The sequence below is a fragment of the Citrus sinensis genome, chromosome 5, assembly GCF_022201045.2.
Source record: "Citrus sinensis cultivar Valencia sweet orange chromosome 5, DVS_A1.0, whole genome shotgun sequence".
NCBI classification, from domain to species: Eukaryota; Viridiplantae; Streptophyta; class Magnoliopsida; order Sapindales; family Rutaceae; genus Citrus; species Citrus sinensis.
In genome coordinates this window covers 11,840,213-11,964,816 of record NC_068560.1, presented here as the reverse complement: position 1 = coordinate 11,964,816, position 124,604 = coordinate 11,840,213, and the positions used below count along the sequence as shown (strand labels likewise).

Here is a 124,604-nt window from a genome sequence, read left to right as displayed (position 1 = left end):
TGGATTATGATCTCCATTTCACGCTTTCATTCCAGTGCAAGTAAATAACTTACTCTCACTCTCATTCCACACTCCCAATCTTAGGATTCCCACTCCTCAGGATTCTCACTTCAATCCAAAAAGTAAATGCAGCTTAAGAATGTTGAACGCGCCTTTGTAACTGCTAATCAGTTTCGTACTTTGTTACTTTCATTTGTTATTGTATGAGCTTATTAATTTTGTCTATCATTTTTTTGATATAATGTGCAGATTAGGTGGGGCTTCAGCTACACTAGAAATCATGCTTTACAGCGAAAAAGTAAAAAAAAATTTTCCCCTTGTATCTTTGGAGTAACGGCAAGCTCAAATGTTTGGCAAAATATAGTTTGCCAAAGCATAAGATCCATTTTCTTTCGAACCAACAATTTATAATCTTATAATTATGGAGTACTTCTCTGGTAATTGAGAACGATTATAATCGTTTGAACATTAAGTGCTAATTTTTTTGTCTTTGAAAGGATTGGATTAGGGATGGCAATGGGGAGGGGAGGGGAGGGGACCGATCTCCCCGTACCCATCCCCGATATTTTGCGTATGTTCCCGTCCCCTCCCCGTCCCCGTCAGAATTACTTGAGAGAATCCACATCCCCTCTCCGAATAATAACAGGGGATCCCTGAGGGTCCCCGATCCCCGAATAACTAATACATTTTTTTTCAATTTTGAGTTAATCATATTAAAATAAAAAATTCAAATAAAAGTAAAGTTCGAAATATATCTTACATTAATATCTATTACAAAAGTCACATACATTAAATTAGTAAGTAACGCAACATGCAAGGAATACAAACTTTTTTTACAAACTATCATAAACAAATTAATAGTTTAATACAAAATTTTTACAAATAAAATCGAATTTAGATTCAAAATTAACTTTTTCAATGGTGGCGTGGGCACTTTATAAATGTAGACTATTCCCTTTACAACACAATAGTTAAATCGGAGCAAAAGTTAGGACTTTAATTAGTTAATTAGGCCTAAAAGTTTAATAATATAAATATTTTGATATTTTTTATTTTTACCTATATTTATAATTTTATAATTTAAATTTTATTATTTATTTACTAGTAATTTTAAAAAATTAAAATAAAATTAAAAATTAAAATGGGGAAATGGGTAGGGGATGTGAATTCCACCTCATCCTCGTCCCCTTCTCGAATAAGAAATTGGATATGAAATTATCCCCATACCCTCCCCGAATGGGGAAAATCCCCGAGGGTATCCGTCCCCGTGGGGATTTTTGCCATCCCTAGATTGGATATCCAAAGTTATTTTAATTGTTGTTCAATTAAAGTTCATGAATCCTGTAACTGATAAATTTTGTTTGCTAAGATGAAGTGACGAATTCATATTGGACTCCTGTTTTGATCGAAGGAATATGAATAAAAAAATATTAAAGATCAATGATAAAAATCTTAAATTTCATTTCAAATAACGTATCATTAATTGAGTAGTGAATAATTCTCTATAAAATTTAAATGAATTAATTATATTATCTTATCAATGATATTGATGGACACAACTGATGAATAAATCATTCTAAAATTTCAAGTGCGTCCCTTCAATTAATTAAAAGAGCATGCATATATATACATACTTATCCCACCTGAAAATACGAATGAAGATTTATTGCAATAAAAAATTAAAAATCCCAATAAAAACAATTATCAGAAGGGAAGTTTCAACTGAGATTGCCATTACATTCTTGACATCCAAATAAAAAAAAAAAGCATTTCAGTCGTCAAAATCCATTCTATTTTATACTGACGTGAGGTATATGGGTTAACAAATGCCAATATTGTCCTTGACTCTCTGCACCTTTCGTCCATCCAACGGATATTCCCAGATATCTAGTACCAAAAGTGAGCAAGGCAGGCCCTTGCCTGGGAAGCATTTGAGTTTGGGACAACTCCAGAGTTTCAATGAACTGAGGTTTTGATGATACATTGAAGAAGATAGGCGTTCGAGATTTGGAAAACCATGAATCTTCAACAATGTTTGAGAGGCAGGAAGCATGATTCCTAATGCTATCTTATCCCATTAGTTTTACTGTTTTGTTTTCTAGTTGACGCCAGAATTTTGTTCTACTGGTTTGAGTTTAAAAATTTTAAGCACCCAGGAAAAATTTACCTTTGCTTCACATGATTAATTGAACATTATTTTTGAGACTGTACCAATCCTTGCCTCATCTTGAAAGCTATACTCTTCACACTTTCACGTTGCTTCAGGTTCATTTCAAAATTTTGAGAGAGCCTCGTCAATTCTTGCTTTCTTCAAATACAGAATAAAAAGGAAAAATGGAATTTATCTACCTTAACTTTAGAAATAAAGCAAGCTAAACTCAAAACTTATCTCTTTTTTATTACTAGCTAAAACAAACAACAAGAAGTACAATTAATTATTTATGATTTACTATTGAGTATTGAATTAACCATTATGATTTATCCTTTTTAATTTTTATTATTTTTACATTTTTTTTATTTGACAATCATTGATTTAGTGTACAATAAAAAATCAGCTAAGCACCATGTCTTTGTCTTAAAAGCACGGAGGACTCGGCTTATTTTGAGGCAACAGAAATACTTTAAATTCCTGCCCTAAATTGTTGTTATGCTTCAACCAAACAGTCCCGCCAACACCAATAACGAAACAAAAACAGTCCCCACTAGCTGTGAAAGAATTAAAAAAAAAAACAAAAAAATGCTCTCTCTCCCTATATATATATTATTCTATAGTGTGGACATTCTCATTTTATTTTTATGTGAATGTACTTTAAAACCATAGGACCCTACGGTTATGATAGTTCATTAAAAAATTAACTATTTTAAACCGTACGGTTTAAAAATGTATCCGTATTAAAAAAAATGTGAACGTCCACGACTAAGAATGATTATATGTATGTGTACGTGTGTGTTGATGCCAAAATCTGAATAAGTTGGTCAGATCTCAGATCCCTGCATCATCATTGAATTTGTTTGGTGGGAAGCTGATGATTAGTTAGCACCATGAGCAGATTTTCTATGAGCAGATGTTCTGTGAGCAGACAACCCATGAGCAGACAATCCGAGCAGAGAACTCATGAGCAGACAATCTATGAGCAGACGACCCATGAGCAGACGATCCATGAGCAGATAACCCATGAGCAGACGTTCCATGAGCAGATAATCCATGAGCAGAGAACTCATGAGCAGACCATCTATGAGCAAATAACCCGTGAGCAGACGATCCATGAGCAGATAACCCATGAGCAGATAACCCATGAGCAGACAATCCATGAGCAGACAACCCATGAGCAGACGGTCCATGAGCGGATAACCTATGAGCATGTGAACACAACCAACAGTCAGGAGGTGCCGGAATTTTTTCCGGCGAGAACCCTCCGACGCTCAAGTCAGCGATTCGGGTCTTACTTGGAAAAACCCATACCACAATTCATGTGGCTTAATTATGATTTCTTTAAACAAAAATCTTTTAAGTAAATTTAAAGGAGAAAAATTCAAAATAATCAATCTTAAAGAAATCACAGGCGAAAGAGAAATTTCTCTGTGGTAGACACAGAGAAAAGGGTCTAATGGGTTCAGTTACTTAGAGAGAGAGAGAGAGAGAGAGAGAAAGAAAGAGAGAGCTAGAAGAATCCCCCCATTTCCTTTCCCTTCCTAGGGTTTTTATAGGAAACTATAGCGGTTTTCATCCACTCTCTTAGAATTATTAAGAAAACTACTAATTTTTAGCCCACTAAGATTATGGTTCCTAATATTTCGGAGAAAATGTTTTGACTGAATCGTGCTTTCTGGTAACTTCCTGGTCGAGGTGACCAATAACATCCTGATCAAGGTGATGTGCTCGAGATCACCACATATTATTCTGGTCGAGGTGACCAATAATATCTTGGTCGAGGTGATGTGCTCGAGGTCACCACATATTATTCTGGTCGAGGTGACCAATAATATCCTGGTCGAGGTGATGTGCTCAAGGTGACCAATAACATCCTAGTCGAGGTGATCTGCTCAACCATTTGCTCACTTTTACTCTGGAGGAGAGCACGATAATGTATGAGCAAACACCTTTATCTTGGTCACCCTATTTCATTCCCTAAACACCAGTCCCCCAGTTTCTAGTGTTGAGAGTGAAACGAATCAAGACTGAAAACTTTGGTGGTTTGCTCGCCTTCGCTTGGTTGAGCAGATCCTGGCATGCTTGGCTTCCTGTCTCGCTATAAAACAGGCTTTAAGACTTTGAAGCCTTTGCATGCCTTAGGAATTTTTATAACACTCGAGGGTCTGCTCGCCTTCGCTTGGTCGAGCAGATCCTAGCACGCTTGGCTTCTGATATCGCCATAAAACAGGCTTTGAGACTTGGTGAGCCTTTGCATGCCTTAGGAATTTTTATAACACTTGAGGGTCTGCTCGCCTCCGCTTGGTCGAGCAGATCCTGGCACGTTTGGCTTCTCAACGCTAGCCTAGCTCTTATTTCTTAAATTATTCTCATATTGAGTAACTTTCAAGAAATCAAGTTAACTAAGTTATACCGTCAGCCCTAATATGAGTATAATCAATTTAATGAATATAAGGTATCCTCATCTCACATAGCAGGATTTAGAGAAATAATTAAATTTTCATGAAAAAATTGCTTGTAAATAAAAATTTAACTTCTGACCTATTCTGATTTCTACAAACGTGTGCCTTCAATGTGCTCTCATTTAAGGTTTTTGCTTCCTTGTTTAAGCAAGCTCATCCATTTATGCACTGTAACATTCTGATTTGCTTCGACTAGATGAAAATTGATAGAGACAAAAAAATTGGCTTCTCGTACCGGTCCCCACAAACGGCGCCAAATGTTGATGCCAAAATCTGGATAAGTTGGTTAGATCTCAAATCCTTGCATCATCATTGAATTTGTTTGGTGGGAAGCTGATGATTAGTTAGCACCATGAGCAGATTTTCTATGAGCAGATGTTCTGTGAGCAGACAACCCATGAGCAGACAATCCATGAGCAGACGATCCGAGCAGAGAACTCATGAGCAGACAATCTATGAGCAGACGACCCATGAGCAGACGATCCATGAGCAGATAACCCATGAGCAGAGGTTCCATGAGCAGATAATCCATGAGCAAAGAACTCATGAGCAGACAATCTATGAGCAGATAACCCGTGAGCTGACGATCCATGAGCAGATAACCCATGAGCAGACGATCCATGAGCAGATAACCCATGAGCAGATAATCCATGAGCAGACAACCCATAAGCAGACAACCCATGAGCAGATAACCCATGAGCAGACAACCCATGAGCAGACGGTCCATGAGCAAATAACTTGTGAGCCTGTGACCACAACCAACAGTCAGGAGGTGCCGAAAGTTTTTCCGGTGAGAACCCTCCGACGCTCAAGTCAGCGATTCGGGTCTTACTTGGAAAAACCCATGCCACAATTCATGTGGCTTAATTATGATTGCTTTAAACAAAAAGCTTTTAAGTAAATTTAAAGGAGAAGAATTCAAAATAATCAATCTTAAAGAAATCACAGGCGAAAGAGAAATTTCTCTGTGGTAGATAGAGAAAAGGGTCCAATGGGTTCAGTTACTTAGAGAGAGAGAGAGAGAGAGGGAGAGAGAGCTAGAAGAATCCCCCCATTTCCTTTCCCTTCCTAGGGTTTTTATAGAAAACTATAGCGGTTTTCATCCACTCTCTTAGAATTATTAAGAAAACTATTAATTTTTAGCCCACTAAGATTATGGTCCCTAATATTTCGGGGAAAATGTTTTGACTGAATCGTGCTTTCTGGTAACTTCCTGGTCGATGTGACCAATAACATCCTGGTCGAGGTGATGTGCTCGAGATCACTACATATTATTCTGGTCGAGGTGATGTGCTCGAGGTCACCACATATTATTCTGGTCGAGGTGACCAATAATATCCTGGTCGAGGTGATGTGCTCGAGGTCACCACATATTATTCTGGTCGAGGTAACCAATAATATCCTGGTCGAGGTGATCTGCTCAAGGTGACCAATAACATCCTGGTCGAGGTGATCTGCTCAAGGTGACCAATAACATCCTGGTCGAGGTGATCTGCTCAACCATTTGCTCGCTTTTACTCTGGAGGAGAGCACGATAATGTATGAGCAAATACCTTTATATTGGTCACCCTATTTCATTCCCTAAACAGTGTGTGTGTGTATATATATATATAATCATTTTAAAAAACAATACAAAATGGTTTTTATTTTATTTTCAAAAATTTTCCATAACATGTAACAGTAAAATTGAGAGAAAAGTGGTATTTTGAATTTTTTTAAAAATTTCCTTTTATTTTTGGAACAGAGATAGTGGGGTTGGGATGTTGAAAAAATTATTAAATGACTTAATAAAATTTTTTAAAAGAATAAGATTAAGATGCTCACATGATAATTGGTAGTTAACAAGTCAAAATATAGAAATAGATACATAAGATCTTTAAAGTTCGGAAGCACTTGCATCAAGAGCTAATCTTAATTCTAAATTAAAAAAACATGTGTACTCCCAAAAATTACTGTCAAACTAATTTTAAAAACTTTAACCAAACAATTTATCTATTAAAAATTTATAAAATAAACTATTTTCAAAACCCCAAACTCAAATCCAAAACAATAAACTCCTACTCAGTCCTAAATAAACTGCTTTCAACATGTCAATGGCAATTCTAAAACAATATACGCCGCAATACTACATAGCCTTTCTTTTCCAGCTACAAGTAACGACCCAAACATCTTGTGGGTTCAGGATACTACAGGTCGTATAATTTTTTGAGTGGATCGCCAATCATTAAACCAAACACTTTGCAGCATAGAGGCATATATAAATTGTTTAACTTCCCTGTAGGTCGCTTAATTATAATTGGATTGCTTCAACTTCAATAGATTTAACTATAAATTTTGCGAAGTAGAGGAATAAATATAAGTCCTGCTTGGGATTCAGAATAGATAGTTGTAGCTTTTAGCGATAATATTAAAGTATTTGATAAATATTAACTATTGTAATTTAAAAGCTAAGTTGATTTGATTTTATACTTGTATGATGAAAAATCTATTATATCTTTATCAATTTTGTCAAAATTATTATTTAAAAATTGTATTTACTACATATTGTTGACTTTTATTTCCTAAATATAAGTTTTTCACATCATCTGTTACTTAAAAGTTATAGCACCTGAATACCAAACAGAAGTTTAACAACTTCAAATTACCTTGGCGGTAAAAGTCTGTTTATCTTTATATTTTAAGATTAGTGTCCGTTTAATTCCTGTGTTTTTTAAAATACCTCAAAACAACCATGCTGTTAAACTATTGACACTCCTGCCGTTATTTTTTTGTTCCTTTTAATATACTTTTATAATATTACGTTTTTACAATAATTTTATGCTTACGTAAGGAATTACCATGTAAACTAATAAAAACTATGCTCGTGTAGTCGTATAGAGAAGACTTTAAGAGTTTAGCAAGTTACCTTGTGTCGGTGGTATATACTAATTGTGGGGAAAGGAAAATGTAGAAAAATACAACAATAATGGTGGAACTTTATTGTATAAAGTAATGTGTTTACAACTTTGTATGTAGGAAGAAAAATAATAGTAATAAGTAAACCGCAGAAAATTTGTGTACTTCAAGGCACGTTACAAATGTTGCTTTCCTTAAGACGTTATTTGCCCCAACCAATTAAGTAATGCACATGGGTTAAGCAAATACACCTCCAAGATACAATGAAGCACTTGTTTGTTTGCTTGCGTTGTGCATCGACGAAAGCAAACCAGAATACTCTTGAATGTTGCAAGCTTGCCAAGAAACAATATATTGTTCATACAGAAAATAATATATTGGACTTTTAATGCACAAAAGAAATGAATGTTTATGTTGAAATTTGTTCTAGAGAAGAAGGCTAAGAAAAGAGTGGTGTGAGATCATTATTTCATGTCTAAATGGCTTAAACATGACCCCTATTTATAGATATACTTGTGCCCCTTCACTCGGGTTGTCATTTTTCATGATACCCCTTCATTCATGGCTATTGGATCTAGATTTAATTTTAATCAATGGTCCAAATTGAATCATCACCATTTCAAATAAAATGTCACCATTAAATGATGCATCTCTAAGTGAAATGTTACCATGAAAAGTTATATTCTTTAGTAAAAAGATACATTTTCTATAAGGCACAATTAAACAGACTTGTCTTTACCATAAGACACCATTTATTTTGAAAATTTTCCAACACCTTGTCTTGCATATGGTTTGATGAAATCATGTTTGGAAATGATATGATTATTTATTTTAAAGTAAGAAATAATTTTTAAAAACTATTATCCACTAGAAATAATTTTTAAAAACTATTATCCACTCACTGATCTCACTGAGTTTTATACTCATCCCGCTTTTATTATAATTAAAACTACTTCATATATAAGTTTTAATTATATATGATAAATGATAATTTATATATTAGGGTTTATCGATATGTAAGATACAATTTTCTTTTTATTAAAATATAAGGTTATAATAAGAATTTTAAAAAGGTGTGGTAGCTTATTGAATAAGCAAACATCTACCTGCTTTTAAAAGCTACTGACAAAATGAAGAAAATTATGAAATAAGCAACGTATTGAATTTCAACCTCAATCCCAAACTGGCCCTTAGTGAGCTTCAAATTATAAGCCATTTTACAACTACATTATGAATAGAGGAAAACTATTATGGTGTGTTGACTTATCGGATTGTAGAATCAAAATTTAAAATGCAAATGATTGATGGTGTTTATTTATTAAAATAGAGGTGGAAATGAGAATAAAACATAGGAGACCCACATGTTTTTAGGAACTAAGGAATGAGAACTTTTGTCCCCATGTTTTTGGGGATTAAAGAATGGGAACTTGATTACCATAAGGGATAGGGAATCAAGTTCTCATTCCTTGAACTTCTTATTTTACCCACTTAAATTTTATAATTTCACTTTTATCCTCAAATATTTTTATATTATTGTTATTGTTTGATTGTTTTTTGTTAAATAATAATAATAAGAATAATAATGATAATGATAATAAAATTAATAATGATAGTAATAATTTTAACAATAATAGTAATCATTAATAATAGCAATTAATTACTATTAATTAATTAGTAAATTTCATAATAATAATTGTTGTTGTTAAAGTTATAATTATAATTATTGTTTTCATTTTCATCATCATCATCATCATCATTAACAATAATCATTTTGAATAATAATAATAATCACAATTATTATAATAAATAAATACAATAATCAACTAAGGTCATGTTAATAACTTGCGACAATTTATTCTGATTACAAGACAAAGCAAATATATAAATGACAATACAACTCATTTCGATTTCGATTTCGATTCATACAACTAAAATAAATAATTTATTCTGATTCTTATTTTCATTTTGATTCCAGCCTATTCTAACTTTAGCACACTCTTATTACTGTTTAATAAACACACCTTTAAAGAATTGATATGCACATATAAGTACAAAACCAAACAATAATTGCGATAGGAAAATAATTAAATACATACTCCAGTGGTATATTGTATAACACATCAATAATAAGGGTGTTAAATAGATATGTTATAACCTTTCCGCACAAGTTATCACAATTAATTGATCATGTTGGTTAATATAGTAGTGATGATATGTATAAAAAATTAAATATAACTAGGAGAACAAATATATTTAATTGGATAATAATCATAAGAATAATAGTTTCGTAAGTTATTTATAGTTGATTAATAACGGCAAATCATATATATTATCTAGCGGTTTAATAAAAATCAACATAAATGAAAAGCCAAGCATGAAATGTTCAACTAAACTCCTTAACCATTTAACATGAAACTTTTATCATTGAACTGAGACCAATTGCCTATGCCTTGAACGCATGAGGACAAAGCTGCCAAGAAGGAACATATATTAATTTGAAGAGCTCAAGCTGAATGAGGCTGAAGGAAAGACCATGGAAACTAAGAATTAAGCCTCATGCTTGAACCATGTGATATACCTCGTCGAACAGAACAAGGAACACGATGTGGACCTGATCAATGTGGTTGTTTGCTACCTGCTTTGTGCAGGAAGATGCATTGAAAAAGCAATAAGGATAAGAAGATAAGCTTCTGTCTTGTGTTTGACAAAAGTTAAGAATGAGGATAAGTACGAGTTTATAGTGATCCTCGAGGCACATTTCAGTGATAAGTATGATGAATACATAAAGAATTTGGGGAGATGGTATGGTTAAGATATTCTAATTTATTGGTTACAGTACAATCGGTTGAAAATATGAGTTAATATTGGTTCTTTGAACTCCAAAATAAGCCAAACAGTGAGTCATATTAGCAAACATAACATCAATAAATAATGGTTTAAGAATAACAATATAGTTGTTTCACCACAAAGTAGAATCCAACTAGCAAGTAGAGGATTTGTCAAGGTATGCAAGAGCACTTGTCCGTAAGACCCAATTGTGCACCTCAAAGGAAGATTTCTTAGTACAAGAAGGACAAACAAAGCAGTTTGATCTTCAGGATACACTGACACTGTTGTGAGGCTGCACTCCAAACAATAGTTTAGAACAACAAAGTCGTTTTTCTTTCTCCTCTTAGGTTTCTTAACTTCTAAATAAATATGATCTTTCTTTATATGCTTATCCTCAAGATAACAAAGACTATATGATTTCCTTTAGTGTGGTAACCCAATTCCAACTCCAATATCTGAACTCGCAATTCCAAAACTATAATGGACATTTGTTTGGGAGATGCTTCATAAATCACCACCGCAAAAAAATTAACCTTTTAAGACGATATTTTTTTACAACAATTTTAAATTTGATCATGAAATACTACTTATTGTGAAACATTTTTGAAATCGTAGCCAATAGTCTTATATGAACAATAAAAGGTCTTATATGAACAGTAAAAAAGAAAGTTATAATGGAATCATAAACGGTTAGGACCATGAAATCATACAATTATGCTATACTAAGTGCACAAGTTCATGCTCATAGAACTTGATCTTAAAACGTAGGTCCTAAACTACTACTAGATACTTCGCTTGATTTGTCACCATCAACCTCTTCAATTCTTCCTAAAGCTTCCATGCACGTGTCCTTGAGGTATTCACTCAAAAGAGAAAAATACGTTCTTTGAGCAATGGATATCTATCCATTCATTTGAGAAATCGTATGATAAGATCTTGTAAGAATCTTCTTCTAGACTTTCTAGTTAGCTAGCAAATGCCCAACTTGAGGTAGTGATTTTTCTTCGTTAACTAGTGTAGATGCTCCGAGAGAAAGTAATTTTTGTCCTGTATATCGAGGATCTAATTAATCTTCTTCTTCTACTTACATTCTTTAATTTCTACTTTCTCTACTTAATTTCTTTTCTTTATTGTGTTTCTCATTTAGTATACATGAAAACCGTATACTTTTCTTAATCTCTTTAATCTAATAAGGAAACATAACTTTATCAATAAAACTAGAACCAAAATAGGCTTCAGTTAGGAGATGCTTCATTCGCAACTTTATTTATTAATGAAGTCTTTGTGAGCAGCACTATATTTTGGAAAAATTTAAATCTTAACTTACAAAAAAAATAATAAGCATGATAAATTAAAAAAAATGAAAAATCAAAAAGTAGCTCTATCGCTTTACCATAAGTAGACATGAATCGAGGGTGTTTGGGATTGGATATTGCTAATTTGTCGTTCAGAACACCAGCAGCTGAACACTGTTGTCGTCTCCAACCTCTAAAGTTATTACGCAAGATGTACAACAGATGGAAAAAACTTTAGATAAAAAGATTAAATCTACTAAAAGTGATCTAGGAATTCAGTGTAAATCGTTGAAAACTCAACTTGAGTTAGAAGGAATTGTTATTGACTGCCATGTCTATACACAACTCACCAAAAGTACCCGTGGTTTTATGTGACAATCGAGAGCGCAATAATTCTAACAAGGAACTACAAATATTGAGATTATGTTATTGTTATTGACTGCCATGTCTATACACATCTCACCAAAAGTACCCGTGGTTTTATGTGACAATCGAGAGCGCAATAATTCTAATAAGGAACTACAAATATTGAGATTATGTTCATGTTATTAAAAATAAAGTTGTAGTGAAGGAAATAGAGCTGTAATACATTCCAATCAGACATTAAGTGGCTGACATATTCATGAAGCTCTATTAATTCAGAGTTTTTAACAATCCAACAATTAAAGTCCAGTCGAAAAGAAAGTTACAGTGCAATCATGAACCGTATTTTTTCTTTAATTAAAATGGTTAGGACCATGAATCATACAATTAAGCTATGTTAGGTGTATAGGGTCATGCTCATATAACTTGATCTTAAAACGCCTGTCCTAAAATGCTATTATTTATTTCGTTTAGTCAGTCACAATCAACCTCTTCAATTCTTTCGTTAAAAGCTTCCACGCAGATGTACTCGAGTTGTATTCACTCACAAGACATAAATAGACCCCTTTGAGCAGTGTATGTCTATCCATTCGTTTAAGAAATTGGATAACTAGGTCTTTCGAGAACCCTTTTCTGCACTTTCTAGTTGGCCAGCAGAAACCAACTTCAAGCAATTCTTTATTAACTAGTATAGATGCGCGAAGACAAAATAATTTTCCTCTGTTGGTACATCAGGTAGTCGATTCATCTTCTTTTTTCACATATATTTCTTAACATATATTTTCTCCACTTATTTCTTTTCTTCAATATAGAAACATAACTTTTCTTAACCTCTTTAATTTAATAAGGAAACATAACTTTATCAATGACACTATAACCAAAATGGACTTTGGTTGCGAGCGGTGTCATACACCACTTTGTTTACCAACGAATCTTTGGTGAGCTGCATCATACTATGGAACAATTTAAACCTCAACCTACAAAACATATAAAAAAAAACATGAGAAATGAATAAATAAACAATAACAAAAAAAAGGCACCTCTATCTCTTTACCATAAGTAGATAGCTTAAGGGTGTTAATAAACATAGAGTTCGCAATTATCGTATTGCATGTTAATAACAATTCCTTATCGTATATTTTCTCCACTTATTTCTTTTTTTCAATATGTTTTTATTTAATATACATGAAAAAAGTATAATTTTCTTAACCTCTTTAATTTAATAAGAAAACATAACTTTATCAATAAAATCATAACCAGAATAAACTTAAGGTGAGAGATGCGTCATACACCACTTTGTTTACCAACGAATCTTTGGTGAGCTGCACCATACTATGAAATAATTTAAACCTCAACCTACAAACCAAAATTAAGAAAAACACGAGATATGAATAAATGAATAAATAATAACAAAAAAAGCACCTCTATCTCTTTACCATAAATAGATAGCCTAAGGGTGTTAATAAACATAGAGTTCACAATTATGGTCTTGCATGTTAATAACAATTCCTTAACGTATATTTTCTCCACTCACTTCTTTTCCTCAATATGCTTTTATTTTGTATACATGAAAAAAGTATATTTTTCTTAACCTCTTTGTTTTAATAAGGAAAAATAACTTTATTAATTAAACCATAACCAGAATAGACTTTGGGTGGGAGAGGCGTCATACACCACTTTGTTTACCAACAAATCTTTGGTGAGCTGCACCATACTATAAAACAATTTAAACTTCAACCTACAAAACAAAATTAAAAAAAATGAGAAATGAATAAATAAATAATAAAAAAAAGCTCCTCTATCTCTTTACCATAAATAGATAGCCTAAGGGTGTTAATAAAAATAGAGTTCACAAATATGGTCTTGCATGTTAATAATAATTTCTTAATGTATATTTTCTTTACTTATTTCTTTTCTTTAATATGTTTTTATTTTGTATACATGAAAAAAGTATATTTTTCTTAACATCTTTATTTTAATAAGGAAACACAACTTTATCAATGAAACCATAACTAGAATAGACTTTGGGTGGGAGAGGCGTCATACACTACTTTGTTTACCAACGAATCTTTGATGAACTGTACCATACTATGGAACAATTTAAACTTCAACCTACAAAAAAAAATTAAAAAAATAAATAAAAAACAAATAACAAAAAAAGCACCTTTATCTCTTTACCATAAATAGATAGCCTGGGGGTGTTAATAAACATAGGGCAATTATGATCTTGCATGATAATAACAATTCCTTAATGTATATTTTCTCCACTTATTTCTTTTCTTCAATTTGTTTTATTTAGTATACATGAAAAAAGTAGGGTTGCCAAAAACCCGGGCCGGGTCCAAGTATCGCAATGTCCGGTCCTGGCCTGGATGTAATTTTTAGATGTCTGGGTCAGGTTTTTTAAGCCCGGTACCGGGCCAGGTTTTAATCCGAGTACCCGGATTTTGTATTTTTTAAAATAATATATGTGTATATTTTTTTATATTTTTTGGTAATTTTATAAGTTTTAAATTTATTTCAATAAAATTTCACATGAAAATATAAACTTTAAGTGCTTAAAACTTTATATGTGTAATAAATGAGTCAAATAAATATAAATATTTAAAATAATATATATTTTATAATTTTTTAATAAAATTCAAGTTTCGGGCCGGGCTTCGGGTTTATCAAGTGATGCCCAAGAGCTACCCGGCCCACAACGCTTGCGTGCGGTCCGGGTGGGTATTTTTGCCACCCTTAGAAAAAAGTATACTTTTCTTAAGGAAACATAACTTTATCAATGAAAGCATAACTGAAAGTGACTTTAAGTGGGAGAGGCGTCATACACCACTTTTTTTACCAACGAAGCTTTGGTGAGTTGCACCATACTATTGAACAATGTAAACCTCAGCTGTTATGACCCAATCCAGACCCGACATGATATTGTCCGTTTTGGGCCTCAACAAGATCTGCACGGTTTTGTTCTTGGGGCGCCCATACACTCCAAAAGGCATCTTGCCAATTAGGGTATAGATTACCCCTTATAAACCCAGTATCTCTCTCGTGCTTTGCCGATGTGGGATTCACCTAGGGTGTCACATACACCCCACCTTAGGGACTCAGTATCCTCGCTGAGGTTTGCCCCACCATCGCTCAAGAGGACACACGGAGCCGCTTTGATACCATAATGTCATGACCCAACCCAGACCTAATAAGATATTGTCCGCTTTGGGCCTTTACAAGACCCGCACGATTTTGTTCTTGGGGTGCCCATACACCCCAAAATGCGTCTTGCCAATTAGGGTATAGATCACCTCTTATAAGCTCAGCATCTCTCTCGTGCTTTGCCGATATGGGATTCATCTAGAGTGTTACATCAGCCTACAAAACAAATTTAAAAAAATGAGAAATGAATAAATAAATAAATAATAACAAAAACAGGCACCTCTATCTCTTTACCATAAAAGATAGCTTAAGGGTGTTAATAAACATAGAGTTCACAATTATAGTCTTGCATGTTAATAAACTTGAAAAATCAAGCGAGTTGCTAATTATGAAGTTTTTTTTAAAAGAAGCTTGATATGTTTTGTTTATCTAAAAATTTATTAATGAAACTTTTATACTCTCTTTTATTTTTCTTCAGTGTGTTTCTCATTTAATATAAATGAAAAACGTGTAATTTTCTCAATGTTTTTAATTTAATAAGGAAATATAACTTTATCAACTAAAATAGAACCAAAATGGACGTTTGGTGGAGAGATGCTTTATACACCACTTCGTTTCTACGAAGTTTTGTTAAGCAGCACCATACTTTGAAAAGAATTTAAATCTCATCCTACAAAATAAATAAAAAGGATAGGAAAAATGAATAAAAAAATAAAAAATAACAAAAAAAAATAAGCAACTATATTTCTTTACCATAAATAGACATGAGCCAAGGGTGTGTGGGATTGGATATTGCTTGGGTGGGGAGATGCTTTCTTTGCCACTTTGTTTAAAAATAAAGTCTTGGTGATACTTTGCAAGAATTTAGACCTCAAGATATAAAATAAATAGAAAACATGAGAAATGAATAAAACAAGTAAAAAAAACAAAAAAAAAACATAAAGAAGCTCTATATCTTTACACTAAATAGACTTGAGCAAAAGGGTGTTTGAGATTGGATATATTACTAATTTGACATTTAGATCACTAGTAGCTGAGCAATAAAATCTTCTCAAACTAGCAAAGTTCCTCTGCAAGATGTGCAACATATAGATAGAACTTTAGATAAAAAGATAAAATATGCTCAAAGTGATTCAAAAGTTTTGTGTAAATCATTGAAAACTCAACTTGAGTCAAAAGGAATTGTTTATAGATAGACATGTCCATTACACCTCTGAATAAAAATATCAGTGGTTCTATATGACAATCAAGAGTGCAATATCTCTAGCAAGGAACCTGCTTATATAAAGGTATAACTAAATATATTAAAATTATGTATATGTTATATATAAACGAGGTAGGAGGAAAGGAAATAGAGTTGTAATATATTCGAACCCAAGATCAAGTGGCTGATGTAATGATTAAGGCCCTATTAGTGCAAAATGTTTGACCATATAATAGTTAAAGTCCCATATGAAAGGTTCAAAAGAATTGTATGGTGCTTTTTATTCAAAAGATCAGCACCATGAAATCATACAATTATGCCATTTCAAATGCATAGGTTCATGCTCATAGAACTTGATTTTAAAATAAAGATATTGTATTACTGCTTGTTACTTCGCTTGGTTAATCAACATCAACATCTTCAGTTCTTGCCTCAATAGTTTTCATGCACGTGTTTTTAGATTTTATTCATTCATGAGACAAAAATAGACTCCTTTGAACAATGGATGTTTATTCATTTGTTTTAAAAATCATATAATAAGGTCTTGTGAGAACTGTTTTCCATACTTTTCAGTTGGCCACCCAATGTTCAATCTAGAGTGGTGATTTTTCACATTAACTAGCTAGTGTAAATGCTCAAAGACAAAGTAGTTGCCTCCATTGATAGATCAAGAAGATGATTCATCTTTTTTCTCCACTTATATTCCTTAACTTCCAAATAAAGGCAATCTTTCTTTATTTCTTAAGCTCAAGAGAACAAAGAATAGATAATTTCCTTTGGTGTAGTAACCAAGTAGCAGCCCCAATATCTCAGGTTCTAATGTCCAAACCTCAAAAAAAAAAAAAAAAATGCGGAAGTTGCTAATAATGAAGTTCTTAAAAAAAAACTTGGTATGTTTTTTTATTTAAAAATTCATTAATTGATCTTTTATGTTTTATACTCTCATTTCTTTTCTTTATTGTGTTTGTTTTCTTCCAAGTGCAATTGACATGGAGGGGAAGATGATTCAAATGGTCATGAAGACTACGAGGTCAAGATCGACGGGAAAGTGTAATTTATATTTTATACTAGTAGCTTATTAGATAATATATCTTTAATTTGATTCATACTAGTAAATTAATTTAAAGACATGATTCTTTATTGGGTTAGTAATTTTATGGTTCTTTATTAGTAGTTGCATGATTCTTTATTAAGAACCTTCTAATAAGGTTGTGTAGGAGAATGTCCTAGATAAGTTTGGATTGGACACTTTTGTGTTGCAATTAAAAATCACTCTTTTATGTAAGGGGATTTTGTAAAACTATAAGCTTTGCTAGTCAATGTGAATTTTATTATTGTCATTACTGATACAAGTAGATAACATATATATGGAATATTTTCTATAGTTTTGGCTTTTTTTAATGTTGCTTTAAGTTTTTTTTGGGCTGTATTAAAGACTGTTAGGAGCAACAATTTAAAGTCATAAAACTGAATGGCAATTTAGTATGAACTTAATGGTTAAAGGGACTTTTATCAGATTCACCTCGGAGGCATCAAAAGTTAGGTTGACATGTGTAAGGAGAACATAGATGACACAAGAAAAGAAGCAGAAGGGAATGAAGTTGATCTTAAGAGCTTTGTTCGCCCATCTCTTATGTTTGAGCATCATGTTTGTGGTAAGTCTGAGATGGAAGTAAAGTTTAGATGAATGGAAAGTTTACAATTAAGGGCTTGTACGCTAAGAAATATGAAAAATCGAGGAAGTTGCTAATTATAAAGTTCTTCAAAAAGAAGTTTGGTAGGTTTTGTTCATTTAAAAATTCACTGATTGCCTTTTTATATTTTATACTCTCATTTCTTTTCTTCACTATATTTATCATTTAGTATATATGAAAAACGTATAGACCAACTAAGCTACTCTTTTATAAAGTGGTATGAGGCTCCATTATTAGTTCAAAATTTTACTGTTCTGTGTCTGCTTCATACTACTATGTTTTCTATTCTAGTCAATTGCTCTGTTTGATATAATTTCTTCTTCGTTCATTCATACTTCTTTGTGTTGTAACTTAGTATAAATGATCATACAATGATCTTGTCTTGGGAGTTCTTCATCGATCTTAGGGTTAGATTTAATCTAAGGAAGCATGGATTGTTTTTACAATATATATATATATATATATATATATAGACAGAGAGAGAGAGAGAGAGAAATGTTCCAATCCAGAATTTTAAAGTGTGGGAATGTCCGGGAAAACGCATAAACTGTGCGGTTTAAGCGCTTTAAATTTTAAACCTTTAAAACCCTGCGGTTTTAAAGTTTTCCCGAATATTTCCAGCACTTTATGATCTCAGACCAGAAAACTACTAATATATATATGTATGTATTTATGTATGTATGTATGTATTCACAGGTATGGGAGCCCTTATCATTTACTTATTTTTTTATGCAGATTTTGCAACACCCAAAAAATTTCCCAAGAAAACACAAGGGTAAAATTGGAATGAAAACCTCACATCTTTTATCCTTCTTAATAAATCTCAAGATAGACAATCATTATTCATACTTCAAGTGAATCCTTACATAAAACATATGAAATAAGGTCTCCAAAGAAAAGTCTCTAGTGCAAAATAGGAAGTCTAGCCTAATTTAATCTTTTAAAGCAACTCCAAAGATCCACTAAGAAAAATTCTCCATCTAAGAACCCAAGCCATATCTCTAATCAATCTGCAAAATATTGGAGACGAGGGGTGAGCCGTCAACTCGGTAAGCAAATCTATACACAATATTTGAAAACCTTTGTCATGTACCGTTAAACATTTTATAACAACATCTCCATTTAGCATAAGGGGTGGATACATATAAAAACATTAAAACATTTATGAAAACATTAAAGCGTAAACATTGGTAGCTCATGCCTCGTAGTCATCATCATTTATCATTCATCATTCATCATTTAGGGTGTTATACCCCGCATTGTTCCTCATTCAGGGTACTATACCCCACATTGTTCGTAACATCCTTGTGCAGAAGATCATCATCATACCAGCAAGCTAGCCATAGCATTACATAACATCATAACATTTGCATTGCATACATTACTACGGACCATGAGCCAAAACATTTTTGAATTCACCTTACATCCTTTCATAAATAGCATTTAAAATCTTCTAAAACATTTAAGAACTTTTCTTTGAACATTTAATTCTTTTAGAAAATTCTTTAAGAAAACATTTTGTTTAAGAAAACTAATTTCTTAAGAAAAATTCATTTTAAAATACATTTATATAAACTCATTTAAAAACATTTTTATTTTACAAAATTCATTTAAATATTTTAGAAATCAGTTTTGTAAAAATTTCCATTTAAACATAATTCTTATAACAAAAATTGCATTTATTATAAAGCATATCATGCATGAATCTACTTACCTCGCTCCGCAACAATCAACTCAATACTTCAAGAACAAACCAACGAACTCACCAACGTCCTATAATCATCATAAAAATATCCTTATCAATATCATCTCTAACCTTAAATCAAATCTCAATCATAAACTCTAATGCCCTCAAACATCTCAATTTAAACAACTCCTAAGCTCAACCTCAAATGTCTTCGATAATTGGCCCTCAAAACATAACAGTCCATATTCTCCGATTTTTAATAAATTATTTCCTTATTGGAAGAATCTCAAATTTTACAGACCATATGCTGACACATTGAAAGTTCATTGATAAAAATTTCATAACATAATTTCTTCAAAAACTATTGAAAATAATTGACGTTTTAGACATCATCAATACTGTCAAACAGTTTTCTGTTTTGAACACACTTGCTTTAAAAATACAAAACAATTTATTTCTTTATTATAAAATCATGAAAATTTCCAGAATCATACTAGACATATATAAAAATCACTGGTCCAAATTTCATAATTTTTTAAGAAGTCTATCTATGGTGAAAATAATTTCGTAAATCACGTTATCCACTGAAATAATAAATTTCCAGGTTTTTAGACTTGAATTTGAAAACTCGTAATTAATTGAAATCTCATCCGATTAACTTGAAACGAGTTTCAAAACATTCTAGACGATGTCTAGTTTAACATACCCAAAAATCAAAATCAAAATCAATTTGTACAAAGTACTATGATTTTCGTAATAATTCACTGTCAGCATATTTCTGTAAAATCTTAGGTTTCTACTTCTATTGCAATCATGCTTCTCCACAACAATTTAATGAAAACCAAGATTAAAACTTACCTCCAAAACTTCTCCCAACAATAACAACTTGATCCCATGTGTTGCCTATGGCAAAACTAAGAAGAAGATGAAGACTTTCTTCTTCTCTTTTTCTTTTATTTTCTTTTATTTTCTCCCTTGTAATGATAAATGTTAAGCAAATAAAAGCACCAGGTCGGCCATGCTACTATTTCCACCCCGGCATGAATCACCTCAGCCAGATGGTACGAGCAGAACAGGGGGCAACATGAGCCGATCAGAGACGAATACTGACCAGAGGTATATACCGAGCCGATACCCGTCCCCCAAAAAGCAGAAACACGATCTCATAGAATCACGGTAGTTGTGCTTTCCTAGAACCGTTGCGGGAGACGCGAGATCCCACGTTTGCCCATAATGCAGCAATTAGAGTCCCATGAGGGGCTGCCACTACCCGAAAAAGGTGGGATGAAGGGCAAACGGGAACGTGGGGGCAGCGGCTATAAAAGAAGAAGAAATCGATGAAGAAAAGGAGAGAAAAATTGAGAGAGAGGAAACGCTGCCAAATTGCAACCAAGCCATTTTCTTACAAACTTTGAGTAAAACAGAAACCATTCTCGAATCCAAATTGCACTGTTTTCCCGTAAACACCTTGTGCTAACTTAGGCATCGGAGGGTTTACGCCGGCAAAACCACCGGCGTCTCTGATCTGTTTTTGGTGAACGCAGGTCTAGTAAGGAAAGGGAGGGCGATTCCAAACCCCGCGGTTCGAGCAACAGTTGATAAACATAACGTTGGTGAAAGAATCTGGTCGGTCCAAAAGTGAGCAGATTTCAGCATCAACATTTTGGCGCCGTTTGTAGGGAGTTGAATAAAAAGCTACCACCAAATTAGTAAGCACTGGAGAAGCAGCGAACGATTGGATATGGATGTGTCAAGAAAGGATACTTTAAGGGAGGACAATGAAACGGTGGAGACAATCACTCTCCGGGAAATTGCAAATGAAGCCCGAGAGAGGATGATGCAAGATAGACTGGAGCGGATGGAGAAACAAATGGAGACTCTCGCGGCCGTATTGTTTGAGCTGAGGGATGAGCGGAGAAGGGATTGTGAAACCCCCGTGGGAAGAGATGAAGTTGGAGCAGAACCCAGCCTCCGGAGGCGTAGAGTCGAGGAAATCCCTCCGCCCGCAGACCAACCTAATATGGTGGGACTGATGGGGATGAAACAGGAGGAGCATGAATCCCTTTGAGATTTTGTAAAACGATATCACCGAGCCGTGCTGGATCTAGGAGCTTTTAATCACCCACAGGCGTTGAGGGGATTAAAAGTAGGTGTAAGAATCGGCCGATTGTGGTATAACTTAATAAGCCCCCTCGTACAGAATTACTTGTCGGAGTATGAGCAGGCGAGGCGAGATATAGAAATCGAAGAGGAGAAATCGGCAAGAATAAAAAGTGAACAGCTGGAAGAGCTGAAGCGAAAGGAACGAAGAGCCCCGACAGGGAGCGGGTCGGGAAAATGAGCTAGAGAATCTTCAGTGATGGGCAGAATATCAGCTGGGTCCCGCCCTTACCCCATAGCTCCGAGATCACAACAGTTCCAGCACAACCGGGCTCAACCTCCGCGTCCCCCATTCCCGGATCGGCAGTGAGAATTCCGGCAGATGGCCGCCCAACCCTATCACAACACTCCCAGAGCATTACATGCAACCAATTCCAGGGCTAGACGACCAGATCAGTTAGCGACTGTGCCAGCCTGAGGTGACATTCATGATAGCCGAGCAGTTCAACTGGTAGACCAGAGCTTGGCATATAGACAGTACACTCCATTAAAGATCTCCATGGAGGAATTGTATGAGAGGATCGAGGGACGAGGTTTGCTGTACCCTCCAGCCCCAATAACTAAACCGACTCACCAACGGGATAAGAGCAGATTCTGTAAGTTCCATGACACTCACGGTCACACTATCAGCCAATGTCGTGACCTGAAGATTCAGGTGGAGGATTTAGTGAGGAACCGATACTTGGACCAGTATGTAGATGAAATGTCCCCTGTCATGGAATCACAGTACACACGGGATAAAGGAATTGAGAGGGATCTGGAACGTGAACAGCCGACCATCCGTGTGATAGCAGGAGGGCCAACATTGGCCGGGGATTCGAACAGAGCACAGAAGAACTATGGGAGATACGCCATGACTGGCAAAGAGGTGCTTCTAAATTTGCCAGTAGCCAAGAAGGCAAGAGTGCGGCAAGTTCCCATTATGTGGACGGAGGATGACGAGGAGGGCATTTTGTATCCTCATGAGGATACACTGGTGATTAAAGCATTAGTAGCTAGTACAGAATTGAGGCGAATACTGGTGGACACGGGCAGCTCAGTCGATATTCTGTTTAAGTCGGCCTTAGATGATATGGGGATTTCATACTTAAAGTTGGAGTGGACGAATACATCCTTGAAGGGATTTGGAGGGGGACGATTAACTCCCATGGGGGTCATTGAACTCCCGATTACTGTGGAGACAAAGCCATTTGAAAGGACGATGATGCTGGACTTTGTCGTGGTAGAGGAAAGAAGTCCTTACCAGATGATATTGGGGAGACCGTTCATGAGGATAAGCCAATGTGTAATGTCCACGCATTATCTGGCGCTGAAGTACATAATAAATGGAGTTGTGGGTGTAGTAAAAGGCGACCAGAGAATGGCCAGGAACTGCTATGCTACAGCGGCCAAGGAAACGCTGCAGGTTACCTCTCTAGATAACCGAAGGGATTCAAAAAATGGTCGCCAGGAACCTGTTGAGAAGTTGGAGGAAGTTGTTGTAAGCAGGAGTGACCCTAGCAGAGTGGTTAAGGTCGGATCAGAATTGGGCGAAGCAATAAAAGGCAAGCTGGTGAAGTGTCTACAGTCCCATGCAGACATATTTGCCTGGTCTCATAAGGATATGCCAGGTATTGATCGCGGGGTAGCTTGTCACAAGCTGGCAATCAAGAAAGGGGCAAGGCCGGTGAGGCAGAAAATGAGGTGCTTCAACCATGAAAGGTACGAGACCATAAATGCCGAGGTGGAAAAGCTGCTGAAAGCAGGATTTATAAGAGAAGCCAAGTACCCAGAGTGGATTTCCAATGTAGTACTGGTAAAGAAGGCCAATGGGAAGTGGAGAATGTGTGTAGACTTCACGGACCTCAACAAGGCATGCCCGAAGGACAGCTTTCCCCTACCAAAAATAGATCAGTTGGTGGACTCAACCGCAGGTCATAGTCTGCTCAGTTTCATGGATGCCTTTTCCGGATACAACCAGATACCCATGAACGAGCAGGATGAGGAAAGCACTACCTTTATAACTAATATGGGTTTGTTTTGTTACAGGGTGATGCCCTTTGGCCTGAAAAATGCAGAAGCTACCTATCAAAGGTTAGTGAACAAGGTCTTCAAACCATTGATCGGTCACACTATGGAAGTATATGTGGACGATATGATCACCAAGTCAAGAGAACCGAGAGATCATATGAAGCACTTGGAAGAGACCTTCGAATTACTGAGGAGGTATGAAATGAAGCTGAACCCGGAGAAATGTGCATTTGGGGTCAGCTCGGGCAAATTTTTGGGATACCTGGTGAGCCATCGAGGGATTGAGGCCAACCCGAAAAAGATACGGGCGGTGATAGAAATGAGGTCCCCACGAACAGTTAAGGAGGTGCAGAGCCTTACGGGGAAATTGGCAGCATTGAACCGATTCATTTCGCGAGCCACTGATAAGTGTCACCCTTTCTTCCAAATCATAAAGAAAAGGAGGAAGATGGAATGGACACCGGAATGCGAGGAGGCATTTGGACAGTTGAAGGAATACCTAGCCCGCGCCCCGTTACTATCAACTCCGAGAGAGGGTGACCAGCTGCTTTTGTACTTGGCAATCTCTAAGTGGGCTACCAGCTCGGTCTTAGTCAGGGAAGAAGAAGGGAAGCAACACCCGGTATACTACACAAGCAAGGCCCTGGTAGACGCAGAAACCAGATATCCACTAATGGAGAAGTGGGCGCTGGCTCTGATAACGGCAGCACGTAAACTCCGACCATATTTCCAAGCCCACCAGATCGTTGTGATGACTGACCAGCCCCTTCGGCAAGTGCTTCAAAAATCAGATGCGTCTAGTCGGTTAGTAAAATGGTCCTTGGAGCTGAGCGAATTTGACCTGTCCTACAGGCCCCGAGGAACAATCAGGGACCAAGCCCTGGTAGATTTTATGGTTGACCGTGTTGAACCAGGGGAAGAGGTCCAAGAGGAACAACCAGCAGAACATGAGGATTCAAAGGGGATATGGCTGGTAATGGTTGATGGGTCACGTAGTGAATAGGGATCCGGGGCAGGAATTATAATACGAAGCCCAGAAGGTGTCGAGGTATCCTACGCTGTAAAGTTCGAATTCCAGCTTACAAATAACCAAGCTGAATATGAGGCCTTCATTACTGGGCTCGGTCTTGCACATGCACTACGAGTAGAAAGGGTAGAAATCCGAGCAGATTCCCAGCTAGTATGTAACCAGCTCAGCGATCAATTCCAAGTAAGGGAAGAGAAATTAGGACTTTATTTGAAGAAGGCGAAACAGATGGTTGAACTCTTCAATGAGGTAGAGGTGAAGCAGATATCCCGGAATGAAAATTACCGAGCTGACATGTTGGCTAGGATGGCCGCAACTGTAGATCCCAAATTACCTAAATCAGTTCCACTAGAGGTGAGAACCTCACCGAGTATAGGAGAGGAAGTAGAGGTAATGAGAGTAAGCACTGAAGAATCCTGGATGGATCCGATTCTTGCATACATCTGCGATGGCGTTTTACCAGAGGACAAAAGGCAAGCAAGAAAGCTAAAATGCCGAGCGGCGAGGTACACACTACTCGATGGGGTACTCTACCGCCGAGGATTCACTTTGCCCCTTTTGAGATGTCTGGACAAGGAGGAGGCAGAATATGTATTAAGGGAGATTCATGAAGGGATATGCGGAAATCATTCGGGAGTAAGAACTTTAGCCTTCAAGGCACTCCGGCATGGATACTTCTGGCCAACCATGCACCAGGATGCAAAAAAGATGGCAAAAAACTGTAAAACATGCCAAAGCTTCTCTGAGGTTCCTACACAACCCCTAGAAAAGCTGACCACTATGACATCCCCATGGCCTTTTGCTCAATGGGGAATCGACATGATTGGTCCGTTACCGAAAGGCCGAGGAGCGGCAACCCATGCAATTGTAGCAGTACACTACTTCACCAAGTGGATAGAAGTGGGGGTCCTTAGCCAAATCACGGAGAGAAAGACAACGAATTTTATCTGGAAGAATATCATCTGCAGATACGGAATTCCTTATACCATCATCACCGATAATGGGAGGCAATTTGACAACAACAACTTCAGAGAGTTTTGCTGGAACCTAGGGGTAGACCTGAAGTTCTGTACCCCCGCACATCCCCAGGCAAACGGACAAGTGGAAGCAGCCAACAAAGTGGTAAAGAAACTCCTGAAGGCTAGACTGGGAGAGAAGAAAGGAGCTTGGGTTGACGAGCTACCAGGGGTACTGTGGGCTTACCGGACAACTCACAAAACTGCTACAGGGGAAACCCCATTTGCCTTAGCTTTTGGTCATGAGGCGGTGGTCCTAGCAGAAATTGGAGTAGGAACACATCGGACGGAATACTTCAATGAGGAGCAAAATGGCGAGCAGATCTGTTTGAACCTGGACCTGCTGGAGGAGAAAAGGGAAGGGCCTTCGCATAAAGTGGCCTAATGTCAGCAAAGGGTCACGCGTTATTACAATAAGAACGTACGCGTAAGGCAGTTCCGAGCAGAAGATTGGGTGCTCAGGAAGGTGAACCAAAACACCAGGGATCCCAACCATGGAGCTCTTGGTCCGAAATGGGAAGGCCCATATAGGGTGATATGAGCAACTGGACCAAGAGCCTACAAGCTGGCGTATCCAGACGGACAAGAGGTGAAGAGGTCGTGGAACGCCGAGCACTTGAAAAAGTACTTCCAGTAAGCAAAGTGCTCTACTAGTTTTCATTTTGATAAGTTATTTCTGTTATGAGCACGGTGATTTGTGACACACATATATTCCACATTTCTGTAACGCATTCGAAATTCAATAAAGATGAATTCAGTATGGAACCCTTCTGCTAGCAAGCCCATTAAATGTTTACTAAGGCAAGAAAGTGCATGCTTCTGCTCGGTCAACAAAAGACCAGCAGCTAATCCTACGAAAATTCTACTAAGGCAAGAAAGTGCCGGCTTCTGCTCGGTCAACAAAAGACCAGCAGCTAATCCTACGAAAATTCTACTAAGGCAAGAAAGTGTCTGCTTCTGCTCGGTCAACAAAAGACCAGTAGCTAATCCTACGAAAATTCTACTAAGGCAAGAAAGTGCCTGTTTCTGCTCGGGCAACGAAAGACCAGCAGCTAAATTTATAAAAATTTTACTAAGGCAAATAAGTGTCTGCTCCTGATCGGTCACCGAAGACCAGCAGGCAATTTTGCAAAAATTTTACTAAGGCAAATGGATGTCTATTCCCGCTCGATGCACTAATGAACCAACAGGCAAAATCAGATAAATTGTCAAGTTATTTCGCAGAAGCAACCCGTAAGCAAAACCAGACAAGAAAGCCAATAGAGAGCATTTAAAAAAATTTTTTATAAACGTTTACAAAGCAAATGAAAATCTAGAGTCTTTACAAAAATAGACCTAAGGATTAGGAGGGTCAACGGCCTCAACAGATGAAGGGTCAGCTAACTCGGGAGGTGAAAGATCAACAATACCGGGAGGAGGAGACGCGGACCCCTGTCCCACTTCAAAAACTCGCTGCCCAGCTTCTCCCTCCTGCACCTTATCCAAAGGAGCCTCCACCTGATCCTACTCACCCTGCTCCTTATCTCCTTGGCCGGCCTCAGCATGTACCTCTCCACCCCAGCCTCTAGCTTGCTCATGTCCAGTTCGGGATATTCTTCCTTAAGCACGGACATAATGCATTTGTAGCTGAAAGCAACCCCAGAGTCGTACTCGGCATCCAGCCGATCATCCACGTCAGCAGATTTGCCTTTCGCCTCCGCCAGCTGCTCACTCAGGGATCTGATTTCCCCCTCAAGGGCGGTCTTCAAAGTGTCTCTTTCACTCTGGGTAGCCTGAAGATCAGACTTCAGGTCGCCCAACTCGCCCTCCAGTTTGGAGGAAGTGGACTCAGCAACTGCAACCTTCTCCTCTAGCTCCGCAACCAGCTTGTTCAGCTCGGCCAGCTTCTCCTTCGTGCGATCAGCAAACTCAGCCTTCTTCTTCAAATCCTGGTTCTCAGCTTGGAGCTTCCTCTCCTGGCGCATGATCCAATTCTTGTAACAAGATACTATGGTGGCCAACTTGAAGGAGACCCTTTGGACAGAACCAGCTAGTTCATTAAGATTCATGCTCTCAATGTCCTGGACCATCTTAGGTCCCACTGATTTCCCATAGTCCCTCTGATACGGGGTCAGGTAATCACCCTGATCACGGACCGGAAGAGGGGAGGATCGGTCCCCAGAGCGTGAGCTGACCTCAGAACGCTTGTCAGTTGTTTTCTCCCCGACACTCTTACGAGGTGGAGGTGAGGGCAGAGCAGGAGCGAAAGCCGTACAAGGGTCAGCACTGATTTTCTTCGGGGGCGGAGGAGGGTTGCTGGAGCTGCTCGGAGCCTGACCACGCTTTCTGGTCAGCGCACTGAGGATCTTGTTATCCATTCCAGCCGCTATGTCCACTAAACCCGAACCGAACAGGCTTGTTGGTGACAGGAGGTCTTGACAGGTAGACGCGTTCACCAGAGAAGTCTCCACCTAAAGCAAAGGTCGGTCCTCAAGCCCCCTGAGCAAACCCCACGACTCTGAAATAGCAAAGAAGGTTAAAGAACCCAATAAGTGGCAGTTTGATTAAGAATGTAGGCAAAAAATGAACGACCTGGGGTGACAAAATGTGTTGGAAGGTAAATATCACCACCCAACGAATGAGCTGCAGGACACCAACTTCCCCCAGCAAAGAAGAATTTGTTCTTCCAATTTTTGCACGAAGAGGGGAAGCCGGTGATTGGTTTTCTCTTCGCAGAGCTCGACATGAAATAATATCAGCCTGCTTCCTTCGGGCTACTCCTCAGCTGGTATAGATGCTTCACTTCAACAAGGGAGGGCTCCTCTGATCCACACCTCTCCCACAACACATATATAGCTGAGAAAACCCTCCATCCGTTGGGATGTAGCTGACCTGGGGCCAGGTGCATACCGCCCAGTATTTTACCAAAATAGCGTTGAAGGGGCAGCCGAGCTCCTAATTTGAAACTCTCCAGGTGCATCGTTACATACCCCCGCGGAGGCCGACTAGGAACATCACCTTTCCTAGGAACCACCAGGAGAACCTCCTCAGGAATGTTGTAAAGGTTCTTCAGCTTGAACAGATCAGTTTGGGTGGTGGCACAAGCTATGAAGTCAATAGGATAGGAATCCGCCTCTACCCTATGACCAATGTTCCTTTTTCGAGAGGGTCCGCTCGGTCCGGAACTGTTCCCCTCACCATCACCAACTCCTTCGGGGACCCCAACCCCACCGAAGCTATGATCCTCACCAGAACCCGACACAGGTCCACCTCTATTCCCTACTAGCTAAAGTTTGGGGGAAGGAGAAACAGCCAAGGGGCGTGGATACTCAAGGGTATCCCTACCATGGGAGGGGCCTACACTACTAGAGGGGTGTAAAAAATCAGTAGGTATGGACAGGTTAAGGTCTGAATCCTCTACTTCTTCGTCGCTCTCATCAGCAATTAACTTCCTCTTCCGATTTGACATACCGGAATCCCAAAAGAAAACAGAGAAAACTCGAGTATATGGACATAAAAAGGGCAACACAGAACCCAACCAACAACAACCAGAGGAGAAGTTAAAAGCAATACCTGGATTGAATTGGCACTGATGGTGCGGCCGTGATAGAGAAAAGACCCAGCAAGTGGATACTCCAAACACGGAAAGTGTAAGCAAAGTTCAGAGAGGGGGTTAATTAACGACGGGGAGATGAATAACCAAAACGATGAAGACATAAGTCTAGGGATTTGAAATGAAAAGGGAAAATGAAAGCATTTAAGTGATGGGGATGCCAGCTCACTCACCGAATATCGAGGACAGATAGCCCGTCGTTACAAATTTCAAATACGAAGAGTCTGGAGATGCCACGTCACTAACCGTTACAAGAGGCCCGGATAGATGTAAGCCCAGATATGCAATGGACAGGTTCAGTTAGGCCCATGCTCAGGTCGGAATCTCCCCAGAAGAAAAATGGTACCTCAGCTCCGTCCCAGTAAACAGAAGACCAGATGAGAAGCTCCCCGGGTTAGTGAGATTTGACTATTAGTTTCTACTCTTGACTCGTTTCACTCACAAGACCAGAAACTGGGGGACTGGTGTTAAGCAAATAAAAGCACCAGGTCGGCCATGCTACTATTTCCACCCCGGCATGAATCACCTCAGCCAGATGGTACGAGCAGAACAGGGGGCAACATGAGCCGATCAGAGACGAATACTGACCAGAGGTATATACCGAGCTGATACCCGTCCCCCAAAAAGCGGAAACACGATCTCACAGAATCTCGGTAGTTGCGCTTTCCCAGAACCGTTGCGGGAGACGCGAGATCCCACGTTTGCCCATAATGCAGCAGTTAGAGTCCTATGAGGGGCTGCCACTACCCAAAAAAGGTGGGATGAAGGGCAAACGGGAAAGTAGGGGCAGCGGTTATAAAAGAAGAAGAAATCGATGAAGAAAATGAGAGAAAAATTGAGAGAGAGGAAACGCTGCCAAATTGCAACCAGACCATTTTCTTACAAACTTTGAGTAAAACAAAAACCATTCTCGAATCCAAATTGCATTGTTTTCCCGTAAACACCTTGTGCTAACTTAGGCATCGAAGGGTTTACGCCGGCAAAACCACCGGCGTCTCTGATCCGTTTTTGGTGAACGCAGGTCTAGTAAGGAAAGGGAGGGCGATTCCAAACCCCGCGGTTCGAGCAACAGTTGATAAACATAACGTTGGTGAAAGAATCTGGTCAATCTAAAAGCGAGCAGATTTCAGCATCAACAATAAAGACATCTTGTTCTATTTATACTAGGGTAAAAATGATCACTAAAAATTAAAAAGACTTAAATACTCTTAGAAGATCTGGGATATTACAAATTTGTTATTAAGCTATATAGTTTTATAGTTAATTGAATACTAATTTTATTAAACCATATGTCTTAAGAGCGTGTTTGCATCAACAAAGAGGGGGCTTACACACACGCACATGCACGCACACACTACTAATATATTCTAATTAACAAACAGGTATGTAGTGCCTAAATTAGGAAGAAATAAAGTTTCATTTTTTTTTTGAAAAAAAAGTAAGCCTTTCATTAATCACAACACCTTGAGTACATCATATAATTCGGCTGGAATATTTCCCAGCCATATACAGGGAGAGTTTTTCCCCAAAGCTAGCTTAGTTAGGAAATGGGCATAAGCATTACAATGTCTTGGAATGTGATTGACAACAACTTTCTGGAAGTTCTTCATCTGGTTTTGGATCGCCAGATCCAAAACCAACTCAAAGATTACAACTAAGTTCGAAAGGAAAATCAAAGGCTAGTTTGGATAAATAATGATTTTACAAGTCCTTGCTTAGAGTTCTTACAGTATCCACTAGTGCATGAAAGGCAGCCTGAGTACACACACCACACCTTCTTTGGTACAAAGTAGCTAAATTCAAAACATGTTTGATCACCGAATTTTGAGCAGCTATGGTGCAGATTTGACGGAGCTATCTCTCCAAGTAAATTAAATTCTGGGACATTCATACTTTCATAGTATAGACCAAATAAAATTCACTTTTTTTTTATGTTATAATTAGATGTTGGATGATATGTGGGGATACTGGAAGCTTGTTTTATTTTTGAAAATGCAGCAAGTCTTTTTGTGTGTTGTCAAATTTGATGTTGCTTCCATTATATATGTCAATGTTGCTTTATGGATGATACATGAATTTGATGGGATGCATGGCTATGGAAATTTCTTAATTTCTGCTCTTTTAACTTATACAAAGTGAGCACATTGCTCTGCCTTCGTTAGCTTCTCCAATCCCAATTTCGCCATTCTAGTTGTATATATTCAAATTATTTGTTTTGAAACTGGTAACTAGTAGCGCGCACACACACACATATATAATTTACATAGATTATTATTGTTGAGAATACGAGTTAATATTGCTTCTTTGAACTTCAAAATCAACTATAACAGAGACATCAATCAACAAATCCAAATTCGTCAAGGCGTGTGCGAAACACTATCCTTAAGACTAATTTCTGTACCTTAAAGAAAGATTTCCTAATTCAAGAAGGACAAGAAAATGGTTTCATTTCTATGATACAATGATACTGTTGTTCTCGGGATTATTATCTCACAACAATATAGAATAGCAAAAGTAAATTGATGAAAAAACATCAGACAGAAGTATAAGCGACATTAAAACAATCGGATTATTATCTTCTCTCTTTACTATCATAGTAGGCATACTTGGAGATTTTGTATGTCCCTCTTGTACAGAGAAATCCTTTTAAGACTTTTTCCTATTTTAATTTCAAATAATCACCCACTTTTTTTAATTTAATTCAATTTAAATAATCCAAATCATATGTAAATTTGATTTATTCAACTATAATTAGTAATTAAATCAAACACATAATTAATTTCGAATCAAATGCAAAAGTAATTGCTCTCACTTCCCTTCAATATGAAACATTAATATTTTGAAATACTAATATGATATCTAAAAGAAACACATATAACCAGAATAAAGGTAATTACAGCAGAGGTTAGCTGAGTACAAATTTTGAGTCAGTAATCCCCTGCGATCACATTAATTAATGTTATAGAATTAATTTAAAATTTCGCATGTCATACATCGGAAAAAAGTTTAGCGCAATGAAAAAATTGTTCAACAATCTATTTTCTTGGGAATTAGATGTGGTAAGCTTATACTAGATGAATTTGTTTCCATGTAAATCTCGGCAGGGAGACACGAGAGATGCAAATGTCTAGTTTTCTCAATTTTAATTTTATTTGTCATTTGACCTTATAGGGGTACAATCGTCATTTCTCAGAAACTCCTTATTGACTTCAAAGACTGGAGGAAGGGATCCGAAGTCCCCTCTCCGACTTTAGGTGCGTTTGGGATTGAGGTGCTGTAGCTTTTAAGCTACAGCTGCTGTGAAAAAAAAGCTGTAATTATGAAACAAAAATTAATAATATATAGTAAATATAAATTTTAAATAATAATTTTGATAAAATTATTAAAGATATAATAGATTTTGTATTGTACAAGTGAAAAATCATATCAATATAGCTTAAAAGCTACAGCAGTTAGTGTTTACCAAACACTTTAGTGCTGTAGCTTTTAAGCTATAGCTGCCCAACCTCAATCCCAAACGTACCCTTTGCCGTCGCTCGCTTTCCCGCCACCGTCTGGGTCCCCGACTGTGACAGTCTACCATCACAGCCAAGCAGGCAGTGGTTTCCCGGTTTGGCTTTTAACAATACTTTGGTGAATTTATTTGTTCTTCTTACATTTTCTTTTGCTAATTAATGTTTTTTTTTTAAATAAACAAAGACGTTATTACATTAAGGATTAAAATAAAATAATCCAAGACTCTAATCGTTTATTTTTTTTTTTTTTTCAAATCGCGTTATTGAATCTGCTTTTCCAGTTTGTGCTGCTGAATCTAAAACTGTTGGTCCATTAAATTCTAGTATAATAGAAATGTTTAATAATGTTTAAATTCTAGTATGACAGAAATGTTCAATAATTGTTTAAATTCTAGTATAATAGAAATGTTTAATAAATGTTGCATTTTTAATTTTTTTTTTGTTTATTTGGATTTTTTTTTTTAAAATTTCTTGTTTCTTCATTGAATGCTGCATTATAATTTTGGCAGATTTTATCTGTTTAGAAACATGGATGTTGACAAAGACAATCCTCAAGATGAAGTTTCCATGTTACGTTTCTGCAAAATCACTCTCAGTTGGGATTACTTTCTCCTGGTCAAAGAATCCTGTGTATGCAACCAGATTTGTCTACATCTTACATTCACTTATAGTTATTGTAAATAGTGCTTTCATTTTTCTATTTTTTTTTTTGGCAAAGGAGGGAAATGACAAAAATGGTAAGAAAAACTGGTAATTGATTATGCAAGTTTTCTGTGGGGCACTAATCTTTATTGCATGCCTTTACCATTTACACCATTGGTAAATGCTGTTTGTATACACTGACATGCTTAGAAGGGGGCCGGGTTTGAAGTACATTTTAAGTGGAAAGGTTAAGTGGGTATGGCAATCAAGAAACTGTTTACTTATCAATTGGGAATGGTAAGATTAGTTATTTTATCCTTTGACAGATCACTAACATTTGGTAATCAAGCCAGCTATTTTGTTTTAGGTGTGACAACATTAGCTTCTGGAAGAACCATCCATTATGATCTTTGTTTACTTGACCGTATTGTATAAAAGAATATGCATCGAATCTGTAATTTACTTGTTAAAGACTTCGCAATGGGTGGTGGTAGTGCGGTAATGTGACTAGACAATTGATGTTCTTACTATAAAGAGTTGACTAGAAACAATTGCTGGACTAAAAGTTTTAACCTTGGTGGAAATTTACTGAATGCTACAAATTGACCAAAATTATTATGATAATTGAAATGAATTGTGAAGAGATTTACTGATTTTTGAATTAATGAATTGCATTATTCAGTTTACTGGTTTCCCTCTCCTATTTTATTCTTTCTGTTTCTCTGTGTGGTATGATAAAACTCTTCCGTATCTGCTATCTTGTTTTATGTAATAAATCCTTCTTTCTTAGCTTTTCAGAAGAAAGAGAATATTCTTAACTAATTTTCTTTAATAATGGCAATTTATATCTTCTTTAATTCCCAATACATGGCCAACAATTTGAAGGCAGCATATCCCTTGTCTTCAGTTACAACTATAAATTGTATGTGATCAGGTTTGTTCAAAATTAATGGAAGAATATATTTAAGAATCACACATCTCAATGGAATAGAGAGTAATAAAGTTATGAAAATTGTGTGCTACATTAGGACGCTTTTATCTAATGCTTGGCTTCACAATTCATTTGATGATGGCATCTAAAAAATGGTGCCTATAGAACAGAGATTATTGCACATCTTATTTCAGCTGTCATGGGGTAAATAAGCTTAAGAAAAAGTTGTTTTGAAGGTTTATAACACAATTCTTATAATCATGATGTTCTTGGTTAGGTTAAATGGCTAGTGGTATAAAATAGAAATACATTTGTGGGCTACTGGCTAATGTTATCAGCACTTCTTTAGTAAACTTCTTCTAGGCTTTTAAATCACAATGCTTTATTATGATATAAGTCTGGTTTAGTGTGGCTTTTGCTTGTCTAACTCTCAAATTGGTTCAGTTTCCCAGGTTTATGGTCGTCTTGCATTGTCAGGTGGGACCTGCAACTCTTGTTCCTTTGGGAACCGGATGCAAGTATTTTTGGTATATTTTCAACAATAATTCTTTTTTTCTTTATCTTTCACTCATTATTAGCATATCATTACTCTTTTTGCAAAACATAGGATGCTGACTTGTGGCCTAACAGATGCCTTCCTCCAAATCCGTATTCAAATATTCCTTCATCTGAAACAGATAACTATCTTACCTTCAAGAGAGTTCTATGATGAGGCACTGGAAGCTGGATAAGATCTCAAAGATTTTACTACTCGTGACTGGCACAAATACAACTGCTTTGGACCATTTTCCTCAGCCCACTGGAAGTTGAATTTGTCCTGTTTCATAAATTGGTTAGCTTGTATCCAGAGCTCATGTCAAGTTCTCAGCTGGCGTTCATATCCCCTTATAGACATCAGGTCAAGCAATTCCAAGAATGGTTTAGGGAAACTTTTGGAGAGTCTACTACTGATGGCTGCCAGGTAATATGGCAATGCTTCTCTTCTTAAAAACCCTTCCTTATCTGTTTCCTTTTTCCTCTGGGAAATGTATTTCTTAAATCAGCATTTGATTTCTGCAAAGTTATGGTCATGTTTAGCCATGTAAAATTCTAAATTCTGTGCACATGCACTCGTGAACCCTGTATCAATATGTGTGTTTCTGAGAGTACAACAGCAGAACTACTGGCCCTTGTTTCAAAATTGTACTTCAGGTAATTCATAGGGATTAAAAATCATTCTAAATTGCGGATGTCTGCATTTTTTAAAATACGACTTTAGCGTTTTGCAACATTGTAAAATCTTGAATCTGCATTTTAGAAAGTGCGGACATCTACTCTATAGAAGGATTATGTGGAATAATATACTTTCTCCATTTAATTTCTCCCTTTTTCCAAGAAAAACTCTCCAACTTCACACAGTAAGATCCTGGGATTTCTTGGTGTTCAATTGGATCCGCTTCTCAAAACTACAGTGCTGAGAGTGCTATTATAGCAGCCCTTAATGACTCTGGGATTTGGCCTGAATCAGAATTTTGAAAGGTGCTTGTAATGATGGCAAATACTTCACTTGCAACATATAACGTGATTCCTCAATATACTAAATTATAAAATATCATCTTAATGGTTGTTATTTTTCAGCTAGCCTGACCTGTTGCTATATCTTTTTCCCCGTCGAAGGCTGATTTTATTATTGACATTGAATGATTTTTTTTTATTTTTTAACAGTTAGATAATTAGAGCTTGGTGTCACCCTTCATCAGAAGCTGGAAATTATACCGCCAGAGAAATTGAGGGTTCACAGATGTCCTACACTTCCTCTACGGCAGCGGGAAAGAGAGGAAAGGATGTTAGTTTTTTCCGGACAGGAAGAAGGTACTGCACAAGATGTGGTTTTACTTTGGCGAGAATTGTGGCACACAAAGTCTGATATTCTTCTCTTCATCTGGATGTGAAGAAGCAAATCTCTGAGATGCTTTTGATGATGCATGATGCCACTACAGTTGGAGTAGACCTTATAACAATTTCAATAGGGCATGCACATGCTTTGAACTTTAGCGATGAATCCATTTCTATTGGTTCATTTCATGCGATGAAGAATGGTATACTGACCTCAAATTCTGCTGGCAATAGGGGTCCCAGAACTGATCAATTGCTAGTGTGTCTCCATGGATGAAGCATGTTGAAGCCAACACCACATATCATCACTTGTAAGTCTTTAAGATACAAGGTTGTTAGGGAATGAAAAGACAATAGTGGTAGGTATCATGGACTCTTTTATAAGCATTTATACACAATGAAATTACAATGCTCACTAATTATCGGTTCTGTGAGTCATTTTAGCTCCTAACTTGTTTAAAAATGTAAAACAATGAAAGGTCCGAGCCTTCGCATTGCAGGGATTGTTCTATTCTCTGTCTTAATAGTAGCTTAGTAGATAGAAAGATTATGCTATGTAATACTATCGACCAAGATTTCGAGGTTCATCAGAGACCTTCAAACATAAATTTTCCCGTTGCCGTTGACTTTTCATCACGTGGGCAAAATATATACGCATCAGATATTATGAATGTGAATGATGTCCAAAATCCGAAGTTCTCTCATCCATGGTATAACGTACTTTTTTTTTTTTTTATCCTATTTAATTTTCTGACTTGATTCTCAAATGTCCTCCAGCAAGGCATAGCTGCCCTGGAGTAGATATCTTGGCTGCAAATACATCAATTGCTTCCCTTACGGACAGCATATATAGTAGATAAGAGACGTGCTAAATATCATCCTGCTGGTGTAGCTGCATATGTTAAATCATTCCACCTGGATTGCTCTCTTTTTGCCATCAAATCTGCTATAATGAGTACTGATAATCTTTTGTCATTATAAGTTTTCATGTCCTGATTTACCTGCATGATAAGCAGCCAGAAGCTGGTTTTACATATCAATCCTGTCAAGCTGTAAATCTGGGACTCATATATGATGCTTCCAAAGAAGACTACCTAAAATTGCTCTGCAGCATTCATATGATTTTGTCTAGAAACAAAAATTAGAATTTGTTATTGATTAATTAACCTTAACTTCTCGGTTCATGTTGCAACACTGCCTGACATATAAAAAAACCCTTTGAAGTAAAAATTAGCATTACGACTTTCGGATATTTACAAGGAGTGGAATAATTAGAACAACTGACAATGCTTTTTCCATAAGTGCATGCAATCAGAAAGAAAAATCTAGCATATAATTCAGAATGTCTCAATTCATTGCATTGGTACAAAATCTCATATGTGGCTTCCTTATTTGCAATAAATGGGTGCAAAATTTAATTAGTTTCTAAATACACATTATTACGCCTGATCCTGATTAATATCCATTAGAAAACCTTCCTAAGCTCATCCAATAATGATATAGAAATTAGTGATTCCAACAAGTGATTAGCTGTAATTGCTAGATGTTTGCCATATCAAGGAAAATGAATATGGAAGCTTATCAAACGTGTCAATTCTCTTAAGTCACAGTTCACAAAATAAATAGTGTGTATCACCTTCACCTAAATAAACATGAAGCACCTAACAATGGCTAAGAATGGATTCCTTCTCTTCAATTTCTTGTCCTTCATTCTTTTCCTCCCAATGAGCATATTGGGTGGTGCCATTACTTCTCAGGATGATAGAAAGGCAAGTATGGATATTTGTTTTTCAGCATTAGTTGTTTTGAATTTCCTCATGGTCAATGAATCATATATACTTATATGAACGGCATTCTTCCTGATTTTCTGGTGGTTAATGATGCCTATATATTAATTGATAACTAATGACAATGGCCAGTTTGGATATTTAAATCTAACAAGTCATTCTCTAGTGCATATATCCACACTTTATACCTTTTGGAAAGGCGTGTAATAGACTATACTCTTGCTTCTTCTATTTCTTCTTCTTCTGCTTTTTTTTTTTTTTGGGTTTTTTTGGGTTTATCTGAAAATAAGTATCAAGTGATGTAGGTCCATATTGTCTACTTGGGGTCACTTTTCAGAGGAGAATATGAAACATCATCACAGCATCAGAGTATTTTGCAAGAAGTTATTGGGGACAGGTAGTATTCCTAAAAGTTAAGTCTAATATTTGCGTAAATTCTCTTCTAAACTCTCTCTCTCTCTCGTTCTCAATATGTGAGTGCAGCTCAGTAGAAAATGTATTGGTTAGAAGTTACAAAAGGAGTTTCAATGGATTTGCTGCCAAGCTCACTGATCATGAGAGACAAAAGCTGGCCAGTAAGTATTGCACTATGTATAGATAGACATATATATATGAATTATGGCTTTATTTTGTAACTGTGATATGCAGGCATGGAAGGAGTTGTGTCTGTTTTTCCAAGCAGAACTCTCCAACTCCACACCACAAGATCTTGGGATTTCATGGGCTTAAATCAATCTATTACTAGAAAACGTAGCGTAGAGAGTGATATCATAGTAGGCGTCATAGACAGTGGAATTTGGCCTGAATCGGAGAGTTTCAGCGATGAAGGTTTTGGTCCTGCCCCAAAGAAGTGGAAAGGTGCTTGCAAAGGTGGCAGAAATTTCACTTGCAACAAGTAATGTATTTCTCTATTTAGTGGTGTACCCAGCCTTTTCTGAGGCTTAAGAAATTTTAGCAAAAACATTCTAACATTTATTGATGATATTGCAGCAAAATAATTGGAGCTCGATATTACACAACAGATGATATATCTGGTAATACTGCTAGGGATATACAGGGTCATGGAACCCATACGGCCTCTACAGCTTGTGGAAATGAAGTTAAGGATGCTAGTTTTTTTGGCGTGGGACAAGGCACTGCCAGAGGGGGAGTTCCCTCTGCAAGAATTGCCGCTTATAAAGTCTGTTCTCCTGAATTAGGGTGTGCAGAAACAGCCATATTGGGTGCATTTGACGATGCTATTGCTGATGGGGTTGACATTATAACAATATCATTAGGAGGACAAAATACCCTAAACTTTACCCAGGATGTCATTGCAATTGGTTCTTTTCACGCTATGGCAAAAGGAGTACTGACCTTACATTCAGCGGGCAATAGTGGTCCTTTCGTAGGCTCCACAGTTAGTCTAGCTCCGTGGTTGATGTCTGTAGCAGCCAGCAACACAGATCGCCTATTTGTCGATAAAGTTGTCCTTGGGAGCGGACAGACATTAGTGGTAATATGAATCACATAATTTTGTATTTGCAAATACTCTATAAGCAAGCATTCTGACAATCTGTGTACACCAACAGGGTTACTCGATTAATTCTTTCTCTATGAAAGGGAAAACGTTTCCCCTGGTAGATGGGATGGATGTTTCAAGACCATGCAAAAGTGATTTCGACCCTCAGTAGGCTTACTAACTCTTCAATGATTCGTTTCAACTCCTCATAATTCCTCATAAAACAAACAAACAGAAATTTAGAATTCGTCTTGCATTGCAGGTTGTGTACCGATGGCCAAGGTTGTATTGATAGTAGGTTAGCAAAGGGAAAGATTGTGATATGTCAATCCTTTGACGGGTTTAATGAGGTTCACAAAGCTGGTGCTGAAGGATCCGTCTCGTTAAATGATGTCGAATTCAACAAAGTTTCCTCTGTTGTTTCATTGCCGGCAGTGGCTCTAAACGAGGACAACTTCAACAGCATCTACTCCTACTTGAAATCTACAAAGTAATAGATATAATTATATATTAACCACATTAAGTTTGGACATTTCTTTTATTTTTAACTTTATTCTAGAAAACTAATCCAATCTTTGCATCTGGGTTACAGAAAGCCCGAAGCAAATATATTGAGTACTGAAGCAGTTAAGGATTCCGAGGCTCCTGTTGTCGCAGACTTTTCTTCACGCGGACCAAATGAAATTGTACCAGACATCTTGAAGGTATATATATTGTTTTAAAACTTGTTGTCTCAGACAGAAATATATATATATGAATTATCTTGATTTGATGGTTGTTTAACATTATTCAGCCAGATATAAGTGCACCTGGAGTAGATATATTGGCTGCATTTTCACCTCTTGGTGCAGTTTCTGACGACCCAGAAGATAAGAGGCAAGCTAAATTCAACGTAGTATCTGGAACATCCATGTCTTGTCCTCATGCTGCTGGAGTAGCTGCATACGTTAAATCGTTCCACCCCGACTGGTCTCCTTCTGCCATCAAATCAGCTATAATGACTACTGGTAAAGTTCTGTCATTAAAATACAAATGTTCGGGTAACTTAATTGCAAGTTATCATTCCTAAATCACCAATTTTTTTTCTCTGCCTGTAGCGTGGCCCATGAATTCTTCCAAAAATCAAGATGCTGAATTTGCATTTGGTTCGGGCCATATCAATCCCGTAGAAGCCGTAAATCCAGGACTTGTGTATGAAACTTTCGAACAAGATTACATAATAATGCTCTGCAGCATGGGATATGATGAGCGCAATATTGGCAAAATTTCGGGAAATATCAGCACTTGTCCTAAAGGCTCAGATAAAGCAACACCAAAAGATCTCAATTACCCTTCAATGGGAGCTCAAGTTTCGCCTGGAAAGTCTTTCACGATCAACTTTCCAAGGACAGTTACTAATGTGGGCCTTGCAAACTCCACTTACAAGGCAAAAATCTTGCAAAATTCAAAAATAGTCAGTATCAGAGTTGTGCCTGAATCTCTCTCCTTTAAGTCCTTGAATGAGAAGAAGTCTTTCAGTGTTACTGTCACCGGAAAAGGTTTGCCAAATGGAGCAATTGTTTCTACTTCCTTGATGTGGTCTGATGGCAATCACCGTGTCAGAAGTCCAATTGTTGTACACTCACAGAGTCACAAGAGTGACCAAACTGAAATTCAACGTGATTGGACAACTAGTATTGGAAAAAATATGCCATAAAAATATGTACAATTATTGATTAAAATAGTTAATATCCATTTAATTAATAAATTTATTTTCGTTCAGTGGGTATTAAATTTAGAAGTAATATCCCAATCTTGCATATTTCAATTATAATGTATCCGTAGATGTAGCAGTATCTAATTTACATATTATTAGACCCGATTCCGATTAATCTCTCTATTATGAAACTTCACTACATGAATCCAATAAAGTATTGGAAAAAATATGCCATAAAAATATGTACAATTATTGATTCAAATAGTTAATATCCATTTAATTAATAAATTTATTTTCATTCTGTGGGTATTAAATTTAGCAGTAATATCCCAATCTTGCATATTTCAATTATAATGTATCCGTAGATGTAGCAGTATCTAATTTACATATTATTAGACCCGATTCCGATTAATCTCTCTATTATGAAACTTCACTACATGAATCCAATAAAGATATAAAAATTGGCGATTACTGATTAGTTCCAACCAGCGATTGGCTTTAATAGCAAGATGCATTCTATGTCAAGGGAAATAAATATGGAAGCTTATTGAACATGAGTTCATTCTGGATTATTCTGATTCACCAAAGATTATAATATGATACCCCATCAATATTGAAGGTGAGTTTTTCTTGGCCTTCACAAAAATAGTGAACTTTCTCTTTTATGCTCATTATTCCAGAGCTTGGGAGTGTACTTGCGAAGACACCGCCAAGTAAGATTTTTAGTTTAGTGTCGTCGTAGGTCTGTAAAATATACATTGGTTACAAGTTATAGGAGTCTCAATGCAAAATATGGCTAGTGAGTTCTTCAGAGTACTACTACTAGACGTCACTTGAACAAATGATACATTTTGAAGATTTTTAAAAATTGAAACTTGCATTTTCAAACTATATATACAGGCATGAACGGAGTTGTATCTATTTTTCCAAGGAAAGCGTTCCAGCTTCACACAACAAGATCTTGGGATTTTGTGCGTTTCAATGGATCCACTTATCAAAAACTGCAGTGCAGGGAGTGATATTACAGTAGCCCTTATTGACTTTGGGATTTACCCTGAATCAGAAGTGGAAAGGTGCTCGTAACTGTAGCAAAAATTTCTCTCGCAACAAGCAACGTGATACCATCAATATACTAAACATATAAAAGATAATCTCAATAGTTGTGATTTTTCAGCTGGTATGACCTGTTACTATGTCTTTTGCCCGACAGAAGGCTGACTTTATTATTGATATCGACTGATCTTTTTTTTTTTCCCCAACAGTTAGATAATTGCAGCTCGGTGTTACCCTTCATCAGAAGCTGGAAATTATACTGATAGAGATATTGGGGACCATGGAACCCAGATTCCTCTACAGCTGCAGGGAACAAAGTAAAGGATGTCTGTTTTTTCCAGACTAGATGCTTGTTTGGTATGACTTATTTAATGACTATAAGTGCTTATTTGATCCCATAAACTCTCTTGTCATAATTTTTTGCTCTTGTTTGATTGTTTTTCTAATAGAGCTTTTGAATGATTGTTTTTCTAATAGAGCTTTTGAAGTTTAAATAAGTTATTTTGCCTCTACTACCAAAAGATCAAATTTTGGGCTTTTAAGAGTAGAGGTTGAAAAATTATTTTTAAATGTTTAAATATCTAAAATATTCTCTACTTATTTAACAATCTTATTTTATTATTTTCATAATATAACTTTAAAAAGTTTGCCTGTTAAAATAATTTTTTATATTTTTTTAATAAAAACTCTTATTGACAACCAAACAACTAAAGTTTTTTGGCTAAAAGCTCTACTTAAATAAGCTTTATTTGAAAAACTATACCAAATGGAGCCTAGGGCAAGATACTGTAAGAGGTGGTCTTCCTTTGGCAAGAATTGTGGCACATATCAATTGTATGTAACATTGTCCATGGCAGAGGCGACTTTAAGAATAGGTGAATTAGGTAGTCACTTAAGCTTCATTTGTTAGGAAGGCTCTATTGTGACACCTAGACTTCATATATTAAGAAGACCCTTTGTTTTTAATTTCCTTCATATACTCAAATTAATAGATTTTTAAGTTACTTATAGTTTGAAAGTCTATTTTTAAGTTCAATCTTTAATTAATAACTATGTTACAATTAAGAAATTTTATGCAAATTCTATATTTGATAAACTTAATATTGAAAGCATAATTAATAATTTTGTCTAACCGCTAATTCATTAATATTTTTCAAGAAAAATACTAAATTCTTTATCTATATGATTCTTAAAAAAAACTTAATTATTTAACATTATGAAATTTCTTGTGCTCTTCTCTATAACGAAAATTATTATATTTATTGGCTTACTTTTGAAGTAAAAACAAAAAATAGTTTCTTAAAATAATAGTTCTAAAGGAAATAAAAAAGGATATCTTCTGACTACTTTTGTTTTTTGAAATTTCTTATTATCTTGTTGATTGTTGATATTTAAGATATAGTTAAAATTAATTGAATTTTGAGCTCTTTTATGGTACTTTGAGTGTTGAAATTACTTAATATAAGAAGACCTCATAAAAAATTATCACCTAAGGCCCCTAATACTTTAGAGTTGGCCTTGGTCCACAGACTCTTTTATTAACATTTATACACAATGAAATTACAATGCTCACTAATTATGGGTTTTATGAAATATACTCAATTAATATCAGTTTTGTGAAATAGGGTTATTCAATTAATACTTCATTGTGGAAGGGAAAAAAGTATCCTCTAGCCCTTTCACATAGTGTTCCAAGTAATTGCTCTAGGTTTGACGTCGAGTAGTTGTAGAGGCTTACTCTAGGATTTTTGGGTATTCAACCCAAAAAAGTAGTCTATTGGATGGAGTAACATGTCTCACTTATAAACTCAAATAACATAACACAAAAATTTACGTGCAAAACTCCATGTAACACTTGTATTTTGTATTATTCTTATTATTAATACTTTATTTGATATATATATATATATATATATATATATATATATATATATATATATATTATAGACTATAGTATTCTATGTTAATGATGTGTGTTTTAAATTTTAAAATGACTTAATTTTTTTTCTGAATTTATTAAATACCTTATTAAAAAAGGAAATAAAATCCCTAATGGGTAAGAATATTAAAAGGCTTGGCATATATAGCAGCAAACACAAGAATAAAACTCACGTTTTCTAATAAGAAGAGGGGAAGATTTTGATTGTGTTCTTGTTTTCCAGTAAAGAAGATCTTGAGTTTTGAATTTGTTTTGAAGGTAGGTAAAATTTATAATCCTTTAAACTTCTAGTTTTATTTGTGATTTTATGTGATTAACTGAATGATTTTTTATGTGTTATATTGATAGAATTATGAAAGCATGATCATGTATTGATTTATGTTGTTATTGAGCGAAAGTAGTGCTATTGTTATCCAAAAAACTGTAAACAGTATAGATTCGATATTATGCGACTACTGTTTTCATTTAGTTTCATGTATAAAACTATAGTTAATTGAACTAGACATATTTATCTTTTTAGCATATGGTTATCTTTTAAAAGTTCATTGTATATTAATTGTTTCAATTTTTCAAATTTGGAACACTGGTGCTGGAAAATTCTGATTTTTAACAGTAATTCTCACTTGTATAATTAATTCTAAAACCCAAACAACCTCTAAAAATTCTGGGAATTTTTATTGTAGTACGTGCATATGTATAGTTGCTTTATATTTAAGTTCGTAATTTTTGGATTTTTATAAAAATCATTAAAAATCATAGAGTTGGGCTGCCACAATCTTGGAAACTGTTTTATAGAATTTGCGAGGGCTGATATTGAGGCGAGTTTGGGTTACTTTTTCATTAGTAAATGCCTTATAAATTTTAATTCTGATTCTTTATTGTCTCTTTGATTGTCAAAACTTGAATCACTATTTTTGAATATGTATAACTAAAGTTATGAATTTTTTAATTAGCAATCCTCTATTTATATCGTCACTTGATAGTTTTGATGTTTTTGTAGAAAATCAGTTTTTAGAGATGTATAAGAACTCTAATTAATCTTATTAACTTTTATATTGAATGCTAACATGTTCAAGTAGTTTTTTGCAATATTTGTGAATTTTTGTTGACATAGTTATAGCTTGTTAGAAATTAGCTCTTGTACAATGGTTTAGTGAATTGATGTGTTTAAGTAGGAGTTCATGGTTTAAGAACTTTTTTTTTGGGGGGGGTTTCCTATCATAAGTTAGAATTGAATAAGATATTGATAAGAATCTTGTCTTGATAGTTATAGGCCAAGAGTGAGCTCGTGTGATTGGAGTTATTGTCAATTGCTTTGGATCAAGGTAAGTAAATTCATGCATAATGTTAATTATAAGTATATATGTAAATATTTATTAATAAAATAATGTTGTCCAAATGGATTGGCAATTTAAGATTTTGAAGTTATTTAAAATGTTTTCTTAAATTTTTTACAAATAACGTTAAAATACCTGTTTTTCAATAAATGGTTTTCTTATATATATATATATATATATAAAGCTTGGTCAATTCAGTGTCTTATAAGAGCTTTTTGTTGCTGAAAGATTGAAATTGAAAGACCGAAAACTATAGTTAAGGTTTTGGCTCATAGTTCGTAGTTACTGTTACTTATACAAGTGAACATCTAATTATTTTGTGTGCACCTACTGACGATTGTTACAGGATAAAACACCCTAAATGAACTATTGGCTAGGTCATCGGGAATACAGATGACACTATGTGGTATGAGCTAATTGAACAAATAAAATTTTTTATTGATAAACTAATTCTTAAATGATTATTTATTGCAAATGATTATTGTGTTATGACTTAGCTCATTATATTTTACCATGTATATGTATTAGATTATGAAATTATTATTGTTTTCTTATCTATGGTACATCATAATGATTATTATATATTTTATTATTATTAGTAACTTTATGCATGAGTTTGCTTACCGAGTTAACGACTCACCCCTCATCTTTAATATTTCACAGATTGATTTTAGAGATGTGGGCTTTTGGTCTAGAGAAAATGATTTGCTAGCTGAAAAAGCTTGGCTTTTTTTTTTAGATAAATAAATTTTGCTATTTAGGTTATTGTTTAGAGCTAAATTTTGGATTGGAGAATTATTGTTATATTTATTATTTTAGAGACTATTTTTCAACTATGGTTACTATTAATTTTCTTTTAGAAATAACAATAAGATTCATGTCAGTTTCATTTCAAATTGCTCTTGAGATTCTTGGGTGAATTTGGAGTGTTACACTCCAATATCGGAGAAAACTACAGCCGCCAAGGCTGATAGGAGGAAAACCATTTTAAGAAAAATTATTGCAACCATTTTATTATTTTCCTTCCACCTGAAATTTCAGTAACACCCAATATGTCAATTGACTTATTGTTTCTCTCACACTAGTAATTGTTTGCATAAAGAGAAACTGAACTCTTTGGTACCAAGTGAACCTGATCTCCATATATATTGTTTCTTGTTGGAGAATTATTCATTTTCTTATATAAATTGAATTCCTTTTTAGATAAACTAAGTCTTAAGAGAAAATTACTTATTCTTTAAATAAGATTCCTCCAAAATAACAAAATATCATAGAAAATTTCTTAACAATTAGGATACAAATCTTCATTGAAAAATGAAGACATATTTCCTAGCAAATAGGTTCCAATTAATGAATCAATTCGGCTCCTGAGTTGTTTGAAAATCTGAAATAATGAAAGGTCTGAAACTTTTTGCATTGCAGGGACTATTCTATTCTCCGTCTCAATGTAGTCAGTAGCTTAATAAACAGAAACATTATGCCATGGATACGACACACCAAGATTTTGAGGTTCATATAAAGCGGGTGCTGCAGGATCAATCATGACAACTTGAATCTATCTAAATGTTTTTGCTGTTGTTTCATTGTATGAAGTCTAATGAAGTAACAAGGAAAAAAAAAAAGAGACATCTTTTTTTTCGTTGCCATTTTTTTTTTCACGAGCAACCAGAAGCTGAATTTGTATATCAATCCCGTTAAAGCTATAAATCCGGGACCTCCATATGATGCTTCGAAAGAAGGCTACTTAAAAATGCTCTCCAGCATGCAGAACATCTCAATTCATTTTGCAACAATGTCTTAAAAAAAATTGCAGTAAATTTAATTAGCATTAAGACTTTTGAAACTAAACTGAACAACTCATAATGCATTTTACATAAGCGCATGCAATTTGAATGGAAACTCTAGTATTTTATATCAAAGTTTATTGCATTGGTACAAAATCTTGTACGTGTGCTTCCTTATTTGCAATGGACAGGTGAAAATTTTAATTAGTTTCTAATTACACCAGATTCCTATTAATCTTTATTAGAAAACTTATCTTAGTTCATCCAATAATGGTATAGACATAGAAATTTACAAGGAAATCCATTTTCCTTGACATGGAAATTACACCTGGTAATGCATTTTGAAAACTTCAGCATTTGTTTCAAAATATCACAGTTCATTGCATTGGTACAAAATCTTGTATGTGTGCTGCCTTATTTGCAATACACAGGCAAAATATTTAATTAGTTTGTAATTACACAGTATTAAACCTATCTTTATTTATCTAAAACTTATGTAACATCATCCTATAATGGTACAGAAATTGCTGATTCGAACAAGTGACAACTGGAATTTCAAGGTAAGCTTTTTACACATGTCCAGTCCCCTATGTCACAATTCACAAGATAAATAGAGTGAGTTTCACTTAATTAAACAAGAAGAATAGAGAAATGGCTAAGAATGGACTCTTTCTAATCAGTTTCTTGTCCTTCATTCTTTTCCTCCAAATGACCATATTGGGTGGTGCCACTACTACTCATGACGATAGAAAGGCAAGTATGGATCTTCGTTCTTCAGCCTTAGTTGCTCTGAATTTCTTGATGATTAATGAACATATATACATTTTCCTCCAAAATATTCTTTTGTGCGGGAATCGCACTTTATAAAGTGCTAATATGACCTTTACAATGGTGTAAAGGCGTGCAATCGCGCGAGTGCAGACGTCCACAGCTGCGAATAATTTTAAATCTACAAACTATATATACTTGCCATCCTCTTTTTCGTCTTAAAAACAATTATAAATGATGCAAGTCTATATTGTCTACTTGGGGTCACTCTCTAGAGGGGAATATGAAACATCATCACAGCATCAGAGTATTTTGCAAGAAGTTGTTGAGGGCAGGTGGTATTTCGTAAAGTTAAGTCGAATTATCTGCTTAAATTCTCTTCTAAACTCTCTTCCCTCCATCTCAATATGTGAGAGCAGCCCAGTGGAAAATGTACTGGTTAGAAGTTACAAAAGGAGTTTCAGTGGATTTGCAGCCAATCTCACTGATCATGAGAGACAAAAGCTGGCCAGTAAGTATTGCAGCGTACTTTCTTTTATATATATATATATATATATATATATATTTGAATTATGGCTTTTATTTTTGTAACTGTGACATGCAGGCATGGAAGAAGTTGTATCGGTTTTTCCTAGTAGAACACTCCAACTCCATACGACAAGGTCTTGGGATTTCATGGGTTTTAATCAATCGATTACTAGAAAACGTAGTGTCGAGAGTGATATTATAGTAGGCATCACAGACACTGGAATCTGGCCTGAAAGCAAGAGTTTCAGCGATAAAGGCTTTGGTCCTGTTCCCAAGAAGTGGAAAGGCGCTTGCAAAGGTGGCATAAATTTCCCTTGCAACAAGTAATGTTTTTCTATACTATGTGGTATAGCCAGCCTTTTGAAGCTTAACAAATTTGAGCTATAACATTTTAACACTGATTGATGTATTGCAGCAAAATAATTAGAGCTCGATATTACCCAACACCTGTTGTGTATGATAATATTGCTAGGGATTACGAGGGTCATGGAACCCATGCGGCCTCTATAGCTTCTGGAAATGAAGTAAACTAAAAAGCTTGCTCAAAGTCAAAATGAGATTATTCGAATTTCTACTCAAAGATATTGGATTATATCTTAATTCGTTAATAGGCTACTGTTATTCGTTAGTACGATTTCACAAAAGGAAGCTAGAGGAAGATGGAGCTTTCAAGTAATGTATGCATCAAGGTAAGTGACAGAGCTAAGGAGAAATGGACAAGTACTATCATCGTTATCAAAAATTAAATTGATCAGCATTTTGTCAGTTCTGGCCATATATATTTTTCAAAGATTGGGACTGTTAGCACCGCTGTAATTTTATTTTCAAGCTCTTCTCTGTCAAAACCTATTTTACTTTCCAAAATATCTTATTCCATTTTTTTAGTTTCTTTCTGATTCAAGAAAATTAAAAAAAAAAAAAAATCTGTTTCTTCCAAACAACTCCAATTACAATTTTTTTTTATAAAATTTTGAATTATTAAATCATATAAATTTAACTAAAGAGAATCATATATATGAACTAAATAGAATTAAAAGTGCACTCAAATGGCTATTATGTTATTTTTTTCTAAATTAAAGAAAAGTTTAGAATCTGAGCCTCCTTGTAAGCCATAAAAAAAAAAAAGTTTAGAATGCAAAAGTATTTGTGAGAAAAAAAATATAAAACACTTTGATGTAGTTCCATGAATGTAAAGAGTTAGATAGAGAAATAGAGTGTATAATTAGATTTTTTTTTCTTTAAAGTAATTGCAATATGAGAGGGGTTAAGAATTTCATAGGAGTGCCACTGATTCAACTCTTTTTCAAAAGAATTGATGTTCTGGAAGAAAATTATGACTCTATCATTGCTATTAGTTTGTCTTGTAATTCAATTATTGCCGACAAGTATTAACTGTGATTATTTTTATTTTAAAAATTATTATTATTAGTATTGCAATTATTAGCCTTATAATTGCAATTAGTTTGTCTTGTAACTAAATTATTGCCGACAAGCACTATCATGCTGACAAACAATGCATGCACGTCCTCAATCACCCACGTCCTCTACTTGTGTGAATGTGTATATAAATATATCTGGAGCTAGCATATTATAAAACCAGAAGCAAAAGCAACTGAAGTTTTGAATACGGTTCACCAGAAGTTAGAAGATATCTTTTCTAATTTGAAGAATATGGAAACTCCTTATCCAGGTTCTTAGGCCATGTTCAGCTGAATGTCACTTATAATTTTTATTTTAATATATGTATTTATGAATACAATTGTTGTTATGATTTTTTCAGGTAAGAACGAATGGTCTGAGGGTAACCCAATAACTATGTACAGCATTATTAATGATGAGAGCGTGAATGACAATCTGGATCTTATTGTCGTCCCTCAATATGGAAGAAATCTCGATCACACTGGTTAAATGCTATCTTACTCTTTTGTATTATGTTCAATTAAATAAAATGATGGGTTATTAATACCTGTCAATTATATGAGTGTCTCTGTTTGTTTTAGTTCAACTTATAAAATCTCTTGAGATATACAAGAGATTTTCTTTATTTACTTTTGTGTACCATGTCTTCTTGAAAAAAGAAATTAATAAAAAATATCATTGTGTGATCCTTTTCTTTCCCCTACTGCTGTAGCATCAAATCCTTAGAATTAGATATCAAGTGGTATTCGAGCCGTCAAATGATCCATGGCAACACGCAACAAATCAAATGCTGAATTTCGCGAAGAGATTCACGAAATCCTTGCTATACATTAGTCTAGTTTATTTCAAACAACGCGTGCAATGTTCCCGTTATTGTTTAGTATGTCTTTTGTTGTTTGCAATGTAGTTAGGGATGTTAACGGGTAGGATTTGGTACGGGTTTGACATTACCAAAAGCTGCATCTGTAAAAATATTTTAATTATCAAATTCATTGTGGCTTTTATTTATTCGTTTTTTTTTCTTTTAACAAAGCCCATCAGCTGTGGGTTTAAATGGTACCTGATGGATATCTTTTAACTTGCTAGACACGAGTCTAGCTTTGACCAAGTTGACGCCACCCTTCAAACAATCCTTACTGAACTTCAATCCTTGCATCTCGACTCTTCAATGTACTTCCCCAGAGGGGAGACCAACCCATTTGCTACAGCTCACATCTCTTCACGATACTGGTTAAAAGCATGGGGGCATTAGTCGAAGACGCTTCTTGGAGAAACCATTAGCGATTCTCAAAGACTTTGACATTGTGGACAAAGTGGTTGTAAGGGGTGGGGATTAACATGTCTCCAAACGACAAGCAGCCATGCATGTAATTAAAATTTTGTTCAGGATTGGTATTATAAACGTTTTTATTTAAAAAAAAAAAAGATTTAGATTATTGTCAGATTAAAATTACGATTGTGTTGAGGTACTGATTGTGTTAAGCTACTTTAAATAAATAATTCGCATTATATTTTAGTTAAAAAGAAGAGACTAATTCCAAACTTCTTTCTTAAATTTATTTGATAAGTAACAACAAATGTTAATATCCAACATAGAGGGCAAAAAAAAAAGTTGGGCTACCTGGGCCAAGGACCATGTTGGCCCATACCTTTGCTCTTACCTAATGATATTGATATCCCATCAATTAGGGGTGTTCACGGATCGGATTTTACGGATTGAAAATCAATCCATATCCGATTCATGATTTTGCGGATTATAATTTTTCAATCCAATTCAATCCACAAATTGATAAAATTCAATCTAAATCCAATCCATACATCTGCGGATCGGATGCGGATTTGACTCAATCCATATCCAATCCACAATTTTGCACATTAGTTTTTGAATTAAAAATTTTTAGTTCTCTCCAACTAATGAAATAAAAAAAATGTAATATAAAAATAATTTTGCTACCAATTAAATTTAAAATTGAATAAAATTTAAATAAATAAATTATTTAAATAAAGCTAAAATAATACATTTAAAGTTTCAAAATATAATACATCGAAACTAATTATTCAAATAAAACTACAATAATGCGTTCAAAGTTTCAAAATATAACACACCAAGCTTAATTGTTCAAATAAAGTTACAATAATACGTTAATATAACACCGAAATTAACTGTTCAAATAAAGCCACAATTAATTTAAATTGCGAAGTTTCGAAAACCAAACACAATTTGATCCTTCATCAGGGCTGTTGCGCCTGTCGAAAAGTGGTGATTACGGAGCAGTCCACAATGGGAACCAGGAGAAGCCGTACGGGTGGCGATCTTGAAGGTTGTGATAGTGAAATTGTTCAACTGGAACCAGTGAATATGAAGTGGCTCGATGGACTTGGGAAAGAAGATGGCTTGCTCTCGCCAGAATCGCGCAGCCGATCCGTGTCGAGAGTGTATCCAACCAGTATTAAGTGTTGCTAGTGTGTGTGACGGCGGGGGAGCTTAGGGTTTTTTGTTTGCAAATTGTTGGTGACTTGGCGTCATGTTAATTTGCTTTTGGGTGACTTTGCAAATTGTTGGTGACTTGACGTTATGTTATTTTCTTTTGCTAGTGCGTGTGACTTTGCTTTTATTTTGTTTTACAACTTTTACAAGTTATATTTGTATATTTGATTATTTAATTATTTTTCATTTTATATTATTATTGAGTAATGGCTAAGATATGTTATAGTGCTTATGTAACTATGTAATGTCACATTTATAAATTTTTTTAATTAAATTTATAATAATTTTTTAATTATATATATAAATATAAATATATATATATTTTGCGGATTCACGGATTTCTGCGGATTTACAGAAGTAAATCCATATCCAATCCACCAATCAACGGATCGGATTGAGCGGATCGGACGGATTGAGTGGATCGGATTGGATTTTGAACACCCCTACCATCAATATTGAAGTATTTTTCTTTGCCTCTACAAAAGTAGTAAATTTTCTCTTTTATGCTCGTTGTTCAGAGCATGGGAGTGTACTCGTAGAGACACTGCTCATGTAAGATTTTCAGTTAAGTTTTTAAAAATGATAAGCTAAGAAATAATTTTGTTAGGGGTTCACTTAGCAGGCATTTAATATTCTCAACTTATGCAAGAATATCAGACCGAGATAGAGGTGGCAAAAATACCCGCCCGGTCCGGACCCGGACCGTACCCGGGTGTTGCGGGCCGGGTGACTATGAAGCCGGGTCGATCTTGGGCATCACTTGATAAACCCGGAACCCGGATTTTATTAAAAAAAATTATAAAATATATATTATTTTAAATATTTTATATTTATTTGACTTATTTATTATACATATATAAAGTTTTAAACACTTAAAGTTTATATTTTCATGTCAAATTTTATTGAAATAAATTTAAAACTTATAAAATTATCAAAAAATAAAAAATATATACACATAAAATATTAAAAAATATAAAATCCGGGTACCCGGATTAAAACCCGGCCCGGACCCGGACCCGGACCGGTTGCATCCGGGCAGGGTCCGGTCATGGCAATACCCGGACCCGGCCCGGGGTTTTGCCATCTCTAGACCGAGAAGGGTTTGATTCCTGATAATTGCGCCACGTGTCATATTGGAATCACGACATGTTACTAAAAAAAAAGACAAAAGATGACAGGAAATAATTATAATAAAAATAAGTACATTACTAATAGTTTATCTATCGCTTATATCAATGCATTTATTAATGACTAAATTTTTCCTATCATAATTTTCTGATAGCTTATAATAGTAATATGTATGTCATATTTAATTTTTGAGAGAAATTCAAAATTATTCAAATTTTCTGCCTTTCTTAATTTTTCTGTCGAAAATTGATTTAATTTCAATTTCTTTTTCGTCTAGAAAATGTATTGGTTAGCAGTTACAAAAGGAGTTTCAGTGGATTTGCAGCCAAGCTCACTGATCATGAGAGGCAAAAGCTGGCCAGTAAGAATTGCACAGTACTTTATATATATATTTGAATTATGGCTTTCATTTTTGTAACTGTGACATGCAGGCATGGAAGACGTTGTATCGGTTTTTCCAGGTAGAACACTCCAACTCTATACGACAAGATCTTGGGATTTCATGGGTTTTAATCAATCTATTACTGGAAAATATGGTATCGAGAGTGCTATTATAGTTGGCGTCACGGACAGTGGAATATGTCCCGAATCGGAGAGATGAAGGCTTTGGCCCTGCTCCCAAGAAGTAGAAAAGCGCTTGCAAAGGTGGCATAAATTTCGCTTGCAGCAAGTAGTGATTTTGTGCTGAACTTTAACCTGACCAACCAAACAATAAAAATAAAGGAAAGGAGAACTGATGTTGGAGGTTGCCTAACTATGTCTGAAGTGTTCTCACCCAAACGGAGGAGGTTAAGTGTGTTGGGTGATTATTGATGAAGAGGACCAAGTTGGAACCAAACGACTCCTGCAAAACAAAGCTAGATGCTAGCGTTAGGGTTGGAGCCGCCGGAGGTCGTGACCTCACTCCGACGCTCAAGTCAGACTATAAAAGACAAAAGGCTGTTTAAAGTCGCAAGGGATCTCAAAGCCTTAAACAATGGAGGACAAGTTCAGAGAAAGAAGAAGAAGATGAGCAAAAATGTGAGATGATGGATAGTTGTTACTGTTAGAACGAACCTTATGCTTATGTGGAGTGTGCCTTAGGGCCATTTGGTAATTTTGTACACATGGCACTTAATTAGTGGCTTCCCTCCCTCATTTGAGGACATTTGCGTAATTGGATTAGCAGTCTCAAGATAGTGATACTCCTAAACTTGGGAAGTAAGCAAACCACTAACCACCCTTTTGCTCCCTTGCTTTATACATGTGGCATTACCTCCATCTTGTGATCTTACTGCTTTTTAGACCACTTCAGAGGATAGCTGACGTGGCGCTTATTTATTAACTTAATTCAGGAATCTTTCTCACTATCAGTTCCTTGTATTTAACCAAAGGTGAGATATTTTTTATTTTACAAATGATAGCATGTACTGTTTACGTGTGCATTTAATAACCAAAATTCTAAGTTCTAATTATGCGCTTTCATATCATGTCTTTCCGAAATCGCCGCTCTTTGCAAAGAGCTTACCTCCTAGTCCTCCTCTAGCTGTCCTACCACTCTGTTTTAATTGTAGTGGTTTCAATTGTTTGACTCCATTTTGCAGCAATTGGTCCACATTTGCTTCCACAATTCCCCCAAACAAATGGTTTCTATATTTTATGGTATAGCCAGCCTTTTAAAGCTTAACAAATTTGAGCAATAACATTTTAACACTGATTAATTTTAATTTCATTCAAGAAAAATAATCCAACATTTGCAACTGGATTACAGAAAGCGCGAAGCAGAAATATTAACTACTGAAGCAATTAAGGATTCTCATGTTCCTGTCGTTCCTGGCTTTTCTTCACGCGGGCCAAATGAAATTGCACCAGATATCTTGAAGGTGTATATATTATTTTAAAACATAGTGTTGCTTCATAATAGAAATATTTATATGGCTTATGCTGATTTGATGGTTGTTTACCATAATTCTGCCGGATATAATCGCCCCCGGAGTAGATATATATACTGGCTGCATATTCTCCTTTTGGTGTAATTCATGTCGATCCGTTATTTAAGAGGCTAGGTAATTTCACTATACTATCTGGAACATTCGTGTCTTGTCCTCATGCTGCTGGAGTAGCTGCATATGTCAAATCGTTCCATCCCGACTGGTCTCCTTCTGCAATCCAATCAGCTATAATGACTACTGGTAACCTAATCTTCTATCATCAAAACATAATATGGTCGGATAACTTAATTTGAAAGTTAGCGTTCTTAAATCACCAAATTTTGTTGATGGCCCATGAAGTTTTCGAAAAATAAAGATGCTGAATTTGCATTTGGTTTGGGCATATCAATCATGTTGAAGCTGTAAATCCAGGACTTGTATATGAAACTTTCGAACAAGATTACATAATAATGCTCTGCAACATTGGTTACGATGAGGGCAATATTGGCAAAATATCCGGAAAAATCAGCACTTGTCTTAAAGGCTCAGATAAAGCAACACCAAAAGATCTCAATTACTCTTCAATGGCAGCTCAAGTTTCCCTAGGAAAGTCTTTCGCAATCAACTTTCCAAGGACTGTTACTAACGTTGGCCTTGCAAACTCCATTTACAAGGCAAAAATCTTGCAAAATTCGAAAATATTTAGTATCAAAGTTGTGCCTGAAGCTCTCTCCTTTAGGTCCTTGAATGAGAAGAAGTCTTTCAGTGTTACTGTCACTGGAAAAGGTTTGCCAAATGGAGCAATTGTTTCTGCTTCTTGATGTGGTCTGATGGCAATCACAGTGTCAGAAGTCCAATTGTTGTACCAATATTTTTTACGCATTGCATTACGGGTATTAAAATATTATTCGCATTAAATTAATACTAATGATATATTTGGAAGACCATGAGAATGGATTAAAGGGGCAGCATTAATTGCTTTTGCTTTATAATAATAATAATAAATAAATATAACTTTTTAATTTGATATAATATTATATTATTTTTTATTTTTTATTTCTACATTATAATCTATTAATAAATTTATATTTTTTTACGGGAATAAATTTATAATTTAATAGAACTAATAATAAATATTTAAATATGAATAAATTTGAATAATATTAACTAAAAATTAATAATAATATAAAATATTAATACAATTTAAATATACTAATATAATATAATATATAATTTAAATTAATCACAAAAAATTAATACGATACAGTATAGCACTAAATATTATATAACATTACTATAATACAGTGTTAATATAATACAGCATAATACAATACACCAGTATTAAAATAACACAATACAATATAATATAATCCAATATTTCAAACGTACCCTACATTCACAAGAGTGACCCTACTGAAATTCAACATATTGTACTAGTATTGGGAAAAAATACGCCTTTAAAATATGTACAATTATTGATTCAATTAGTTAATATCGATTTAAATCAATAAATTTATTTTCGTTGTGTGTATTAAATTTTGACGAGATTATGTTTTATGTCCCAATCTTGCATATTTCAATAGTAATGTATCTTTAGATGTAACAGTATTTAATTTACATATTATTACACCTGATTCCGATATCTCTCTATTATAAAGCTTGACTACATGCATCCAGTAATGATGTAAAAATTTGGGGATTTCTAATTAATTCCAACCGGTGATTGGCTGTAATAGCATGATGCATTCCATGTTAAGGAAAATGAATATGGAAGCTTGTTAAAGATGAGTTCATTCTGAATAATTCTGAATCACCACAGAGTATGATATGATACCCCATCAATATTGATGGCGAGTTGTTCTTGGCCTTCACAAGAGCAGTGAACTTTCTCTTTTATGCTCATTGTTCCAGAGCGTGGGGGTGTACTTGCGAAGACAGCGCTCAAGTAAGATTTTTAATTTAGTGTCTAAAAGTGATGAGCTAAAAAAGAATTTTGTCATGTGGTCACTTAGTGATTTTACAGACTACTAAGGCGGCAAAATTCTCCCTACAAATATTTAATGTAGTTTCCTAACCTCAGACCGAGAACCTCAGTTAAATTATAACAGTTTTATGCCAGCTAATTTATGCGCTTTTTACTATATTGGTTACAAGCTACGGAAGGAGTTTCAATGCAACATATGGCTGGTAAGTTCTTCACAGTACTACTACTAGATGGCACTTGAATATATGATACATTTTGAAGATTTTTTAAAACTGAAACATGCATTTTCAAACTATGATATGCAGGCAATGAAAGGAGTTGTCTCTCTTTTTTCAGGGAATACACTTCAGCTTCACAAAGGAGATCTTAGGATTTTGTACATTTCAATGGATCCACTTATCAAAACTTGCACTGCTGAGCGTGATATTATAATAACCCTTATTGACTCTGGGATTTGCCCTGATTTTAGAAGTGGAAAGGTGCTATAATAGTGGCAAAAATTTCACTTGCAACAAGTAATGTGATTCCTCAATATATTAAACTGTAAAATATCATCTCAGTGGTTGTTAATTTTCAGCTAGTATGACCTGTTGCTATATCTTTTCCCCCACAGAAGGCTGATTTGATTATTGGCATTGAATGATTTTTTTTTTTTTTTTTTTGCGGTAAGATAATTGGATCTCGGTATTACCCTTCATCAGAAGCTGGAAATTATACTACTAGAGATATTAAGAATCATGGAACCTATACTTCCTCTACAACTGAAGGAAATGAAGTAAAGGATGTTAGTTTTATAGGGACTGGGGCAAGGTACTGCAAGAGGTGGTCTTCCTTTGGCAAGAACTGTCGCACATAAAGTCTGATATATGCTAGTGCTGATGGAGTTGCTCTTATAACAATTTCAATAGGGCATGCACATTCTTTGAACAGTAGAGATGAATCTATTTATGATGACCTTAAATTCTGCTGGCAATAGTGGTCCCTATAACTGATGAATTGCTAGTGTGTCTCCATGGATGATGCCTGTTGCAGCCAGCACCAGAGACTGACTCTTTAGAGACAAGGGTGTTAGGGAGTGAAAAGACAATAATTGTACGTATCATTGTCCGTGGTAGGGGTGACTTTAAGTATAGACGATTTGGACAATTGCATAAGATCCCATATTTTAAGAAGGCAGTCATCTAGACCTCATGTATTAGGAAGACTTTTTTTTTTCCTTAACGTACTTAATAAGTTTTTTTTTTTGGCTTTTTAGGCTAGGCCAATTGATTTCACTGCTGGGCCTTTTACCATTTGTTGGCCCATTTGTCAACATTTTTTCCGGCTTTAATTAAGACCTTTGCTTGTGACTTCCATTTTTTTCCCTTTGGGCCTCTCCTTTACTTTGTTTGGCCCGTTATCTACCTCCTCTTCATCTTATCTGCTTCGCCCATCATCTGTGTTTCTAGATTCCTCCGTTACTTTAAAACCTTCTATAGCCTTCCTAATATGTTTTTCCCTCCAATTTTCATTTCCCGCTTGTGAACTCATGTCCCTAGAATAGTTGTCATTGCCAACTACTCTACTCTGCTCTATGTTAATCTCTCTGCCAATTCTTTCCTTCTCTTTCAACATATTTTCCAACTCAGTAGCACTCAACATTAATTGCTTCTTGCTTACACCATCCTCTTGACTAATAACCATCGGTTCTGCACATTCCCCTTGCTTCTAACCTGTTTCATTTGGAACTAGCCCTTTTGATTCATTCGGATTATGTTAATGTTTGTTTCGAATTGGGGTATTAACTCATGTTACTTCTGCTTTTGATTTGCGCTTATCATGGCTGAACCTCTCTCTGCTCCTATTATGTTTCCCCTTTTCTACCTGTGTGGTTGTTGTCATCCAACTACCATAAGGCAACTCCTCTTTTGGTTGGCCTCTATACTTCAAGCATTCCCTGAATTGATGACCTATATGTGCACAGTAAAAACAAAAATCTGGTAATCTTTCATAGAGGACTGGCATTGGAACTGTGATCCCATCCTCTTGAACAAACACTACTTTCTTCAATGGCTATGTTATATCAATTGAGATTTTAACACGAGCAAACTGGCCTATGCATTCACATGCTTCGTCGGTATCAATTTTCTTTACTTGACCAATTTTTTCAACTAGTTTTTGAATGGCTTCTTTATCCATACACATGATTGGAATGTTATGAATTTGGACCCAGAAGGATGCATGTGTGAATGATTGGCTTTTTATATCACTAATACTGGTTGGTTCAGACAGCACCAAGAGAGCTCTGTCAAAGTGCCATTGTCCCCCATGCTTTCTATCTTTACTTCCTTTACTGTTCTCCAAGCTTGTTGCATAGCTGCTTTCAAGCCTTCCCTATTTATTCCTTTGGTGAGTAGTACTTTCCCAATCAGACAGTTGGCCGCCAGCTTTTCTCCTTTTATCTTCATTCTTCCCATGACAGTTACTATATCTTCTTCTTTTTCCTTTAGAGCCACCGCCTGACTCTTTCGTGTTAGCATCAGTAACAGAGCAGGGGATTCCAGCTCAAGAGCTGACGTGTCAATATTCGTTATACATGTTGCTTAACGTGTAACAAATTGATTTCAGTTGTAAATAACAGATTCCAGTAGCTTCATTAATTAGTTAGAAAGATTCGTTTAAGCTACTATATAAACAAACACTTGTAATCTTTTTTATTAACTTCATTGAATACAGATTCATTGATATCAGTATATTCTCTGTTATTTTCTTTCTCTTTCTATCGTTTTCTTATCTACCAAACACATCAACAACATTTCTAACATGGTATCAGAGAGTTAGCACCAGCAACATTAGAATTTGGATAAGTGACATGGCCTTGAAAGCCACTTTGAAAACCATAACCCCTTGGTGATCCAGCATATTGACTATTATTATTTCTTCCAAAACCATTAAAAGGTCTTGGAGGAAAATTATTTGGAGTGAAGCCTCTGCCATAGTTTCCAAAACTAGGTCTGAAGTTACCTCTGCCGAAATTCCTCTGAGGTACAAATGTAGGATTAAATCTGTTTCTGCATTTTGTAGCACCATGACCTGGAATGAAACAAATTTGGCACACTATATTTGACTCATGATTGACATTATTTCCTCCTTGATTAGCATTGCTGAAACCTCTATTTCCTCTTGGAAAACCAAAATTACCAGATCCACCTCTTGGGAGATTTTGATTCTTTTGTGCAATGTTAGCAGAGAGATTATGAATTACATCAGCACTGATCTTCCCTTTCTTTTGCTCAATCCTCATTTCATGACTCAATAACAAGGAATATAATTCATCTAGACTCAGATTATCACTTCTAGCAAGCAGAATAGTAACTAGTGACTCATAATCCTGAGAGTCTAAACCAGTTAGAATGTATGAGATCATATCATTGTGTTCAACAGGCTTTCCAGCAATAGCTAAACCATCAGCAAGATGTTTCATCTTAGAAAAATAAACATTCATTGACATAGACCCTTTCTTAGAGGTCTGTAACTGCATTTTTAGTGGCACAATTCTTGCCTGAGTTTGAGAGATGAACATGCGTGTAAGAGTTTCCCAAAGTTCTTGAGAAGAAACACATTGAATTACTGAGGTAAGTAGATTTTCTTGAATAGACGAGAACATCCAGCTTAACAGTAGCTGGTCAGTTCTAATCCACAAAGCAAACACAGGGTTTTCAGTTCTAGATCTAGAATTACCTTGAGCTGAGCTTGATGCCTCACTTACTTGATCAAGGTACTGATCAGGACACGGATTAGTTCCATTGATGAAACCTTCCAGACCGTTTCCTTTGATTGAAGCCAGAACTTGATTCCTCCACACCATGAAGTTGTTGTGATCCAATTTGATCGGAGTGACAAAGTTATAAGATTGAGAATTTTGATTTGAGTTAGCCATTGGCTCTGATACCATGTTCCAAATATAACTAACTCTCAATCTTCCTCATATAACTCTCACAACTCTAGTTCTGATCATCCAACAGCTTTTAATTGTTTCAATGGAACAACTAATGCTTCTCAGTTTCAGTCATCAACAAGCTTTCATACTGATTCTTCTCCTGAAATTGTGGAAGATCCGTCCTGGTACATAGACAGTGGAGCCTCTACTCACATCACAACTGACTCAGGTAAACTCTTTAACATGCAGCCTTATTGTGGTACAGAATCACTTCTAGTTGGAAATGGAAATGCATTAGAAATTAAACATATTGGATCTGCAGTACTTGATACACTGACAACTGAACCATTACTCCTAAAAAATGTCTTACATGTTCCAAATATCACCAAGAATTTATTAAGTGTTTCACAACTTTTAGCTGACAGCAATGTTACTATTGAATTTGTTGGAATTCTTTGTTTCATTAAGGCCAGGAAAACAGGAACTCTGTTACTTAAGGGAGTAGCCACTGGAGGCTTGTATCAAATAGAAGATTTGTCAAGTGAAGATTCTCAAGGTTCTTGGTGTCATAGTAAAATAAATAAACATGTATCAATGTTTGCTACTCTCTCTAGTTCAGTCAATTTCAGTCCCTCTCTTTTTGAGTCATGTAATCCAGCAGCTTCAACAATGTCTGTGTCATCAGTTGGTGTTGATTTACTTTACAAGAGACTTGGACATCCAGCCTCACACACACTTCAAACTGTTATTAAGACTTGTAATTTGTTTGCTGGAATTAATAAAACTCCAAAAATTGCATTCTGTGATGCATGTCAGTTTGGCAAAAATCATCTTAAACATTTTGATTTTGTCATTACCAAAACAACAGCACCTCTGCAATTATTATATGCCGATCTTTAGGGTCCTTCATATACAGCTTCCACTCAAGGCTACAGCTATTACTTGTCAATATTAGATGATTACAACCGGTTCACTTGGATTTTCACTTTAAAAGCCAAGTCTGATTCATTACAAGTTTTCACTGATTTCGAAACCTTCATTGAGAAACATCTTGAAAGAAGAATTAAGACTGTCCAAACAGACTGGGGAGGGGAATTCAGATCATTTTCTTCATTATTAACAGCCTCTGGTATCCATTTCAGACACCCTTGTGGACATTCACCATCAAAATGGTAAAATAGAGAGAAAACATAGGCACATTGTTGACATTGGTTTTACCTTACTAGCTCAATCAAATTTGCCACTTATTTTTTGGTGGAATGCTTTCCACACTACTGTGTTTCTTATAAACAGATTACCAACTCCAGTATTGAATAATGTCTCACCTTATTTCAAACTCTTTCATCAAACTCCAGATTACTCATTCCTAAGAGTTTTTGGCTGTGCTTATTACCCTTATCTTAGACCCTATCAAAAACATAAGCTAGAGTTTAGGACTGGTAGATTCATCTTCATTGGATATAGTCCAAACCATAAGGGCTATCAGTGTTTACACTCGTCAGGAAGGGTATATATATCCAATCATGTAGTGTTTAATCAGAATTCTTTCCCATACCAGCCTAGTGTTGATTTTTCCTCTGTGTCAATGTCTTGTTCAAGTACAAACAATCCAGAGTCCACTTCTTCTATACAAGTTCTCTCAGCACCTCCCTTAACAACAGAGGTTCCTGCTCAATCTCCACATTCATCACAAGAAGTTTCTGGTAATTTCAACTCACCTTTATCTCAACATTCTTTACCTTCTTCTTCCTCAAATCACAATTCACCAGATTCTTTACATTCAAGCATTCCAGTTCCGTTTGTTCCTGCCCATCAGTTACCCAATTTTCAGCCACCTGGTCATAGCATGATCACCAGGTCCAAAGCTGGAATTTTTAAACCTAAAACATACATCACTGTACTTTTAGCCCAACCATCTGAACCCAACTCAGTAAATCAAGCACTGCAAGATCCAAAATGGTTTAATGCTATGCAGGAGGAGTTTAAAGCTCTTCAAGCCAATCAAACATGGGATTTAGTTATTCCTACAGCTCCTGTCAAAGTAGTAGGAAACAAATGGATTTTCAGAATTAAATACAACTCAGATGGATCAATCTCAAGATATAAGGCAAGACTTGTTGCAAAGGGATTTCATCAAACATATGGGATCGATTACAATGGAACTTTCAGCCCTGTTGTTAAGGCTTCAACAGTGAGAGTGATATTGAGTTTAGCTGTGATAAACAACTGGATAATAAGGCAGGTTGATGTTAATAATGCCTTTCTCAATGGAATTCTTGTTGAAGATGTATACATGGCTCAACCAGAAGGCTTTGTGGATCCAGAAAAGCCTCATCATGTGTGCAAATTAAAAAAGGCTCTATATGGACTCAAGCAAGCTCCAAGGGCATGGTTTGACAGGTTCAGAAGAGCTATGACATCTCAGTGGCATTTTGAACATTCAAAGTCAGATTCCTCATTATTTTACAGATGGGATGCAGGTGATATTCTACTGGTCTTAGTATATGTAGATGATATTATCATTACAGGCTCTAATCAAAATAATGTGTTGAAAGTAATCTCTGATATGCAAGCTACTTTTGCTCTTAAAGATTTAGGAGAGCTTAGCTATTTTCTTGGTATAGAGGTTACTAAAAATTCGACAGGCCTTCAATTATCTCAGAGCAAATACATAGTTGATTTGCTGAACAGGCATGAAATGGTCACTTGCAGTCCAGTACCAATTCCCATGGTCACTTCTCATTCACTTGTTAAGAACTCAGGAGCTATCATTCCAAATGCTTCTCAGTATAGGAGTGTTGTGGGGGCTCTGCAGTATGTGACTTTGACCAGGCCAGAATTAGCTTTTTCAGTTAATAAATTGAGTCAATTTCTTTTAGCTTCAACAGAAGAACATTGGCAAGCATGTAAGCAGATACTCAGATATTTGAAGGGAACAATTCACTATGGCTTACAACTTCATTCAACTGGAAGTCAGCATATGCAAATAAATTGTTTCAGTGACTCTGATTGGGCTTGTGACATAGATGATCGAAAATCAGTAGCAGGGTATGCTGTGTTTCTTGGACCTAACCTTGTTTCATGGTCTTCAAAGAAGCAACATGTAGTCTCCAGGTCAAGCACAGAGTCAGAATACAGAGCCTTAGCTCTGGCAACAACTGAAGTTATGTGGGTAAAAAGGTTACTCACTGAGCTAAAGATTAAAATTGATCACACACCTATTATGTGGTGTGACAATCAGGGAGCAATATCTTTGGCTATGAATCCAGTGTATCATGCCAAAACAAAACACATTGAGCTAGATATACACTTCATTCGAGAAAAGGTCCAAGCTAATCAAATTGAAGTTAACTATGTGCCTAGTGAAGATCAGGCCGCAGACATATTCACAAAAGCTTTGACCTATGGACAATTCAGTTATCTTAGAAGCAAGCTGAACATATTTCCTACATAGTTCAGCTTGAGGGGGGATGTTAGCATATGTGAGTAACAGAGCAGGGGATTCCAGCTCAAGAGCTGACGTGTCAATATTCGTTATACATGTTGCTTAACGTGTAACAAATTGATTTCAATTGTAAATAACATATTCCAATAGCTTCATTAATTAGTTAGAAAGATTCGTTTAAGCTACTATATAAACAAACACTTGTAATCTTTTTCATTAACTTCATTGAATACAGATTCATTGATATCAGTATATTCTCTGTTATTTTCTTTCTCTTTCTATCGTTTTCTTATCTACCAAACACATCAACAACATTTCTAACATTTCGGATTAACTCCTCTGTATCCATTGTCTATTGTACTCTCTTTAATAGTAAAGCTTCACACCTAACTCCCCTAGTTGCTTTTAAAGAGTTTCTAGATGGCTAGCTTATTACAGAGTTTTTGTGAATTAAGTAAGAAAGGAATAAAATAAAAAGAAAGACCTAAAACAAAACACACTCGATAAATGAGTGAAGAAATCAAGCCATGAATGCTTCAATCGCCTTTCATTCTAGCACTTTTTCTAGAGAGAAAAAAGTATTGTAGAAGAAAGACTTAAAATAATGTTTTCGATGTACTTAATAAGTTACTTATAGTAGGAATGCCTATTTTTTAGGTCTCTCTGTAATTAGTACTTATCTTATAATTAAGAATTTTTATACAAATTATATATTTGACAAATTTAATATTAAAGAGTATAATTAATAATTTTGTATAATTGTTAATCCATTAGTAGCTTTTAAGAAAAAGATTAAATTCTTTTATTATCCGGTTTAAAAAAAAACCTTAGTTATTTAATATTATAAAATTTCTTGCAGTCTTCTCTATAAAGAAATTTATTGTATTTATTGGCTTACTTTTGAAGTAAAAACAAAAAATAATTTCTTGAAATAATAGTTCTAAAGGAAGTAAAACAAATATTTTCTTAATTGCTTTTCTTTTTTGAAATTTCTTAGTATCTTCTCGATTGTTGATATTTGAGATATAGTTAAAAACTAATTGAATTTTGAGCTCTTTTATGTTGCTTTGAGTGTTGGAGCTAAGGAGTGTAAGTAGACCTTATAAAAAATTTTTGCCTAATGGCCTCGGTACACTAGAGCCGACCTGGTCCATAGACTCTTTTATTAACATTTTATACACAATGAAATTACAATGCGCACTAATTATAGGTTATGTGAAATTGGGTTATTCATATAATATCAGTTTTCTAAAACAAGGTTATTCAGTTAATACTTTCACTATGGAAGGGGAAAAAAAATATCCTTTGGCCCTTTCACATAGTGTTCTAACTAACTGCTCTGAGAGGTCAAGTAGTGGTAAGGGTTTAGTCTAAGATTATTGCATATCTTACTTAAAAGAATAATTTATTGGGCGGAGGAAAATATCTTACTTATAAGCTCAAATACCTCCCATTTACTAACTCTGATATCACTTGTTGGGGACTTTTAGTCTCACCAAAGACTTTACAAGCAAAAATATTGAACAAACAATCAATAGAAAATATAGATGAAAAATAAAACCATTTACATAACACAAGAATTTACCTTCAAAACTTCTATACCAGAAAAAAAACCATGGCCGCCAAGGACGATGAGAGGAAAATCCATTATATGAAAAATTATTGCAATCATTTTAGTATTTTTCTTGTACTGAAAACTCTAGTGACACCTAATCTCTCAATAGACTTACCGTTTCTCTCACCTTAAAAATTGTCAGGTTAAAGAGAAACTGAACTCCTTGGTAACGAGTGAACCTAACCTACTTATTTATTGTTTCTTGTTGGAGAATTATTCATTTTCTTATACAAATTGAATTCTTCCTTGAATAAACTAAGTCTTATGAGAAAATTACTTATTCCTTAATTAGGAATCCTCTTAAATAAAGAAAATGTCCTAAACATTTTCCTAATAATTATGATACAAATCTTTATTGAAAAATAGAGAAATATTTCCTAACAAATAGGTTGCAATTAATGAATCGATTCGGCTCATAAGTTGTTTGAAAATGTAAAATAATGAAAGGTCTGAAACTATTTGCGTTGCAGGGACTATTCTATTCTCTGTCTCAATATAGATAGTGAACAGAAAGATAATGCCATGGATACAATACACCAAGATTTTGAGGTCTATTAAGCGGGTGCTACAGGATCAATCGTGACAAGTTGAATGCATCTAAATGTTTTTGCTGTTGTTTCATTGTATATGAAGTCTAATAAAGTAACGCAAAACCAAACAAAAAAGAAAAAAAAAGTGGGAAATTTTTTTTTCATTGCCTTTTTTTTTCCCCATAAGCAGTCAGAAGCCGCGTTTGAATATCAGTCCGGTTAAAGCTGTAAATTCGGGACCTGTATATGATGCTTCCAAAGAAGACTACTTAAAAAAGCTCTCCAGCATGCATATCATGTTCTATAGAAACTCAAATTTGACTAATAAACCTTAACATCTAAAATCTGTTTGTTATAATATAATTAATAAACCTTAACTCAAATTTGATTAATAATTCATGTACATCTCATCCAAATGCTCTCCAGCATGCATATCATGTTTTATATAAGCGCATGCGATTAGAAAGAAAACTCAAGCATTTAACTCAGAATATCATAGTTCATTGCATTGATACAAAATCTTATGTGTGCTTCCTTATTTGCAATAGACAGTTAAAAAATTTAATTACATTCTAATCACACCTAATTCCTATTAATCCCTATTAGAAAAATATCTAAGTTCACCCAATAATGGTATAGACATGCATGGGAATTTATTTTCCTTGACGTGGAAATTAGACCCGATAAATGCATTTTGAAAACTCTAGCATTTACTTCAAAATATAACAGTTCATTGTATTGGTTCATAATCTTATGTGTAATGCCTTAATTGCAATACACAGGTAAAATATTTAATTAGTTTGCAATTAAACATTGTTACGCCAGATTTTTATTGATCTCTATTAGAAAACATTTATAAGTTCATCCTATAATGGTATAGAAATTGGTAATTCCAACATGTGATTAGCTCGGATTTCAAGGTGTTTTCCATATCTAGGAAAAGAATATGGAAGCTTTTTGAACATGTCAGTTCTCTTAAGTCACAATTCACAAGATAAATAGAGTGAGTTTCACTTAATTAAACATGAAGAGTAGAGAAATGGCTAAGAACGGATTCCTTCTCATCAGTTTCTTACCCTTCATTCTTTTCCTCCAAATGAGCGTATTGGGTGGTGCCACTACTACTCGTGACGATAGAAAGGCAAGTATGGATCTTCGTTCTTCAGCCTTAGTTGCTCTGAATTTCTTGATGATTAATGAACATATATACATTTTCCTCCAAAATATTCTTTGGAGCGGAAATCGCACTTTATAAATTGCCAATATGAACTTTACAATGGTGTAAAGGCGTGCAATCGAGCGAGTGCAGACGTCCACAGCTGCGAATAATTTTAAATCTAAGAACTATATATATTTGCCATTTTCCTTTTCGTCTTAAAAACAATTATAAATGATGCAGGTCTATATTGTCTACTTGGGTTCACTTTCTAGAGGGGAATATGAAACATCATCACAGCATCAGAGTATTTTGCAAGAAGTTGTTGAGGGCAGGTAGTATTTCGTAAAGTTAAGTCGAAATATCTGCTTAAATTCTCTTCTAAACTCTCTTCCCTCCATCTCAATATGTGAGAGCAGCCCAGTGGAAAATGTACTGGTTAGAAGTTACAAAAGGAGTTTCAGTGGATTTGCAGCCAATCTCACTGATCATGAGAGACAAAAGCTGGCCAGTAAGTATTGCAGAGTACTTTCTTTTATATATATATATATATTTGAATTATGGCTTTTATTTTTGTAACTGTGACATGCAGGCATGGAAGAAGTTGTATCGGTTTTTCCTAGTAGAACACTCCAACTCCATACGACAAGGTCTTGGGATTTCATGGGTTTTAATCAATCTATTACTAGAAAACGTAGTGTCGAGAGTGATATTATAGTAGGCGTCATAGACACTGGAATCTGGCCTGAAAGCAAGAGTTTCAGCGATAAAGGCTTTGGTCCTGTTCCCAAGAAGTGGAAAGGCGCTTGCAAAGGCGGCATAAATTTCCCTTGCAACAAGTAATGTTTTTCTATACTTTGTGGTATAGCTAGCCTTTTGAAGCATAACAAATTTGAGCAATAACATTTTAACACGGATTGATGTATTGCAGCAAAATAATTGGAGCCCGATATTACCCAACACCTGTTGTGTATGATAATATTGCTAGGGATTACGAGGGTCATGGAACCCATGCGGCCTCTATAGCTTCTGGAAATGAAGTAAAGGATACTAGTTTCTTCGGAGTGGGACAAGGCACTGCCAGAGGGGGAGTTCCATCGGCAAGAGTTGCTGCTTATAAAGTCTGTTCTCCTGCAGGGTGCACGGAAGAAGCCATATTGGCTGCATTTGACGATGCTATTGCAGATGGGGTTGACATTATAACAGTATCAATTGGAGGAACGCATCCCGTAAACTTTACTGAGGATGCCGTTGCAATTGGGTCCTTTCACGCTATGGCAAAAGGAGTACTGACCTTACAGTCGGCTGGCAATAGTGGTCCTTATCTGAGCTCCACAGTTAGCTTAGCGCCGTGGTTGATGTCTGTAGCAGCCAGCACCACAGATCGCCTATTTATTGATAAAGTTGTTCTTGGGAGCGGACAGACATTAGTGGTATGATATGGATCACAACCCTCGTATTCACAAATACTCTATTAGTAAGTATTCTGACAATCAGTATACGAACAGGGTTATTCGATTAATACTTTCTCTATGAAAGGGAAGAAGTTTCCCCTGGTAGATGGGAGAAATGTTTCAAGACCATGCAAACAGCCGTTGGCATTTCAGTAGGTTCCCTAACACTGGTTCAGTTCAACTCCTTAATTAATTCCTCATAGAACAAGAAAACAGAACTTTAGAATTCATCTTGCATTGCAGGGTGTGTACCGGTGGCCAAGGGTGTCTTGATAGTACCTTAGCAAAGGGAAAGATTCTGATGTGTCAATCAAGAGACGAGTTTTCTGAGGTTCTCAGATCTGGTGCAGGAGGATCAGTCTCATTAAATGATGACAAAATCGGAAAAGTTTCTTTTGTTGTTTCATTCCCATCAGTGGCTGTGAGCAAGGATAACTTCACCAGCATTTACTCCTACTTGAAATCTACAAAGTATTGTATTAACTGTTATACGTTGGCCATTTCTTTCGATTTTAATTTCATTCAAGAAAAATAATCCAACCTTATCTGGGTTACAGAAAGCCCGAAGCAGAAATATTAACTACTGAAGCAATTACGGATTCTGATGCTCCTGTTGTCGCTGGCTTTTCTTCACGCGGGCCAAATGAAATTGCACCAGACATCTTGAAGGTATATATATATATTCTTTTAAAACATAGTGTTGTCTCATATAGAAATATTTATATGACTTCATGTTGATTTGATGGTTGTTTAACATCATTCAGCCGGATATAAGCGCCCCCGGTGTAGATATATTGGCTGCATTTTCACCTTTTGGTGTACCTATTGGCGATCCGTTATTTAAGAGGCAACTTACCTACAGTATACTATCTGGAACATCCATGTCTTGTCCTCATGTTGCTGGAGTAGCTGCATATGTTAAATCGTTCCATCCCGACTGGTCTCCTTCTGCCATCAAATCAGCCATAATGACTACTGGTAATCTAATCATCTATATCATCAAAACATATAATGATCGGATAACTTAATTTGCAAGTTAGCCTTCTTAGATCACCAAATTTTGTTGATTCTGTAGCACGGCCCATGAATTCTTCCAAGAATAAAGATGCTGAATTTGCATTTGGTTCGGGGCATATCAATCCTGTTGAAGCTGTGAATCCAGGACTTGTGTATGAAACTTTCGAACAAGATTACATAATAATGCTCTGCAGCATGGGATATGATGAGGGTAATATTGGCAAAATTTCTGGAAATTTCAGCACTTGTCCTAAAGGCTCAGATAAAGCAACACCAAGAGATCTCAATTACCCTTCAATGGCAGCTCAAGTTTCACCTGGAAGGTCTTTCACAATCAACTTTTCAAGGACTGTTACTAACGTTGGCATTGCAAACACCACTTACAAGGCAAAAATCTTGCAAAATTCGAAAATTGGCGTCAAAGTTGTCCCCCAAGCTCTCACCTTTAAGTCCTTGAATGAGAAGAAGTCTTTCCGTGTGACTGTCACTGGAAGAGGCTTGTCAAATGGAACAATTGTTTCTACTTCCTTGATATGGGCTGATGGCAATCACAATGTCCGAAGTCCAATTGTTGTACATTCACTAGGATGACAAAAGCTGAAATTCAACATGATATGTGCATCTAGTATTGGAAAAAAGAAATGCCATAAAATATGGAGAATCGCTTGCTAGTTAATAAATTTTTCTTGATTCTGGAAATATTAATTTATCCAGGTTATGCCCAGTCCTGCAATATTAAAAGTCCCAAATATTACATTTCATAGAAACCTTTTTATGAGTTTCTAATCACACATTATTACGCTTGATTCTGATTAACCTCTATTATAAAACTTGGCTACAGCATCCAATAAAGATATAAAAATTGGTGATTACTTCCAACAAGTGATTAGCTGTAATAGCAAGATGCATTCTATACTAAGTAAAATGAATATTGAAGCTTATTAAACATGAGTTCATTACCCCCGCGGCATTTGCCTGACTGATTCTCGAACAACCTTGTTTAGTTGACCACCGAATTTAAGTCGTAAGAGAGGTAAGGGTTAAACATTAATTCGGGCTTTGTTCACTCTCCTATTTTTCAAATAAATTAAAAATAAAAATAACAACATCATGAGTTCACTATCGATTATTCTGATTCACAGCTGAAAATATAAAAAGAATTGGTTTCTTATCAACATGAACATATTGTGGGCTTTCGTTCATGACAATATAAAGTTCAAGTACTAGCTTTTTCTGATGATAATGAACTGTTTGGATTCTAGCTTATTAGTAGTAGCTTATTTTAATTTTTTTCAATATTGGTATTATATATGTTTTTTATTTAAAAAAATTTAAGATTATTGTCAGATTAAATTTACGATCGCGTTGAGCTACTCTATAAATAGGTAATTCGCATTATATTTAGTTATAAAGAAGAAACCAATTCCAAGCCTCTCCCTTAAATTTATTTGATAAGTAAGAACGAATGTTAGTATCCAACTAGGTGCTAAAAATTGTTGGGCAACTTGGGCCAAGGACCGTGTTGGGCCATACCTTTGCTCGCCATAACTTTGCTCTTACCGAATGATATTGATTTCCCATCAATATTGAAGTATTTTTCTTTGCCTTCACAAAAATAGCGAACTTTCTCTTTTGTGCTGGTTGTTCCAGAGCGTGGGAGTGTACTCTTAAAGAGACTGCTCATGTTAGATTTTCAGCTAAGAAATAATTTTGTAAGTAGGTCGCTTAGTAGGCATTTAATATCCTCAACTTATACAAGAATATCAGCATAAATGTCAAATAGCGAGCTGAGCACGCATTTTATAAATGCTCAGATAGAGATGGGTTTGATTCTCCGATAATTGTGCCACGTGTAATATTAGAATCATGATATTTTACCAAAAAAAAGAGAATAAATAACATAAAATAATCATCATAAAAGAAAGTACATAGCAGATAATTTATCCATCATTATGTCAGTGCATTCATTTATGACCGAATTTTTCCTATGATGATTTTGGAATGAGATCCTCCTCTCCTGACTTGATCATTATCTGAGCTTTTAATGATCTTTTGACATGTGTCATTATTAAATTCAATGGCCAAGATTTATTTGTAACTAAATTATTTCCACAGCTTCTTAAAATGATGTGTTTTTATATAGATGTTTTCCCGCTACACTTTCAATTCCCGCTCCTATCAATTTATTCTCTCACCATCAAAAACTTTTCATCTCCTAAATAATTAGCAATTGTGGTAAGAAAAAAATTGAAAAAACTAGTTTACTCCGCTGAACGTGAACTTCAACAACAATAATAATCCAACGAGTTAGCTTATGATTCTATAACGCTTCTTGATTTCACTATAGTTTTATCCCCAGCAACTTGATATAATGTTAATAATTTTTTTTTAATGGTTGCTACAGGTTTGTTGTTTTAGTTTTCATTGGTTCTTTAAATGGCCGCAACTGATGTTGTTTTAGAAAATTTTAGCGAATTGTATTGGAAACCTAAATATGGGATGGATTTTGATTCTGATGAATCAGTATATGATTTCTACAATGCGTATGGGTCAAAAGTGGGGTTCAGTATTAGAAAAGAAACCTTTGGTAAGAATAAACGTACAGGTGAAATCACCTCTAGGCAATTTGTTTGTGATAAAGCGGGCATGTGATCGAAAGATAAACAAGATCATTTAACTGTAAAACCTAGAGCAGAGACGAGAATTGGTTGTGGTGCTCAGTTATGTGTTAAATTAGATAGGAAGAAGAACAATTTTTTTGTTTATCATTTTGTCGAATCACATAATCATTCTCTTGTAATGGAAGAGTGCACTCATATGTTATCTTCTCAAAGAAGAATATCCAGTTCACAAGCAATGGAAGTAGATTTGGCAGATGGATTTGGAATTTCACTTAAGTCTACTTATGAGCTAATGGTAAAGCAAGTGGGTGGAAGAAAATCTCTTGGATACACATGACTCAATCAAAAGAATTACATTAGAACGAGAAGACAAAAGCAAATGGCATATGGAGAAGCAGGGTATATTCTAAATTATTTCTCTGAGCAACATTTAAAAATCCTTCATTTTTTTCCTCTATACAATTAGATAATGAAGAGCAAATCACAAATAGATTTTGGGCTGATGCTAAAATGATAATTGATTATGGTCAATTTAGTGATGTTGTAAGTTTTGATACGACTTAAAAAATTAATAAAGAGAATTGGCCATTTGCAGTGTTTGTTGGACTGAATCATCATCGAGAGATTGTTACCTTTGGTGCAGTATTATTGTATGATGAAACTGCTGATTCCTTCATTTGGCTATTTGAAACATTTTTGCAGGCTATGTCTAGAAAGGTTCCAAAAACAATTTTCACTAATCAAGATGTTGCAATGGCCAAGGCTATCTTAAATGTCATGCCGGATACATGCATACCATAGGCTTTGCACATGGCATATGATGCAAAATGCCTTGAAGCATGTAAATGGTGTGTTTAAAGGTACTAGTACAATGAAAAGTGTCTTGTCGGTATTTATGGATAGTATTGAGGATGAAAATGAGTTTCTAGTTGCTTGGGATAACGTGCTTGATGAATATGATGTACATGGTAATATTTGGCTAAAAAGAATATTTGAGTTAAGGCATAAATGGGTTTACGCATATGTTAGCCAAGCATGGTCTGCTGGAATGAAGAGCACTCAACTTAGTGAGAGTTTTAATGCAATTCTAAAAGATTACTTGAAATCAAATCTTAATATGCCTCAGTTTTTTATGCACTTTGAAAGGATGGTCAATGATAAATGGCACAAGAAATTAGAAGCAGAGTATGAATTATGTTATAAGTTGGTCAATATGAAAATGTCAGTTAAAATGTTGGCCCATGCAAGGGAGATTTACACAAAGGTAATTTTTCAAGAGTTTCAAGACCAATTTGAAAAGTCTATCAATTTATTTGTGAAAAAAGACTCTAGGGATGGTGAATATTTAGTATGTACGGTTGGTATGGATGATTTTGAAAAGGGATGTGTCAAAATAGAGAATGATGGCACATTGGCTTGTAGCTACAGGAGGTTTGAGATGAGGGGAGTTTTATGTAGCCATATCATCAATGTTCTTAGAGATGTTATAGATGTCAAAGAAATTCCTATTGGGTATATTTTAAAAGGGTGGACAAAACAAGCAAGAGCGGAATGTATCAAAGACATGTACAGGCGTGAAATCCAAGCAGATCCTAAGTTGGAACAGACGTGTCGATATAGGTCTTTATGCTCTATATTTACCAAGATATCTAGCTGGGCTTCCGAAAGTAAAAAAGCATATAAGCTAGCAAATGCGCATGCCATGGATTTGGCAAGATTAATTTAGGATATTTTACGTTTGGAAATGGATGGTAGTGTGCAAGAAAAATTTCAAGAATCTCCTTTGACTCAGCAGATAGATACTGTCAAAGTAAAAGGTCTGAAGAAGAAAGAGTCATCTCGTGGAAGACGTAGATTCAAGAGCAGTTTGGAGGTAGCCTTGACAAAAAATAAGAAAAAGAGGCTAACAAATTGTTAGTCTCAAATAATCCAGGTGATTGTCTGTATTATTAATTAATTAGTTTTATATTGATACAATATTGAGCAATTGCTTTCATCTGGATTAATTTTTGCTTACATTGTTCATTGTCACAGCCACATGTTCAATTGCTTCCGGTGATTAGTAATACTCATTCATTAATGATTGATCATTTTTATTTTAAGTGCTTTTGCTTTGCCTTTTGTAATAATTTTAAGTGCTTGCTTAGTAGGCATTTAATATTCATATTCTCAACTTATACAAGAATATTAGCATAAATGTCAAATAGCAAGCTGAGCTCGCATTTTATAAATGCTCAGATCGAGATGGGTTTGGTTCCCCAATAATTGTGCCACGTGTCATATTAGAGTCAGGATATGTTAAAAAAAAGACAATAAATAACATAAAATAATCATCACAAAAGAAAGTACATAACAAATAATTTATCCATCGTTTATGTCAGTGCACTCATTTATGACCGAATTTTTTCTATCATGATTTTATGATAACTTTTAATAATAATACGTATGTCACATTTAATTTCAGATAGAAATTCAATTTTTTTTCAAATTTTTTGCATTTCTTAAATTTTGCAGCTAAAAATTGATTTAATTTCAACTAAAATTAATATAAAAATTATATTATTGATAATATTTAGAATTTTATTATTATTGTTTGAATTGAATTAATATTAATCTTACTTACTATTATTTGAATTGTATTTTTTATTATTTATTTTATAAATTCTCAAACTGTAATATTATTTTCAAAAATTAAAATTTTAAATATGAAATTAATATAAAACGTAATATTAAAAGTTATAACTACCAGTATCACTACATAGCTTTACAGTATAGCAATTAAACAAATTATATATCCATTCCTACCATTCACATTACAATAAACAATCCAAAGTCTAGCAACTGCATGTTCAAATTCCAGCCCAATAGCAAGCAAAACCGCAGAATCATTTTCTATCAATCCTGAAATTAACTTTTAAACAAAGATGCACACCAATTGCAACAACACTTGCATATACACAAAACCATCAAGTAGTTTAATTTTCCTGCAAACTGCAATTTAATTCCAGCAACATTATCATATGCAACTTGACTTCTAATCCTAAACTAAAGAAGAACCCTAGAAATGCAATAAAGCAAATTATCCAGACCCAACAATATGCTCCTAGAAGAAAGTGACTTAAACAATGAGACACCAACTAATGTGGCATTGATAAAAAGAATGCATTATAATTTGAAATCAAAACATGAACAAAACAATGGAAGAAAAATTGTGGATGCACATAATGAGATGCAATAAGTACTATATTCCAATAAACTTGCACAAGCACTAAGTTGTCTTCACTTTTTTTACTTTGATTATTTGGTTAGATTTATTAGTTGCAAGAATGTAACTAAGGAAAATAAGAGTAACACTATTATAGTGCAAGAAACATAAGAGAATTCAAAGTTGTGCTATCAATCCATAAGTGATAGATTGCAAAACATTAGTAGCCAACTGTAAAAAATTCCAAAGTGTAGAAGTTTTCATGCTCTTAGATAAATTTCATCTAGCATGAAATAGGGGCTAGAACTTGAACTATTGAAATAATAATAGTAAAAGAGAATAAAAGGCACAAAGCATGTGTGACTAATCATTACTCAACAGCCAATGTATGTTAACATTGAAACCTGACAATTAGAAAGTACTATAAACCTTTTCAACCATAAATTTAACAATTAGAAGTAATAATTCAAATGACATACTAATTTAGTATGCTAACAAGATCTTTACAGATAACTGCATATAGGTCCCATCTACTCATCCTATGTTCAAGGCGTAATCATTGATTCAATATGTCCAAGGGAGATCAAACTCTCAACATTGATCTATAATTAAGCTTTCAAGAGAGCAAAAGATATAAAATATTGAAAAAAAAGAAAAAGAAAAGAAAATTGATACATAGCAATGAACTTATCAAGCTTCGAAGATTAAATAAGCTTTTAAGAAAGCAAAAGATGTAAAATATTTAAAAGGAAAATTAATACATAGCGGTGAACTTACCAGGCTTTTGAAATCCTCAGCCGTCAAATCAACATTTGTATTTTTATCATATGAATTTTTATTTCTTCAATATATAATTGTCTAAAAGCTAAGTATAAATAGAGATCAATTAGTCTTGTCTTTTGACAAGTTTGTTCGTCTTGTCTCACTGACAAGTCAGATTGTCTCTTAGTTGGTTTTGCTATTCATTTCTCATTCACTAGCCTTGTTTTTACGTTCCTCTATGGCTGGTTCAAGTCGTCGTGGAGCAGTTGATTTGCATATTGAATGTGCACGTTTGTAACTTGATGAAGAGGAGGAGAGTGGTCTTGAGGTGGCTGGAGAGGAGGATGAAGATAATGGGGGAGTTAAAATTGATTCTCGTTATTGCCTTGTGGGACGTTTCCTAACTGATAAGGTGATCAATTTTGCTCTATGAAGAATACTATGGCGGCCTTATTGAGGTCGGGAAAGGGTGTTTGTATCAAGGACTTATCTCATACTCTATTCTTGTTTCAATTCTTTCATGACATTGATGTAAGGAGGGTTCTCAATTCTGGACTATGGATATTTGATCAACACATTCTCCTTGTTCACATATTAGGTGCTGATGAGCAACCCCAAAATGTTCCTTTGTTCCATACTACCTTTTGGATCCAAGTTTATAATTTGCCACTTGGTTTCCAATCTAAACGGATCTTGCATAGTATTGGCAATTATATTGGTTCTTTTCTAGAGTCAGATGATAATAATCTCAAAGGTGTTTGGCGAAATTATATGCAACTGAAGGTGTCTCTTGATGTAAGGAAACCTTGCAAGCGACGAATGCGGTTGAAATGAACATGAGGGGAATGGTTTTGGGTGGATTTCAAGTATGAACGACTCAATGTGTTTTGTTTCATTTGTGGTCTTCTAGGCCATACTAAGTGCAATTGTCTTTCTTTGTATGATAGTGTGGATGGTAATGTTGTTAGACCCTATGGTATATGGGTGAAAGTATCGCCTAGGCAAGGTATGATGAATTCCGGTGAGCGTTGGCTGAGGACAACGCCACCAGAGATAGAGGAAGGCAATCTTGGCAACTGCTCAAAATCAGGGGTTGCTATGGTAGTGGATTAGAATGAGGCCACAAAATTCGCGAAGGATGGGAGCAAATCTCGTGGGAAAGAGCAATTTATGGCAACTTCCTAGTAGTAGTGCTTGGCATAATTTATGGCAACTTCTTGTTCCGGCAAAAGTTAAAAACTTTCTTTGGCGAGCAATGGCTAATGTTATTCCAACTGCCGACAACCTTTTGCAGCGTCGAGTAGAGGTACAAGCTTTCTGCCCCATTTGTCACACTTCATTTGAATCTGTATACCATATCTTGGTTACTTGCCCTTTTGCTAAAGCTTGCTGGTTATCCTCTGTGATTGGATTTAATGGGAGTTGATTGAGCTTTGTTCATTGGTTGGAGGATTTGTTTACTCGGTGTAATATTGATGATTGTAGTCTGGCTGCTATGGTTTGCTGGGGATTGTGGTTGAATAAAAATAATAAAGTTTGGAACGATGTCAATGGGAGGGTCCAATCTATGTTAGTCAAATATGGTCAAAATCATACTTCTATCCTAATATCTTCATAGAGTAAGTTTTTTATAGACAATAATTATATTATAAAACCACCATTAATCCATGACAGAATCGAATTTCTATCATAAATTTATTATATTTTATGATATAAGTTATTTTGCTAAGAATCTATTACAAATTTCTGTCACTTATTGCTTGTTATCTTGTAACGCATGATAATATTAATAAAGGCCATTATTTCAAGTCTTTGATGGTGCCGCAAAGATACATAACCATCATTATTAGGGTCTATGGTTGGATGAGTCTTTTAGAATGGACAAATATCGTGTTATTAGGTTATAATAAAATGTGACGCCTACACATATATTAGAATTACTCTTTTAAATAACCTTGTGCCACTAGATTTAGATGTTTGAATTGATGCAATAATGAACATTTTGCACTAGCAAATTTTCATCACAAAAAAGCCTTCTCAATATGAGGTATGAAGAACCCAAACTAGAATAAAACCATGTTAGGCAACACCAAAACAACAAAAAAAAAAAAATCATAAATTAAAACGTTGTTGGAGAAAAGCTACCTTCACACTAGGGTTGGATACCATTTAGTTTGGTTTGGTATAGGTTCAGAATCGAACCAAACCTAAACTAATTGGTTCATTATTTTTTTAATTAAATACGAACCAAACAATAGAACAAACCAAACTTAACTAAATTAATTCAATTTAGTTCATTTCAGTTTTTTGGTTTTTTTTATTTGGTTTGAGTAATTTTATCTTTTATATTTAATAAAGAAACAACATAATAGTAATAAACTATTACTATAACCACAATCTTGAGTCCATAAATTCAGAAACAATAAATAACATAATAAAGCCCAAAAATAGTCTAGAAATCTACCCAAATTACAAAAGAAACTTCATAACCTCATTGCCAATTTTATGTCAATATCAATGCTTCAACCATGTCATGAGTCATTTTATTATTATTATTATTGATCTAGTTTAGGTTAGGATTTTCAATTTTTATTTTTTATTTCCATAAATTCTATTTTTAAATTTTTTCTCTGAAGTGTTCAATTTGGTAGTTTGGTTTGGTTTTAAACTTAACCAAATAAAAGCACCAATTAGTTCAGATATTTTTAAACCTTTTAGTTTTTGTTGTATGAACAGAACCAAATCAAACTATTATATATATATATAGATATATATATATATATATATATATATATATATATATATATATATATATATATATATATATATATAGTTTAGTTTGATTTGATTTGAACTGAATCGAACCATATGCCTAGCCCTATTTCGCGCAATGAGGAAATAAGATAAATAATTAAAATCAACTTTTTCATGGATAGATAAAGGCTTAACTAATCTTTAGAGAAGGCCGATGAGAGAGAAAAGTTTCAAAAGGGAGATACTGTAATTTTACTAAAATTTATGTGCTCTTTAACCATTATCATTAATTATTACTTTAAATTTGACTCAATTATGTTGAGACATTTCAATTGAGTTGCTTTGTCTTATGATTCACAGTTGTGGAAAATAAATTTATTAGTACATTAAAAAAATCCATGTAACATTAGCTAGTAACAATAATAATATAATGGTTCGTTAAACTAGTTTGTGCCACACATTTTTTTTATTTAGGCGTGGTTAAGAATTAAGATATTTTTATTTAATGACTATTGATCAGAATTTTTTTAAAATAAATTTTAAAATTTTAAAAATTAAAATATTCTTATTCAATAATTATCAATCATATTTTTAAAAATAAATAAACAAAATTCGATTGCGGATCTAAATCTATATCTAAAATATTTTAATTTTTGTGCTTTTAAGGGGGGTTTTGGCTATACGTTTGAGTAATAAGGAAAATTCATAAATAAGGTAAATACAAACGCCTGCTTAGCAAAACCATTTATTTTTTATTTGAAATATTTTAAGGTGCGCTTTAACTTTGTGACTTGTTGTGGGTCTTGCCAGTAGTCTCTTACCAAGGCGATGGGCTATCAAGTCCTCAGCTGAGGGTTTCTCAATTCGAGATCCACCATTTTACTTGGATTTTGCTCTCTCTCTATCTGCTCTGCATATGTATGTAATTTTAAATCTCGACTTTTAAGCTTATTGTTTCAATGCACATAAATAAGTTATGCCTGGATTAAATTCTCAGTATCAATAGCGTTTTGTTTCTATTCTCAGCTCAATGGTTTGATTACACTTTGTGCATGGAACAATTTTTGGAATCTGGGCATTGAAAATTTTGTTGATTTAGGTGGTTTGCTTGAAAATTCGGATGATATGCTCTCTGTGTTTCTGATGTTTGTGTAGTTGTTGATGATTAGAGGTGGGTTTGTTAAAATTTCTAGGGATATCTAGGTGGGGTTTTTCCTTTTTGGAATTTTTGGATTTTCTTAATTGTATTTATAGATGGTTGTTTGAAACTCTTGAGATTCTTGCAATGTCAATGGGTTCTCTAAAACAATGTTATGATATTTTAAGTACAGGTTTTGGGAATATTTGGCTTTTGATCTTTGATTGAGTTCAATATGAGCTTAAACTGTATTCATATTTGGGATTTGATGCATTTTTTAAAACTTCAGGTAGCTCTTGTGAATCTTTGGAGTATTCTTAAGAGGTCTATCTGGGAGTTGTCATAATGCCGTCTACTGATAATCAGGGTTCTTCCTCACCATTTCACTCATTTGGTCGCTCAATTTGGAGTATTAGGCGCGAACAGGTTCATTCTGTAGAAGGGCATCATGATTCCAGTGCTGAGGAGTTGGAGCTTGAATCCTTCCATAGACAGATTGCAGACCATTTTAATGCGCTATCAGCTGTTGCTGATGATGAACTGCTCTCTATTGCATGGATACAAAAGCTTTTATATGCATTTGTTTGCTGCCAGGAGGAATTCAGGGCTATTTTGTTGAAAGACAAAGCACTAGTGTCGAAACCACCACTGGATCGATTTGTTGCTGAATTTTTTGAAAGAAGTTTGAAGGCGCTTGATATGTTTAATGCAACTCGTGATGGAATCGAAAAGATTCGATTGTGGCAAAAGCATTTGGAGATTGTTCAATGTGCCCTGGATTCTCATAAGAGGACAATCAGTGAAGGTCAGTCCCGTCGAGCAAGAAAAGCTTTGATGGATTTGGCTCTCACAATGCTTGATGAGAAGGATTCTGGGTCAGTATTTTCACAAAGAAATCGGTCCTTTGGTCGCCATAACACCAGTAAAGATCACCATCATTGCTTGCCAGGGCATTCTCGTTCTCTCTCGTGGAGTGTTTCTCGATCTTGGTCAGCTGCTAAGCAACTCCAGTCAATTGCTAACAGTTTGGCACCACCTCGTGGAAATGACATTGCAGCTACAAATGGGCTTGTGGTCCCTGTTTTTGCAATGAATTCCCTACTCTTGTTTGTATTGTGGACTCTTGTTGCTGCAATCCCTTGTCAGGATAGAGGCTTAAATGTACATTTTTCAATTCTGCGTCAATTCTCATGGGGCGTTCCGCTCTTATCACTCCATGAGCGCATTACAGAGGAATCTAAGAAGCGAGAGCGACGAAATTCCAATGGGCTACTATATGAAATTTATTTGATTGACAAATGTGCTCGGCAATTGACAGACTTGTTGGATGTGGCTCAGTTTCCGCTGCCAGAGGAGCAAAAAATTGAACTCGAACATGGAATTCAGGAGTTAACTTTGGTTTGTGAAGTGTTGAAGAACGAATTGGATCCACTGGAACGTCAACTGAGGGAAGTGTTTCGCAGTATCATGAATATGAGAACTGAGGGTCTTGAATTCTTGGGTAGTGGAAGCGAGTAATTCAGTGGAAAGGAGTAATTTAAGAAGTAACTTGCTAGTGAGCATCAAGTGTACAAATTTGTGACAGTTGTTGCTAGCCATTTGCAAGCAGGATGACTGACTGGAGATGGTTGGCAACAATAAAATTTGAACAGGTAGCTTTCTTGTATTTATTTTTGTATTTTCTGTAAAGAACATAGTATCTGTATTGTAAGTTGCTTTTTCCGGTTTTATTTCTTATCATTTTATTGGTTTCTTTTCTCTTATAGTTTCCATGCTTGGAAACTCAGATGTTACAGTTTCAAGTCAATTTCTGTGTGGCACCATATATATGTTTCAGAACACTTGTTCACCAGAGTTTGGACATATCTGGACAGATCTTGGCTAATACATGATTAGTTAATATATTCTGATTGTCTAGTTTGTTTTGCTTTGGTTATGAGATATGATTCCACTTTAGCTGTTCTGATGATGTAATTTAAATGAAGCTGATATGAGTGTGCTAGCGAAGTGTTTCACGCTCTGCGGATCAATGAAACTCGGCTAGATCCTTAGCTTTGCCTGAAGAAAGGAACAAGGCTACGCAGTGACTGTACAAAGCATAACCAAGAAGGATTACTGTTCAAATGTTATTATCGCCAGTTTCATAAGGAAATGGCGATAAATCTCCATCAATAAACAGCTCTTAGCTCCCAATTGTGCCCTTGTAACTTGAAAGAAAGCTGAAAAGAACGAAGCTCTTGCTACTTTTTTGGTTTAATATCAAAACTACCCTTTTTATTTAATCAAAATTAAACAGATAAACAAAGAAAAAGAAAACTCCCATTTTTTTCTCACGAAATATTAGCGTCATGTAACAAAAATGGATTAACCATTAAACACAATTCTTCATTTTTGGCTTAAGTAATTGATAGGTTGGTATAAGAAGAATAAATTTGCTCTCATGCTATCTGAACGTAAAAAATAGGGCTCCAATCGGTATAAAAAGACCCAGAGTCCCTAGGATTCATAAGGAGTAGAAAAAGGGCAAAAAAAAAAAGGTCAAAAAAGGTATAGTGATAATTTGATTCTTCGTGGTACTGAATGGGGGAGAGAATCAGATTTTTTTTCCCTTTATTTTTCACTTTTTACAATTTACAAAAAAAAGTAATAGGAGTTAATTGACTGTAAGCACATCAACTAAAAAAAACTTTTTGCATCTAATTATTCATTCGGTAAAATTCATAAACTTAATATGGGAGTCGACAAAAAAAATAATAACTTGGTGACGGACACGTACCATTGAACATATCACTATACTTACAATGGCCAGCCCTAGTAATGCAATAGTGCAAACGGCGGAACTAATACTTAAGTTGGTCATAATTGTGAAACTATAAATTTTGAGCTCTCCTAAACTTGAGAGGTCAATCAGTCAATGTGATATTATAATGGGCCAAACTATGCAAAGTATAAAGTTCGTTAGGTTAGTACAAAAAATATACAAATTTCGAGGGCCCTAGCGTTATTACTGTTGGAACTTAAGAAGCGAAAACCGCCGCCAAATGCAATTGAAGCTGCGACTTGCAAAAGCTGACGACGGCAGCAAAAATGGCGGAGACAGGGAAACTCAAGAGCTTAGCGTTGTTAGGAACTGGAGCTGTTTTGGGCTCTGTTTCTACCGTCTTTCTTTATAAGCTTCTTTCAAGGTAAATATATGAGTTACCCTTGAAAATCAATTAAAAAAATATATTTTTGGATATATATTATATGAAACAAATGTATTGTATTGATCTTAAGATGATGGAAGCCTGGGTAAATGTTAATTACAAGCTCCCCTGAATCCCTATTGTGACCATTCCTTTTTTCCCCTTGTTATTTGCAGAAATATAGCGAGGTCACACCTCAAAAATGTACCCAATTGCATGACACATAATGGGATACCTGCTTTGGATCTTTTAAAAGACGAAGTAGTTTCTGAACAATTGACCAGGTGCCATTATTTTCACTTGCTAATTAATTATTGTTTTAACTTTACCATGAAGCTAAGTTTTCAGCATTTAGGTGAGTTTTCTATATTATTATTTATTTATTGTTGCTAGGAATATTCAATTCTTTGGCGTCGAGTCTCAGCAGAAAGTGTCTGGATCTTATGTTGTTGTCATTGGTCTTGGAGGGGTTGGGAGTCATGCTGCTGCCATGCTCTTGAGATCGGGTGTCGGTAGGCTCCTCCTTGTTGATTTTGACCAGGTTGGTATGCTATTCTATATTTATAGCTTTTAGTATCTTGCTTTATCTTGTTAGTGTTTTTCCTCATTTGGTTCCTAGAGTTTTTCACCCACAACACCTTTAATAAGTATAGTCAAGTTTTGTTGAAGAATCAACTTTTTAATCTTTGTCATGCACTTTGCTTTCTAATGCAATAAATTTTCCGTTAATCATTTAATGACATCCAGCATTCAGTGTTAAAAATTATGTCTATTTAATAATTAAATATATTTTATAAATCTGAAATACATACATGTTTATCATAATATTTATAAACTTTTGAATTTAACAAACGGCTTTAATTTCAAAACTTGAGAAAAAACCTGAATATATGTAGCCATATTTCCATGGAATCAATGGAAAAAAACATAAACAAAAGAACTGAAACAAAAGAACAACTAAACCTTGCACTTTATTGATACATAAAAAACTAATAAAGTCTACAAATTTCATAGAAACATTCTCAAAGAGGGTAGATACAGCTTGCTTTGCAAGTGTATAAATTGGGGTTAGGGTCTCTTACCATTTTCATGAAATAATAAACCAGTTCACCAAGTGCAAGAACTAAAAATTTAAATGGTTAAATCTGTTTCTGGCTTTACAATGACTTTTACTCTTCTTTTTGACTTTACAAGACAAAAAAGGAAATACACACTTGAATCCAGTGTATTTTGTCCTATAGTGTATTAAAATCTGTGTTTTTTTATGTCTTTTAGCTGTTGGATTCCATTATTATAAATTTACTCTCTCTCTTTCCATATATATAAGATCAGCATTATTATTAATTTACTCTCTCTCTTTCCATATATATAAGATCAGGACAACTTTGAAGAAAGAAGATATCTGGTGAATATTTCATGTAAACGAGATTCTGGAATGTCACGAACATCTCAATTTTACAAAATGATGCAAGCAAGAAAGAATATTTCTGCTGTTATGAACAAGTTTCTTTAAAAACCTTGCTTGTCTGTTGCAAATTTCAGTTTCCTTTATTGTTTATCAATGGCCTTAATAAGACAGTGTACTCTCAATCATCATAGCTGGAAAGAACTAGTTTAACTTTGTGGAACCATAGTTAGTTTCTTGCTTCGCTTATGAATTCAAGGTTCTTTCTTTCTTATTCTAGAAAATTAACAAGCCATTGATAGAATTTTGTTTTTTAATTTCTCTCTGTTTTTTCCTGTTTGGTGACTTTTTTCTGCCATCAAAAAATTTGGGAAGCTATACATTTATGAGTTTCTAGTTTCTTGTGATAGAAGAAGGAAATGCATGTGTCAGAAATAGCCTACCTTGCAATAAAACATTATGTTTCATTGTTTGTATTAGTGCAGTTATATTCCGAAATTTGAAATCGACATGTTGGGAGAATAAATATTTTGCATGTGCTTTCCAAAATAAAAGCATTACATGTAACTTTGAAGTTCAAGGTTATTCTATTTGATCTGCCATCGAAGTTGCATGAATTCATTTGAATGCTTTTAGTGCATTGTGGTATTTGCTTGAATATATGGATTGGTTACCAATATATTGGATACTTGTCTTCATCTATGGGCATGCTATGGTTACCAATATATTAGATACTTTTGTAGCTAACAGATGCCACTCATTAATGAAAAATCTTTCCTTCTTCAAAGGGTACTCTGGTCGGATGTTATGTCATCCTTAATATTGATAGGAGAGTCCAGTTTAACCTAGTTGCTTTACATTTAGCTGTACCTGGAACCATGTGTCCATGCTTATGTTATGTACCATAAACATATTGCATGGTAACATTTTACCATTGATTTGAATTCAATGAATTTTCTATTTTATATATGGTGTTATTTTTTCAGTTTTTAATTATTGTTATTATAATTTTTGTTGTTGCCTTTGGCCATCCTAGCCTCTCAATCGTTCTGGTAGTAATACATGAAAGTTATTGCTAGCAAAGGTAGAGTAATAGTTTTGCTTTAACTTTCTTTTCTTTTTTTCTTTTTCAAAAAAGGAAAAAAAAAGATAAAATAAAAAGAGACATTGAAGAGAGGTCTCAATTGTATTCAAATTGTATGTATTCCTACAAAAGGTACTTATAATTTGTTCGCTATGTGAGAAGGTATCAGTTTCATCACTTAATCGGCATGCAGTTGCAACACGAGCAGATGTTGGTACTCCGAAAGCCTTATGCCTCAAGAAGCATTTCTCTTCAATCTTCCCAGAATGCCACATAGATGCAAAAGTGCTATTATATGATGCATCATCTGAAGAAGAAATTTTGTCTGGCCACCCTGATTTTGTTTTGGATTGCATTGATAACATTGATACAAAGGTACCTCTTCTTGCTTAAAGTCTAAGTTTAGAACTAATTTTGATCACTGCCAGAATTATTTCTTCAATGCTAGATATTTACTATATTTTCATACATGGTCTTCTTTTTATAGTTGTCGTGTTGAGTTAGGGATGATCTTTCTTTTTGCTCTTTTGATATTGTATGCTTGTGATAGGACTTAGGGCTAAATTCGGGCTGGTTTTTATTGATTGAATCAAAAGAAAGAACAATCTTGACCTATAATTTGAGGGGTAGCTCATCTCTCCCAAAACTCCTAATTACTCTTAATACTAGACAAAACTCAGCATAAACCCTAAATGACTCCTTAATCTCTTATTTATACATGAGCCCTAATTAACGAATAAATAAAATTTCTAAACTGCCCCTGCCCCTAAAATTACCAAACTGCCCCTGCCCCTTTATATTTGCGCCTAACATAAGTTTTCATTAGTCTAACAGCATGGCCGATTAATTCCTATAATCATCTGAAGTTATGATACCTAGCCTTTTGGGCATGAATGGAACTGGACAACTTTTACTTTGATTTTTAAGTTTGATATATGAAGTTGCAACTTTAGATAGATCTAAACATATAAAAGCTTAAGTTGCTATGTAGGGTAGGAGGATAAAAATTGTATTTAAAACTCTTGATATTCCCCTTAAGTGGCAGCCATGGTGATTGTGGCATGGCAGGCAAGATGAGGTTTTAAGGAAGTCAAGAAAAAGGGTGTTGTAGGAGAAAAATTTATTATTGAATATTAATATAATCAATTTTCGCTTTTGCATAAGAATGAAAATTAGAAATTTATTATTGAATATTAATATAATCAATTTTCGCTTTTGCATAAGAATGAAAATGAGAAATTTTATGTTTTTCTACTTTGATGAAAATGTCATTGGCAAAGTGTTTAGCAAAGAAATAGATCGAATCATATTATCTTAAAAACTTATGTTGAGATATGTTTTTGTTTTAGATTTAGTAGACTGCTTATTAATGGGATATCTTGTTAGATTTTGAATACCATTGTTGGGGACTCTCCTAAAAACTTAAGCTTTTGGGATTAATATCTATTCCACATAGAATAATTGTATTATTGGACTATGAAATTCTTTGTTTTGAATCTTGAATCAACTTTAGATTCGGTCATTCGATCTTAAAGATGATTCTATGTTTGCAAGAACAAGCTTATACAGTCGGCCATGAATGTATATTTGGGGTTTGATATTAAAATTACTATTGGGTCTTTTCTTCTGATCCTAAACATTTGAAATTAAGAGTTATTTAACATGGTATGTTTAAATTGTGATGTTCACATTGTAAATTGTGAAATTTTATCTATAGTAGGTGGCACTTCTTGCTGCATGTGTACGTAGGGGTTTAAAGGTTCTATGTGCAACAGGAGCTGGAGCTAGAGCTGACCCAACAAGAATCCGTGTGGCTGATTTAAGAGAGTCAACAAATGATCCATTATCCCGAGCTGTAATGTATCTGGCTTGTTTCTATTTGCATCTCTTTAAGTGCTTGGCAAAGTATTAAATGCTTGTCTTTTTGGTCCTACAGCTTTGTTGCCTAGATAATTCATTATGAATTAAGGATGCCGATATATGCATTTGGTGCTAAAATTTATAGTTCCTGCTTGCAGATATTCCCAAGCAACCTGATGCATTTTTGCTGTTAGTGAATATAAATATATTAGGGAATAAATTATTTTCATAAGCATGAATGATGTGTGTAAAGCTGGTCCATCTGTCATATTCTAGGACACGCAATATATATATATATATAGAGTAATTTTACAATAAGGGAATCCCTTACTTTATTGTAAGGGATAGGTTAAAAGACGAAAAAAATACGCACTCTAATATAGTTTATTGAAATCTGTGTTTTTTAACTTGTCTTTTACTTTAATAAAATAAGGAATTCCATTTTTCTAAAGTCACGACACACACACAAACACATAAAATCAGGACAACTTGAAGAAAAAGATGTTTGGTGAATTTTTCATGTAAAAGGGATTCGCGAATGTTATGAACATCTCTATTTTACAAAATGATGTGGCTAGAAACAATAATTCTGTTGTTATGAACAAGTTTCTTAAAACCCTTTCTTTTCTGTTGTGAATCTCAGTTGCCTGTATTGTTAATTAATGGCCTAAATGAGATAGTGTACTCTCAATTATCCTTGTTGTTCCACTGGCAATAAAATCCTTTGAAGCTTCGTCTTTTTTATTTTCTTCTTTCTATCTTTCTCTTCTGAAGGCTTCCTAACTCTTTCTAGATATAAAAGCTCGTATGACTTTGAAATTCTCATCAAACGTAAGAATTTTCATGTTTCTAAATTTTATGAAGTCATGGAACTATGTTAAACTGTTAGAAATTTCGTTGCACATTCTTAGCTACAATTCATTGGTATTGGCACTTGAGCTTCATTTGCAAATAGAAGTGTAAGTACAGAGATACCTGGGTTAACCGCAACTTCTTCAACAATATACCACCAGTGGTTTTGGAGTCGACCTTCCTTGGCCTACATGAATGAATTTGCTATATAATTGTTATATCATGATTTTCTTTTTCCTTTTTAATCAGATAGCACTATTTTCATTTTTTTTTTTGGCCATTGCACCAAGAATATGCATGAAGCTATGAGGTGCATCAAGAGTATGTGGAGCTATAATTTGTTGATGTCCCTGATTCCTGTAGCATAATTTTTCTCTTTTTTGTGTATCACCGTTTATTGAATAGAAGTCTACAATTTCTCTTGTATATCGTCCGCGGGGGGGGAGGGGGGGGGGGTGTCCGCATAATTCTCTATTTTGTATATCACTGTTTATTAAATAGAAGTCTACAATTTCTTTTCTATATCATTGAAGGAAAAAACCAAAAAAAGAAAAAAAGAGAAAAAACTGAAGCTGATACCCTTAATCTTATGCTAGTTCATAATTCCCAAATAGTATCGCGAACTTTTAATTTTTCGTTTATGTGGCTGTAGAAGTATATATGCTGTGGTAGTTACCCTAAACCCTAAATTTTATTTCTTATAATAACTAGAAATGTTATATTCAGAAAACTTGAGTTTTATGTACCTAATGGAATTGCTATTTTTCAGGTAAGGCATCGTTTGAGGAAAGATTATGGCATTGAAGGCGGTATTCCTGTTGTTTTCTCGTTAGAGAAACCTAAGGCAAAGCTGCTTCCATTCACAGGTCCCAGTGGAGAAGATGAAAACCCTTCAGATTATCAAGTAAAGATGCTTAGTTACTATTCTGAATTATTTTATTGCTTTTAGTTAGTACTGATATTGATAATTCAGCTCTCATTTACCAAAATCCATAAACATATATATATCAAGCAATACATTCACATTCATAATTCTTGTCTTATTTACAGATGGTGCCCGGGTTCAGGGTTCGCATCATACCTGTTCTGGGTAGCATTCCTGCAATATTTGGAATGGTCATGGCCTCCTATGTTGTGACACAACTGGCAGAACTGCAAGTCCAAACTGAGCCTATAGTAAATATGGATGTCGACCATTACCGTCTGCTTCATCAACGCCTTACTGAGCATGAGGAGTCATTATATGGCACAGCCAAGGAAGTTCAGGTATGAAAATATTCCTTTACACTTGTGTTGGCTGATAATTGTAGTTTTTTAGATTATTTTTCCATCTGTTGTCCAAGTAAAATGTTTGGCACCTTTTCACTCTGTTTAGAATATATGCTGACTATGATGATAGGTTGATATAGGTTTTACATTTATTGCTCCATTGCTTGTGCTTCTGGGCATTTGGAGATTGTTTTTTTTAAAAAAAAAAAAAAAACTTCTTGCTAAAATTTCATCTATTTATTTTGTACTTGGAAGAAATCTCTTATTTTATAATTGTAATTGAAAGTCAATAGCACTAGAATTAACATTACTTGTTGAATAAGTGTAAGGTTTTTATTTTTATTTGTTTTTAAATAAAAGGTTTTGGCTTTGATACCAATTTATGGATCTTTGCTACTGCACACTAGGTCATGGATTTTGATTTTCTGGAAATATTAATCCTTGTGCATAAAACAGATTGAAAAGTTCTATAGAAACCTATTACATAGCACATTTGCAATATGTAGTAGATTTAGCGGACGAGGGCACTCTTGTTTACCATTTGCCTTAATGTCATTCATGTAATCAGTGCCTGAATAGTAGTTTGAGATATTGAATGGAATTGGATAATTAGATCCTCTTTTCTTTTTCCTATGGATTGAAAGTCCTAATCTTGTCGTATGTATACCTTGGTTGCTGTAATCTTCTTTTTCCTATGGAGTGAAAATCCTAATCTTATCGTATGTATATTTTGGTTGTTATAATCTTTTCTTTTTTTTCTTAAACCACTTATATAGAAAATTAATGGATAATTGAAACTCACTATTAGCAATGATTCTAAGCTAGTTGTATTGTGTTTATGGAGTCAATAGAGCCATTAATGTCTTTGTTTCATTTTCAGTGAAAGTTGCTCAACTACTCTCAAACTCAAAGCTACGATGGACCATTTATGTAATAAGTTCATATAATTATACCTTATTACTTACCAGGCTTTTATCTTTTACAGGTAGATGTTGAGGAAGTGATGTATGTTGCAAAAGAACTGTGGCATGGACGAAGTGCTTGGGAGCATTCTGCAAAAGATGTGGGGCGTGGGATGTGGCGATCAGTCAACGAGTTGATGCTTGTGAGGTAACATTTGTTTCTTTTCATCATAAATAATATGATCAACGTGATCTTTTACATATGGTGAATGTTAATAATGCATAACAGAAAGTTCAGGGATTAAGCTTTTCTCTGAACTGTTTTCAGTTTTAGAGATTAATGCTAAGAATCGTATGGTAGGATTAAGGAATAGAGTAGGGTTTAAGGTCAAATTATGAACATCTGATAACTTTTCTGGCCTTCTGGACTATCTTATAGTTTGTAGGCTCCAAGTACATATATTGATGATGGCAATGTTGTGATTTTATGTGCTTAATAATTTTAGGTTTTCTTGCTACCTGTCTTGTCTCTCTTCTTATATGGACATAATATTTGTTGGAGAATTTATCATTTCCATTGCTTCATTGAACTCTTCTTGTAGTATCATTGATTTGGGTTACATTAGTTTGGTTAACAATGAACTCCTGTGAAAATTTCATCAAAATTGAACATAAAACGGATGGTACAGGCAAAAGGTTTCTAAGATGTTGCCTTCCTAGGCAGCATGCATAAAATAAGTTGAATTCCTCCAGCCAGTTGGTTGGACCTGTGAATAGAAAGAGACAATGGGGGAAAGAAATGGATAGATGGAAATGAATATATAGAAAAAGCAATAGAAGAATCCAATTAAAGCAAATAAAATCCCTTAACCTCTAAAGATAAAATAATTTTATGTGTGAATGGCTGTAACATCATTATCCATCAATACCCCTCAGCTGAAAGAGTCTCAACTTTGGCTGGTTATGGTACTAAAAATTATTCTTCAAAATGTGTTAAAGATATTAAAATCCTTCTGAGCCCAAATATGAGGTGTGTCTACTGGTTTGTTTGGTTAGATCAGAAACTTTAAAGAAGATGCTGAAGTTGATCATTCTAGACATTGGCAGTTACAAGTGAGGTGAATGCTATCATGGTGTGGTAACAGGTGAAGGACTTGCAAATACAACCAAAGAAATCAAATTGCACAACGTTAAGCATTCGATGAAGAGATTTCTTGGACTAGTTTATAATATCCCATATTGCCAGAAAGAGAGTTCTTGGACTAGTTTACAAGCCATGGGCTCTCTTGAATAAATAGACGCGTTTTGGGTTGCAAAGCCCAATGACAAAACAGTGATAGAATGTTTGCTCAAAGCAGACAATATCTACGTGGTGGGCCTGGGCCGTTTCAGTGTTATTGGACTTGAATCTTGCCAAGACCAAAGAGGTGTCTATCAGAAACTAAGCCGTGTAGACCTTGGTGATGCATTTTTCTCACTCTTCTAGTGACATCTTTTGCACCTGACCTATTGAGATGACCTAGCTAGTATCTATAGTATATTCTCAAGGAGCTTGTTGCTGTGCTCCCTGATGATTTAGGCTTTCTGAAGATAAGATATTATCGGCAAAATGTTTAATTGCGTTCTAAATTGGACCTCCACTGTGCGAGACGAAGGAGAGAGATTTTTTACTACTTGTGAACTCATCTGAAAGTCGGTCCTAAAATTTGCTAAATGAGTGAGGAACATTTGTCAATTTAGTACTAAGATCTGGAAGTCTTGAGAAAACAGAGTGAAATAAAATTGGAATAGCCAGGCAATGACCATGTCTGTCACCACTTTCACTTGATTTCAACTTTTGTGTCTCACGTACTTGAAGCTATTTTTACTTGCGCATTTGCTTGCTTATAGTCTGTGTTTCTTGAAACCCTAATTAAGTGTGTAGAGACCTTCAGAACCCTGTATTGTAGCACCAACTGACAATTAAAGTGCTAAATCTTCACATGCCTACACGAATTTCTAATAACTATTTTTTCTCCACTATAAGAGTATAATTGCGTTCGGTGATCTCATTTAAATTTCAGCTAGTATCATTTACAGTCAAAATACTGACCAATCACGATATTCTCGGTACAGTGGCTGACTGGCTGTTTATGAATTTAGTGTTATGGCTGTGCAATATGTATCCCAATGAAATTGTTGTCCTTTTAAGGGTGACATTGACTGGCATTGCATTGTTAGTTTATTCATTTTTTTTTAAATTCAGGTGGGACCGAGAAAAACCAGCAACTGTATCAAACTTGGTTCTTTTGAAATTTAAAGAGGTATCTTGGAGCTTCCCTATCTCTAAACAGCTACAATAGATTTTAAAAGGCATGCTTGTTTGTCGTAATATTACTCAATTATATTTCCTGTTGAATTCATATATAAGTTTAATTGATTTTAACTATTTTGTTGTGTCACAACTATTCTGCACTGGTAGTTGCTTTGATCTTTTATCAAATAGTTTGTTAGAAAGCCACATAATCTAATTACTTTCTAGCTGATACACCATATAGGTGTACTGTTTCTTTTTTATTAATTCTTAAAAGCATTTTATCACTGCAGCTGAACTGAATCATTCCTAATTTTATTGTCCACTTACACAGAAATGAATATTGTTGTTTCCCGTCTGGAACAAAATTGTCATGTTACAAGCATGGTTCCTTAATGTTATCACTGTGATTTTAAATATATTCCATGTTTTTTCAAAATCCATAGCTTCATATATTTTAACTTCTCTTGTCAAAACTGAGAGAACTTAGAGCCACGATATCAGTTTATGTTTGGTTAGGTTAAGGCATCAAACGTAGTGGCAGGATGAAGCATTTTATTCTTTCCACAGAGAGAACAAATAACTTATTGGAGTATCTTAGGAAATAAATAGAGAAAGAGAGCATCTTGTAGTCAGTGACGGGGTTCTGTTTATTCTTCCCTTCCCCTAAAGGCTAAAACCTAAGGGGCTTCTAAGTTATCAAATGCACCCCTGATGAGAGGATGGTATTTATTTTGCACTTAATTATTTTTCTCGATTTCCAAAGACCAACTAGCATAGCATTTGCTTTTGTTCTCTGCAGGCAGATGAACATGAGTCAAGGACACTTGACGATATCAAGGAAAAGGAACCTGCCTTTTTTGAGAGGGTTACATCTGTGTTGAAGCGAGCTGAACTGGAATTTCTGTTGCAACTATTCTGAAAGTTTGCAATCCAACTTTTGATGGAGACTGGTCCGTCTCTCTGAGTCTTGACTCCTTTTCATTTTCCCATCTTGTTTTTTTCCTTTTTGAAATTTAGAATTAAGTATTTGTTTTGTTTATATATTTCAACAGATGAATCCAAGAAAACAACCAGAATTTTTTAGTGGGAGTCGACCAAAACTGGGTTTCGGCTTTGGCCTATCGCCTGAGTTTCTGTTTCTTCTTTTTATGAATCATGGAAGAGGGTCTGGCCCTTTCATTGTAATGTCGTCTAGCGAGGAATAGAAATTTTTTTGTTGGACATTTCAAGTTTTGGATTTTATTAGACATTTCAAAGCCAATCCCAGATAATTATTGTCTGATATAGCTACGTTTGAAAGTAAAGATTAGATTGAATCTGAATTATATGTATAGATTTATCTTTTGTTTCATATATTAAATAGTTAAAATAACTATGTAAAATTTAATTTAATGAAGTTAAAATAACTATTTAAATAAATAGTTATATTAATTTTTTTTTAAGAGAAATTCATTAAACAAAAAACTATTACAAATTCTTCAGTAACCAACTGAGGTGGAACAATACTCTACTTTTTAGGACCTGACATAAAACTCCCACCCTAGCAACACTATGGGCAACAGCGTTCGCAGATCGACAGACAATTGAGAATTCCTCTTCTCCCAAATTTTGAGCTAAAAAATGACATTCCTCAACTATGAGTCCAAAGCCATTCGGACTTGACCGGTTCTCAGTTAAAACCTTGAAACCTTGAAAACTTGAAGACAGTCTAATTCAATTACCACACGAGGAAGTCGCAGATTCTTCAACCAACTAAGCGCCTCCCGAACTCCAAACGCTTCTGCTTCTTCTAGCCCTAAAACCGCCAGCAAAACTATCACACTTTGCAGCCAAGAAAGTGCCATCAGAATTGCGAACCAAACAGCCAAAACTGATCTTTGATTGAGAAGAAAACACAACAGCATCAACATTGCATTTAACCCAACCAACATGAGGTCGTTCCCAGCACACAGCCCCATTAATCCCAAACAGCTTCCAACTAATGTCTCTTTGAGGTAAAAACACAGAGCTACTAAATTTTTTTTTTATTCATTTCTTTTTTTTTTTCTTTAAGGTTTAGTCTTAAGTTTTTCCAGACTTCGGTATAGCTTACCAAGACTTGGGTCGGTATGCAAAATGAAGTATCTTCCCGTCTAAAGTCCATTTCGGATTTAGATATCAATAGTTCAGATATAGGGCTGTCATTTATATACCATACCAAAAGAAGTTATCTACTCTTTGTTATCAATGCTTCAGAGAGCTTGTAAAGGATTCAAATCAAACGTTATCATCTTATTTTTCGAATGAATGAATACACATTCTTTGTTTGAAGGAGTCTGTTTATGTCTTATGAACGAATAAGCAGATGAACAAACCCAGGTGGTCAAAACCTTTGGTCAACAAATTTTGTTGGTCGCGTCGTGACTCCCCAACAAACATTCTCACGAATTAACAAGCAAATTTCAAACTTAACATTTACACTCTTAGATTATTTCTTGGTATTACATGAAGGATCAGTAAGCCTATAATTATTTTTACACCTCTAGATTATTTCTTGGTATTACATGAAGGTTCAGTAAGCCAATATTTTTTACAAAATTATCTCTGAGTAGAGATTTGACACTTATTTCAACAAATGTATTATTATTTTAAAATAAAATTCACGTGGTTTTATGACGTCTACAGTGATTGTGTAAAACTTGTAATAATATGTTGTTCAGTAAAGGACCAACAAAGTGTTGGTTTCACTAGTAAATGGAGTCCCCTTAAGTAACTTGACTGGGTTTGCTCATCAGTTCAAGTTGCAGGGAAGTCGCATTTGTTGGGACAACCTGCCTCCCGGTTCGAGCGGGGACTTCTAGTCTGAGTTGTGGTACGGATTTAAAGGTGTCTCCCACAGTTGAGGCCCTCCCCAGAATACCTCGTGTTCGAGCGGGGACTTCTAGTCTGAGTTGTGGTACGGATTTAAAGATGTCTCCCACAGTTGAGGCCCTCCCCAAAATACCTCGTGATTAAGACAAAAAAAAAATGTTGTTCAGTAAAGGGAGAGGACCGGCTTTTACATATATATTTTATTCTTTATTATTTTCATTTGATAGTAGCCATTACATTTATACGCTTTAGTATGATTTTTAATTAGTTTGTTTAGAAAAATAGTTGGAAATTCATTCCACTCTTTGACAACATCATCAGGTAACAAGTCTATTCTCGTTGCCTCAATCAACCGTATCGCAACATCTCTTGCTAATACTCATTCTTGAACTTGATCTTAAATCATAGGTTCTAAACTACTACTGTATTCTTCCATTGGTCTACCACCCCCAACCTTCTCAACTCTTTCCTCAACAATTTCGATGCACGTGTACTGGAGTTGTATTCATTCGCAAGACAAAGAAGTACTCCATTGAACAATGGATGTCTATACATTTCTTTAAAAAAATCAGATGATAAGAAAAAATTAAAGTTATCTTTCTTTATTATATTAAGAGATTGAGATAAGTATGCATTTTTCACGTATATTAGATTAAAAGGATCAAGAAAAGTATACGTTTATTTTACATATATCTTTAATCCTTCATTATTTTTATTTGAGAGCAGCCATTACATGTATGTGCTAATTTATTCCTCTCATTGTCAACATTATTCGGAAACAGGTCTATTTTGGTTGCCTCAATCAACCGTATACTAACTTCTCTTATTGATGCTCATTTTTAAACTTAATCTTAAAATATGGGTCATAAACTACTGCTATATACGTCTTTTGGTCTATCAGCATCAACCTCTTCAATTCTTCCCTGATCAACAATTTTCATAGACTAAAATAGATTCCATTGAACCTACCCATTTCTTGGAAAAATCAGATGATAATATAAAATTAAAGTTATGTTTTCTTATTAAATTAAAAAGATTAAAATAAGTATATATTTGTCACGTATACTAGATTAAAAAGATAAAGAAAAATATAAATTTTCTATGTATCTAACTGATAAACATAATTATTAAAAAAAAAAAAAAGAAATGAGAGTATAGAATATAAAAAACCAATCATTGAAATTTTAAATAAACAAAACTTACAAAACTTTTTTCAGATAACTTCACAATTAGCAACTTCCTTCATTTTTCATGTTTATTAGAATGCAACTTCCTTCAATTTTCTATGTATCTACCATTTTCCTTCATTTTTCACAAGTATGCTCTTTGCTCTTGCTAGCTAATTTGTTTGTTATGTAAAATAATTTTCTTTAATTACTTTGATTGCACATATGAAGCTAATGTTATGTTTCCTTATTAAATTAAAAGAAAAATTAAGAAAAGTATACCTTTTTTATTCTTACAGAGTGATTGTATAAAACTGATGACAAATAGCATTTAGCAAAGAGAGAGGATCAATTTTCACATATACCTTTATTCCCACATCACTTTGATTTGCTAGCAGCTGTATGCTCTTTGGTCTGGTGGTTAATTTGTTAGTTAGTTAATTTGTTAAATAAAATAATTGTCTTTGAATACTTTGAGTGCACTTAAAAAAAAAAGAAAAAAAATAATAGTAATAAACAATAAAGCATTCAAATGAAGTAACAGCCATAACCATGTATCTTATCAATAATCTGATAACTGACAAACCAATCAAATGTTATTCGCTGTTTTCATTTACTACTAAATATGATACAAGATAACATGCATTTCTATTTTTAAAAATGTCCAATTAAAATAAAATAAGTACAGAAAATACCCGTTACAAAACACCCCAAATGAAATGCATTTACAACTTTAAGCTAATCATATTACCACAAAGATCTCGCGGGATGCATTACAAGCCCACCTACAATTTAGGTTACTGCAAGTGCAAGGTCTATTACCTGTAGTGGAAACTAGTGCAAGCAAATTTAAGGCTACAAAAATATTACATTTCATTTGCATAGTGTACGTACAAACCTAATACTAATCCCCGAAATCCGACCTGCTTTTGACATCCAGTGTCTAAAAATACAACAGATACCACAATATTAAAAGGTTTGCAGTATCACTGAAATTCACATGGGTAAGAAGGAAAATTCTCCTGCAGTGAATCGGCTTCAAGCTAATAATTTTTAGCTGCCGATGTCTCAATATCACCACCTAGTTAGCCTGGACCTGAAGCGTTTTAGTTCTGAGGTTAGAGATCGATCGAGCCTAAAACCTAGGCTGAATCAGGACTCCCGAAGATGATTAAATACAGCCAAACAAAGACTGCAGTGTTTCTAGACTCACTTGACTGGTTTATCAACAACTCAACTTCTCCTAGAAGTGACAATACTACAAGAAAATCAGGCTGGAGACAGCAAAATGACAGGTGGACCCATGCAGATGTAATTAACGAAACAGATCAGGGAAAGACCACATTATGAACCTCGCAAAACTGTCAGACTCCAAAAACTCAATATGGGCAGTCCGTCCAATGAGACTATTCAAGTTCCTACCATGAGAAGAGGTATCAAAATTGACATCACAGCGCATGAAGACTCGATGCTCAGATGAAGGGGCACGTATCTGGTCCAAGCAATCATTTAACATCTCCTGAAAGACTTTCCCCTTTTTCGAATAATCCCAAAGAGATGCCTGGGCTATCTCAATTCTAGCAGAATGATACGGAACATAACCATCCTGAGAGGCATTGTCTCACATGTTAAAATCATTGGCAGCAGGAAAGATGACTAACATTAAACTTTTCTAAACAATCAGAACAAATTTATCTATCTATTGTCCAATTATAAGGTTACAATAGAGGAGCAATACCTGGGGTGAAGAGATAAGGATTATATTTCTGAAGTTCTCCAATGTCCTATGCTGAAATAAGGAACAAGAAAATGAGGGAGGGGAGGAAGAAGGTTTTAGCAGTTTTCAGTGTGTAACAAACTAGCTTTAGAAGCTTATGCTTTGAAATGCAAAATATCTTAAGAGGTAGGCAGAATTCTTTTTGCAATCCTTTCAATACCTTACAGAGTTTGTATAAGAAAGTGTTCTGGAGATCTGGATCATCTGAGAGAGTAAGTTGATGAATACATTGAGTGCCCTTGAACTTCTTCAAGAGCCACAACCCTGAGTTAAACAAAGAGTTTGAACTATACAGATAACCCAAGTGTGGACCGGATATAGAAACATATGTATACAAGAATCTCAGATATGGTTCCATCATGCTCTCTGCAATACATGAGCACACATTAAGCAATCAATCACAAACTAGTACAAAAAAGCATACGGCCTGCAATGGTGTACACACCTGCTAATGCAGCTCTTATAATAATGTTCCCAATAGAATGCCCAACAAAGCTAAGCATGATATCTCTTAAGTTACCACTTCTAGAGGCTTTATCCATTTTCCTTTTCACGAAAGAAATCACCTCCTCAGCCAGTCGTTGTCCCATTTCTCTGAAGTCTCCATATGTTTTGTCTTCATTTACCTCCGACATAAGAAACTCTATCTTGGGATCTATCAAAAGCCACTGATTCCGAACAAGCCGTAAATCCAGATGATGTCCCTATTGATGTATGAAACAAGATGAGTACTATCAGTAACACGAAAACTAAAGTGATACCAATCATAAATGAAGGGGACTGCATAGAATAAAGGTCAGAAATCAAATCAAGAGTGATATAGGAAGGGTAACAGGGCATGTAATACTTGAAATGAAGTGAGATCTTCAATACCACAGTTATAATCCAAATATACCATGCATGTTTAAATAATTTTAGAGACACAAACTAAGTTTTTTTTTTTTTTTTTTTGAGAAGAGACACAAACTAAGTTTAAAAAGTAAGAAAATGGATAACGGTTATATAAGAAAATCAACTAATCATATAATATAGACACACTCTCAGGAGGAGACCATTACAAAATAAGCCTAAATACTTCTTATTGAAGAAAAAGAAGGGTAAAATTCAAGTTATCATCCAGATAGAAAGACAATCTTCAATTTATCCCTAAAAAGTGTAAAAACTTCAATTTACCACCATTTTCGTTTAAAAGATGAGGGCAAATTGGGGCACATTGATGACTCTTTCCATTTTTTGGTCTAGTAAAGGGGATAACTTATTTTGGGGGGTATATTGAATTGTCATTCTAAATAGGGATTAATTGAAGTTTACCATTGGAAAAGGAGGGGGGGGGGGGGGGGGGGGGAATCATTTCACAAATTCTATAATGTAAATTATCGAATCCCAATTCTAAGATTTATAGGATATAACTTTATCCTCACTGAAGCTTCTCCATTATTGTCATAATTATTGTTAGGCTCTTCTGGTTGATTTTAAAACAAAATTGGTCTTCATTTAGTACATATACCTTTTAGACAATATAACTTCGCGCAACAGAGGGACTAACTATACAAACTAACCTAATTTGTATGGACAGAATTTAAAACAAAATTGGTCTTCATTTAGTACATATACCTTTTAGACAATATAACTTCGCGCAACAGAGGGACTAACTATACAAACTAACCTAATTTGTATGGACAGAATTCACGAGCTATAAAGTCTTTTGTTGCCTTATGAAAAGTATAAAAACATCATATATAAAACAAACATATATGTATCAGCCACTCTAGAATTTGCTTTTAGAAAGTATAAGGTATCATATCCTTTCTCCATCAATCTAAAATACAGAAACTAGTGTGGTGAAAAGGGAAGTTGGTCTCCTTTGACCTGGGCCATTTCCTAATGAATCCATACTCTTCAATCCACTTTCTTTACATGCACAGATACAACTATCTACATCCCCATAACGAGCTGAGAGAGGAATAACTCTATGCACGCATTTTGTAGAGTTCATTCCCACATTTCATGAAAATATTTTATTGGATTCCTTATCTTCTTAGTAACTATTTCTAACCAACTGAAATTGGAGAATTAGGAAGCAAAAGAGATTAAACAGAAGAAAGAAAAAAGTATGAACAAATTCAAGCTAGGGAAGAGTAGAAATTCCAGCTCTAGATGAGACAAACCTGAAACCCATGTACAAATACAACTATTTTCAAAACCCGGCCACATTGTTGTGAGCTAGCTCCAGTTGACTTTTTCACAGCCTCACTGCTATGTCCACTATGTACACCTGGGTTATCTCTCTGGTCTGGATGACAGAAATATGAATTTCCACTGGTTTTATGCAATGGTGCTTGCACAACACGATCTACGATTACAATAGGAATGCTTGAAGGATCTCCAAAAATATACATGTCTTGAAGTGACCGATTGTTGATCTGACCAGAAGCAACACCAATTCATAAATTCCCAGGAGCAAAAAATATGAGAATGAAGCACTAAAAACCAATATCTTACTCTCATCTGTGCAATGCTTCGTCGATGTAGCTCAGCACGCATTGCTGCACTTTGAGCAGGCTGTCCAGAGAGGGAAAAGATCCAGATTAAAAGACTAAGCAGTCAATAATGTATGCTACAAAAATAAGAAATGATGTTAATTACATCATCGCTGATGCCAAACTTCCGCAAACTCAAAGCTTTCCCTCGGGTACCCGGGTATGAAGACTCATCAACTCTGCTACTGATAAAATGATGAGGCAGCTCAACCTTAGAGTACACCATCCATATTGACCATTCAGCCCTGCGGTCACTAGCCCATGCATCACGCAGATATTCCATTATCTTTCTTCTGTTTGCCCTGGAGGTGAGCAATTTAGGAAACAGAACAGATGATGCTTAAGCACAAAATCAACAGATTCAGCAAGTTAAGAGTAACCACGATAAGTATGGTATCAATCAATCATCAATAAAGGAGATCTGAAGACGTTCATTCAGGCTGAAAAGGAACTTCCAAGCCTTTCATAAAGAGATAAGATAAAGAGTTTTTTTAGGAATTTAATTTGCATTAGAATGTCAACAAGTTGCATTACTTTTTCTAGTTTAAAATTTGTCAAAAGAACATATATATAAAGACATTTTGAGAGCATAGACCGGAGTTTTTGTAAATATATAAAGCTCAAATGTCATCTGGAACAACATATGACATGTAATTATTACCAATTCTGATGATAATCATGCAACTTATGCATCAGCTAGTCAAGGGCATCACAAGCAATTTATTTGTCAAGAAGTCCGAGCATATATGGCAAGGGAGCGTAAACTTTACGAGATACTTCATGAAATGATGACAACAAGAGACTCCAGGAGGGCAGTTCTGGAGCATGGATAAATAGTTCATCTTTAGTGAACTTAACCCCTTTAACTTTTTTTCTTACCATCTTTCAAGAATGTATTTATTAATCAATCCATTAGTAAATTTATAAACAGTATTTTCAATTCTTATTTCATAGGCAGTTCACAAAAAAATTTATTTCTTGAAATTAAAATACCTGCAGAAAAATCCATAAAAATAAAAATTGTATTCTTTAATTAACATGGGTAACATGACTCCAAAAATTTTTTATTGAGGGCTGTATTCGACTACAACTCAGTAGTAAATCTGCACTAAGAAACTATCTTTTGCTAGAATTGTGAATCAATAGAACTCTATTAGTTTTTATTTGCTCAAAACAAGTATCGTGATTCTTCTCCAACCCTCTATATCAGAGTCCACGCCCTAATCAAAGTAAAACAATTTGTTGAGCCATTAGGGCATGAATGGGTAAATACTAAATAAAGTGATCAAATTTCTATTGTCGCAAGCGTGATTTGCATAACGTGATAAAATTTAATAAAACTTAATTAATTTTTTCTAGAGCTAACTTAGGCATACATAAGTAATTAACTAAAAGGTGCTCAAGTTATATGACAAAACAAAATAAAAATAAAAGCAAATATAATGAAATTTAAGAAAACCAGGAGATTCTTAAATCAATTAAATCCAGTGCAGAAGCATGCCTGTGAAACATCAAAAATGTATTCCACAAATACAGAATTTGATTGCCCAACGTGTGGAAAGCATTTAATAGATCATCCCATGGTAAGGAGTGAGACAAACCATCACTTTGAAGATCTTTTGCACCATCTGCTTTCCGCTGAAGGACAGGAAAGGTAAACAATAAGTGTTAATGAAATCACTATAAAAGAAGCAAAAGTAGTTCAATGCCAGAAATGAAGTAAAGACCTCAACACCATTCTGTGGCATGCCCAAGAGTTGCACTGGAACTTCACCATCCATTGAACCAAACAACATATCATCCAAATCAATTGCTTGGTCAATTGCTTTACTAATTTCTTTTAGATCTTCAAGAAGAATGTCACGAGCAGAAAATAGGGCTTTAATAAGCATGAGCTGAGTGGAATCTACAGAAGCCAATTGACTCCATATCTTCTGGGCTACAAACTCAGACTGTAAGAAAAAAGGGTTGAGCAATGGCTACATAGAAACTAAGACCAACATTAAAAAATAAATAAATAAACAAAAATGAAAATAAAGAAAGAAAGTAAAAAAGGAAAAAGGAAAGTCCCAAAAGGCTTCATAATAAATATATGGATTAAACAGTTTAACAAAATAAATTCGAGAAAATCATGGCTTAGACAGAACCATCCACAAAAAGATCTTCAAAGATACAACAGACTTTACGGGAAGTTAATATCATATAGGTTTAGTCATTGCAGCCTACAAGTTCCACTCTCTTTGTAACCTCCAAACCCTCCCAAGCAAATCCACTGCAGATGTCATGAAAAAATTTCTTGCTGTATTGCATTGAAATACAGAAGTGAAGAGTTTGACTCTATCTTCCTTCAGCGTAAGGAAGCATAAGATAGGTGGGAGATGGCATTAACATTTGAGGTTTCTTATGTTATGAAAGTGTCAGGAAGCAAGATGCTGCTGTAGCTTCAAATGTTAGTTGACCTAGCTTGATGTGGATTATCCATAGAGAGGAATGATAGGGATTTAAAATGCATTGTGTCACCTCATAATATATGTCAATATGACTACTTGAGGGATTTTGTTACACATGGCTCTCAATTACTTGTCCTCTAAAAATCACATATCATTTTGGACCTTTTGTATACTATTATCTCAACTCCTACTCCATTTCTATATTGGTTACTCTGGCTTCCAGAAGATTTTCTTTTTTCTTGCCCTGTATTGGATAAATAAAGAGTAGAAAACCTTGGGAAAGTCCGAAAGTGTCCAGATCCAGAATAGCTTATTGATTCCAGAAGCAACCATATCTAATTGCCTGTTTACATATCAAAATATCTTATTTGATTTCTTTTTTTTTTTTTTTTGGTCGAAGAAACAAAAGATTAGATTTAGAACTATATGATATATGCACAAAGATTGATAGGGCTATAAATCCACAAAAACTAGGACAAGAAGTCCCATCAATACACTCAAAAAACTATATAGATCAAAAATAGCGTAAACACACAAAAACCCATGAAATCAAATTAGATATCTTATTTGATTTCATCTCTAAATAATATAAGAAAATTTTGATTTAACATTATTCATGCCACTTTCTAAAAAGATATAAACAGTCCCACTGCAGAAAGATACAAGCGTTGTTAGAGAATATATTGGCGGTTGTTTACAGCAGACAGGAATGACCTCCTATGTAATTCTTAACAGAAATAAGCCAAATTTTGTACACTCAAATAATCTAAAATTTGAAAAATCAGATCATTACTAACATTGTTTCATAATCTGGGCAAGTGCTCAGTCACAGGTCATGCATGACACATCAAGATTCAAGACCATACTCTTAAAATGTTAACTAATTAATGCAACCATGCAGAAATCTTCATTAGAAGGAGTTTATTTTCATTAAATATACATCAACGTCTTCTCCCTAAAAGTTATGTTTCAAGCATGGAGGGAAACGCGAGAGGGGGAGAGAGAGAGAGAGAGAGCTATAACATTTTCATTTTTTCACTTTTTGTGCAAATCATTCCATCAAACATTTTAGGGGGAATTTCTTTGTCAAACAACATATGTTTGGAGCACGTGTTGGTCAATTTAAGAATTTCAATCTTCCACTCTGCCTCTACTCCCTCTTTTTTGTGCCTAGGGTCAAAATTATAGGAATTAGGCAATACAAATCGGTGTTCTATTGGTGAAAGACAGGGGAAAGGAATAAGGGGTGGAGGCAATCCCATATTCTGCTCATAAAAGAACTCCAATGTTGAAAGTTGCTATGTCGGTATAACATTATCTCATCTCAAAATTCCAAGAAAAGCAGACTACATTATCAAAAAAAAAAAATTATTCAAAAATTCATGGACAATCATGAAGAAATTTCTGACCAGGAATACAAGACAAAGAATTCAATTAAAGATAATACACAAGGAGATAGTGAGATACAGAATCTACTTTGAACCATCACAATCTTCACTAGGAATATTTCTAGTAACCCAATCAATACTCAATGGAATTACTCAATTGGCAATATTCTGATAAACACGTGATCCACAACAGACTTGGAAATCAAGACCAAATGTTAGTAACTGCGGGAATGTGTAAAAGAAATGAACATGTAGTTTTGACCAGTTCATCAACTTAAAAAACTAGAACTCTGAGAAATCTAGGTACCTTTGGTGGAGCCGTGGAAGAACTAGCTTTTAGTAGACTGACATGTACACTAACATCAACAAGGACAGCATGCAAAGAATCAAAATGAACAGGGCAATAAGAATGCAACCCTAGAAGTGCTTTGGGAGGGATTCGAAATTCATGAACTGCAGCAGGGCAAGCGTCCAGAGATGACTGCAAGTCAGGGCTGCATATAGGGCATTAAAAATCACCATTTTAGGTTCAGAGAACTGTTGAATGGCTATAACATTCCTTCAAATTGGTGTTTAACTTCATTTCAATAGTCAATAAACAAATAGTTTCATCAACTAACCTGTTCTCCAGCACAGAAGCATACATCAGCTCAAACTTCAAAATGACAGCAGATGTTGATAGAACCTGCAAAACTAATGTTATATCAATTACCAAGATATTTATGAAAACCATCAAAATCTAACAGTATACAGGAACATGCCAAGAAGTTGAGATGGATATTCTTTCAAAACCGAGGTTACATTGGATTCACAACTTGCTACTCTTTTTAAATCATAAAAATACTTATGTTTCATCCATTATTTTTTCTTTGAAAATAGATATGTTGTAAGCTACTCCAAGTTTGAGCTTCTTTTCCCTCCATTTGCCATAAAAATATGTGATAATCGAAATTTGTGTATGATGAGGAAGGTAATAATCCTAATGTAGGTATTAAGCTAGCCTTGTATAATGAGGAAGGTAATAATCCTAATGTAGGCATAAGCTGGCCTTGTGAGTTGCTGCCATTTGGACAAATAAGCTGTTTCAATTTCTACATGCCTATTCATTTTTGGTATCCTGTATATGCTACTTCAACTTTTGTTGGGAAGACCAAAAAAATTTAACTACGGGACCCAAAAAAAGAAAAAGGTTCAGTATCAGACAAGAATTTTTTTTTTTTTTTTGGGGCTCCTTTTTGCCTTTTGCACTAACTTTTGTGCTATTTTTGGTACATAGAGCATTAATCTTTTTGGGTTACCTTGTTTGCTATTCTGATACCTCCAAAGCTTCAACTCGTGTCAGAAATATGGTTTAAAAAGCAAAATACGAGTGAGAACAAAGAAGTCAACTACCTCATATTTGCTAACAGATAAATTGAATGCAATCATAACTGATAGATGCACATCCTGCCTCGCATATTTGATCCGAAAAGGCTGTGTTGAGAAACTATTTTCTGCATCATCAATTCTCCAAACTCCATAAAAATCATCAAAGCCCAGTTGAGGAGCTGCAGATAAAAAAAAATAGCAGCATCTCTTAGCTTTTCAATTTATCTAAAGCAAACATTAAAATTCAAAAGACAACAACAAGCTCTCAGCAAGATCAAACATTCTTGTTCAAAGTAAAATATCTCTCTTCACCGGGTCAATGACAAAATGCAGAACATTAAAATAAATAGTCTTATCATTAATTTTAATCCTATGGAGTTTGATGGGTGAGTGTTTGTTCCTTTCAATCATTTGGTTGAATCTCAAACAGCTAGCTATTACTAAGTTTCTACCGAATCACATCATCGCCCTTCCCAAAACTTGCTAACAAAGGAGAATATCAGCGTACCACTAGTCCCGCGAGAACTTCTCAATCAATTAAATAGTGATTCACCACAATGCGTCTTGAGAACATAACACTGAAAACTTCAACTTGTATATAACACTATCAATTAGCAACCCAAAATAAACAATGCATCTCGCAAATCAACAACTATAAGATTTAAGTTGGTGGGTAGTTTACTAACAGCTAAAAATGGATGATTAAAGAATATTATAGATATAAGGATAGATATAAGCTTCACATTTTCTACAAGTAATAAGTAACCTTCATATTGAACAACCCTTGCCGGTGTTCCCACAGCACTACTACTGTACTCACTATCTTCCCATCTCAAAGTAATCTTAATTTGATACCACCTGCATTTAGCATTCAATTTTATAATTAAAACTCAAAACAACAACTAATCAAACATCCAAAACTAAGTAAATAAATAAATAACATGAACTTACTACTTACCCTTGCTGGAAAAGGTCAAGATTATGAAACCTATGAATGTAAATGGCGATTTCATGCACAGCATCTAATGTAAACCCCGCCTCCGCCGCCGCCGACGCTATTGCTGATGCTGGTGGCGATGTTGGCTGCGGCGGCGGCGGCGGCGGAGGCAAATTAGGGTTTGGGAAGTCTGCATTTGGCAACCTCTTTGTTGACCAATTTTTACCAACGAACCATTTTAATCTACGAAACATATGTAAGCTTTCAATTTCATACTCTCACACTCTCCCCATTTATTCATAGAAATTAACAAACAATTTTAAGCAACCAAGTCAACAACTTAAATTTTTTTTTGGGTTTTTTATTTTTTATTTTGGCTCATTTGAAGAAAACTAATTTATTTTTTTCTCAGTTTGACAAATAATAGTAATAATGATGAAAATGAAAGGCTATAGTAATGATGATCGCTAAGATAAGCTGCTGTGCAGTGTGAGAAAAAGAGAAATTAATGAAATTTGTTTTTGTCTTTTTATTGAAAAATAAACCATGGTGTCGGATCGGTGACGACACCCGGGTGTGTTAAGCCCGTGATTTGTTTTTAACTCTCTTTTTGTGTTTGCTTTTACATTATTTTGTCTCACATTCGACATCCCGTTATAAGAAACAGTTGGATCCGAATTAATAATTGGGTCGCATGGATTGGATCAGAATTGACCGGTCGAGTTCTTAAAAAGAAAACACAAAATAATTAAAATATTTTTAAAATTATATATTCATTGATTTACTTTTGTTTAAAAAGACAAGTTTTATCATTTTACTCTTCTATATTTATCTAATATCTTAGAAAATAAGTGGGTTTATCATCACCAAAATATGAATATTATTTAGTTTGTATATTAACTGATGCGGTAAATAATATGTATCTATTTGATTAGTTTAAGTGATTGATAATTAATAAATTATTATTTTTAATTCAAAAAGTGAATTATTGTTAGTGATACACGGGTTGAAATACAAACAAGTTTTTAAATTGAATAAGCGCAACTCTTTTTTTAAGCACCATAATCATTTTTTTATTCTTTCTAATAACGTATGTGAATATTTTAGCAAACAATTAACTCACTTTTTGGGCCAATTTTATGCGTGAGGATCATTAAAACTTAAATACTTTTTATATTTGAGTCCAAGATCCAACTTGAGAGATAAGGATCGACCTTCCAAAAGTTTGCATCCTAAATTCGAGTCTTGCTCGTGTGGATGTGTTAAATAAAAAAAGAAAAAAACACTATTTATTTGATGTGTCGCATTGCATTTTATTAGATTCAATTCTATTCTATTAGACGATATTATAAATTTTACATTATTCAATAGTGCATAATTGACTTGGACGAGTGCCCTTCAAAAATAACATTAATGGAAGAGGGAGATATAATATAGGAGTGCGGTAAGAAAATATATATATATATATAGAGGGGGGGGGGGGGGGGGGGGGGGGGGGGGGGGGGAAGCGGAAGAGGAATTGTATTACTTAGTCAATATTCATCAAAATTGCTTGAAAATGAGAATAAGGCCTTAAAGCTATAGTCAAAGAATCTTTGTAGAAACTAATATCATATGACAGCATTAATTGAGTGAGAAGTCGCACAATGAAAATAAATCATGTTAGTCATGTAATATTTTCATCCCATCAAAATCTTTATATCAAATTAGTTTGTATAAAAAATTCATTGATCTAGGATTATTCCACTTGTACTGTGTCTATATATATCTATATGTAAATGGTATTGTTTAAAAAGAAAAAAGGGAATTTTAAAAAATCAAGGTTGTATCAGAAGAAAATGATCAAATCTGTCCAGGTTTATATATAATGATGTTTTGTATAGTTAAACTCAGTAGTAAATCATGAAAACGATTAGAATAACCACCACATAAAAATATTTAAACAAGGTCATCGATTTATATACATATACAAACACACGACACATTTAATTAGTACAGGTCGACACATTTAATTAGTACAGGCGGACACAGATCAATTGGGGTTTCCTTCCTGCAGCAAAATAAAGAGATCCCGAGCTTTCCTAAAATGATATTAAGAAAAAGAAAACAAATTTTACAGTGCCCTAATTAAAATAATCCACTACAAATTTTGTCAGGGATCTCATTAAGCAGTGATTTAAACATCCATCTTCAATTTTGATTAAATTATTTAAAGTCTCTGGCTGCATCAGCTACCAAAGGGAAATTAATCCCGAGCATTTCCCCCCATCTTCATCTTATTCTATCTGATATAGTCTCAATGGCAGGCTGCGTAAGCTGCAAAGCCAGACTATTTCTTTAGTCTAAGCTAACAATTGACGGTTGATAACACACCTCACCTACCAGTGCAATGAGTTCACTCTTCGAAGAACACGAGGTGGTCTTCTCTTCTCAACAACAGGAATAAGATTCTCCATGAGCTACAAATGAAACCAAAGAATGAACCACGAGTGTGTTAGTTCAGCAAACTAGTAGTCATATTAAAAAGCCATTCTATTTGGACAAAGTTTATGGATAAGTTCATAACTCCTCAAAGTGTTCCACACTTCATAATGGCAATAAAACAATAAAAACCAGTTTATTTGTCATTTCAGATACCCTTACAAGGAACCTGAACATGGATGGTGCAAAGATAACTGGGTTTGCGTACACAACTTGGAATGTTGGCTATTATATCCGACAATTCATAACTCGACAACCCGAAGATAAACTCGAGAAATATTGGCTCATGAAAACACTTTTGTTCATCAATTTCTATCTAGATGATTTTTGCATATGGTCAAGTCATGCACAATAAGTCAACAAAAAGCGTGTGCATGATTTCTGTCCACCCAAGTCGCATCTAGATTCTAGACATGTTGGTAGTCAAAATTGACAACTGGAAAATTGATTGCCCAAGAAAAAGGACTGATGCAGTGACGCTACAATAGGCATACAAAACATGTGCACATCATTATGCAGACAAAAAAAATCATATCCACAAATAATCAAAATTAACCATTAAAAAGATCAATAATGTCATCTCTCATTTTCGTGCATAAACATACAAATGCATGATAAGTGTTAAAAATGACATTTCTGTTTGATGTCTATATCAAATCCTGGATTATATAGTTAGGAAACACAAGCATAGATCAGCCGAATACACACCTGCTTAAACCTCTGCTTGTTCTGCTCAGCCTGCAATTATAAATTCAACTCATAAGAAGCTTGTAAACGGGCGCGTGGGGGGGGGAGGGGGAATTGAGTACAAAAGGAGGGAAATGCAAGAAATGAAATCTGGAACCATTCAAGTTTCAAATGAATGATTACTGTTGGCACAGTCATGTCCAGGGAGGATTTAGATCCTGAAGAACATAAGGCTTATCCATTCAAAAATTACGTAGGATATAATTTAGAACAAATGAACAAGAGAAGGGAAAAGACAGCGAAAGAAAGTTTTTGTTTATACATAAAATTAGACCTTAACGCATATAAAGCAGATAGTAGATGCTAAAATTCATTCTTAAGATGATTCAATTAACAAAGTTCAAGAAGTCAGCCAATTAATAGATCAAGGTCATATCTCATACGCAGAACTCTTGACCAACATATGAACTGATTATATGATCCTCAAAAAAGCTTATCCATGATGCACTTCTATGGAAAGCAAGATAACCATTATTATTAACTTATCAAATTATGGGTTCACAAAACTCAAATGCCCTTCAACTTCAGCAGACAGCCATGTTATGAACGATCAAATTATGGTAATCAGAGCAAAGAATTCTTCATAATTATCATAAGATAAATACCTCTTCCCTCAGCAGCCGTGCTTTCTCCTCCTCCAGCTGCGTCACCAGCGACTCCAATTCAACTGTGTACGCCTGATCATAAAGAAGAAAAAAGGAAAAACTACTTAAAATCCCCAAGTTTAAAAACACTCGCGTAAAGAAGTACAAATGTTCTTGTAACTAGTTAAACAACAGAGTCGGCGCAATATATTGCTTTACTAATAATTTTTCCAATTATTCATTCCTTAATTCGTATGAAAATTAAACACGAATTAATCTGAAGTTTCATAAATTTTGTAATTAAAAGAAATTAAAAAAAAAAAAGAACCTGCTTTCGCTCTCTGGACCTTGCAGCAGACTCTCGGTTCTTGATCATTCTCCTCTGCTTTTGCTGAGTTGCCTTATCCATGGGTGGCTCTTCAACAATTCGCCTCTTCCCTCTCCCTCCCCCTCCCCCTCCCCCTGGCCCCACCACCACCAACTGATTATTGTTATTACTATTAATATTATTAATATTATTATTGTTGTTATTGTTGTTGTTTCCGTAGGGTCTCACGTCTTCCTCTCTAACCGCCCCAGCTTTCGTCAAAAAATCTTCAAGCGTCATCTCCTCATCGGCTGCACCCGCCCGTCTCTGATCGCTACCTCCCGCCACGATCTGCTTCCACACTTCATCCACCGATTTATTGTTATCATCATTACTACTATTGTTGTTGTTATTATTATTAGTACCAGAATTATCGTTGGCACTACCGGTGTCATTGACGTCGCGTGGAATCGAGGCGCCGCTGCCGAGTGCGAGCTGATCCGGCGTCGGCGTTGCGTATATGTTCTTCAGAAGATCGTCCATGTTCATGGAGCCTAAGCAGTTTGGCGGATCATCGGCGAGCATGCTGGAGAGAGAGGAAGGACATATAGATGATGGCTGCTGCTGACATGGCAGATCCGTATTGGTCGTTGACGCGGTCGCCATAACCTTCGACGACGCCATCATTTTTTCTTCAATTAAAAAAAAAAAACTCCCCCAATTTTCTCGCGCAAGTACACCTCTTCTTCTCCTTCTTCGCCTCTTGAATTTTCGTTCCTTTATAAAATTTAACTTAAACAGAAAAGATAAAAAAAAAAAGGCACAAAAGATATTTTCTTTTTATATCAGAATCAAGAAGTATCCTACTCACCACCACCACCAGCATAAGATGCGAAGATAAATACTAGCTGACGGCGGAAATATCGAACGCGTGGAAGATGGAGGGGTATTTTAGTCTTTTCAACAATAAGGGTGATTTTGTCATTGTGGCAACTGTGTACGCGGAGGCTGCCATCGAGCGAGTACGTGTGAGCGTTTGTGATATTTATCTAAGCGAAGTCGCCCGTTATCCTGCCAACTCGGAAAAAGTTAGTTGGAAGCTTGTGGATGACTGATCTGATTTAATAATTAAGTCGTCGTACACTTGTTCCAATCTTATCCAAATCATTTATAACGTGAGGAAAGTGACTAGATTTACCGATTCAGGTTGCCCACTTCTCTCTGTTTTTCGGTCGGCGATTGCCTATTTATTAGAAAGAGAATCAGTTAATTGAAAAATGTCTCCAGACACTACAGATTTGATTGGAATTAAGTCAAATAATTAGGGATACAATCAATAAGTTATCTTAGGGTAACATAGCCCACAGTCCTAGCACTATGACTCTGTTAGATAAGTCAGAAAAATTCAATAAAAATTTAAATTATCTGATTATGAGACCAAATTGTACAGGTATATTACCCTTATAAATACCGTAATAATAATTAATAATTTAAAAATATGTTAGAATTAAGTTCTTTAATTTTTTTAATTTACTTTCTTTGCCGTCCTTGTCCTTCCTAGCGGAATCTAATTAGCAGATTTTTTTTTTCTTGTGTACTCTCTCACTGTCTGAATCCCAAATCCAAGGCCCTGTGTTTCGCTGACTATTATTTAAAAAAAAATGGATTTATTTAAAAGGAGAAAAAAAAAACTACAATTTACGTGAGATCCGCTAATGCCATCATTTGGTGCCACAATCTTCCTTAAACAAGACAAAAGCTATGGAAACGCAAAATCACGTATGGAGACGGGTTCGCTCCGTTATCGGTGCGTGACATCATTTAATAGCTTCTTTTTTTTCTTTTCCTTTTTATTATTTATCAAGGATATGTCTTAATAAAAACTCGAAATTTATGATATTTCTTAAAATAGTATTACACATTTTAAATTTTAAATTTTAAAAAAATTTCATAAATGATGTAATATTTTTAATTAGTAAGATAATATAATTGATTCACTTAAATTTTATAAAAAAATTATTAACATTCAATAAATGATACATGGTTTAAAAATAAAATTTATAGAATTCAAAATGGGATATTTATAATTATTCATTTTTTTCCTTTCAAAGTAAATATATTCCTTGTAAGAAGTAGCTAATGTTTTCAGTTTGTGCAATAACTTGCAAAAACTGTCATTGCCATCCCCATTAGTTAGTCAAAGGGCGTGATTACATTGTAGGGATGGCAATGGATACCGTTTGCAGTGGGTTTTTTATTACTAAACTTGTACCCGCAAAAAAATTAAATTATCAAATCCACTTGTAACCCGCTACAGTTTTTAATATTTTCAAGAAAACCCACATGCTGCGGATTTTAACAATTACCAAAGCCACAATGGTACTTAGCAGATTTTTTTGTGGGTTTCCACATTTTAAATTACAAATGTCTAATATGTAAACTTATGATAATAACCTAAACTTCCATATAACATACTCAATTCTAAATTTAACCAATGTAAATAGAAAATTAAAATTTCAACATAAATCCAACACAAACTCTCAAATTTAAGGATAAAATACGCAAATTCATTAAAAAAATACAAATTAATATCTAAAAATAAAAATTATCATTTCATATTATCATTCAACACAAGTTCCAAGAGAATATATTCATTTCATCACCACCATTAGCATCCATCCAATACGATTCCAACAATAATGATTAAGATTAATATTCTCTAAAGAATAATGCATTTTAAATATTAATCCAAAGAACAAAATTATAATAATGAAATAATTCATGCATTAAGTTAAAAAAATTCAATCAAAATTGTAATAAGTATATAAATATATTTTAGATTTAAATATTTTTAATTAAATTTAAATTTAAAAAATAATTAAAAAGAAGTTGCGGTTTGATATTTGACTAATACCAAACCCACCCGTAACCTAGTGTGGATTTCAATTTATAATACCAAACCCACCCATGACCTACAAAATTACCATTGCCATCCCCATTACATCGCATCACCTATAAGGTCCTGTTACCATGGATATGATTTATCAGTGAAATATATGGTTAATTGCGTAATATACTAGCTTTAACGTAATAGAAATAAGAAAATTAGTAGTAATAGAGTCACAAAATCTTATACAAATTATTTTTATATAAACTGATGTGTTATATCATTAGTTAAGTTAAAAATATAAAAATAATAAAGATATATCATGTGGGGCACGAGTGGTTTTATTCAACTAATAATGTTATACCACATCAATTTGTATAAGAGTTATATCATTACTTTAAGAAAATACTATAATCTATTAGTCTTGCTTTTGCTATATGAATAGTGCTATTTACGCCGTAAAATTATTTCAATACCATATTACTCATTAACTAATTTTTTACTCAATATACTCTTTAAAATATCAAAAATATTAGATTGACAATTTTTATTTGTACTACACAATCATAAAACTATTCAAACTATTCCACACATCCACATGAAGATAATCAAATTAAAATTGGATGGAGATTTAGATGTTTAAGCATTAATTTTTGTTCCCAAAATGAAGAGTAATAACACCAAATCTACTTGTGAACGGATTAATTAGGGCATAGGAGCTTGATTTGGTACGACTTTTTATAAGAAAAAACTCATCTTGGTCTGTTTGCTTGCTTGCTACGTACAGCCATTGATATGTCGGTGAGCTAATTGAAGTATTGAACGGCATAATTCTTTACTCACGTAGTCTCAATGTGCGGCTATAAAAAATCTTTTAAAAAAATAATTTCAAAGAAATTTCATCTAGTATTATTATTATTATTATTATTTTCAAGAATCAAAATGGGATTGCAAATTTTTCAACTCAGCATTGTTTAAGATTCAAAAAGAAATGTTTAAGGAAAGTAATTATAAAACAAATGGATGTACAAGATAAGTATTCAAAGTTATTATGGTATATTGATTCATAAGAGACTTTTTTTAAATAATAATTCTCATTATGGGTATCTTTGTAATAAATCATTTTATTATAAGGGTGGTGATATTTCAACTCACCAAAGTACTTTATACCCATTTACTAAAGAAATCAATCCTTAAAATAAAAAAAATAAAAAAATTACTCAATAAACTGATTGAAATACCAAATATGCCTTCTAATAGCTTTATTCTTATTTCGACATTTTTTACCAAACGAACCCACTAAAATTATTTTTGCAGTCATTGATTATACCGAGTTCATTTTACACGTTTGATATCAAGCAACCAAACAAATGGTCAAATAATTGACATGGAGAAATTAGTAGAACTATTTTACTATTGTGTTAATTTTTTAAGTAGGGCAATTTTTAGAGAAGTCTAAAATGATGAAGATAAATTTTCTTTCCATCTCTAGTGTTATTTCATTGCAAATGATATCAAATTCCAGATTGAAATACCCGTAGAAGATAATTGGGCAAAGGCAGTATGTGGGCAATAGCTTCTGATTATTATTAAAGCCTGTCATCAAGAGCATGATTGATGACTTGATGTTATGGTAAGCCCTCTCTTTGTCTGGTTTGCACTTTGCAGGCTATCGGTTTTTTTTTTTTTTTTTGAACGGAAAATAAATCTTTCATTAATCAACCACACTGTCAAGTACAATTTCAATTTCTGCTGGAATCGTTCCCAACCAGACAGTATATGTATTCTCTCTAAGAGTAAATTTTGCTAGAGAGTGGGCATCAGCATTACAGCACCTAAGAACATAATGAACCATAGTTTCCCGCAAATCTCTTCTCTGCTTTTGAATTTCGGAGATTACCCAAAAGATTTCTGTTCTGCTGCCCTTTATATTGTTGACCAGCTCAGCTACTTCTAAGCAATTGCAGGCTATCGGTTTTTAGTTGAACAGAAATTGAGGAAACATTTGTCCAATTTCGCTAAGGCTTGAACAATTCGAAATGAATGTAAATGTTTAAACTGACTAATTACTTAAGAGTTTATGAAAATATGAATGTTCATTGTGAAAAATTTCAGAGATAGGGTTAAATATGGTCTAGAAAGTAAAATTTTTTCTTTAATAATAATTATTTGCCTATAGTAGTAGTTTATATTGTGGGCGTTTTAATAATATGAATTTTTATTAAATTGTGGGTTTAGTTCGTATTTTGATGGATTCAAATAAGCTCATCCTTATTATATAATAAGGGTATTTAAAATAATTTTTAGAGTATAAATGACCCAATGTCTGTTATATTATGTTATTTACACCACTCTTAAATATATTATAAAAATAATATTTATATTCTTTAGACCACTACTAGGTATAAAAAAATTTATTTTTATTCAATCAAATCTATCAATGCATCAGATTCACACAATATGCATGATGTATCACAAAACATTTGAGAAGGGTCGTAAAAATATTTTTACCAATACGAAAAATTTTGTTACCAGTTTTAAAAAGATTGTGGGTTATTATTAATTAAAGATGACACATTGTAGGTAAATCCTTATTGAAAAGAGACCAGCATGCCCAGCAAGAGCAAGATTTTTTATTTATAAGAAATTCTATATAAACTCATATATTTTGTGACAGGGGGTTCCCCCCCCCCCCCCCCCCAAATAGAGAATCAATATACTTACAAATATAAATTGTAACAAATAATTAATAATTTATAACAAAAAAATGGGTGGGGCTTTTTGTACTCTAAAAATTACTATAAACGCTCTAATTTTATAAAAGTTTTATTACAAAAATACTCATTGAATGAATTGCTATTGAGGACTACTAATTATAAGTCAATATTACATAATTACTTGAACATCTATATACCACATTCAATTATTCAATGTACATAATCCTCATGCTTTATACCTTAAAACTTTTATTTCTAACATCTTAATCAATATTTAGATGAATAGGCTATCATCACCTTTGCCACACGTACTCTACCATGAAGCAAAGTAGTGAGTCCTAATATGGAACTATCAGTAAATCTCACTAAATTTTATTTTAAAATGTTCGTATATTTAAATTAAAATCTATTGCTTTTCCAAATAATAGAGCCTAATGTCACGGGACGAGACACTAAGGTAGCATTTTTTCTTTTGGTCTGAAATTTGAGTATATTTGAATTGGTATGAATTTTGGATGGACCTGACTATTTGATTCTGAATATCATTTATTGTATTTTCTTAATGTTTGAAAATAAGTACCAAGTTATTTTTTTTAACTTAAAAAAATCTAAAATCAAGTAAGTTTGCACTTGCACCCTTACATAAATTTAATGTTAAATAAATAATAAACATCTCAAAGAATATAAATAATATAGTATTTTATTATAATATACATTAAGTTCCAATGAATATCACCCTTTAATAATCTAAACTAGAATATGATGATCAATTTTATTGTAGTTTATGATGTTTTGTATGAAAAATATTCATAAAAACTTACAAAGATAAATAATGTTAGCTTGAAGAAAATATAATGATAAAAATAAACACAATCTCTCACTATATTATCATAAGGTATAGAGATGAATAATAACACTAACGAATAAGTTTAATTTAGGCGAAGATGAAAATAAATTAATTTGAGCAGGGACATTTTGGAGAATATGTTGTAATGATGTCATTTTAGAATTTTTAGATTAAGTGAAAATAAAAAAAATTTGGCTTAATATCTTAATGAGTATGACTGGAAATTTTCATTAATTTGAAAAAATAAACAGACTTAATGACTTAATTAATTATAATTAAGTCAATTAAGTCATTGACTTAGAAAAATAAACAATTCCTATTCCCTTAGTTTATGTTTGGCTGGAAGAAATGATAAAGAGAAGACAAATGCAAAAGAAAGGGGAGAAAAAAAGAGAAAAAAAAGAAGAATCAATCACATTTTTATTATTTGATTGAAAATGAAATTAATATTTCTCTTCTTTTTTCTTTCTCCTCTTTTCTCCTCTCTTTATATTTTTTTAAACTAAGGCAAATGCTATGTTACAATTAATGTAACATACACACTCAACAACAACCACACAAATTGTGTGGACCCATTATTTGTGTGGTTGTTGTTGAGTGTGTATGTTACATTAATTGTAACATAGGGACTCCCTTAAACTAAACATGTTGAGACAGTAAAATAATCAATTTTTCTCACCGAAGATAAATTTTTACATTAGATGGACATAAGATGATTATTAACAAACTGATTGATGAAATAATTTTGGGGTATGCGTGATGGTCCACGTGGTCTCTTTTTCGGTGCCGTGTAATGTCAATCAAAGTATGAATGGAATCTTCTCCACTTTGCGTGTGAAACTCCACTTTCTTTCCTAATCTCGCATGCCTGTCGACCAAGAGAGAAATTGTTGGCCTTCTTATACTTTCCTGTTTTTATTTTCGGTTACAGTAAATATTAAAAAATCTTTTAAAGAACAAACGTAAATTTTAACAATAGGGTTAACGGGCAGGGGATGGCCATGCCCATGGGCCATCAGATCCGATCCCCGTCCGACCCGACCTATTTTTATCTTAATAGTGATGGGCTAGGCTGGCAAATGGCTTGGGCCAGAGATGGACTAGTGAAGGCCCAGGTCTTTGTGTTGTTGGAAAGGCCAGGCCCATTTTAGCTTGGCCAAGCTTGAGCACAGGGTCAGGCCCGATTGTTGTTATTATTATTTATTTTTGGTGTATTTGAAACACTGGAAAATTATAATATGCGTACTTTAAAAAATAGGCTGGGGTGAATAAGTAAACAATACTTAAAGTAGGCTCAAAATTTCGTCTATGGAAAATACCGAAATTAACTTTTTCCGTTAATTCAAAGGAAGTGAGAAATGGGCCATCGCCTAGACAAAAAGGATTTGATAAATTTAATTTAACTAAATTTTGGGCTAAATATAATTTTTCATGAGGAAATCAATGATGCATTAAGAAAAAGAAATTTATTACGTGAGCAAAGCAATTTGCAGTTAGTTAAAAAAAGATATATATATTTTTTAAACTTTTGCCATGCTTTGGCCTTTTTTTTTTTTTCTCTTGGGTTCCTCTATGATGCTGTAAAAAATTTACAGTATCAATAATGTATTAATTGTGAACCATTAGATTTAATCAATGATGTACAATATTTGTACTAAAAAATAATTTTAAAATAATAATAAACAGTTTGTTAACCGTTCAAGTGGGTGGAGAATTTTTGTAAAATAATTGTGACCACCCTTAGAGTTTGAAACAATTTCACTTAAATAGCATATTTTATTTAAAATTACTTTTCAGCCCTCCTTTAAATTTGTAATATGATAATATTTTTTAAATAAATCTTCCAAAATCAATTACCATTAAGTATAAAATATAATATCAAGAAGGTTATTTAACACAAAGTCTTATAATAATTTGTATTGTATGAATTTAATTACAAACCATTAATACCTAAACAATAATGATAATAGAAGGCATTTCAATAAATTATTTTATATGTGTTTTATTAATAATACTATATGAGTCACAACAAATGAGAAATATTTTATTCACCAATTATTATTGGAAAATATATATGTCTATATAACTATAGAGTGAGAAATATTTTGATTTAATTTTTTAACAAAAAATTAAACTATTTATTTCATGCAATTCAATGGTGGAGGATATAACATTATGAAATGTTGCTTTGACTTTCAATATCAACCATTAGATTATGATATATTAGTGGCTCAAATATTGTGTCAAAATTTTAAGTTAAAGTATCCAAACCATATCTTTATAATGGAAATATAAAAACATGCAATGATTTTTTTTCTCATTTTGTCCATTAAATATTATTTGATGTGATATTTTATTTATTGCCACTATTAATTATCATAATAAAAGTAATGACTCTTCGTAACATAAAATTTTTATAATTACTATAAAAAAATAACAATAAAATAATCTTTCATTATTCATAAACTAAAGTTAATTAGGAATATGTGTTAGAATTAACTTTTATGAAATTAACAAAGTGACATTTGAAAATAAAATGAAAACAAGCTTGTGAAAGTTAAATTTTAGAAGGCTCAGATAATTTTCTACCATGTCAATAAAAATCTAAAAATATAAATGATTTTCTTTCACTTTTTTTTCTCACGTAAATATTATCGGATGCAATATTTTATTTATTGTCACTATTAACTATCATAACAAAAGTAATGACTCTTCATAATATAAAATTTTATAATTACAATCCAAGGATATCAATAAAATAATCTTTCACGATTCATAAACTAAAACTCATTAGGAATATATATTCGATTTAACTTTTATAAAATTAACAAAGTGATGTTTGAAAATAAAATGAAAATATATAAGCTTATAAAACTTAAAACTCCCACCATGTAAGGATATTAACTGTAAGATAAATATAAAGTACAGAAAATAAGTATGTTAAATGGGTGTTAAAAATGATACATACTTTATGATCAATTATACAATGGTCCTTAATATTATATAAAATAATGAGTATTTTAATATGCGGTATTAAATTTTATTAAAACATGTGTGATCAAGTAATTTTTATGTTACAAGTAATCTCAACAATGAGTTTATTGATGTAACTATGACATTTACTTAACTATATGTACTTAGTTGTGTTATTTATTAGTGTTATATCATATATAAATTTTACAATTGCAACTTATTTATTTAATTTGTGTTAAATAACCTACCATTATATTTTATACTTAATGGTAATAGATTTTGGAAGATTTATTTAAAAAAGATTATCACATTTTAAATTTAAAGGGGGATTGAAAAATAATTTTAAATAAAATATGTTATTTAAGTGAAATTATTTCAAACTCTAAGGGTGTTCATAGTTATTTTACAAAATTCTCCACCCCTTACATATTTGTTAACCAATTACCATTATTTTTTATTTTTATTTTTACCTACAAATATTGTGTACCATTGATTAAATTCAATGATTCACAATCAAAAATATTATTGATGTTGTAAAAAAATTACAGCATCATAGAAGAACCCTTTTTTCTTTTTTCCATATGGAAGCCTAGGTTTAGGGCCAACCCATTGTGGACATGTGTACTTGAAGCCTGGGCCTTGGCATTTCTTGCCAGTCCTAATTGACCACACTCCCCTTCCCCTCCTGACCCAGTGAGATTGCGATCATTATTGGAGTGAAGTCCGGGAGACAATTAAAGTTTTATTTGATATAATTTTTTAAATAAGTTAATAGAGTTTTTACAAGTACTTTTGTTTTTTAAAAGAACTTTTATTGAAAATTAAAAAATTATTATAATAGACAAGTTTTAAATTTATTGTAAAAGGAATTAAAAATTATGAAATAAAAAATTCAAAAAAATAATAAGATTGTGAAAGAATAATAAACAGTTTAAATAATTTAACTTTTAAATAAAATCTCTCTAGCCGCTGCTATTGCCAAAATTTCAAAATTTGAGTTTATCTTAGCAAAAATAAATTAATTTATTTAATCCTAGGACAATTAGCACGTCTTCAAATTCCTATAAAATCCTTTTCTGAAAATACTTCATCGAACAAATAAATAAATTTATTATTTCACAAATACTCTCCACCCCGTTCCTAACTTTTATCACGAGACACCAATGTCACCATTTTTGCATACTGAGGGAATCACATTTACATTAATTTGTAAATTTTCCTCTAGCATTGTTTACTATATATCATATATATCAGGAAGAAATGGATTTTTTTTTGTTTATTTTACTTTTAGAAGATAAATGATATGGTTAAATATTAGAATAAAAGTTGTTTTATACAACAATTCCCAAGTAAAAGAGCTCTCAGATTGCTTCTTCTTTAGAATAATAATCTTGATTTTAAACAAATTTTCTTTCAAAATGAGAAAAAAAAACACTTTTTTTATTCGAAGAAGGGGAAGAAGCACATTAATATGGGGCTTTGTTAGGAAAGGATGAATTAAGAGTATTTAGGGCACTAAAAGTAAAGGTGTTAAAAAAAAAAACCTTTTTATTATTTATGGGTTCCTTTTAGGAAAGGGGTTCTAAGAGTTGTTTATAGATGTGTTAGTAGAATTTTTTTTTTTTTAAAGTAAAAATGGGGATCCGACTCAAGTAAGCAAAGATCCCATTATTAGAACATGTGGATTGAATTCTTGGAATCATGATCCATTCATCCCATGACTTGGATCCAGAAAGTTCCGAGTCCGCACTATTTTTACGAATTAATAAACAAAATTGAAATTGAATAATCCAATGGCAATTGCTGCTACAATTTTAATCAAAGTTCAATGCTTTTTTCAAAACGAAGTTAACGTCATAGTGATTTTGATAGCTATTTTCCTCCAAGCAACTATCAAATCCAACTCCCTTAATTTCAGGAAAATTTTCCAATCATAACTCTTTGGGGTTAATGCTCACAAAATGGGTTATGATATGATTACATGATGCATATATGACACAATTTTTTTCATACTTCTGTTGACAAATTTGTCACAATTAAAAAGGGGTTAACACAATATGACATGATAAATAACTGTATTGTGTCCATACTGGATCACCTCAACTCGATTATATTTTTATAACATGAATATTAGTTAATATGTGATATTATTATTAAAGCAATTAATATATATGTTGAACAGTAAATTAATTATTTGTGTCATATCATATTGTATTATAAATTTATTCATGTCATATTTATGTTATGTTAATTATTTTTATAAATAATATTGACATATTTATCAATTTTAAATTAATT

General features: G+C 34.2%; 8 protein-coding genes, 4 long non-coding RNA genes and 1 pseudogene across 17 annotated transcripts; 10 read left to right on the top strand and 3 right to left on the bottom strand.

Annotated features, from left to right (window-relative positions):
- Nucleotides 1-27,276: 27,276 nt before the first annotated feature.
- On the bottom strand, nucleotides 27,277-28,298 carry LOC127902252 (uncharacterized). Its single transcript, XM_052441094.1, has 2 exons — nucleotides 27,453-28,298; nucleotides 27,277-27,411 (listed from the first exon to the last, which is right to left on the bottom strand). Exons 1-2 carry the CDS (start codon nucleotides 28,296-28,298, stop codon nucleotides 27,277-27,279), a joined length of 981 nt encoding a protein of 326 aa, XP_052297054.1.
- A 4,759-nt stretch (nucleotides 28,299-33,057) lies between these two features.
- LOC102618108 (uncharacterized) lies at nucleotides 33,058-35,136 on the top strand. Its single transcript, XR_008054516.1, has 3 exons — nucleotides 33,058-33,143; nucleotides 33,558-33,678; nucleotides 35,066-35,136. It is a non-coding gene; the product is annotated as an uncharacterized LOC102618108 (long non-coding RNA).
- Nucleotides 35,137-35,300: 164 nt separating this feature from the next.
- On the top strand, nucleotides 35,301-37,129 carry LOC127902080 (uncharacterized). The gene is made up of 2 exons (XR_008054517.1): nucleotides 35,301-35,582; nucleotides 36,326-37,129. It is a non-coding gene; the product is annotated as an uncharacterized LOC127902080 (long non-coding RNA).
- Nucleotides 37,130-38,163: 1,034 nt separating this feature from the next.
- Nucleotides 38,164-41,480, top strand: LOC102607026 (subtilisin-like protease SBT4.8). Its single transcript, XM_052441093.1, has 10 exons — nucleotides 38,164-38,265; nucleotides 38,589-38,680; nucleotides 38,767-38,858; nucleotides 38,932-39,178; nucleotides 39,274-39,778; nucleotides 39,855-39,912; nucleotides 40,070-40,274; nucleotides 40,377-40,488; nucleotides 40,578-40,791; nucleotides 40,882-41,480. Exons 1-10 carry the CDS (start codon nucleotides 38,164-38,166, stop codon nucleotides 41,478-41,480), a joined length of 2,226 nt encoding a protein of 741 aa, XP_052297053.1.
- A 6,625-nt stretch (nucleotides 41,481-48,105) lies between these two features.
- LOC102607613 (subtilisin-like protease SBT4.13) lies at nucleotides 48,106-58,674 on the top strand (annotated as a pseudogene).
- On the top strand, nucleotides 50,414-50,873 carry LOC102618485 (uncharacterized). The gene is made up of 2 exons (XR_001509463.3): nucleotides 50,414-50,579; nucleotides 50,670-50,873. It is a non-coding gene; the product is annotated as an uncharacterized LOC102618485 (long non-coding RNA).
- Nucleotides 54,066-55,047, top strand: LOC127902056 (uncharacterized). The gene is made up of 2 exons (XR_008054489.1): nucleotides 54,066-54,285; nucleotides 54,356-55,047. It is a non-coding gene; the product is annotated as an uncharacterized LOC127902056 (long non-coding RNA).
- Nucleotides 58,675-68,366: 9,692 nt separating the features above from the next.
- Nucleotides 68,367-71,587, top strand: LOC102607911 (subtilisin-like protease SBT4.4). Its single transcript, XM_052441092.1, has 11 exons — nucleotides 68,367-68,468; nucleotides 68,727-68,818; nucleotides 68,903-68,994; nucleotides 69,076-69,108; nucleotides 69,187-69,322; nucleotides 69,415-69,916; nucleotides 69,992-70,089; nucleotides 70,181-70,408; nucleotides 70,495-70,606; nucleotides 70,702-70,915; nucleotides 71,013-71,587. The coding sequence occupies exons 1-11, from the start codon at nucleotides 68,367-68,369 to the stop codon at nucleotides 71,543-71,545; spliced, it is 2,142 nt and encodes a 713-aa protein (XP_052297052.1). The 3' UTR covers nucleotides 71,546-71,587.
- Nucleotides 71,588-74,446: 2,859 nt separating this feature from the next.
- Nucleotides 74,447-75,301, top strand: LOC127902251 (protein FAR1-RELATED SEQUENCE 1-like). The gene has a single exon (XM_052441091.1). It carries the CDS (start codon nucleotides 74,447-74,449, stop codon nucleotides 75,299-75,301), a length of 855 nt encoding a protein of 284 aa, XP_052297051.1.
- Nucleotides 75,302-81,073: 5,772 nt separating this feature from the next.
- LOC102619275 (hypothetical protein) lies at nucleotides 81,074-83,164 on the top strand. The gene is made up of 2 exons (XM_006491784.4): nucleotides 81,074-81,214; nucleotides 81,724-83,164. The coding sequence occupies exon 2, from the start codon at nucleotides 81,780-81,782 to the stop codon at nucleotides 82,950-82,952; it is 1,173 nt and encodes a 390-aa protein (XP_006491847.2). The 5' UTR covers nucleotides 81,074-81,214; nucleotides 81,724-81,779; the 3' UTR covers nucleotides 82,953-83,164.
- Nucleotides 83,165-84,383: 1,219 nt separating this feature from the next.
- LOC102619567 (tRNA threonylcarbamoyladenosine dehydratase) lies at nucleotides 84,384-95,609 on the top strand. 4 transcript variants are annotated; one of them, XM_006491785.4, is made up of 11 exons: nucleotides 84,399-84,619; nucleotides 84,796-84,903; nucleotides 85,013-85,160; nucleotides 87,271-87,483; nucleotides 88,829-88,963; nucleotides 90,590-90,724; nucleotides 90,871-91,086; nucleotides 92,075-92,199; nucleotides 94,237-94,294; nucleotides 95,087-95,237; nucleotides 95,340-95,609. In XM_006491785.4, the coding sequence occupies exons 1-10, from the start codon at nucleotides 84,522-84,524 to the stop codon at nucleotides 95,204-95,206; spliced, it is 1,356 nt and encodes a 451-aa protein (XP_006491848.2). In that variant the 5' UTR covers nucleotides 84,399-84,521; the 3' UTR covers nucleotides 95,207-95,237; nucleotides 95,340-95,609. The 4 variants fall into 4 exon arrangements, 3 of the variants coding, with proteins under 3 accessions (XP_052297856.1, XP_052297855.1, XP_006491848.2); XR_003062321.2 differs by lacking the exon at nucleotides 94,237-94,294 and having other exon boundaries at nucleotides 84,388-84,619; XM_052441895.1 differs by lacking the exon at nucleotides 95,340-95,609 and having other exon boundaries at nucleotides 84,395-84,619.
- A 3,272-nt stretch (nucleotides 95,610-98,881) lies between these two features.
- LOC102619853 (uncharacterized) lies at nucleotides 98,882-109,382 on the bottom strand. Of its 3 annotated transcripts, none has more exons than XM_006491786.4 (14): nucleotides 108,785-109,382; nucleotides 108,593-108,684; nucleotides 107,851-108,005; nucleotides 107,079-107,143; nucleotides 106,766-106,952; nucleotides 104,348-104,572; nucleotides 104,122-104,258; nucleotides 102,727-102,922; nucleotides 102,583-102,642; nucleotides 102,249-102,503; nucleotides 100,526-100,784; nucleotides 100,241-100,446; nucleotides 100,042-100,092; nucleotides 98,882-99,909 (listed from the first exon to the last, which is right to left on the bottom strand). In XM_006491786.4, the coding sequence occupies exons 1-14, from the start codon at nucleotides 109,015-109,017 to the stop codon at nucleotides 99,619-99,621; spliced, it is 2,412 nt and encodes an 803-aa protein (XP_006491849.2). In that variant the 5' UTR covers nucleotides 109,018-109,382; the 3' UTR covers nucleotides 98,882-99,618. The 3 variants fall into 3 exon arrangements, with proteins under 3 accessions (XP_006491849.2, XP_006491850.2, XP_006491851.2); XM_006491787.4 differs by having other exon boundaries at nucleotides 102,727-102,913; XM_006491788.4 differs by lacking the exons at nucleotides 108,593-108,684; nucleotides 108,785-109,382 and adding an exon at nucleotides 108,335-108,545.
- A 1,277-nt stretch (nucleotides 109,383-110,659) lies between these two features.
- Nucleotides 110,660-113,882, bottom strand: LOC102608488 (G-box-binding factor 4-like). The gene is made up of 5 exons (XM_052441796.1): nucleotides 112,904-113,882; nucleotides 112,597-112,668; nucleotides 111,953-111,982; nucleotides 111,146-111,222; nucleotides 110,660-111,079 (listed from the first exon to the last, which is right to left on the bottom strand). Exons 1-5 carry the CDS (start codon nucleotides 113,567-113,569, stop codon nucleotides 111,040-111,042), a joined length of 885 nt encoding a protein of 294 aa, XP_052297756.1. The 5' UTR covers nucleotides 113,570-113,882; the 3' UTR covers nucleotides 110,660-111,039.
- Between the last annotated feature and the right edge of the window lie 10,722 nt (nucleotides 113,883-124,604).

Bases quoted from the DNA above. Each gene is read 5' to 3' on its own strand.
- LOC127902252 (XM_052441094.1), bottom strand. From the start codon at position 28,298: ATGGATAACAAGATCCTCAGTGCGCTGACCAGAAAGCGTGGTCAGGCT. The intron at 27,412-27,452 runs GTGAGTAGGATC...GATAAGGTGCAG, and splicing joins CCAAGGAGATAAGGAGCAGG to GAGGGAGAAGCTGGGCAGCG.
- LOC102607026 (XM_052441093.1), top strand. From the start codon at position 38,164: ATGGCTAAGAATGGATTCCTTCTCTTCAATTTCTTGTCCTTCATTCTT. The intron at 38,681-38,766 runs GTAGTATTCCTA...ATGTGAGTGCAG, and splicing joins CAAGAAGTTATTGGGGACAG to CTCAGTAGAAAATGTATTGG. The intron at 40,489-40,577 runs GTATATATATTG...AACATTATTCAG, and splicing joins TTGTACCAGACATCTTGAAG to CCAGATATAAGTGCACCTGG.
- LOC102607911 (XM_052441092.1), top strand. From the start codon at position 68,367: ATGGCTAAGAACGGATTCCTTCTCATCAGTTTCTTACCCTTCATTCTT. The intron at 69,109-69,186 runs GAACACTCCAAC...AACGTAGTGTCG, and splicing joins TGTATCGGTTTTTCCTAGTA to AGAGTGATATTATAGTAGGC. The intron at 69,323-69,414 runs GTAATGTTTTTC...GATGTATTGCAG, and splicing joins ATAAATTTCCCTTGCAACAA to CAAAATAATTGGAGCCCGAT.
- LOC127902251 (XM_052441091.1), top strand. From the start codon at position 74,447: ATGAAAAGTGTCTTGTCGGTATTTATGGATAGTATTGAGGATGAAAAT.
- LOC102619275 (XM_006491784.4), top strand. From the start codon at position 81,780: ATGCCGTCTACTGATAATCAGGGTTCTTCCTCACCATTTCACTCATTT.
- LOC102619567 (XM_006491785.4), top strand. From the start codon at position 84,522: ATGGCGGAGACAGGGAAACTCAAGAGCTTAGCGTTGTTAGGAACTGGA. The intron at 84,904-85,012 runs GTGCCATTATTT...TATTGTTGCTAG, and splicing joins GTTTCTGAACAATTGACCAG to GAATATTCAATTCTTTGGCG. The intron at 90,725-90,870 runs GTAAAGATGCTT...TCTTATTTACAG, and splicing joins AAAACCCTTCAGATTATCAA to ATGGTGCCCGGGTTCAGGGT.
- LOC102619853 (XM_006491786.4), bottom strand. From the start codon at position 109,017: ATGTTTCGTAGATTAAAATGGTTCGTTGGTAAAAATTGGTCAACAAAG. The intron at 107,144-107,850 runs GTAGTTGACTTC...TTAGTTTTGCAG, and splicing joins TATCTGTTAGCAAATATGAG to GTTCTATCAACATCTGCTGT. The intron at 102,504-102,582 runs GTAAGATATTGG...GCTTCTGGTCAG, and splicing joins GAAGCATTGCACAGATGAGA to ATCAACAATCGGTCACTTCA.
- LOC102608488 (XM_052441796.1), bottom strand. From the start codon at position 113,569: ATGATGGCGTCGTCGAAGGTTATGGCGACCGCGTCAACGACCAATACG. The intron at 112,669-112,903 runs GTTCTTTTTTTT...CTTTATGATCAG, and splicing joins GGTCCAGAGAGCGAAAGCAG to GCGTACACAGTTGAATTGGA. The intron at 111,983-112,596 runs GTATTTATCTTA...TTATAATTGCAG, and splicing joins CACGGCTGCTGAGGGAAGAG to GCTGAGCAGAACAAGCAGAG.